Source organism: Melitaea cinxia, chromosome 14 (genome assembly GCF_905220565.1).
Source record: "Melitaea cinxia chromosome 14, ilMelCinx1.1, whole genome shotgun sequence".
NCBI classification, from domain to species: Eukaryota; Metazoa; Arthropoda; class Insecta; order Lepidoptera; family Nymphalidae; genus Melitaea; species Melitaea cinxia.
Genome location: NC_059407.1, coordinates 8,869,043 through 9,013,221, shown reverse-complemented (window position 1 = coordinate 9,013,221; position 144,179 = coordinate 8,869,043). Strand labels below are relative to the sequence as shown.

The following is a 144,179-nucleotide window of genomic DNA, read 5'->3' as shown; positions in this document are numbered from 1 at the left end:
TAAAAACTTTAAACAAAATTAACCACGTACAAAATTCTCCAAAACGTATTTTTCGGATATTTTAAAACATTTCAAGCATTCATAAATGTTAAACATTTGTGTGAATTGTGTGAATTGCTGAAGAGAAAACTTTTGTGCTTACTTGCAGCGCCAACGTGTAAAGATTATTTTCTGCTATAAATATTATGAAAACTTAATTACGCATCAAAATATCGACCGTAAGGTCATACACATTAAATCTTTAAATGAGTAGCAAACGGTTAAATCCAAAATAACTGATTGGCACAAAAAGGCACATAAAGAAATTTAACAACAATACGTATGATTTTAAGAATAAAAGTGAGTCTGAAAATATTAAAGATGAGGCAATTGAGGATTAAAGTGGAAAATAATGTGACTTTAACAATGTATGTGAGTCCTGACAACAAATAAAAGTAGGTAATTATTTTAATTATACGAGGAAAGTATGAAATCTGCCTTTTCTAGTTTACCTACTGCTTTCTCCTGTTTTTGTATTGGTGATTTGCTGTTTTTTGTTTTTTAGATTCTTGGGGTTGGCAGCACAGTTTTTATTTTTTTTTTTTTTTTCGTACCTTACTAAAGTAACGTAACCTTTTAGTACATCGTGTATGTTTATATTACTCTTTGGTACATCGTGTATGTTTATATTACTCTTTGGTACATCGTGTCCGGTAGGAGCACAGAGTACATTGGCAGGAGTAATCACAAATCACAGAGCACATCAGCACAATCACAGAGCATAGTAATACTTACAGGCACAATCGTACACAAAGAGTATAATAATAAAATACGGAGATCGTACACGTGCTACCCATAAGACTAGTTTAGATGTTTTGTAATTTGTTATTTGATCAAAGTTTTAGAAGTCCATACAACTAAAAATATATATTTGGATGACCTAGACAACAGTAAGTAACTGCGTATTTACTTCAAATATAAAATAACGATAGTAGTAAAATATAACTTTGACAAGTCATGTTTAGTCTTCTGTAACATAACAATCAAAATGTTTTACTATAAACTTAATAAATATTGGTGTGAATTACTATTAGTTACTTCAATTTAACAAATATACTCAAAAAAAAAAAAAAATTATTCATATAAAGAAATTAATTGCCTCACTTCAAAAATCAACCTCTGTAAATAATAATTAATTTATCTAATGATTAAAAGTCATTTCGACTATTTGTTTCTAGTAATAGTAAGTGGTACTGAAATTAAATTGAAATTGTTCACTCTAATCTTACAATTCTATTATTACAAATCTGTTGTTTACAGCATTAATATTACAAATAATGGCTACTGATGACATATCACGAGGTGTGGGGATGGGGAGATTGGAAATAGAGCCATGCAAAGCTTTAAATAATATCAAGGAAGAAAATCCATTTTTAAATCCCTCACAGAGAAAAGTTGTATCGAAAACCTTAACTCAAACAACCAAATGTACCTGCCTAAGTCAAAGAAAACGAAAGGTTTCAAAATGTAAAAGGAAGCATAAACTATTGAAAGACCCAGTTCTGAAGCATCGTATACATATTTCTCTTCATCATTCCTACAATATACAAAATAGAATAAAAAACGAATGCCCATATTTATTCCATAAAGATGTAATGAATGTTAAATTTACCAAAAAATGCAATGCTGATGATGTAAACTTACACACATTAGTTGATAATTGCAATCAACTAAGTATTTCATCAGATAAAAGCCAAACAGTTCTAAAAGTTAATAATGTAAATGATTCTGTCCAATGGTGGAACTGTGAAGCTAACAGTGAAAGACAATTGAGAGACTCAAATACAGTTAGAAGTTCACATGGATCCTGTTAATTAAAGTAATTAAATAACTAAATAAAATTATAGAACTAATTAAATAACTTCTGACTTTCTTATTATTTTATTCTGTCAATTTCTTTTTTATTAAAAAATTTTATTAATTAATGGTGCATTACCTTGTATTGCAAGTGGTATGGAGGAGTATGGTGGAAACTATTTGATTACAGATGTAACAATTGCAATTCGAACGTACGAACGACAATAAACAAACATGTGACTAACTCGTCGAAGTATTGAATGGCGCTCTCCGACTGATGCCGGTCGCTGCTGTCTCGAGTACTCACACCAATTTTTGCATTGGCTGTTTTCACGATTAAAGAAAAATATATATTAAAATGCTAAGGTTAAGACGTTTGGCTCCCCTTTTAGAGAAAAATCCCCAAATACTTTTTTGTAATTTTGTAGTGATAATTATTGTACTCAGTTAATGCGAATTATTCGCACAGGTATAGCTTACTAGCTGTAATAATGTACTATTTTACGTGCAAAGTTATAATAAATGATACTGTATAATATGGGAGTTTGAATTATATTTTTTTGAGGACCTTGTGTTGAAACTACAATGCAAAATGGTAATGAGGTGTAAAATTCGTGGCTGAGTTGGTAAATTAGGTGGCAAATAAAAATAAGAAGGACAAGTAAAAATAATTGTTGATCTTCACTTGATGCTTCTATAGAATTTAGTTAAATAAGTTTTGTTGGCACTGAAAAAATGACAAATTAGTTTATAAGAGGCTTATCTTGTTTTCTCATTGCTTAGTTTAAAATGAAAGTTAGATCACGTGGGCAATAAAGAAATCTGAGGCTAGACTTATTATTTCCTATATTAAGAAAAGTAATAAATTAATTGATAACATCACCTTAATTCAAGATGCCATATTATATGATGTCGACATAAAAGGTACCTATTCAGTTTTTTTTTTGTTATGTACTCTTTACATTATAAACTATGTGAAAGCACACTTTATAAAAATTAACTACCAGCCTCTTTATAGCTGTTTAAAACTTTTCAAATGTAACAAAACAAAATAAAATAATATTTTTTTAAAGTATTTTAGGTTTTATTCATTTTGATTACAATATAAATGTTAAAAATACAACTGATTTATATCACTAATAAAACATTTCCTAGCTAGCTAGAAAATAACATTAATTCTTTACTTCAATTCTCTTATCCATTATAGTGGTTGACATTTCACCATGATCCCAAGCAGGTTGTTCGTTTTCCATTTGATCAGAGCTTTGTATCGGACTCAAAATATTCGAATGTTTGCTAATTTTACATATCAACTGGAATTTAACATACAATTTTAAACCGATTTTATGCAGCATTTATTTCAATAAACTACATCTGTCAATTTTTAAAGAAAACTTTTACCTTATAAAATTTAGGCTTTTCGTATATCCACACACAAAATATTGACAAAACAATAACTGTGATAGTAAAAATCAAATAATTACTAGAATAGTAATATGCGTCAACAAATATTCCGTACCAATTAACGTTAATTTTTTGCATTTTTAATATTTTGTAGTAAAGATATGTAGACGAATAATATTGGTAAGGGTTGTGCTTGTGATCATATAATATTTTAATTTATTGTTTTAAATGACGACGAAAGTCGTTATAGCATTTGCGCCTTACCCATAAAGTTGATAGAGTAGAATAAATATTAAAGGTTTACCGTCATCTTCCTTTGTCAACAAATTTGAAGACTTTTGAAACATGTCATTTGTCACAGAATTATAGAACAGATAATAAATAAGTACCTACTGACTACCGATTAGAAGTTTTATTAATCTGTAATCAGTAATAACTAAACACCCACCAACTTACCTGGTTATTTTAAATATCTGATAGCGATCCTTACTCATAGTAGGGAATATATCCAGTGGAGCAGCGTAGTGAATTAAGCTCCAATCCTTCTCCCTACATTGAGAAAGATGCCAATGCCCAACTGCCAATGCCAGGCCGTAAACTGCTAACCACTGCTATATTTTATAACATATATCTAATATTTTATTTTTTCATACTAGCTGACCCCGCAAATGTTTCTTTGCCATATATGTTATTAACCCGCTTAATCCCCCCTCCCCCTTATAACTTAGGGGTATGAAAAATAGATTTCGGCCGATTCTCAGACCTACCCGATATGCCCACAAAATTTTATTAAAATCGGTCGAGCCGTTTCGGAGGAGTTCAATGTTTAACACCATGACATGAGACTTTTATATATTAGATATTTAATAATGAAGTGGGAATTTAAATGAAATAGAATCTGTACATATATATTTTAATGCTCAAACTAAAACTTTTTTACTTTCATATCTGTGCACAACATGATAATTGATCAACAGTTCAGTACAAGAGTTACATAGTGTATGGTATATCAACATACAAAATATTTTTATGACATGAAATTCCCACAAAAAGTAAAGGTGCCCATAAATATCAAAAAGATTTGTTCTGATTTACAAGTTTGCCTTTAAAAGAAGTGACCAACAAAATGGCTTGATTGCAATATATTAAACACAGTTAAGCAAGACCAGTTGCTAAATCTTTACATCATAAAAATTAAAGCAGTACTTTACTTTTGTACTTTGGATCTTCCGAACATCAGTTTGACACTGGGTGAAATTCAAAGTCTCTGTATAATTGCCTTGCATAAATATTGCATTCTTGTAAACTTTTGACATAATTCACTAGGAAGATTGGTTCACAAACTTCTCAATCTCAACCCTCTCCTTTTATCGTAGACTGAATAGACTACTCATAGAATATGCTTGAAAGCGCTGTATTTACACCACAGCAGTGTTAGCGTACAGCACAGCTGTGAGCATAATAACACTGTACGATATGTATCAAATCCAATGTATATGTAAATACATTTATAATAAATACATTTTAGCTTAAAATATTCTGCTATTACATGGTGTAATTTATTCACCAGATTTTTATTCAAACATAATCGACAAACTTGTAAGTGAAACATTATAATTTTAAGTTTCATATTAGACACATTACTCAGTGCACATGAATGGGATACGTTCTCACGTTGGGATGATTAATAATTATAACTTATAACAATAATACACTTATTTTTTGATCAAACATTGAAAAATATTCTAATAATGTTAAATTATAACATTCATTATAATCCAAATTAATAAATATTTTAATTAGAGCAATATATGGACCGCTGAATTATTTACTTAATAATATTTTACATTAAATATACATCATTTCAGCCATTGAAGACATTTTTTTTGGTATGTAAACTAGAGTTTCAAAATAGCTAGCTAGTTCATCAATTGTGACATCACAAGGCGGATTTAGAGCTTCTTGTGAGCAGGATCCATGTGAACTTCTATCTGTATTTGAGTCTCTCAATTGTCTTTCACTGTTAGCTTCACATTTCCACCATTTGGCACAATCATTTACATTATTAACTTTTAGAACTGTTTGACTTTTATCTGATGAAATACTTAGTTGATTGCAATTATCAACTAATGTGTGTAAGTTTACATTATCGGCATTGCATTTTTTGGTACATTTAACATGCATATTATCTCTATTGAATAAATATTGACATTCGTTTTTTATTCTATTTTGTATATTGTAGGAATGATGCACGCAATGATGCAAATGATGCTTTAGAACTGGGTCTTTCAATAGTTTATGCTTCCTTTTACATTTTGAAAGATTTCGTTTTCTTTGACATAGGCAGGTACATTTGGTTGCTTGAGTTAAGGTTTTCGATGAAACTTTTCTCTGTGAAGGATTTAAAAATGGATTTTCTTCCTTAATATTCTTTAAGGCTTTGCATGGCTCTATTTCCAATCTCCCCATCCCCACTCTCAGTGATATGTCATCAGTAGCCATTATTTATAATATTATTGCTGTAAACAACAGATTTGTAATAATAGAATTGTAAAGATTAGAATGAACAATTTCAATTTAATTTCAGTACCACTTACTATTAGTGGAAACAAATAGTCGAAATGATTTTTAATCATTAGTTAAATTAATTATCATTTACGGAGGTTGAGTTTCGAAGTGAGGCAATTAATTTCTTTATATATAAATATATTTATTTGAGTATATTTGTTAAATTTAAGTAACTAATAGTAATTCAACCAATATTTATGAAGTTTATAGTAAAACATTTTGATTGTTATGTTACAGAAGACTAAACATGACTTGTCAAAGTTATATTTTGCTACTATCGTTATTTTATATTTCAAGTGAATAAGTAGTTACTTACTGTTGTTTAGGTCATCCAAATATATATTTTTAGTTGTATGGCCTTCTAAAACTTTGATCAAATAACAAATTACAAAACATCTAAACAAAGCTAATTTATTTTAGTTCCAGTTCAATGTAGGATTACCAGTAGATAAAATTTATAATATCAATTAATTTTTAGTGTTAAGTGAATCATACATACTTTATCGGTTATCCATTCTCATACTTTATCGGTTTTTTTATAATTTTTCCATGCATTTTTCATTCCATGTGGTAATTATGGGCAAAACACATGAGTTCACGTTATGTTTTGCGTAAACTTGTGGAGGCCTATGTCCAGCAGTGGACTGTATAGGCTGTAATGATATGATGAATGATGATAATTTTTCCATTTATAAGTTTTAGTAAACTACTAGTTTTTAACGTTATAAAAGTTAAAATTGAGTATCAGAGAATAAACATATATATATATTTTTTAACATAGGTAGCAATTAAGTTGGATTGTAACTGTATCAATGTTGCTAAAATGAATATAATAAGTTTCTATCGTGCTACATAAGGCTCGTGGTCGTCGCGAACGATCGCTTGACGTCATAGATGACGTCACTGTCTGCGACCACATCACGCTCACTGCCCCCGAATTAAAAATGGGTCAGAGTTGGCTTGCATTAAAACGTGGTGGGAATTTAAAAAATAACTGTCAATGTCAAATTGTGAACATACATCTTTCGTTCGATTCTGCGAAAACATAACGATAAATTAACGGGAATGTCGAAATAAGTTTTACTTCAATCCATTCGAAATATTTACTCGCATTGCCCACAGCTGCTAGTTTTTACTCTACTGCTATATTGCGAGTACACAGCTGACCCCCGACAGCGCTCAAATATTAATATCACTCATAAAATTCATCTACAACGCTTGCGGCGACTTTTACGTTGGCGACTGATATGATCCTGGTCGATGGCGTTGCGGGCCTTTAGTGGAACGTATGCAAGGTATAAGTACGCAAAGGTATAAGAAGAATCATCGCATATGGGAAAAAAGATGAAAATGTGTCCAGCTGTATGTTGTAAATAACAGGTTAATAAACCTTCCACAATCGCGTCGGTGTAGATAAAGGATATAGTATGAATATATAAATTATAGTTCAAAATTCAACCGGAATGACACTTATATCGCACCAGAAGTATGTTAAGAAGTGAGCAATTACAAAGAACGTAAAGAGTATATTTCGGAGAGTGTGTTCAAGAACAATAAATAATAATACAATTGTATACAATTTGGTTCCTGATATCGTGGTGATGGACAGGGCACGGTCGAGGGTATTTTTAGTGGACATCAACGTCCCGCATGACGAGAACCTCGTGAAAGCCGAGACTGAGAAAAAACGTAAATATCTGGATCTGGCGCACGAGATTGTCGACATGTGGGGTGTGGGGTCCGCTGAAATAATCCCTATCGTAATATCTGTCAACGGTTTGATCCTGGTTAGCCTCGCTCACCATCTGAGGCAACTGGGGATCCGGGACGGTTCGCTCGCAGCCAAGATGCAGAAGGCGGTGTTACTTGACTCGGCTAGGATTATCCGCCGGTTTCTCAGCCTACAGCCCTAACCCCCGGCCGTTTGATCTCCTTGCCGGGGCGTATTCTTCCACCCGCTTATATTTATATATGTAAGTATAAGTAAATTTACTATATTATTTATATAAGTATTTATTATCATATATGTATCTATTATGTATTGGGCGGTCGGAGTGACATTCAGGGACCACCTTGCCGTGGTAGGGGGGCTTAAGGAAGGCTTGAACAAATTGTCATTAACATCTTGACCATACCCTACCTCGTTAAAGTAGCAGGCACAAATACCTTACAAAGACACCAACACCAAGACACACCTTTCCAATTAACGGTCCCGACAACCCATTCAATATGGAGACGCGATCAATGAAGAAACGTAAAGGGCCGCTTCCCGGGGGCAATCGCCGGGGCACATCTGGAGCTAGCGCTGGGTGTTTCAGCATGCGAACCGCTAGCGGTGAGGAGCTGAACAGGCGGGCTCCCACCGAGTCATCCGAAAATGCTACAGCCGATGCTGACAGACTGACTGACAGGACAACTTCAACAGAACCCTTTAGTCCAAGTACCATCTCATAATACACCATCGATTCCCTCTTCACCCCTTTCAAACAAAGATTCACCCACACCGACCTTGGATGTTGCGCGGGAGGCAAGTGCCTTTTTACCCATGTCCACCAAAGCCGGTAAACCGAGAGCGCGCATGAAGTGGAGTAAAGAAGTAAACCTATTTATCATGCGCACCTACTACTACATCACTAGATTAGAGACCGACCTAACCACCTACAGAAAACAATTGCACGAACTTTTTTTACGAAAATATCCGGAATTAAACGTCACAGAACAGAGAATCGCAGATCAAAGAAGAGCAATAGTAAAAAACAACCTTTTAAATCAGGAAACTTTAAATATAATTAAAGAAGAAATAAAGTCACAACTAGAAACAGAAAATGAAAGTCAAATCCATATTAATAGCAGTGTATCAACAAACGGTGATATTCAATGTTCTTCTACTCACCCAAAACCCAACACAAGGCACACTTCGCCATCAAACACATTCATCCCTTATTTTATCACATATAATACTCAGTCAACATGCACATTTTCTAATAACACTCAGACATCACATAAGTCAACACAGACTGAATTTGTTACTATAATGATGGATAACGACATTGATACGGTATTGGACCATAACCTAGGAACGATCACTCAAATAGAAGAAATCTGCGACAAATCCAGAACAGCACTAACACAATATTCAGGAATGGACCCACTAGTCCGACCAAAATTACCTAAACTTAGATACAGTTCTCACCTATTTCAGCTAGTCAATATGTTTAATCATGATATTCTGTTCCGATTTATTTCCGACGACACGAAACTAACCGACATACATACAATAGTGTATTGCGTAGCCTTAGTAATCTCCGAAGAACTTAACTATAAGGTCACAGAAAATATTAGAAGCACAAGGCCCAAAGACTGTAATAAACCACCATGGCAAATAAGATTAGAAAAGGACAGAAAAACTCAGAGCAGACTGTGGGCGAGTCACACAGTACATAAATAACAATAGATCCCGTAAAATCATTAAGCATGTCAAAAGAATATTTGAAACAAGAAACACACACACTAAACACGAAAATAGGAATACAAAACCGGAAGAGTTCATAGACACTTTAAAACAAAAGTTAGCACTAAAAGTTCATAGACTTAAAAGATACAAAAAGGCACAGCAAAGGAAAAACGATAACACAATGTTTAGCACAAATGAAAAAACTTTCTACAGAAACTTACACAAACCAAAAATAGACACAAATACAGTAAACAGTCCTATTATGCCCACACAAAAAATAAAAAATGTCAAAATAAGCCCGCTAAAATGTGGTCCCTAATAAATATTTTAAGCTGCAAGAAGTCGAAGGAAGCTACTGTTCCAACTCAGCTAAAAACCGAAAAAGGATTCATCAGTGATCCAGCAGAAATATGTGAACATTTTAACAAGTTCTTCTGTACCATTGGCGAAACACTGGCTAGCGAAATACCTACTACATATCATAAGCCACTAGTGTTCATAGGTACCAAAGTAGCATCAGCAAAGCTGTCTCAGCTATCGCCAACGTCAACTGATGAAATCAATAAGATAGTAGATAGCCTTAACTGTAATACGGCAGCCGGCATAGACGGGATAAACACTAAAGTTATCAAAAGCATTAAAACATTAATCCTTTCCAATCTTACCAATTGTATAAATAACTGTCTGGAACGTGGCATCTTTCCTGAAAATCTAAAAATGTCCAGAGTTACTCCTATTTTTAAGTCAGGTAGCAAAAATGATCCTGGAAATTATCGCCCTATATCAGTACTTCCTGTTATCTCTAAAATTTTTGAAAGAATTATATATAATCGTTTGGAAATATACTTAAATTCTAACAATATGATATCACATAATCAGTATGGTTTTCGAAAAAAATCAAATACACTCTCGGCTACAATAGACTTAATTACAAAACTTAAAGTAAATATAGACCAAGGGAAAATAGCTTTAGGTATATTTATAGACTTAAGAAAGGCATTTGACACCGTAAGCCATGAACTACTTTTAGAAAAAATTACAAATTTAGGAATAACTGGTAATGCATATAGTTTACTCAGATCTTACCTATCAAACCGTAGGCAGGTGGTTAAAATTGGAAATTATGTGAGTGAACCGAAACCAGTTACATTTGGCGTCCCTCAGGGATCAATATTGGGCCCCATGTTATTCCTAATATACATAAACATCATAAATGACGTGGGTTTAAAAGGCAACGTAACTTTGTACGCTGATGATACATGTCTATTTTACTTTGGCAGCTCAATACATACAATTATAACAGATGCACAAAATGACTTAAATTTACTTAATAAATGGTTTCAATACAATCTTCTTACTTTGAATACTTTAAAAACGAAATATATTATATTTAAAGCTAAAAATAAAAAAATTCCCAACTATCAACCCCTTAAAATAAATAACGCAGAAATTAATAGAACTGACCAGGAACGATACTTAGGACTCACACTGGACAGTTACTTGACATGGACACCACATATCGAAAAAGTTAGAAAAAAACTTATATCCCTAACTGGACTCATACGTAGTGTAACAAGATGTCTTCCACAAAAAGTTCGCTACCTCATTTATAACGCACTTGTTAAACCCCACATTGATTATTTGGTTGAAATCTGGGGCGCAGCAGCAAAATCCAATTTAAATGTAATACAAAGAGCTCAAAATAAATTATTAAAGGTACTATTTAATTATAATTACTTAACGCCTACGAAAAAATTATACGAGAAAACTAAATTATTGAATGTTACACAAATATACACGTACAATACTTGTTTATTAACAAGAAAAATCTTAACGAAAAATATACATACACAAATAAATTTCACTAAAAAATGCAAGTACAAAAAATTCTCTTGAGGAGCGCGAATAACCTTATATGTCGAGCACCAAGAACGAACTACGGTGCAAAAAATATCTTGTTTCAAGGCGTGAAATTATATAATAAAATTCCGAATGATGTAAAGAACTCACAATCATTACAAACATATAAAAAACGTTTAAAACATTATATAATAAACAATTGCTGAATAAAATAAAAATATTATAAATATAAAATATTTATAATAATATATAAAATAACAAATAACTTAAGTGCCCTGAAATGCCATGCCACTTCTGGTCTGTGTGTGATCTATGTATATTCCACGCATTCGATCGCTGTGTAAACTGATTGTTGAATTTCTACCCACTTTAGTTTTATTTTTTTTTCTTTTGTGTTGGACTCGCAGTAATACTATGTTATAAACTACAAATTATTTATATAGTTGAATTTCTCATGTAATTGAATTTGTTGTAATTCTTTATGAGAATAAAGTTTCTATAACCACAAAAACAACTGGAAACGTTTTGGTCAGGCATCTGGGAACAACAAGTACATCACAATGATAAAGCCGATTGGATAACCGAAGAAGAAAATAAATGGAATTCAATTGAAGAAATGGAATTCACAGACATAACTGAGACAGAAATAAATAACATTACAGCTAGATTGCATAACTGGAAATCACTAGGAATAGATAAAATTCATAACTTTTGGTTCAAGAAAATTATTTTCTATACATAAGATCATCGCAAAGAAAATTTACAGATATCATTATTGGTAAACAAAAATCCCAGATTTCATTGCTACTAGAAAAACCTATATGCTCCCTAAATCACAGATTTCTCCACAACCTTCACAATACCGACCTATTACATGCCTGCCAACTATATACAAAATTTTAACATCAGCAATAACAACAAAAATCAATAAACATGTTGAACAATATAATATAATAGCGGAAGAACAAAAAGAATGCAGGCGAGGCCACATAGGATGTAAGGACCAGCTAATAATTCATTCTACTATTCACAAACATGCGACTTCAAAAAATAGAAACCTACATTGCACATATATAGATTATAAAAAAAGCTTTCGACAGTATCCCACATTCTTGGCTGATTAAAATATTACAAATATACAAAATAAACCCGAAAATAATAAACTTTTTACGTGATATTATGTCCAGATGGAAAACCACACTTTACCTGACCGCGAATCGAACTAACATCACAACTAGAGAAACAATCATTAGAAAGGGGATCTATCAAGGCGATTCCTTGAGTCCTCTGTGGTTTTGCCTCGCCTTAAACCCCCTGTCATATTTGCTGCGTGGTTGTCGGGCCGGATATTGCCTCAAATACGATAAACAAGATACAATAGTCTTTCATCTCATATATATGGATGATATTAAGTTATATGGAAAAACAGAAATGGAAATGCAAAAATTAATAGATACTACAGCACAATTTAGCAAAGACATTAATATGGAATTTGGTTTGGATAAATGTAGAACACTTCACATTAAACGAGGCAAGATACGGCCAGGCCATTATGTAATTAATGATACCGATATAATTACAGCCATGGAACCCACCGATTTGTATAAATACTTAGGATATAAACAACTTAAAGGATTAGATCACACAGAAATCAAAAACATTGTAACAATAGAATTTAAAAAACGAGTTAATGCTCTTTGTAAAACTAAACTAACAGGCAAACATCTCTTTAAGTCCATAAATACATACGCTATCCCAATTTTTAAACGGTTTTATTTAGCTCACCCCGTTTGTTTTATTTTTTATTCTTGGGTCAAATTTAGTAATTCAAATTTCACCCTCTTCCTGTCAACCGATTAATCTGAAATTTTGTATACACTTTGGATTTTGGTGACAATACAATTATGTTTATTAATTATCATTATAAATTCAAGATGGCCGCCGCTACAAAATGGCGGATAATTTATGTTTTATTAATCCCATCAATATGGGTATCAAATGAAAGGGCTCAACAAGCAGAATACAATATACTATAAAAAATTGAAATCCAAGATGGCGGCCGCTACAAAATGGCGGATAACGTAGGTTTTATCAATCCCATCAATATGGGTATCAAATGAAAGGGCTCAACAAGCAGAATACAATATACTATAAAAAATTGAAATCCAAGATGGCGGCCGCTACAAAATGGCGGATAACGTAGGTTTTATCGATCCCATCAATATGGGTATCAAATGAAAGTGCTCAACCAGTATAATCAATGTACTATATAAAATTAAAATCCAAGATGGCGGCCTCTACAAAATGGCGGATAACTTAGGTTTTATCAATCCCATCAACATGGGTATCAAATGAAAGGTCTCAACAAGTAGAATACAATTTACTATGCAAAATTGAAATCTAAGCTGGCCGCCGCTACCAAATGTCTGATAACAATTTTTTATCAATCCCACCAATATGGGTATCAAATAAAAGGGCTTGACAAGAAGAATACAGTGCACTATACAACCTCAATATTTAAGATGGGCCTTGCAATAATGAAGCACTAAATGAATTAAACAGAATGCGAAATAAAAACTAAAAACTAGAAAATAAAAATAGGTAAAAAAACTTTTTAAGTTAAACGGTTTTATGTTAAACATACATTGCAATGTTTAAGATAAATGTACTAAAAACCAAAAAATAATAAAATAGATACAGTCGTGGGAATTATAAACATATGCATAGACTAGACTAAAATAAAACCGTGGGGCACGTCAATTGTCTACAAATTATCGACTTAATGTGCGATAGAGGAATCGTTTAATTCGTCGTTACAATAGGCAGTTGGCCCGCAGACGGTGAGGAAATTACTTACTATTTTCTTGCTCATGGAAATTCCAATAGTTATACACTCCATGTAAATAAAAGAGATGTTTCAACTAGTTTATCGTTGGACATTCACACTGCTGGCTGGCGAGGAATCGTTTCACTGCTCGTAGTTTGTCTTTAATCGACAAAACATATGATAAAAGTACTACTCGCTCACCACTATGAAACCCTAAAACTCGCTTATAATCGAGCTTGCTAGCTTGTTTCCACATTCTAGCCCTACTTATCACACGTCCATCGTTGTCGGTTGAACAACTGCCTAATTATAGTGTAACATTACAAAACAAACATTTTAATCAACGATTGTAGACAATTGACGTGCCCCACGGTTTTATTTTAGTCTAGTCTATGCATATGTTTATAATTCCCACGACTGTATCTATTTTATTATTTTTTGGTTTTTAGTACATTTATCTTAAACATTGCAATGTATGTTTAACATAAAACCGTTTAACTTAAAAAGTTTTTTTACCTATTTTTATTACAATATTCTTCAATATTTCATCTGTGTGGTTGCTAGGCAACGGTATACGTTTTCAGAAACTTACCTAAAATATAAAATTAAAATAAATATAATGGCTATTATAATTTAATTATTCTCAACCATGACAATCAAAAAGTGTGTTAAATGTAAAAAAAATATTACAAAAAAAGTTCCCGGACTTGAGTGCAGTAGATGTGACAAAATAGTACACGCAGATGCAACATGCTCAAAGTTATCAAATAAACAGCTAACGCCCGGTTTCTGAAACGTTTGTCAAAGTATAGGTCTACTAATCGGCTGTTAGATTTAAAACGGATGTCAAATCAATTGGAGTTGCTGAAACGTCATTTACAGCAAAATTAGCTAGTCCTCGATTAGTTTGATTTGACATTCGGTTTGTAACATGTGGTCATGTAACATAATTAAATATTATTTTATATATTTGTGATGTATCAAAACCTACAGAAATTGTTAGTTGTGATGTTATTTAATACATATGATAATACTCAAACATCTAATAAAGCATCATATAAACATCTAAGGAAGATACAATAAAAGGAAATAGTTCCTAAAAACAATAACTGACTAGCCCGTTGGCACAGTTTGTAGTGGCCCTGCTTTCTGTTCCGCGGGTTGCGGGTTCGATTCCCGTCTGAGTCTGGGTGTAATATTTGTATTTATATATTTATATATCTATTATTTCTTTGTATATTTATAAAAAATGTATGTTATAAGATATTTATTTATTTATTATTATTTAAAAAAAAAACAATATCATGAAAATAAGACGAAGAGAATCTTTAGAAAAAAATATATCAGAATATTGTAGACTGATTTAAAAAAAAAACGTTAGTAGAAAATAGTAAGATGAAAATATGATAAAGTAATTATAATAGCTTGTTTCAAATTTTAGTTATTAAGTAATTATAAGTATTTTTTTAATAGTTCCTATAAATGTATATTTAGATATATATTTTTATGACCTTTTCTTTTAAATTCCCTATTATTTATATATTGTTAGTAATCAAATTTAAAACTTAACAATTAAAATGTGTCAATAATAGAGATGACCGAACTGAAGTGTTTTTATTTATTATTGAACTTTGACCAGTATCTTCTTCGTAATAATAATAGACATCTGTGTAAGCTACAACAAAGAACAAAAAATTTTAGTTTATCAAGACCAAAATGTAGACTATTATAAGATAAAACATACATTACATATATAAAACTTGGTTATAAATATGTTTTACATACCTTCAAAGAACCAAAATGTAGTTTCACGTAGAAAATAATTGTTTTCCTTAAGTTAATTCGCCGATATACACCGATTAGTGGACCGAGTATTTGACAGACGTTTGATCAATGATTATAGCTTAATTCGCGTTTCAGAAACCCAAAATGGCGGTTAACATACGATTCCAGAGTCAAATTTGACAGTTATGTCAACTGACAGTATGATTAAATTAAGTAGTTAACCATGCTTTTAGCAACTCATTTCATGCTTAACAAGAGATTTGACAGATGATTTGTTAATTTCTGTGTTGATCAGCCTTTCGGAAACCGGGCGTAAGTACTTTAAAAAATTCCGTAGGAATAGAATGGAGCTGTGAGGACTGTTTAAAGAACATCTCGCACAGGTCTTCCTTTGTGATTCCAGAAGAAGTCGATGAAGAGGACTACTACGAAGCTGCTGAAATTCCGGAAACCGCTACAGTCCTTAATACTAAAAAATTGATTCAGGATATAAGCCGAGAGGTAAAACAGACACTTCGCAATGAAATCAAAGGCCTTGAAAGTTCACTTGAGTTTTTGAGTGATACAATTTCACAAATGGATCAGAATATTAAAAAACAAGACAATAAAATAAAAGAACTAGAGAACAAAAATTATGATCTTTTAAATAAAAACAAGAAACTCGAGTTACGGGTTAATTCGTTGGAAAACAGCTTGAACGAATTCGAACAAAAATTTCTCACTTCATCGCTGGAAATAGCTGGCTTACCAGAAATACCAACCAATGATGTAGGAAAAGTTGTTCATAATATGGCTATACAACTTAATATTGAAGATAAGAATATCCAGTCAGCGCTACGACTACCAGGAACCAAGGAAAAGCCAGGATCGATTCTCGTTGAGCTAAAGTCAAAGATACTCCAGCACCAATGGTTAGAAGCCGGGAAGAAACATCGCCTCACCGTGGGTCAACTAATTTCAAACACTCCGATAGAAAAACATGAAAATCCTATTTACATTACGGAGGCGTTAACAAAGTTCCAAAAATCATTATTGTATAAAACTAAAACGCAGTTACTAAACAAAACTTGTAAGTACGTATGGTGCAGGAACGGACGAGTTTATGCGAGAATGTCTAATGATAGTAAAATTTACTATATCCGTACATTTGATGATATTAAACGAGTTGAAAAGTTATGTTCTGGTCAGTTTGAGAAACAACCAGAAGTGTCAACACCTTTGTAAGTCATCTGAGCTATTTATTACATATATAAATTTTGAAAATTATGGATATAAATACGAGTATAAAAGAAATATTTGATTGTCATTCCACAAATAATTTCTTTAAACTTATTGCATCAAATACTAAATTAAAATTAGCATGTTTACATTTTAATATCCGATCGCTTGTAAAGAACTTTACGAAATTGCAACAAACTATTGAAAGTTGTACTTATCCATTAGACCTTATTGTCTTAAGAGGCTCCCCCTTCTCAATGACCTTGAGCATTTAGACTTTGCCACACCCCACCCACCCGCACTTCACCTGATCAGTATTACGTAAAGGTTATTAAACTCGGCCATCTACCGGCTCTAGCTTGTACTACTTAGGACATGCGATTGATCCGTTTCCTATACCAAGAGCTTGCGTACAAGTTGTGATCATCTGCAATTATTATTTAATTTTCTTCTTGTCGTGTCGATCATTTAGGCTATAACATTATATTAATTACTAGTTGTTATTTGTTGTTCAGTTCGCAGTTATAAAATAAATAAATTTCTAAAATAAAAGTAGCCTAAGTTACTCCTTACTCTATCAGCTATCTGCCAGTGAAAGTCCCGTCAGAATCGGTCTAGCCGTTTCAGAGATTAGGCGGAACAAACAGACATACAGACAGACAAAAATTGTCAAAATGCTATTTTTGTGTATGTATCGTGTATAAATCCATATGAATTTAGTAAAAAGCGGTTATTTTAATATTAAAAACAGCCGCTCCAATTTTATTTGTATAGATATACTAAATTTATATTTTATTTTATTATCGGCTCGGAGAAGATCGACTTTAGGTTCGGATCTTAGACCAAAAACTAAGCAGCTTTACATTTACACAGCTCAAAATTAATAATTTAAATTATTTTTTTATTTGAAGTAAATACAATTGCAAAATTCAAAAGTAAGTCTGTCTGCCTGTTACATTTTCATGCCTATCTTGGATTAAAAAAAGTAAATAGATTTGCGCGTAAGCAAGAGCAGCGTGCGATGACGAGCGACACAAATTCCCCGTACAAAGGCCTCTGGCCGTCTGCCGCGGGCCGCCTGTCGCCCGGAAAATAACCAGAAATTATATTTTTACGATTTTCTAATAAAATACTGCACTTAACAAAAAACCCTTCTGTAGAAATATTAAATACAGGATTCTTAATTTATAAAAAAAATATTCACTATTGTAAGTAGTAAAATTAGAAAGCCTATACGATTTTTGTACGCGAAAGGAGGTCCAGGTAAACAATTATTTCTCTTTATTTAGAGAGTTTTATACAATTATCTTACAGCATATATTTATTTGATATTTTTAACGTAACTTTAACGTACACTTTATAGCACATGAAAACGGCCGAATTTGTCTGGGATCCCCTTAACAGAAGTTGGTATATCTGACAATGTTATTAACCTATACAACTTAGCCGGCTATAAATTATACTCACATCTGCGGAAGAACCAAAAAGGTGGTGGGATTATTATTTATGTACGGAACCATATAAAATTTACACGAATAGAACAAAACACAAAAACTTTTGAAAATCTTACTGGTACCTTAAAAATAAATTCATATTATGATGTAGTTGTGAGTGCAATTTATAGACCGCCTTGTACAAACATAAAAGTATTTATCTCGGAACTTAATAACCACATAAGTAAATTTAATTCAAAGCAGAACTTTCTTCTCATTGGTGACATGAATATTAATTTACAAGATACTTCGGCATATAAGCATTCATACTTAGGAGCACTGTGTGAACATGGATTAATGTGTGGAATAACATTTTATGAGGAACTTAAAAAAGTAGAATGGTCTAAAACAAAAAATATGAAAAGTCCCAACGAAATCTTAAACTTTATTTATGCTTCTTTTTATCATGCAAAAAAGACAGCAAGTAATAAAAGTACTTTTAAAAAGACAAGAATAGGCTTAAAAAGATTTAGTTCGCCCTGGATAGATAACAATATTATCAGGCTTTGTGATAAGAGAGATTATATATTTTCTAAGTGGAAAAATAGTCTAGATCCAAAAATTAAATTAGTTTATAACAAAATTCGAAATAAAATTCATAAACTTTTAGAATACAAAAGAAATAATTATTACGTACAATATATTAATAATAATTTTAGAAACACAAGAAAAATATACAAAATCGCTAACGAAATGTTAGGAAGAATAACACTATCATTAGATATGGCTATACATAGAGCCTTCGATGCACAGGGTATTAATACCAAAGACATGACCGAGAACTTTGCAAGAACATTTGACAGAGCAGTTAAAGACATTATTCCAAAATGTAATTTAAAGTTATCTGATTCTATAGCTACCCGTAAAACTTTGGACTCAAGTATATTGTTCAAACGAGCATCAGCAAAATGTGTCAATAAAATAATTAAACAACTAAACCCAAGAAAAGCTCCAGGCTTGGACAATATTAATATTTCCGATATTAAAGTTATAGACGACAACATTTCTGGCTCAATTTCAGACTTAATTAATCGTAGTGTTGAAAGTGGTCACTACCCGGATGCTCTAAAAATAGGTTGTATAAGACCAATTCATAAAAAAGGTAAAAAGAATGATTACTCAAATTATCGCCCTATAACACTCCTATCTTCCATAGATAAAATTGTTGAAAAATATGTATCAGAACAGATAAATAGTTTCTACAGAAAACATAATGTAATCAATCAAAATCAGTTCGGATTTCAGTCGGGTAAAAGCACTTCATTCCTTTTGTCAAGGTTTACCGACGAAGTCAACAAACATCTTAATGACAAAAAAATTGTCTTAGCTCTCTTTATTGATTTCTCCCGTGCTTTTGATACATTGGTACATCGGCAGTTAGTTGACAGATTAGATAATTGTGGAGTACGTGGTCCACTACTGACCTGGTGCAAAAATTACTTCGATAACCGAACCTTTACTGTTAAAGTAGATAATATTTGCAGTAAACATATATCTGTGACTGAGGGTACAGCTCAGGGCTCCGTACTGGGTCCACTTTTTTTTTTTAACTTACGTAAATGATATGAACAACTGTATCACTAATAGTACATGTTACCAGTTCGCGGATGATACATGTCTTGTTATGGCTAATAGAAATCTCGAAGCCGCTATAAGCAGTTTACAAGTCGACCTAGATGCCACTTAGATAACACGATGGTGTCATGACTCTGGTCTAGTGCTCAATGCAAGTAAAACAAGACTACTGATTATTAAGTCTCCATATATTAAACAATGTCCTATAGAAAATTTGATTGCTCATAACCATGACTGTCTTCACGCAAAAAATAAAGCAAATTGTAAATGCCCAACTATAGAGATTACCCAAACACAGAAATATCTTGGACTTACAATAGATAACAAGTTTAACTGGATTCACCATATTGAACTAGTGTGTGACAAACTAAGACAATTTCTTGCAAATATAACAATACTTAAAAATCGTATACCATTCAAATTAAAAATTATGCTTTACCACGCATTAGGAGAATCCTATATACAATACGGAATTAGTAGTTATGGCCGCACGTATAAAACTTACCTCGATAAAATATATAATCTCCAATTAAGAATATTAAAAACAATAGTGTCACCAAAAATAAAATGTAAATTTTCCAATAACGAATCAGGGCTCTTTAAGCATTGTAAAATTTTACCAGTACATTCCAAAGTAAATTTTATATTGCTTAAAGAACAATTTTTCAATATATCATCAAAAATATTATTGAACATCCTGTATGCACACGGGCGATCACTGAGAGACAACTACGTACACAGCGCGCTAACAATATGTATGGTGAGCGTACAACTGCTTATATTGTGCCTCGACTTATTAACAACCTACCCGTAGATTTATGCAAAATTTAATTATTTATTTAATTATAATTAAAACAACATTACTTAAATATTTTGAACTAAACATTTACTTAAATTGTATTTTATTGTATTATTGTATTTATTTATAATATTACAAATTGTTTTCGTATTTTCTTATTAAAAGAATTTGAACATTGTCTGTAACCGTTATAAATAATGAATGTGTATAATTAGACTAAGATAGCACAGGTTGAAACCTTAGTGGTTTTTTGTTGCTATTTTTTTTTAATATTTCGTGTATTACTACTTTTATAAACGATAATTAAAAAAAAAAAACACTCATTTGGTATAATAAAATGGACAAAAACAGACATAGAACAAATAGAGCGCACGATACGCACCACACTCACTAAACACAATAATCTAAACCCAAAATCTGCAATAGTAAGAAAGAAGAGAAGAGTAAGAATATGGAGGAAGGGGCCTTATTGATTTGAATCATCTCTGTCAAAAACAAGTCGGCAATTTAAAAGCTTTTTTCCTCTTAAAATCACAGACTAGCGAAATACATAAAGCAATAGTTCAAAATGATTTTAACTATACTCCACTAAATTTACACGAAGACATAAGCTCTCTAAATACCCAAAGTAACGATCTTAAAACACAAAAACTAGATAGCTGGAAACGAAAAGTATTACACGGCCGCCATCCTCACGATCTAGAACAACCCCACATAAACACCGCAGCCTCAAACAAATGGTTTAAAATAGGAAACCTATTTCCAGAGACCGAATCATTTATAATAGCGATACAGGATCAAATAGCCAACACTAAAAACTACAGAAAATTCATAATCAAAGACTCCTCAATACCAAACGATAAATGCCGCAAATGCCACGTTCAACCAGAGACCATCCAACACATTACCGGGGCATGTACAACGCTAACACAAACAGATTACACACATAGACATAACCAACTAGTCAACATTATTCACTAAAAGTTAGCACTAAAACACAAACTCATACAGAACACAAACACACCTTATTACAAATATAAGCCACAAACAGTCTTAGAAAACGACACACATAAGCTCTATTTTGATCGCGCAATACTTACAGACAGAACCATCCACTACAATAGACCGGATATAACGCTCCAAGATAAATTTAATAAAATAACCTATCTGATAGATATTGCTGTTCCCAACACTCATAACCTACAAAAAACAATTTCTGAAAAAATCAACAAATATACTGAACTAAAGGATGAAGTAGCTAGAATTTGGAACCAAAATAAAGTATACATAATCCCAATAGCTCTTTCCACCACAGGTGTTATCCCAAACCATCTGTTACATAGTCTCAAACTACTAGAATTAAACGAAACTCTTTACATCACCTTACAAAAAGCCGCCATTTTAAATACATGCCGAATCGTAAGAAAGTTCTTGCAAATTGACGAACACGAAATCCCACACAACACATAATTTTAACACACCACACACTGCATTTACTTGGTTTTGATCCGTAAATGTAGAGAAACCAGCCAAAGGCTGAGAAAAAAAAATACCGAAAATAATAATAATAACAACCTTTGGGTATAGGATACGAAATAGAAACTGCAGTTAGGAAGTAAACAAATGATTGGTGTGCGAATCAGAATATTTGAATAAAGTACAAATAGATAATATATAATAATAAACATTCATAATACTTACATATATAAAATACATACATACACACATATATATATATATATATATATATATATATATATAACAAGATAACAACTTTACCAATATATATGTGTGTATGTATATATATATAATATATATTATATCATACAAAGACGATATGGAGATCATGACGTGCTTTTTGAAGGAGAAGAGAGATTGAGCTTGTCTAATAGGAAGAGGGGGAGAGTTCCAAAGTTGGACAGCTTTAACAGAGAAGGAGTTAGAATAATAAGATATAGTATGAGACGGAGTTTTAAGTATTAAATTGGTGTCAGATCGAAGGGAACGATCATGGGTGTCGCAAAGAAACTCAAAGCGTTCCTTGAGGTAAGAAGGTGAATCAAAAAATTACAAATACGAAATTAAATAATAATGATATATGTATATAAGTATATATAATAAACTATATATAAAAAAAAAAAAAATAATTACAACAAAAAAAAAAAATTACACACCATTCTACCACCGAACCGCAAGGCATCGCTTGAGTGTGCACTGCTACGTGGTTGAAATCCCACGATCTCGCACTAAGCGTTTTGCTTCCTCTTTCTTAATACGCACCGCAAAAATTTGGAATGCCTTTCCAGCTTCCGTTTTTCAAAATAATTATAGCTTGGGTATCTTTAAATCAAAAGTGAATAGGCATCTTCTAGGTAAGCGCGCACTGTCTTAGGCTGCATCTTCACTTACCATCAGGTGAGATCGCGGCTAAGCGCTAGTTCTATATATTAAAAAAAACGTGAAATATGATGAGTTCAAAAAATATTTGGTATACATTATAACCTAAGCAGTTACTGTGAGATCACTTCGAAAATCAATAAATTATTTTGAAATATAAAGAGCTTTTGCAAGTGAACGTAACAATTGTGATAAAATTTGTATAAGCGAAACTATTTGTATTCGTATGTGTCTTCCTCTCCTTATTCTTTAGTTAGCGTTAGTGCTTTATTTGAAAACTAGCTGCTGCCCGCGACGTCGTCTGCGTGAACGCTATACAGCACCAAAAATACCTACGATTATACATTTTAAAATAACATTTATTTACCCGTTTCTTCCTTACATTTCATATCTACAGAAAAATCTCATAGATAGGCTTTAAAATTGTCTTCTCTGTTTCATCATTATCAATACAGCCTATCACAGTCACTGCTGGACATAGGCCTCCACAAGTTTACACCAAAAATAGCGTGAAATCATGTGTTTTGCCCATAGTCACCACGCTGGGCAGGCGGCTTGGCGACCGCAAGGCTGGCTTTGTCGCACCAAAGACGCTGCTGCCCGTCTTCGACCTGTGTATTTCAAAGCCAGCAGTTGGATGGTTATCCCGCCAACGGTCGGCTTTTTAAGTTTCAAGGTGGTAGCGGAACTGTGTTATCCCTTAGTCGCCTCTTACGAGACCCACGGGAAGAAAGGGGGTGGCTAAATTCTTTAGTACCATAGCCACACAGTACTTCTCTACTTATATTCATTTAATTATATTTATCGGCTTAGTTACTTATATTGCGTGATTTTTATAGTGTGAAGGTAGCTTATATAGCATGGTTATTAACATAATAACAACAACATTCAAATATGCGTCGTTAGATTACACGTTGTTACAGAATGCGTTGAAGAAATAAAGGTTCACTGCTCTTTCCCCGTAAGTGATAGCGTGATAATATGTAGCCTATATGTTGACCCGACTTCTTAATAATATTCATGCCAAATTTGAAGTAAATCCATGCAGTAGTTTTTGAGTTTATCCCGGATATACATACAGACAAACATACAAAAATTCTATAAATTATATTTTTGGCTTCGGTATCGATTGTAGATCACACCCCATTAAAAAAAAAATCAATGTACAGTTTTGACTTTCCTACCATTTTATTATATGTATTGATATTAGATAAAGTAATAAAAAAAAAACAAACAAACCGAGCATGTCAAAAATATAATGATAAAAATATAAAAAATAAATAAACTCGATAAAGGAAGGTTATCCATAAAACACGGAAACGTGATTACCATAGTTTATTTGATAGCTAATTTTACATACACAAATATTTAGTGAATGAGAAATATGTTGTTGACTTATTAAATTTTAGATGAAAAAATATAACACTTCATACATGTTTATCTGTTTTGTGGTTTTGTAGTGGATGTGATGTCTAATAAAATATTTTAATTTTTAAATAAAGATAATTCTATAATTATATGATTTATATTTTATTATTTAGCAGGCAAATTTTTCTCTATAAAAGCTTTCATGTCTTTCTGTACTAATTCTGATGAGCAGTGTGTCAGGCCCTGGTAGGTCAATAATTCAGCGTTCTTCATAAATGTTTTCAAAAATGTTGATGACATCTGCCCCCATTTGTAAGGAACAACTGGATCACAATCACCATGCGCTTGGAAAATCTGGAAAATTTAATAAATAATATAAGTGAGTGTCTAGTGAAATGTTCCGTAAATTATGAAATTACATAAGAGTATTAAAGAATTGCAGTCTAAATTAGTTAATTTATTAAAGTGTAAACTAAAATAGAAGCCATATTTACACGTTTGAAATGTAGTTATTATGAACATGATGGTTTATACCCATTCTAAGACAAGCAACAGACAACTGAGTCTAAGCATGTCAACTCGTCAGTTTTAAAAAGTTAGTATTCATAACATTTAACAATATATATCTACTACAGGAAGTGCAAGTTTTATTTTAAAGAGAATTTAGCTTACATAATTATTTATGAACAAAACTAGTTGATAAATCACAAAGTGTGAATCGGACTCAAACACATTTGGATCAATAATAAAAAAAAAAGTTTGTTAAAAGATATCCTTTTAATTTTATTCTGTATTATGGTTATTTTATTCCAGCCCTAGTAATTAATATACATATTTGAAGGTAATACGTAATAAAAGGTCTAAATTAAGTTCAATATAATTATGTTTGTCATTTCTTACGCTTTCTATGTAAATTCAGTCATCGATTGAAATGGCATTCGGTATGAATAAAGATAACGACCTCTTTAGAATAGAATTGTCATTATAAATATGGAAGCATTGGTGGATTCAGTTAATATAATGTCATTTTCGTAGTTATACGATACACTTTATTTTCAGGAAAATCGTACACATACCCACTGAGTTCATATACCTAAAGATGTTGTTGGTATTACTTACATTTTGGTTTGGCTATATTTGTTTTTTATAAGATTAATAGTCAAAACAGAGATATTTTATTTAGTCTTGATTACAGAACTATAATTTTGTCCAATTCACTGGGTAATTATATATTATATTAGCGGATCCGGCGAACTTCGTATCGCCTAACAGTGACTTTTAAGTATTATCACAAATATTTTGAATGGGAGTATAGAAAAGTGTTGTTTTTAGACTTTTTCAGGAAATTTAAATTTTTTTTTTACAATTTTTCTCTCCGTAAGAACCATCCTCGTACTTCAAGGAATATTTTTAAAAAAGAATTAGCGAAATCGGTCCAACCGTTCTCGAGTTTTGCGCTTAGCAACACATTCAGCGACTCATTTTTATATTATAGACTATACTACATAGTCAATAATTTTTATAAACCACCAGAGGTTTCGAGATTTTTGAGTTCAAGTGTAGACATTCGTTCACTACTATGCTATGATGTCAAAATAAGGTAAAAAAAAAAAAACATTTTAAATGAAAAAATTTACAGTGTATTTGGGAAATAAAATGTAAGTTTTTAGCAAATTTCACAGATTTTTTTTTGTAAAAGAAAAATATGAAAATCAAAAACTTGGTTCTTTAATTTTTTTACATAAATTTTGAGGTTATTTGAAAAAGGTTAAATACAAAAGTTGTAAATCTTTGTATTACTTACAACTTTGCCACTTAAACTTTTTTCCATAGGACTTGCAGTTTAGCCAGAAATCGAGATAAACCTTTTTTTAAGCCCCCAAGCCAGCCTAAAAGGGACCCTTTACCACCACTTCCCGACCTCAGATCGCCCGTAATGTTTTATTTTCGTTGTATTCTCTTCGTTGTCCAATGCATTTCATCCTACTATATTTTTTTTGGTTTCAAAAATTAATATCAAAAACTAGTAAGTCGTCAATTCCAGTTTTATTCTTAGTACCTAACTATCAACTATAAAAGGAAAACTTTTCCTGATTGTTACTTTACCAAAAAATTTTAGATGGTGTACAAGAAACACTTGATGTTATTTTATATTAACCCCAATCACTCACTCCAGCCTATCGCAGTCTACTGCTGGACATAGGCTTCGACAAGTTCGCACCAAAAATGGCGTGAACTCATGTGTGTTGCCCATAGTCACCACGCTGGGCAGGCGGGTTGGTGACCGCAGAGGTGGCTTTGTCGCACCGAAGACGCTGCTGCCCGTCTTCGGCCTGTGTATTTCAAAGCCAGCAGTTGGATGGTTATCCCGCTATCGGTCGGCCTTTTGAGTTCCTAAGGACTAAGGTGGTAGTGGAACTGTGTCATTCCTTAATCGCTTCTTACGGCACCCACGGGAAGAGAGGGGGTGGCTATATTCTTCTTTGCCGTAACCACATAGCAATAATACGTACTGTTTAATTACGAATGATCAGAATACGTAAGTATGAATATTTATGAGAGATATCTTGTCGTATAAATAAAGTCATGGTCAGACTATTTTAACAATAATTTGTGTAATTGTATATAAGAATTGTGTTTGCATTCCTACATTTTCTTTTTTGTTCCGTTTAATTACCTTAAGCGTTACTAAAACTTGAGTATAAAATTTTACAGGAATACACAATAAATCAAATTAAATACTAATAATATAAAATGATAGATATATTATAAATGTTAAATTTAAATTTCTATAATGCAAACTATTTAGATTCATTTATCTATTTCCAAGCTGTGGTATGCGTACCTGTGGGATACGCGGGTACGTGAAGTTATACTGGTAATGGCGAGAATATTGAGAAGTTGAAATCCTTAACTTAATATATATTACTAGCTGACTCGACAAACGTTGTCTTGCCGCTAAACGCTATTTAAAAATAGGGGTAGAAGGGTGAAAAATTTAGGTTTGTATGTATTTTTCAACGCCAAATCATAATGAAATAAAAAATAAATAATTTATCAAAAAATTAAAAAAAAATTTTTGGGGTGGACTACCCTTAACATTTAGGAGGATGGAAAATAGATGATGTACGATTCTCAGATCTACCCAATATGCACACAAAATTTCATGAAAATCGGTCAAGCCGTTTCGGAGTTTAACTACTAACACGGAGTTTAACTACAAACACGGCGACACGAGAATTTTATATATTAGATATAATATGTTTTACGAATTGCACCTAATCATGCATGAAATTACTAAATTTGCATTTAAGCATAGGTTTTCACGATTTTTGTTTAATTTATCTAGTTTTCTTTTTAATCGACTTTAATAAAAGAGAAGGTTATCAATTTGATTTTTTTTTATGTGTTACCTGAGAAGTTTTTACTAGGCGGTCCTTGTCATGTGGTCCCATTTAAATTTAATCAAGCTCTGACGAGTACTTTTTGAGTTATCTCTTATAATGCGCATTCACTTGACTATTTTTACATCTACCTAAGTATAAATTATACTTCATAACTTTTTACTAGGTGTACTGATTTTATATCACTTATTTGATATCACTGCTGGACATAGGCCTCTACAAGTTCGCGCCAAAAATGGCGTGAATTCATATACGAGGGGCAGCTGAAAAGTTCTGAGCCTAGGGCATTAAGAATCTAGATAAAAATCTAAATAAAATTTATTTTTCAATATAGTCCCCCTGGACTTCAATGCACCTTTGACATCTTTTATAGAGGGCTTGTATCCCTGATAAAAAGCAAGGCATGCCTCGCAATGCGCGCCGTGTGAACCGGCGCGTTGTCTTGCAAAAACAAAATTCCTTTGCTGATTTTACCTCTTCTTTTTTCGACAATGGCTTCGCGAACTTTTTTTAAAAGCCCAGCATAATACTCTGCATTCATTGTAGTTTTTTTTGGAAGGTAATCTATGAGCAAAACTCCTTCGCAATCCCAAAAAATAGTGGCTATGAGTTTGGAAGCCGATTTTTCCACCTTGAACTTCTTCGGCGGTCTTTCCCCCTTCTCTATCCACTGTATTGACTCCTGTTTTGATTCTGGGTCATATTGTCGGATCCACGTTTCATCAACGGTGACAATACGAGTGCAAATTTCTTCCAAATTATCCTTGCACAAGTCTAAAAACTCTTCAGAAGTTTCAACGCGCCGCTGCTTGTCAAGTGGCGTGAGCATTTTTGGCACCCAACGCGCACTGACTTTATTCATATGCAAATGATTGTGTATAATATCTCCAACTCGTTCCTTACTAAAGCCAAGCTCTTCTGCTATCTGCCACAATTTTATTCAGCGATCGTCCAGTACAATTTTTTTTACTTTTTCGATGTTTTCATCGGTGACTGCGGTGTTCGGCCGACCCGAGCGGAGGTCATCTTCCAGAGTCTCAAACTTCTTCGACTTCAAAAAAAGGAGGAGGTTACTCAATCCGACCGCATATATATATATATATATATATATATATATATATATATATATATATATATATATATATATATATATATATATATATATTATGTATGTTCGGGGATAACTTCGTCGTTTATAAAAAGATTTTGATAATTCTTTTTTCGTTGGAAAGGAGATATCCCTGGTGTGGTACCATGATAAGGAAACCAGGATCTGATGATGGGATCCCAGAGAAATCGAGGGAAACTCTCGAAAATCCGCGAAACTTTTTCTGGGTGTACCGATTTTAAATTTTTTTAATTTAATCGAAAGCCGATGTTTATCATGTGGTCACATTTAAATTTCATCGAGATCTGATTACAACTTTTGGAGTAATCTTTGATAATGAAATAAAATAAATATACACAAATAAACCTTCTGTTTGCGTCAGTTTACTAAAAAAATAAAATTATTAAGAAACGGCTCGTACCCCAGTGAATGAGTTGAGAGGAATGTCCGAATTGAATAATTCAAGAAGTTATATAAGGGTATTGAAGCTTTTTAGTAAGAATGGCAAATTTTTTTGGAAATCTAAAATAGCATATGTCACCTGCGGATAGTGTGCTTCCCTATTCAACAATAAAATCTTTCCTCTATTTAACACTAGCTGTACCCTGCGCGTTACTACACTTTTTTTTTGTCGTACCAACTCAGACACCTTTGTAGGCTCATGCACAATACTTTGCTGACGATCATGACATGATCAAATGCATAGTTTACGATTCCATAAAAGACATACAGACAAACATTCATTTATATATTTAGATTGGTATAGAGCAGCTGTCGCCCCGCGGACGTCTTATTTGGGGCCTGTGAATGTTTTTGTCCGTGGGTGTTTTTCTAGAAAAATATGTATAGCCCAATAAAGCCCAAACATATAAACATAATGCAAGTATTATGTGTACGAATTAAATTCCGTATGTTTTAACAATTTCATTTTTTATGGGATATGACCAATTATACGTAGGTATTAGGTAGAACGCTTTTAGTTTAATTTGCCACCTTGTGGCTTTTGACTGCCAAAAGGTTGCCGTCCGCTGATATAGAGTATAGACAAATATATTGAATCTATGTGCATTGTAATCGTTTTTAGGTAAATGACATTTAATGAAAGGATGTTACTGATAACGGGTTTTAGATTTTAGTAAAGTTTATGGAGGGACCGGAATACACCGAGATTTATTATCTTAATTTATTTCTTGTCTCGCTATTGTTTTCTTAATATGTCTTATCACTGTTTACTTTGTTTCATATTAAAATATTTTCTATTATGTGCATGACATTGTACAAGGCCAGAACTTATAAAAATACAGAGCCTCAATGATTTTTTTATTAGGTAATTGTCAAAAACAAATTCACATGATTTAAATCCATTAGTATATCATCATCATCATTTTCCTGCCCTTATCCCACTTGTGTAGGGTGGGCATAGCATGTTTTCCTCTTCCATTCTTCTATATTATTCATCTCTTCAGCGCTTACTCCTTTCTTTCTCATATCCTCACTCACACAATCCATCCATCGCTTTTTTGGTCTGCCAATTGCTCTTTATCCTTTGACATTCATCCCTAACATTCTTTTACCAATAAAGTGTTCATCCCTCCTCATTACATGCCTATATCACGCTAACCTATTGCTTCTCATTTTCTCTGTCACGGGTGCTACTTTCAAATTTCCCCTTATATACTCATTTCTAATCCAATCTTTCCTCGTCACTTCACACATCCATCTTAGCATTCTCATCTCGGCTGCATGCACTCTTCTTTCATCCATCACTTTTGTTGCCTAACATCTGATTTTTTTATATTTATAGAAATACAAGCTTATTTCCGAGCACAGATTATTATTTTACATCAGACAATTTTGTTTAATAAATGATAATATCAGTAAGTTTACAAAATTATCTTTATACATAACTTTGTTTAAGTTAACTTAATTAAGATTTTGGATTAAAAGTAAAATAAGTGCTAATTTTATCACAATTCAATTATACTTCACATATTCAAAATCAATTCATCACCTCGAAAGCATAACAATGTATCTGTATATCAATCTAATCTTTAACAAAAAAATTCAAGATATATTTGAATATTCATAATTCAAACACAATAAGTATAATTTTAGATTAGTTCCTATTCTTATTGGTTCATTTGAAATTTACTTACAGGTAAATCTCTAGGAGCTTTGACCGCATCTGGAAAAGATGCATGTCTTGGCAGCCAACAGGACAAAGCCATAACACCAGCTAAACGTTCAGGATATGTTAGCGCTGCATGAAGAGCTAAAGCACCTCCTTGAGAGAATCCACCTAATAGAATTCGGTTAGCAGGAATACCACTCTAGAAACGATTTTTTTTTTATTAGCAAATTAAATATTAAAATATTTTCATCTTAATTTGTCCATAGATTAATATATAAAAACTTACTCTAACTTCATCACCAATTAAACCATGTAAAAGTTCTGTTGCTTTTATAATGCCTTCGTCATCTTCTGCACCAGTAGCATCTAGTGTTTTCAAATCAAACCAAGAAGGCATGCGGAAGCCCGCATTAAGTGTTACTGGAATAGTAGATGCTGTCGGACATATCACTTTAACGTGAGGTCCCCTGATAGCTGCAATATAGCTTGCCCAACCATGTCTGTGAATTTAAAATATAATTAAAACGACATAAATTTGATTATACATACTTTAAGATAAAATTACACTTACCCCGTATCTCCGAGCCCATGTAAAAATATAAGCTGCAATAATAAATTAGTTTATTATTGAACACAAAAAAATAACAATGTATTTTTTTGCTTACCGATGCTGTCTGTTTTGCTGTAGCAGCAATAATTACAGGATTTGGTTCCATTGCCACTTCAGTATCTGAAAATCAATAATTACAGTCCATTAAATATAGCTTGATACCTGTGACGTTAGAGACTTCGTTTTAAAGACAGCTACAATAAATTTCTTGTTGAAAAAGTTCAAGTTTTTTAGATATTAATAAGACATTTGTTTATAAATCTAGAACCCTTTTTTAAAATTAACATGTTATTAAAGAGATAATAGTAAAAACAAAGGTAATTTAAATTATATATTTTAATTTATTTCTTATTATTTTTTGTTAGCTTACTTCGTAAACGCTTTTCGCAGCCTGGCAGGGATGTGTAATCAATCGACTGACAGGCGAATATCGATAAAGTAAATGTATGAAAATTTCATTATTAAACGGTATAAATGATTAAATATAATAATGTTTACACCACAAATTCGTATTTTTTTTAGTCTGGCAATACCTACTGCTTTCGCATACAGCATGGAGCATATGCTCCATGGCATACAGCGAACTAGTAGGCACCTACCCCACCCCAGCCTGCAAAATAATGATATTTGTAATCAAAAAAATACTAATTGATAGATTTTGAATTGCTCAATTCAACTACGTTGTCCTTTTAAATTGCTCACCTCAAATTATTTAATAAAAAATTATTATTTTTTTTAAATCAAATTTTTTCACGTTTTAACACGTATTTAACACGTTGAGCAATTTAAAATATTGTATACATCAAAAGATATAGGAGTTTGAAAAAATTTGATTTTTAAAAAAAAATATTTTTTTATTAAATAATTTGAGGTGAGCAATTTAAAAGGACAACGTAGTTGAATTGAGCAATTCAAAATCTATCAATTAGTATTTTTTTGATTACAAATATCATTATTTTGCAGGCTGGGGTGGGGTAGGTCTAGTAGGCGCCATCTTTTTTGAGTCAGTACGAGTGCCGACGCGACGCCTTGTATACGCTACCGCTACGTGATTAATATTGTTTTGTCGTTATTGCTGTTACTTTGTTAAGTTTTGTTGTTATCTCTTCTTATTTGTTATTTTTTGTACCACAATGCCGAAAAGAACAAAAAAAAAAAAACTGTTTTGAATAGTGAAAGTCGCGGGTTTGGGATTCGTTTGCGCGAGTATTTTGAGCGCGAGAATCAAAATGGCGGACCGCTACTACCATTGGAGCAAGTTCTTGGTATCGGACGAGCTACAGTGTCTCGAATTAGCAAAGAAAAGTATGGAAAATTGTCAACGGAGATGGCGGCCCAAGATGAGGGTAATAAAATATTATCGACTCCTAATAAAAAAAGGAAGAAAGTTTCGCCACTCACCGGTATTGACGATTTTGACGCTGCCGCAATTCGAAACCATATTTATGCGTATTACGCACGTAGTGAATTTCCCACTTTAAAAAAATTAACCGTATCGCTTAAAGACTCGGATTTATTAAAGGAAGTCCACCATCGCTATCCAAGATTTTGAAAAAAATCGGCTTTGCTTATAAAAAAAGCGATAAAAGAAAGATTTTAATGGAGCGAACAGACATTGCTTTGGCCTGAATTGACTTTTTGCACAAAGTCAAAGACATTACAGACTGGAACAAAGTAGTTTTTCTTGATGAAACATGGCTCAACGCAAACCACACTGTTTCAAGATCGTGGACAGACGATAAAGCGGAGTCTACCACCAAGGTACCCGAAGGCAAAGGGCAAAGATTAATAATTGCTTATGCAGGGACATCGTCTGGTTTTGTACCCAATTATTTATTGGCGTTTAAATCTGTAAAAACAACAGAGTACCACGAAGAAATGGATTTTACAAAATTTAAGGAGTGGTTTCTAACTCTTTTAAATAATTTGAGTGAACCACATTTTATTCTGATGGACAACGCTCCATACCATTGTAGTTCTGTACACCGAATTCCATACCATTGTAGTTCTGTACACCGAAATCAACCTAACCAACTTGACATGACAACACTACTGATAATTGTACTCATGGAGCATAGAGAAATTCCTATGTAGTGGAGTGTCTGGGGGTTTGATCTCAGACTTTTGTTACAGTGAATGAATTTAAATGGTCGTGGGGAGTTTTTTTTTACCCAAATCTAGTTTGTCCAATTTTCTTGTGCTTTTGATTTATTTATTTATTATTTTTATTCAACAATTTATGTACATTAGGATAGCAACAGGAAATAGCTCTTATAAACAATGCTGGTACAAAGGCACTACTTATCCCATAATAGAATCTCTTCCAGTAGTCCTGCGACAGGAAAATTATAATCATCATTACAGCCTATACAGTCCACTGCTGGACATAGGCCTCCACAAGTTTACGCCAAAAATAACGTGAACTCATGTGTTTTGCCCATACGCTGCCACCACGCTGGGCAGGCGGGTTGGTGACCGCAGGGCTCGCTTTGTCGCACCGAAGACGCTGCTGCCCCTCTTCGGCCAGTGAATTTCAAAGCCAGTAGTTGGATGATTATCCCGCCATCGGTCGGCTTTTTAAGTTCCAAGGTAGTAGTGGAACTGTTTTATCCCTTAGTCGCCTCTTACGACACCCACGGGAAGAGAGGGGGTGGCTATATTCTTTAGTACCGTAGCCACACAGTACGGAAAATTATAAAACAGTCGCAAAATTGGCGTGTACAATCCAAACATATTGAGAATAAAAATATAATATATAATAAATACATAATTATACAATACTAGCGGACCCAGCAGACGCTGTCCTGCCCGGAAAACAGCTACCAAATTTGATAGCTTAAATACAGATAGCAGCGCCACCTAACGGGTCAAATTGAGATAAAAACTAATATATCTTCCAAGTTAGACAAAATTACAGATGCTTATAACATTTGATAAAAATTGATTCGGTAGTTTCAGAGCTACATACAGATAGCAGCGCCACCTACCGAGTCCAATTGAGATAAAAACTACCCTATCTCTCAAGTTGAACAAAATTATAGATACGTACAGAATTTGATAAAAATTGGTTCAGTAGTTTCGGAGTTACATACCAATAGCAGCGCCACCTACCAGGTCCGATTGAGATAAAAACTACCCTATCTCTCAAGTTCGACCAAATTACAAATGCTTAAAAAATTTGATAAAAATTTGTCAGTAGTTTCGGAGTTACATACATTTAAAATTTTCATTGTTAACGCCCACCCCCGTAATCCTTATTGGGCATGAGTTATCCTAAAATCCGCTCATCGATCATTTCTAATCAGATATAGGAGATTCGTACCAAATTTGGAGTCGATAGTTTAAAAATGGAATTTTTCATTGTAAACGCCCCCACAATAATATAATAGGTAATATAAAATAACTAGTTAATACCATTTTACTGTATGTAAATTAAATTAAATCTACGAATAAAATCAATTTAATCATTAACAACTTACGTAAAATGCGCCCTAATATATTATTTAACATGAACTTTATTGAATAGCAATAACGTTCAAATTGACTCCACATTTTAGTTAGAAAACGTTTGTATGGGAAAAAGTAAAGGGCTGTTTTTAAGGTTTTAAGGGAAATTATTCGAATTTTTTCGCCGTAAAAACCATCCTTGGACTTCAACGAACATTTAAAAAAAAGAATTAGTAAAATTGGTCCAGGCGTTGTCGAGTTATACGCTTACGAACACATTTTACGATTCATTTTTATATATAAGATATAAATGCATACATACATAATAATGTACATACACGTAGATACAAATAATATGATACTTATACACGCATATATATATATATATATATGCGATACATAATATTTTTTTATTATTTAAACAAATAATAAAAAATTAATACTCAAGCATATAATTTTATTTAAAATATTTTTTTTTCGTATCTATTCGCTGAATAATAACTAAATAGACATGTTGGAGCGTAAAAAGGATGATCAGGTCAAAATTTTTGTGATATATCTTTTAATAAAGATAATCAACGTAGTGATTCGACAGATCTTAGAATTGAAAGGGATGATATTGATGTAAAAATATTGATGGATTTCTTTGAACAAGACAACCCTTTTCCTGATACAGATCCTATTATTTCTCTTTCTATTGGAATTACTGGAGATAAAGGTATAAGTTTTTACAATGATTTTGAAGAAGGTTTGAATGTAACGAAATAAACAAAGGGTCAAAATTTACGTGAATTGAAGCCATCAAGAAAAGATAAAATAAATCCTCTGTTGGCAAAAAATAACAAAATTAAAATACATGCCGATTTGATTCCTATTGTTCCATTGCTGCTGTTTCAACGTATTAGTTTTTAAAAACAAACCAATGAATAGCTTAAAAATTATATGAATTATCAACTGGTACAATATCCGATTGCTATATTTGAAGATGGTGAACTCGAAAGACAAATATCAACTTTGTAAGAGTTATTCCCAGAAGTTTCAATACAGTTAAAAAGTGTAGAAAATGTTCATTACGTTATTGATGGAGGCATGTTGTAACATCGATGTAAATGGCAATAGGAGATCGGACAGTAATCAGATTAAAATCTATTATGTACTTAGATAAAATAAATATACTGTTTTAAGATTATTCATCGAATAATAATTTAAAATAATTCATTTAAATATTTTTTAAAGGAAAAAAAAAAATGTTGTCATCAACAATATTTTTAATCTATACTGAAACACCAACTACAGTACGTGACGTCATTTGTAGCATCAAGCATTGGCTGCCTTCCACTGAGCGTCCGCATCGCCCGCATCATCTTTTCACCATGGCACCATATTACGAGCACACAGCTGACACCTGACACTTAACAGCGCCCAAATATGCATTCGTCATATAGAATTCGCCTACAACGCCCGCGGTGTTTTTTACCGTAGTGGAACGGCAATTTAAGCGATCGTGATCGATGGGGTTGTGGGCCTTATGTGGAATTCGCCCATTGTTTTGGGATACAAATGACGTCACGCACTCTCAGATGACATAACGTGGCGTTTTGGCGGGATTTTTTAAACAAACAATATTAAAACATGATTTTGAGTACCTAAAAGGCTATAAATAAATAAAATTTCATTTTTTATGGAAATAAGTATCCATAAAGATTAATTTAAAACGCTTTCTGAAAATCTGTCCGATCCCCCTTTTTTATATCACTACACCTGATGGTAAGAGATTACCGTAGCTTATAGATGCCTGCAACACCAGAAGCATTGCAAGCGCGTTGGCGACCCAATCCCTAACCCCCCAGGAACTTTGGTTACCTTACTCACCAAAAGGAATACAATACTGCTTGAAAACAGTATTATTTAGCTGTGATCTTCTGTAAGGTCGAGGTACTACCGCAGTCGGGCTGCTCCATATTTTGAGCAGGAAATTCCTGCTGTGCCCTAACTCAGTGAGTTCTCCAGAATGAAACCTTTAAAATGACATGTGAGCATTATATACGCTTCAGACTAAATTATCTCACTGTTGAGCATAGGCCCCTTTCCCCATGTAGGAGAAGAATCAAAGCTTAATCCACCACGCTGCTCCTATGCGGGTTGGCAGATATATTCCCTACTATGAGTAACGATCGCTATGACGTATACATGATAACAACCGGGACCATGTGAGCATTATATAAGATACTAGCTGACCCCGCAAACGTTGTTATGCCTTATATATTATTGACCCCTCCTCAATCCCCCCCCCACCTCCCCTCATAAATTAGGGGGATGAAAAATAGATGTTGTTCGATTCTCAGACCTACCCAATATGCACACATAAATTTCATGAGAATCGGCCAAGCCGCTTCGGAGGAGTTTAACTACAAACACCGCGACACGAGAATTTTATATATTAGATTTAAAAAATAATTATAACAGCAACACATATGTGGTATATGTTAATATAAAAAATACAGTATTAAATCAGCTAAAAGGAATCGTCGTGCACTGAAAAATAGACGTATAGGTATTGAATTCAATGAAAATATATAGTTGAAAATAGTTCAAGATAATATTTTGTCGAATAATACAAATAAAAGTAGCTCAGTAGAGATGTTTAGAAAAGTCGTATCCAAAATGTAAAAAAAAAAATTTTTTACAGGCCTTTACAGGTTGTGATACGACATTAGCATACTCCAACAATGGTAAAATTAAGTTTGCCAAAAACTTTGAGAAACGCTATGATTTACATGAATTAGCAAAAGTACTTAAAAAATTCCGACGACTGTAATAATATATTTCAAGCTTGTGCAGTATGTATTTTGATTTTATATGTAGCTCCAGCAAAAATGAAAGATTTGAACTCATTGAGGTTCTTTCAATTTCATGGGGGTACATTGAGGGTAAATTTCTTTGTTAAAGGAACATGACTGTTGTGTCTTTGTCAAGGTTCTTTTTACCTCCTACAGCTGATGCAGCGTTTGAACACCTAAAATGAGTCTACAAATCCAGTTATGGTTAGGAAATGTAGATATTGAGGTTTTTTAATTATTTATTTACTTTAAGGCCCCGGATTCTGTTCCGGGTCTGTATCTGCAATATACTCTTTCATACCAGTTCTCGCTTTCATGCCTCTCGTACTTCCATGCCGCATTCTTATTCTTTCTTTGATTTATCTCTTTCTCACTCGGGGCGGGTTCCTCTCTACTTATAAGGCCTACTTCTTATTTGGCTACTTTACTTTATTTATATCATATACTCAGGGTGAATAATTTGACACAGTTTATTAGTTTCTATAATTTTTGGCTTACTGGGTTTCTTTATCTGATCATTTTCGAAACTATACAATTTTTATTATTAATCTAGCTGTGCTCGTTACTTTGTCCACGCGGAATTTAACAAAGAAGTTAATGTTCAGTTCGCAGAGCTATAAAATAAATAAACTTCTTAAATAAAAGTAGCCCAAATTACTCCTTACTACATCTCTACATCTCTAGATCATAGATAGCTGTGCCCGTTCATCATATCCATCATATTGTTCATTTCGCAGAGTTAAAAAAAAATGCAGGCCAAGTTACTTCTTACTGCATCAGCTATCTATCAGTGTAAGTCCCGTCAAAACCCTTCCAGCCGTTTCAGAGATTACCCGGAACAAACAGACAGACAGATAGACAAAAATTGCAAAAAATGTTATTTTGGTATAAGTACAGTGTATACATCCAAATGCATTTAGTAATAAGCGGTTATTTTAATATTTCAAACAGACACTCCAATTTTATTTATTTGAATAGATGAAAGCGAAAACGAAATAACGCAATTATGACGTAGTACTTGGTACGGTAAGGTCGTCGACTCGTCGCGATAAAAAACAGTAGGTAGTAAGAGAACTTGCGTTCGGCGTCGTATCGTTGTCTCGTCTGCTTAGATCCTACCTACATAAAAGCGGCCGAATATTATATACATACTAGATGTGCCCACGACTTCATTCACGTGGAATTTAACAAAAATGTTATTGTTCAGCTATTCTATTAATAGTTAATATTCTGAAAATAAGAGTAAAACTACAGAAATATAATTAAATTCTTTGTATAAACGTTAAACAAATGTAAAACCGATAAACATATTATCCTAATTAATAATTTAAAGTAATTGACGTTAAATAACATAATTACATAAAACGTACGCGCGCACAGTCACGTATACTCGTACACTCGCACAGACAAGATATCAAGATTTTATCAATTTTTATTTTACTTTAAGACAATCATAATTCGGCATGTACAAACTGACCAACTGCTACTTATAAAGCTAATGAAGCTAAATAATAATAAAATCAAGCAATAATTATTTCGGTTTGTAATATTTTGTGTTTTTTAAAATAAAAAATGACGATTTGAAAGTGCTCATGGGGCCTATTTGAATGCTGTTGTTTTTTGATTTTGATTAATAGACTTCTTTCCACGCCCTAGAGACATAAAAATGTATTTAAGAAAAGATAGTACGGCGTTGATATAACCTATATCAAAATACAAACCTAATTATTATTTGTAACGATTTATTATTTAAGTATACATTGCATTCATTGACGTACGAAGAAATTTGATAGGTATTCTAAATTATAATACTTATTAGTTTAGGTTTAGATAAAGCGCCGATACCATGACGCCGCCGGTGTACCCACTGTAAATCTTGCCAATCGATAAATATTTCTAGCTATAATTGTGTTTGCAGGCAAACGAAAAAAAAACCGACTTCAATTACGTCGACACGTAATACAACGTAGAACGACGAAAAAATAGTCAAGTAACTAGACTAGACTAGAATCTTTGATAACGCGAAGTAACTACGCGTTATCAAAGATTACTCAAAAAGTAGTTATCAGATCTCGATAAAATTTAAATGTGACCACATGAGAAACATCAGCTTTCGATTAAATTAAAAATTATCAAAATCGGTACACCCAGTAAAAAGTTATGCGGATTTTAGAGAGTTTTCCTCGATTTCTCTGGGATCCCTTCATCAGATCCTGGTTTCCTTATCATGGTACAAAACTAGGAATATCTCCTTTCCAACAAAAAAATAATTATAAAAATCGGTATATTCAGTAAAAAGTTATGTGGTATTATAATACAACGTAGGTCGATGAAAAAAGCGTCAAGTAAAAACACATTATTAGATATAACTCGAAAAGTAGTTGTTAGATCTCGAATAAATTTAAATGGGACCAATTGACTCACACCAATTTTCGATTAAAAAAAATTGTCGAAATCGGTCCACCCGGTCAAAAGTGTTGATGTAACATACATAAAAAAAAAATACAGTCGAATTGAGAACCTCCTCCTTTTTTGAAAGTCTGATAAAAAATGTGTATTACTTCCCTTTCTTCTCCCCTTACAATGGTGTCGACTTATACAACCTAGTTACCTCTTTCAGGTAACTGCGGAAGATATCTAAGGCTATTGCATAAACACCAAATTTTCTATCTTGTCAATCAATTTCAGAATGTAGAATGGTAGACGGTATCGAAAGTTTAGATAGCCACACGGTCGTCTGTTACTATGGTAAGCAACTTAATGCTTGTGTTAATTTAATGTTGTTAAACACTTTTTTCTTGATAAATATACAAAGAAATATTACATCATATACAATATGATATAAATATATAAATATAAATATTTCACCCAGACTCAGGCGGGAATTGAACCCGTAACCCGCGGATCAGAAATGATGCTATATATAGCTTACACTATTTGATAAATCTAAGCAGCGCCTTCAATGAATGTCCAACTCCAACCCTAAATATTACCTAGGTTTGGGCTGAAATTTTGTAAAGTATTTACTATAATGGCTAGCGCTGGGTACAGCTTCATGCTCCCTCTGCTAATCATAATATTTAGCACAGGTCTCATCGGAAGCCAAAGAAAAATTTTATATTATTACACTATAAGTTTTACTTAGTTGTAAATTTTTCATGTAACTAACAAGTGGACTGTGTCTCAAATTAAGAAAATATTATTATTATATTATTAATAGCTGATTCGGCAAACGTTGTTTTGCCGTTAAACGCTATTTAAAAATAGGGGTTGGTGGTAGAAGGGTGAAAATTTAGGGTTGTATGTATTTTTCAACGCCAAAAAATTTTTAAAAAATATATTTAGTGGTGGACTACCCTTAACATTTAGGGGGATGAAAATTAGATATTGTTCGATTCACAGACCTACCTAATATGCACATAAAACATAAAATATTAAACGCTATTTAAAAATAGGGATTGGTGGTAGAAGGGTGAAAATTTAGGGTTGTATGTATTTTTCAACGCCAAAAAAAAATTAAAAAAAATATATTTAGCGGTGGACTACCCTTAACATTTAGGGGGATGAAAATTAGATATTGTTCGATTCACAGACCTACCCAATATGCACATAAAATTTCATGAGAATCGGTCAAGCCGTTTCGGAGGAGTTTAACTACAAGCACCGCGACACTAGAATGTATATTAGATTATACTAACAGAATCTTCGTCTGATGATTAAGTATTAGATAAATAAATCGTAGTCAACATTATTTATTTTTATCAGTCATCAAAAAATGGAGAAGGATCTCAATTCGGTTGTATTTTTTTATGAGTGTGATCTATAGTTGGTTAGTGTGGAAAAACTCATAAAACATTTGACAAATGCAGACCAAATTATTATACCGAGTAATGAGATCTATGAGAATTTGGTCTACATTTGTGTATGTTTTATGAGATATTATGATTTTTTTTCCATAGGGTGGTGTTTGTTATGTGGTCTCATTTAAATTTTATAAGCTGCTGCTGGCGAGTATTTTATTAGAAGAAGAGAGACGTCTCTTAGTTAATTATTATTCGCAGATGTAAATTGAAGTAGTTTTTTTTTAGGAACAAACACTATTAATTCACTACAAATTCACTATTGACACGAAAATGTTTAAACATTTAAATTAATTTATTTTTAAAATTAATTAGTATTAATGACAGGGTTAAAGTGGGGTCAATACATTATTTTCAGTCGCAGCTTTAGTTGCGGCTCGCAAACATGTTCGTCTTTGCGTTCGATGTTTGCGATCTGTTTCGCGTAGTAATAACGTGCTGTACTACGCAACGACTTTATTACTACAACAAAAGTATCGTTTAGTTATTTCTATTGCAAAAAGAATATTAAAATTTGAGTTATAAAGGTTTAGAACTATTCATCTATAATATAAAAATGAATCGCAAAATGTGTTGGTAAGCGCATGATTCAACAACGCCTGGACCAATTTTACCAATTCTTTTTTTTAATGTTTGTTGAAGTCCATGGATGTTTTTAACGGCGAGAAATATTCGAATAATTTTCCGGGAAAACCCTAAAACAGCTCTTCCCTTTCTTTTTCCCCATATAAACGTTTTCTAACTATAATGTACAGTCAATTTGAACTTTATTGCTATTCAATAAAGTTTATGTTAAATAATATATTAGGGCTCATTTTACGTAAGCTATTAATGATTAAATTGACCTCAATCGTAGATCGCATTTTAATTTAATTTACATACATTAAAAATGGTATTAACTAGCTATTTCACATTACTTATTATATTCTTGCGGGGGCGTTAACAATGGAAAATTCCCGTTTTCAAGCTATAGCTCCTATCGACTTCTAATTTGCTACGAATCTCCTATATGTGATGTAGAAATGATCAATGGGCGGATTTTAGGATAACTCATCCCCAATCAGGATTGCGGGGGTGAGCGTTAACAATGACAATTTTAAATGTATGAAATCGTTAACAATGACAATTTTAAATGTATCTCTGAAACTACTGAACCAATTTTTGCAAAAAATTTTAAGCATCTGTTTTTTGGTCCAACTTGGGAGATAGGATAGTTTTTATCCCAATTGGACCTACGAAACTACTGAACCAATTTTCATCAAGTTTTGTAAGCATCTGTAATTTTGTCTGACTTGGAAGATATGGTAGTTTTTATTTCAATTGGACCCGGTAGGTAGCGCTGTTAGCTATTAAAATTTGGTAGCCGTTTCCCGGGCAGGACAACGTCTGTCGGGTCCACTAGTCTATAATATAAAAATGAGTCGCTGAATGTGTTGCTAAGCGCAAAACTCGAGAACGGTTGGACCGATTTCGCTAATTCTTTTTTAAAAATTCTATAATATAAAAATGAGTCGCTGAATGTGTTGATAAGCGCAAAACTCGAGAACGGTTGGACCGATTTCGCTAATTCTTTTTTAAAAATATTCCTTGAAGTACGAGGATGGTTCTTACGGAGAGAAAAATTGTAAAAAAAAAAAATTTAAATTTCCTGAAAAAGTCTAAAAACAACACTTTTCTATACTCCCATACAAAAGATTTGTGATAATACTTAAAATTCAATTTGAACTTTAATACCATACGATAAAGTTTGTGTTAGGCGATACGAAGTTCGCCGGGTCAGCTAGTTGTAAATATATATATATTAGTACATTAAAGTACTTTTAATACGTTCGTCAAAAATAGCTGCTGTTTACCCAAAATCGAACCTCGTCAATGTTGATGCGAGTCTGATGCCTATCATTATCATCATTAGAGCCTATACAGTCCACTGCTGGACATAGGCCTCCACAAGTTTACGCCAAAAATAACGTGAACTCATGTGTTTTGCCCATAGTCACCAATAATAACGTGAACGCCAAAAATAACGTGAACTCATGTGTTTTGCCCATAGTCACCACGCTGGGCAGGCGGGTTGGTGACCGCAGGGCTGGCTTTGTCGCAACGAAGACGCTGCTGCCCGTCTTCGGCCTGTGTATTTTAAAGCCAGAAGTTGGATGGTTATCCCGCCACCGGTCGACTTTTTAAGTTCCAAGGTGGTAGCGGAACTGTGCTATCCCTTAGTCGCCTCTTACGACACCCACGGGAAGAGAGGGGGTGGCTATATTCTTTAGTACCGTAGCCACACAGTATTGATGCCTATGCTAGGTATAAAATACCTGTATTACAGGTCATCAGTCTCGCACCACCCCGGACCACTTAGCATATTGATCGCACTGTGACAAAAAGGTAATATCTATGCAAGGCCTTTCAAAAAAGCAATAGTAATATAAGTCTTAATATGACAGAGCATCTCAGTTTCTTTAATTGGCTCTATTCCTCCTGAATAGTCCATATTGGTTAGTTTTTATATATCGTTTGTCTGTGTATTTGTTGGGCAATTGTATAATTCTTTGTAAAATGATGTTGCAATATTTAATATGGCGTCTCTAGTGTTACATATCTTGTCTTGATTGCGGAGCCCTTCTATCCAATTTTTGTGAGTCCGTAATTCTTTGTATGCTTGTTTTAAACTGCCAGTTGAATTTAGACGTCTCTCTGTTTTGCGAGATCTGAAACTGCTATAGTCATGTTTAATGTATAATTGCTAATTATTTTGTAAAGCGCTTTTAGCTCGTTTTTCATACTTCGTGTCTTTGATTTCTTATTATGGAGTTCATGTCGTCGTGATATTAACTGACGATTGGTCATTATAGATGGTTTTCCAGAGTCGCAGATGGCCTTTTTAAGACTAGTTTGAATTATGCTTATTATTTGGTCATGAAATTCTTAAGCCGTAAGTTGTGTTTCATCTCTTGCGAGTTTGTATAGATTGTCATGTAGAGATGTCAGGTAGGTGGATATCTGGGCGTCCGTTTTTAAGGGTATAATTACATTATTTTTGAAGCTCGCTCTACTTTTTTTAGGCATCCGTATTTTAATTATAGCTCTTAGTGGTCTGTGATCAGATGGAAACGTTACATTAAGGACTTCGATGTTATAAAAGTTTCTAGAAAAGTTAGATAGAATATAATCATGTTCGTTTTTAGTTTTTCCATCTGGTAATCTCCACGGCCTTCTATTTCTGGTTTTCTTTTTGAAAAATGTATTTATGACTGATAGTTTGTTTTCGTATGCAAACTCTATTAGTCTCTCACCTCGAATATTTCTTATTCTGTAGCCGTATTTCTTCATTATTAAGTTTTCATTGTGCAATGGCATTCCAATCTTAGCATTAAAGTCTCCTATCACTAATATGTTCTTTTTGGCTGCGAGTGTTAGAGCTTTATCAATAGTAGGTACTATAAAATTGTTCTACTAAACAGTCGTCAGCAGCATCCGTGGGAGAATATACTTGGATAATCGCCAATCCAAAGTTGTTAATATTTTATTAAATAGAAAGACTCGTTCGGACAAATCAATTATTGCTTCTATATAATTCTTTAAATATTTTTTTATTATAAAACCTACCCCATATAGTCCATCTGTTTCTTCCACGTAGTGGAAAATAAAATCGTCGTACTCTTGAATTAAGTTCCCGAATTTCCTTACTTCGGATAATCTCATTATATCGAATTTCTTGTTTTTCACTGACTCTATAAGTTCTATGAGATGGTCAAAGGATGACAGAGTTCTGATATTATAGGTGACTATATGGAGAAAATCTATCTCTGGAGAGTTTTATTCATGCACTCCCTTGGTGAATAGCCTTTTCGGGAGCCTAGGAGGTGTGGCCTCGCGCCATTTATTTCTTGACTCTTATCGATTAAATTTTTTTGTTGTCATCATACACTCATGACGTCCTCTCCGAGGCCTCATGACGATCTTATGATTGCTTCAAATTCTGAGGCCGTGATGATGTCCACATGATTTTATGATCCCCAGTTTTTCGAACTCGAAACGCTAGCTGATAGATGGTGAAAGACTTACAAAATTTTTTGAACGATTATTATGAGTAATAAGAATAAATTTTGAGCGATTGTAATGTCATAATGAATAGATTAAGATCTACATATAGTCAATGTGACAAATAGTTTAACAGATATTTGAAAAAGATTTTTATTTTAAAGTGTTCCAGTATAATGCATTCGGTAATAATTTAATTTTCAGTTCTGTAATTTTTGTGGCTCCAAACTGTTGACTGGTAATCTCAGATTATACATACTCTTTTGATGTCAACTCTTATCTGATGTTTGAATTACTTTAAATTTGGAATGTCAGTTTTATTTGTTCAGATAGAATTATGTCATATTTTATGATTCTGTGAAAATCGCTTGAAGAAGTAACATGTCTAGTTATACATACTTACTTAACTTTTGTATTTTATATACAAAAGTTAAGTAAGTATGTGTAACTAGGCATAACTTTTGTATTTTATATACATTTCATAATTATTACGTTTCATCAAAAATAAATTCAAAATGTTTAAGTTACAATAAATAGTTTTCTAATCAGCCCTTAAGTGTCTTTTTGGTTTGAAAGTGACAAAGTGAGTGTTCAAGCGGTTATGGGTTTATAAATATTTATATTTTTTGGTGTTTTTCTAATTTTTTGAGCAAAAGTAAGAGCTGCGAAAAAAAAATCAAAGATGGACAAGCCCATCAAACCATTGTTAGCACAAGATTCTAACTACCCTAGCTGGAACCAGAAGATTACTTTGAAAATAACTGCTGCGGGTTTTGAAAATATTTTGTAAAATAATGAGCAGACTGTGACCAAGACGACAAGTGAGGAATTATTTATTATCCATAAATAAAATGGAGGAATGGGGTAAGTCATTAATTTTAAGCTCAATAGATCCAGAGCTAGAGAATTACGTGACTATGATAGATACCACATTTTCTATGTTAAAGAAACTGGATGAGATTTTTCTAGCAAACAAAGACCTGATGCAAATCAGTGAACTTCTTAATGAGTTTTACACTTTTACGTTTAATTCGGAGGATATGCTGACGGCTATCGAGCGTTTTGAGCTTCTAGTAAATAAACTGAATTCATTAGATCACAAATTATCGAACGTAGAAATAACAATGAAAATTATTTCAGTATTATCAGCTGAATACAAAGCTTTTAGATTAGCGTGGGATGCAACTCCATCTGACAATAGAACTGTGAAGAACCTTGTCTCTAGGCTTTGCAAAGAAGAGAGGTTAGAAAAAGCAAATACAGCTACTACTGTGTTTATAGCAAATGAGAGGGAGTGCTTCATATGTAAGTCTAAGGAGCACATTGCCAAGTTCTGTCCTAAAAATAGTTTCCCACGGCAATATAACTGCACTTGTAATTGCAATAAAAATAAAACTTCAAAATTTTCCTGCTCTTTCTCTAAGAACCTGGCCATACTGCGGATAGACGTTTTAAAAGGAATGATAGAAGCAGTAGTAATCATAAATCAAATAATATGAGTATAGACGCTGTATTAGATTCTGGTACTACATCATATATATTCAAAGATAGTTCACTTTTATACAATTTCATCTGTACTTTAGAAGAAGTGTTGCACGTACCTAAGATTGCTAAAAATATTATTTCGGTTAGCACCTTAACAGACAGAGATTTAAAAATAATTTTCTATAAAAATGTTGCAGTAGTAAAGAAAAAAGGGGAAAAAGTACTGGTAGCGCATAGAAACAATAGCGGCCTCTATATTACGAAACTAAATGCAATTTTTCCAACTGTCTCGGCGTTGCTGGTTGAAAGTGAAAGTATTTGGCACAGACGGTTAGACCATTTGAGCAATGTTAGAGAAACAGCAAAGCACGTTGTAAGTTTGAACCTGTCTAGTTCCGACTTCGTACCAAGTTCTGCGTAGTTTGTCATCAAGCTAAATTATGTAGGCTTCCTTTCAAAACTGTACGGCATTTAGCTAATAGACCACTAGAAATTATTTATACTGATATTTATGGTCCAATTGACTGTCAGACATGGGATGGTAGGAGATATTTCGTTACGTTTCTCGATGATTTTACTTACCACGCAAGGGTCTATCTTTTACGAAATAAATCAGATACAATAGGTTGCATATTACACCTTATTCGTTGGGCTGAAAGAAATTTTAATCAAAAAATTGAAAAACTACGGTGTGATAATGGAGGTGAATACTGCAGTAGCCAGCTAGTTAAGTGGTGTCAGGATAACGCTTCATGCTAAATGATACTGTGCCATATACTCCTCAATTAAATGGTAAAACTGTAAGATTAAATAGAACTCTAATGGAGAAAACACGAGCTCTTATGTTTAATTCTAAGATACCTAAATTTCTTTGGTGTGAAGCTCTATTTACAGCTGTGTACCTTCTTAATAGAGTATATACGTCTACGAAAAATAAAACGCCTTTTGAGCTATGGCATGTTAGGAAGCCGGACTTATCTAATATAAATGTTTATGGTTCTAAAGCATATTATAAAATAAATAGACGTATAGGTAAATTGGATAAACGTTGTGAGATGGGTTTGCTGATCGGTTATGATGCTAATTCCTATATAATTTGGAATCCATGCGTCAGGAAAACGTTACATTCAAGAGATATCGTTTTTGACGAAAAACTAAATAATTATGCGGAGATTTGTAAAAATTTTGGTGGTGTGGCTAATAATTATTTTAATCTGAGATTATACATACTCTTTTGATGTCAACTCTGATCTGTTTGGTTTTAAATGTATTATGTTTGAATTACTTTAAATTTGGAATATCAGTTTTTATTTGTTCAGATTGAATTGTGTCATATTTAATGGTTCTGTGAAAATCGCTCGAAGACGTAACGTGTCTAGTTATCTGACATAACTTTTGTATTTTATATAAATTTCATAATGATTACGTTTCAACAAAAATAAATTCAAAATGTTTTAGTTAAAATAAACAGTTTTCTAATCAGTCCTTAAGTGTCTTTTTGGTTTGAAAGTGATCCCATTAGCCACATCTATCATTCAAGATAAACCCTTCCAATAACAGAGAAAAAAGAAAAAAAAGCATTTTATATTTTTCCGCGCCCCGAAATCTTTGATTCAATGCAAAACGATGTAGGAACCTCTAAAGTCACGGACGACAAGATGACTTTGTCCGTCTCTTTGATATTTTCCGTGTCTCTAAGTCCTTGGAGTTACGGATAACGAAATGTATTTGTTGTCCGTTCCTTTGAGATTTCCCGTGTCCTTAAGTTCTTCAAGTCACGTATAACGAGATGCATTTTTCCGTTCCATTAAGATTTTCCGTGTCTTTAAGTCCTTGGAGTCACGGACAACGTTATTAATCGTTTAGTTTATGAACTTTATTCTCAAGTTCTAACGTGCTTAGAGACACGGAAAAAGCGCTAGAAATGGCCATTTGTTCACATCTTTAGAGTCACAGATTTTCTGTGGATGATGACCAGCACCGATAAATGAAGTGTTAAGTTTTAACGTACTTAAAAACACGGAAATACGCTAAAAATGGCTATTTTTTTCACTTTTTTAGAGTCACAGATTTTCCGTGGATGGTGTCTTTAGATTCATGGATTTTTCGTGGATGGTGTCTTTAGCAGCACTGTTTCCAAAATAGAACACAAAAGTGCATACTAAAGACGCAAGGCGCGTTCAGTATCAATTTAAAAATCAATAGACAATCTTAAATTACAAGTCTAATCTGTCTTTTTCATACATTTAACGAACGTAATGATTTCGTCATTTTTATAGGTAACGATAGCAATTGACGGAAACGGTACAGATATTTATTTTATACCGTAACGTTAAGTACAACGTTATATGAGTTAATGCAGGAAAAATATTCTGGTATTCCAAGCCGTGCACAATAATGGATATGCTTGGTGCACTTTAGAGCGGTTTAGAGTTTAGAACTTTAGACTATGTCAAAACGGAGCCTAAATATTTTTATTTATAATCTATAATCCACTCCATGAATAGAATTTTTTAAAATTCCGCATCTGTAAACGTCATCAATGTCAGTGTCAGGCATCAGGTGATCTTGACAACTTTGAAATTCGTAATACCATCGTAAAATAGTGAATTGAACAGAACCCAAACCCAAACCATAACTTAATAATGAAATAAAGTAAATGTGAATGTTGTCCTTTTTGTGCTTATTTTGTAAAACGATCAAATTTATGTGGTAGCTAAAAGAAACGAATAAACAGTTATCTAAACTAAACAAGTTGAAAAACTTATTTTGCTGTACGGTGTTATTACTTTTAACCAATATGATTAAATTTAAAATATTTTACTATGTCTCGATTTGTTTACTCGGGTTTTCTAACGAAGTTATGGGTGACAGTGAGACTTGGTACCCAGCAAGAGATAATTCAAATAATAAAGTTATACACGATGAAATGTTTTTCTGGAAAGCTTCAAGGTCGAAGAGAGATACTGTACAAAACATACCTAGTTCGAGCGAGTCTACTTTGCCAGACCATGTTACAAATTCAACTACATCGAAAACTACTTCTGAATCTCCAAATGTTGTATATGATGTAGGGCCTTCAAATTCTTCAATATTATCAGTAGTACCTATTAATGTTTCATCATCTGCTACTCCTAATGTATCTGACGTGAATCCATCAGATGCAGCTCCATTGCCTGGTAAAAGTTCAGCTGAAGATGAACACAACAGTTCTATGGCTATATTTTTTGTACTTTGTATATTAGCACTGGGCATACTTTTAATTCACCTTATGTTACAAACGGGCTTCTCATATCTGCCCGAGAGTGTCGTAATCGTGTTCCTGGGTGCATTAATTGGTATGATTATAAACCTTATGTCTATAAAAAATATTGCTAATTGGAGAAAGGAGGAAGCCTTTTCACCCACTGCATTCTTTTTAGTTTTATTACCACCCATAATTTTTGAATCTGGATACAATCTGCACAAAGGAAACTTCTTTCAAAATATTGGTTCAATCTTATTATTTGCTATTGTCGGGACTGCAATATCAGCATTTGTGATAGGTGCTGGTATTTATTTATTGGGTTTAGCTCAAGTAGTATATAAATTGAGTTTTGTTGAATCATTTGCCTTTGGATCTCTTATTTCTGCAGTGGATCCTGTAGCTACAGTTGCCATATTCCATGCTCTAGATGTCGATCCAGTTTTGAACATGTTAGTATTTGGGGAGAGCATACTTAATGATGCTGTTGCTATAGTTCTTACAACAGCCGTTCTAGATTCGAATGACCCACTGATGTCAACAACAGAAGCTATATTGTCTGCTATAAACCGTTTTTGGTTAATGTTTTTTGCTTCTGCTGGAATTGGAGTTCTGTTTGCACTTATAAGTGCACTTCTTTTAAAACATGTAGATCTTCGTAAGAATCCATCTCTAGAATTTGGTATGATGTTAGTGTTTACATATGCCCCCTATGTGTTAGCTGAAGGGATTCATTTATCTGGTAAGTAAATAAGACGTAAATTAATTTCATTATATTAATTGATAACAAAGTATATTTGTCTTATATTAAGATTTTTTAATATATATTTATATTTAGAAAAATATGTCACAAACATAAATATGTCATGAATTATAATTGTGGAGATATGCAGCCTATCTATTCTGATAATCTAATTATGACAGTCCTTGTCCATTAATAAATATGTTTATATCAGCAAAACAAAAAAATATTTATTTATTTATTTATATGTTCGTTCTATATATTGCACAATTCAGCCAAAACATCTGCAGATTTTTTTGGTGGTTTTTACAGTTGTGCTACTGGAGCTAATTCGGATTATTGTGTAAGATTTCTCAAAATATACATGATATAGATTCCTAGTTCTAAATTTCCACATTCAATGCATATATGTATAAATAATCATGCTTTGCTAGTTGGAAATGATGGGTTTATTGGCATAGTTGGCAGTGATTCTGTTATCTGTTCAAAAATTTTGGGTTAGATTCCCACTCCTATTGTAACCGGACTATATAATACCTATTTATTTATATATATTACCTTTATTATAAAAAAAATGTATATCAGTTGGGTGTGACACAGACACAGGTATTAAGTTGCCCTTAGGAATGAACCATGTGTCTGTTAAACATAGTTTGTTACTATTTTTTTTTTTGTATTTAACATACCAATTTGCTTTCAGGTATAATGGCAATATTATTTTGTGGAATAGTGATGTCACATTACACTCACTTTAATCTTTCGACTGTAACTCAAGTCACTATGCAACAAACTATGAGGACCCTTGCTTTTATTGCTGAAACCTGCGTCTTTGCATATTTGGGACTTGCTATATTTAGGTAATAATTGTGTTCAGACAAACGAAGAAAAACCGACTTCAATTATATCGACAAGTAATACAACGTAGCTAGACGAAAAAATAGTCAAGTAAATACGCATTATCAAAGATTACTCCAAAAGTTGTAATCAGATCTCAATGAAATTTAAATGTGACCACATGATGAAGATCGGCTTTCGATTAAATTAAAAATCATTAAAATCAGTACACCCAGCAAAAAGTTATGCGGATTTTCGAGAGTTACCCTCGAATTCTCTGGGATCCCATCATCAGATCCTGGTTACCTTATCATGATACCAAACTAGGGATATCTCCTTTCCAACAAAAAAAGAATTATTAAAATCGGTTCATAAATGACGGAGTTATCCCCGAACATACATAAAAAAAATATATATATACGGTCGATTTGAGTAACGTCCTCCTTTTTTTTAGTCGGTTAAAAATAATATTGCACTTGGTATATTTACACATTACATTACATCCTGATGATTACATTTATATCCTGAATTTTAAATTTTATTACAAGAATGTAATTTCTTGTTCCATATAGGAAAAAAAAACCGTTAAGAGCCATTTCACAATTTTACGCTCTGCAAATTTAGGTAAATTTGGTCGCATCGCGCGAGTCGTACGAGCCGCGCGATCTTTGTGCTAGTACGTATAGTGTGACAACCAAAAGACCATCGTGATCATTTTCTGATGTATAATAAAAATTATAACTATGGTATAAAATGTTTTTTACATAATTAATTTGTTAAAAATTTCAAGTATGTTATATAACAACAGTCAATAAATTTAAAATAAAATTAAAAAAAATCAATTGTATGAAACAATTTTTTTAAATTGATTTAGTTTTTTCAGTTTACGAATGAATCTAATATTTACGATATGAATAAAAAAGCATTTAATGACATCGACACCGACAAACATATTAATTAACAAATAACAAGACAAACAGATTGAAATGCCTATTTGTATTGATAGTGTGAGAAAAGAAAATTAAATTATACATTTGTTTACAGAAATTATCATTATATTATTTTACAGTCATTTTCGTAATATGTTTATTTTATTTATATTTTATTATGAAAGTATCAAATGCGTTTTATCCGCTATAACAACAGGCGTTTGGCGCGTGTGAGCGAAAGAGACGGCTGCGCAGAATTTGGCGTGGACCTTACCTCTAAGAGCGCTAGCGCTCGACTGATTTACCGGGCTTGATGCGTGGCAATATATACTATCTTTTTATTATTTAATATAAAATGTATTAAAAATAATTACATCTTTTAATTATTTTTTTTGTATTCCTTAATGATGTAAGTTTACTTTGATGAAGATAGTTCGTTAAAATTTCTTAGTTTTCTAAGAGAAATATCGCTTTTACAATTGTACTTATTTGGAAAATATTCGTAACTTTAAATTTTTTTTATCGTTTAATAGAGATACAAATGGAATAAAAATCTATGATAGTGGACAACAAAATTATATTCCACATATTATGATATTTTTTTAAAATGGTTTCAACGTAGAGGTTATTGAAAAGTAGGACTTCAAAGTATACATTGCGACCGTTTACCCAGGGAGGAGGCTGATGAAAAGGTTAATAATTTTATACACATAATATAAATCAAAATTCTGATCTGACTATGGATTACAACAAAGGTTGCTCTATTATATTTCAAGAATATAAATTACATTATTGCATCCAACACTGAGATTAACGACGTCAAAATATTACAATTTCGCGGATTGTTACCGATTTTTGTGAAATGGCTCTTAAGTAAAGATAGGCTTCAATTGTTGTTTCCATTTAAGTGCTATTGTTTATTGGGCACTTTCTGTCAAGTTAAGTGAAGGGAAGTGTGTCATGTGATAGAAAAAGTCAATTTTACATCAAAATATTCAATAAAAGTCAATTTAAAAGTGATTGGTTTGAGTGTTGGTCTGTTAATAATTTTATTTTATTTCTGTAGTTTCAGGCACCGTGTTGAACCAGCATTAGTTGTTTGGAGTATTGTGCTATGTTTACTTGGAAGAGCAGCAAATATTTTTCCTCTTGCTTTACTATGCAATAAATTCAGAGAGCATAAAATTACCAAGAAAATGATGTTTATTATGTGGTTTAGTGGTATGTTTAATTTTAAGCAGTACTAGTAGCTAGTTTTCATTTTAGTTACTGGCTAGCCTCGCTTTTCAATATTTGTTATTTACTTTCTGCTTCTATTGATCGTAGTGTGATTTTAAATAGTCTTTAGTCTTCAATAAATAAGCTCTCATTACAGCCTATACAGTCCACTGCTGGACATAGGCCTCCACAAGTTTACGCCACAAATAACGTGAACTCATGTGTTTTGCCCATAGTCACCACGCTGGGCAGGCGGGTTGATGACCGCAGTACTGGCTTTGTCGCACCGAACATGCTGCTGCCCGTCTTCGGCCTGTGTATTTCAAAGCCAGCAGTTGGATGGTTATCCCGCCATCGGTCGGCTTTATAAGTTCCAAGGCGGTAGTGGAACTGTGTTATCCCTTAGTCGCCTCTTACGACACCCACGGGAAGAGAGGGGGTGGCTAAATTCTTTAGTGCCGTAGCCACACAGCACAATAAAAAAAAAAATAAGCTAACCAAACTGAAATAATACTTCAATTCAGACCAGCAGTTCCTGAAATTAGCATGTTAAACTTAAATAGTCTGCAGCTTTATCACTACATAGTATAAAACAGTCGCTTCCGTTGTATGTCTGTCCCTATGTTTGCTTGAATCTTCAAAACTACGTAACTGATTTTGATGCGGTTTTTTTTAATAGTTAGAGTGATTCAAGAGGAAGGTTTATATGTATAATACATTCATAATATAGTAGAGAAACGCTGATAATTTTAGAGGTTTCTAATGTGATATCGTAAATAATCACATTTTTTTTTGCGCTTACATTGCAAATACAGGCTGAACCCTATGAGAAAGATCAAAATAATGTACTACAGTTTTGTATGCCTTAAAAAGGCCTACAAAAAAGTCCGCGACGGTATCTGTCTATATCTTATGGATAACCCATAAAAACCATTTTTTACGAGAAAATGGAGAATCAGGGCTTATTAACGAAGCGATTTTAAGCAATACGACAAGAAAAAAACGCGTTTCGCCCTATAGAACATAATGATTAGTAGCGATCGCTCGCGTTTATCGGATCTCTCTCGTGAGGATTCCTAAAATTGGAGTGTCTGTTTGTAATATTAAAATAACCGCTTTTTGCTAAATGCATTTGGATGTATACACGGTACATATACCAAAATGACATTTTTTTTTTACAATTTTTGTCTGTCTGTTTGTTCTAGCTAATCTCTGAAACGGCTGGACCGATTTTGACGGAGTTTTCACTGGCAGATAGCTGATATAATAAGGAATAACTTAGGCTAATTTTATTTATTAACCGACTTCAAAAAAAAGAAGGAGATTACTCAATTCGACCGTATATATATATATAACAACGACTAAGGGATAACATAGTTCCACTAACATCTTGGAACTTGGAAAGCCGACCGATGGCGGGATAACCATGCAACTGCTGGCTTTCGATTAAATTAAAAAATCATTAAAATCGGTACACCCAGTAAAAAGTAATGCGGATTTTCGAGAGTTTCCCTCGATTTCTCCGGGATCCCATAATCAGATCTTAGTTTCCTTATCATGCTACCAAACTAGGAATATCTCCTTTCCAACATAAAAAGAATTATCAAAATTGGTTCACAAATCACGGAGTTATCCCGAAACATACATAAAAAGAATATCTCCTGCTCCTTTTTTTGAAGTCGGTTAAAAAACTAGGAAATGTTGAATATACTAAAGCCAAACTCCACCATCGAAATTTTAACCTTATAACCTTACCTAACATGTCATAATTTTTTGAAGTCATGATTACCTTACCATATACTTTCAATATAATTTAAGTAACACTATACCAAATTTTCAATCGATCTGACACATGGAAGGTAGTCAGATCCCCTCATCAACTAGAAAACAGTTGATGATTTTTAAACGGTTGATCAGGTCACGGTTACCTCACCATGTACTTTCAATATCTTTGAAGTAACACGGTACCAAATTTCGAATCGATTGGACATAAGGAAGTTAGTCAGATCCCCTAATCAACGAATCTTAAAAAGAATCATCAAACGGCTGAACAGATTTTTCATGAAATAATTCAGAACATGGCTAAGAACACTCGGGATAAAATTATCTATGACACAAAAAAAAAAAAACGAAAATCGGTTCATCCGTTTGGGAGCTACGATACCACAGTCAGATACAGAGACAGACACGTTAAACTTATAGCACGACTCTTTTTCCGTCGGGGGTTAAAAAAGAACTTAATAGAATAGGTACATATCTTTTGTTGTTGCAGCACACACTAATAATATGGCAATTTGTTCATAATTATACGTATAGTTTTAAGGTGTGAGTACAAACAAGAACTAAGTTAATTTTATAACCCATTAGCATATCGAAGGGTCAAATTTTTAACGTTGCGGGCTTAGATTTGAGCGTTGAGTGTTTTTCACATGGCCAAATATAATTATGACGCTCTTTAAACAATAAGCACTAAAGAAAACATGTTTGTATTGTCATGTTTGTGTTAAAGACATTCTGTAGTATATTTAGTATCAGCATTGCATCCATGCGAATCCGGGCCGGGTCGCTAGTAATATTAATATAGATTATGCCTTTAAATTCAAAACCTAATAAATGTAGTAGGTATTGCCTATTAATTATCTATGTATGATTTTTATTTTTTAGGATTAAGAGGTGCTATATCATACGCGTTATCTCTCCATCTGGATTTTTCTGATGAAACCCGGCATGTGATTATAACAACGACTCTTATAATTGTTTTATTTACTACTTTATTCTTTGGAGGTTCAACTATGCCTTTACTGAAATTTTTACGTGTAAGTATTTCCTAAATAATATTTCATAAGAGAGGTGCATTTCTTCTAATTGTTGTAAATGACATTTGATATATGTATATATTTTTTACAAATTTTCCTGTAGTTAGATATTTCAATGTGTTTAATTTTATTAAATTTATCTACAGGCTAATAAGAAAGTTAAACGGTCAAGGTCATTGCGCAAGCAGAAAGAAGTAAGCTTGTCAAAAACTAAAGAGTGGGGTCAAGCCATTGACTCTGAACATTTATCAGAAATTACTGAGGAAGAACTTGAGGTATACAATTATTTTAGTTTTTCTGGATTTATGTACCTAATTTGATTAGTGTCGTTTGGACCCTCAATATAACAATCTCTTAGATTTTATTCCGAAAAATCTTTTAAGTGAAAATGTGGAGGCCTATGTCCAGCAGTGGACTGCTATTAGGCTGAAATGATGATGATGATGAATAACATCAGCCATGAACTATATCCAGATGATAGTATGAAAATATTTGTTTGGTACCTTTTTAAAGTTAAATGTAGTTTTTTAATCACGAAATAATTCATTTAATTAATTCAAGGGTTGTATAATTTATTAGTTATACATATCTTTGCAGGTATAGATAGTTTTTTAAGTTCTTATTTAATAAGGACCTTTATAAATATTACTGTAGATATACATTAGAATGGATAAATTCATAATTAACCCATTAATTTTAGGTTAATTACTCTCATGCAACAAGGCTTAAAGGTTTTGTAAGGTTGGATATGAAGTATTTGACACCGTTTTTCACCAGAAGATTTACACATCAGGTAATAAATTGTAACACAAAAAACCCTCACTTTACCTGCTTTATTTTTTATACTTATTAGATTACTAGCTGCTGCCTGCGACGTCGTCTGCGTGAACGCTATACAGCACCAAACGATTATACCTTTTAAATAACATTCATTTACCCGTTTCTTCTTTACATTTAATATCTACAGAAAAATCTCATAGATAGCGCTGCTTTAAAATTGTCTTATATACTTATATTCATTTAATTATGTTTATCGGCTTAGTTACTGATATTGCGTGATTTTTATAGTGTGAAGCTAGCTTATATAGCATGATTATTAACATAATAACAACAACATTCAAATATGCGTCGTTAGATTACACGTTTTGATACGCATGATAATATGTAGCCTATAATTATGTTGATGCGACTTCTTAATAATATTCGTGCCAAATTTGAAGTAAATCCATGCGGTACTTTTTGAGTTTATCCCGGACATACATACAGACAAAAATTCTAAAAATTATATTTTTGGCTTCGGTATTGATTGTAGATCACATCCCAAGTATTCTTTTAAAAAAACATTCAATGTACAGTTTTGACTTTCCTACCATTTTATTATATGAGTGTTATATAATATATTTATTCACTCTCTCACTTTAGTCTATCATAGTCCACTGCTGGACATAGATAGGTCTCCCTAAGTTCTCGCCAAACAGCCCGATTTTCCGCAATCCTCAGCCAACCACTAAATCGTCGATCCAGCGGGCCGGATGGCGTCCCACAATTCGTTTGCGAACATGCGGTCTCCATTCCAGGACACGCTGGTGGCCAGTCCAGCGGCCATTGGTTCTGCGACACAGATGACCAGATCACTGCCACTGCTACTTTCGTTTTCTCGCGGATAGTCTCATTTCTAATCACACGTTAGAGTGTGCAGGGCTGGCTTCATTGCACCGAAGACGCTGCTGCCCGTCTTCGGCCTGAAACCAAGCAGTTGGATGGTTATCACGCCATCGGTCGGCTTTAACTGTTCCAAGATAGTAGTGGAACTGGACCTATGGTTACTAAATTCTATCCTGCCGTAACCACAAAAAATTATTTATAACTTACCTATCCGAAACCTTCCTAAACCTGCCCGAAGAGCTTAATTTAAGTAGTGAATTTAAACATGTCAAATAGAATAGACTATAATTGCCCTATTTGGCTGTCGTAATTATTATTATATGCTGTCAGTGATCGAATGATCGACCATTTCTCAGTTATTGTAACTCGATTTTAGTAGGCGATTCGTATCTAAGAATTCCAGTTGATTTAGTAGTGGGATCATTCGGAACCATTTATTTTGTTGTTATTGATAAATAAAAAATACTATTGTCAACTTCTTGTTCGTAATTTTGTAAACGTCTAAAATTAATAATATATGAATACAATTTCAGGAACTCAAAGACTGCAAGAGTCAAATGACAGACCTCACAAATCAATGGTACCAAGCTATCAGGATATCTAATGATCATGAAACAGACGAAGATGAGAGTTTGCAACCTAGCTCTCTTTCGAACTCTCACACAAGTCTCCAACGGGGCGTATAAATATAATTACAAAAAAGCATTTTAGTATGTTAATAGTTTAGGTAATGTGCAATATTTTAATATTTCACGTGTATATTTTATGTGCTTTTCATGTACTTTTAATGATATGTATATTTCTCATTCAAAAGGCAGGGCCTACATTAATTTATTAAAAAAACATTTAAAATGTAAAATTTTATTCTTAAATGTATGATAGATGTTTTATTTTAAGTTTTAATATTTATTATTATAAGTTAGCTTTTTTGACGCATAAATTTCATAGAAGTTATTAACAAATTTAAAAAAAAAAGCACCTGTATTAGTCAAGTCTATAAAACTTTTAATTAAGTATTTTTTAACGTATGAGTCTCTTTTTGTATCCTTATATAATTTCAATTCAAATTAAATACATAGTCTGATACAGCCGAAGAATCTTGAGGACTACTTTCTTCTACTTTGCTTCTTGTGAAAAATTAAATGTTAAGTTAACATTCATATAAGTATTATTCTAAAGTATTTTAAAAAGACGAAATAAATTTAAATATATTTTAGTTATATTCTTACTAGTGATATTTATATGAATTTAGTCAAAAACAGTGATTATTATTAAAATAATTTGCAAATTAGCCCATATATGTAAGGCTCCAAAGTAGTGCGGTATATTTGGGTTGTGTCATATTAAATAATTTTGTACTTAATAAATATTTGTTTATGTGATTTTAAACTTATCTTTATTTTGTATTTTACGCAATGTGTAACATTTTACAGTAATTTTAAGAATCAAAAGCATATCTGGTAACTTGTCAGTATTCTGTATATCTCATATATATCGCTGGCCCCGGGCAATAAAGCGGTATACGCCGGTTACACCCTTTTTAATGTTATTTAATTTTTGGCTTCTCTGAGTATCAATCTATCACTCTTATTTTTTTCAGTTTTTTTTATTAATATTTCGTTAGAATAAATGACAATAACCGTTTTATTGCATGGATAATTCTCTTACGACTAAGCTATGTATTATTGCATTACTCTAAGAAAAATAACACAAAAAACCGGTGAACATCTTTACACTAATTGTTAATGATCTTGCAATTAAAATAGTATCATCTATGAATTGTATTATACATTTTTTTAATTATTTCATTAAAAAATTATACGATTTGTTTTTAAAAAAATATTTTTAAAAGCTTAAATTGGTAAAAAAATAGCTTTCATTTGACATATTGAACGTCTGTTTTGGATCACTGTACACTGCACTATAAACAAATTAGCTTCTTTTATTTCTCCTGTAAAATTTGATTTTTGATATTACCGCTTTATTGCCCGGGGACAGCGATATGTTGCAGTCAAAACTCTTAACCAGTCAAAAGCACTATTAACTAGCAAAATCAGTCAGAAGTACTTTTGACCGTTTGCTTTAGTCAATAATACTTTTGACTAAAATAACAGTTAAAAGTACTTTTGCCCAATGGAGCTGGTTAAAAGTACTTTTGACTAAATGATTCCGTCAAAAGTGGTTTTGACTGGTTGTATCAGTCAAAACTCTTAAAATAATAATAATATTATAAAGTTATATATTAAAAAGTTAAGGTGGTCGATAAAAATAACGACAAACGCACATATAAACTTTTATATTAGATACTCAGTGGAGAACGTGCTGATATTAGAACAAAAATGAGTGACTACGAAAAGAAAGAAGGCTTTTTGCAAATAATTTTAGCGATGGAAGATATGAAAGATAGTCATTTCAATGTAATGACAAAAGAAAAATTTAAAAAGTTTGCAATGGATGTGGAAGACGCGAAATTTAATGAAAAGGAAACACCATTACAGTACAGTAGACTACAACGCATGTGGTATAAAAAAATTAGTTACAAACACAGAACCTGTCAAATATTTTTGCCGGCTGAGGAAATCTACGACATTATTGATGCTGCTCATATTTCTATAGGGCATGGTGGTCGCGATAGACTTAAGAATGAAACGGCAAAAAAGTACGCTAATGTTACAAAAGAAATCATTAATATATATTTATCAATGTGCGAAGTATGCCAAAGGAAGAAAAGCAAGAAAAGGATGGGTCAAGTTTAGAAACCGATCCTGCACACTGAAATGAACAACCGCTGCCAAGTCGATCTGATTGACATGCAGTCGCAAGAAGATCGTGGGCATAAATTTATTATGGTAATCCTGATGGATTATTTGACTAAATTTATTCACATGTAACGAGTTAATAGTGCTTTTGACTGACGCTTTTTTGCAGTTAAAAATACTTTTGACGGAGAGCGTCAGTCAAAAGTATTTTTAACCGCGAATTTGCAGTCAAAAGTACTAATAACCAATAATTTTCAGTCAAAACCACTTTTGACCAACTTGTCCAGTCAAAAGTACTTTTGACTGATTTCGCTAGTCAATAGTACTTTTGACTGGTTAAGAGTTCTGACTGCAACATATATACACATTATTTTGTTCTCCTAATGGAGTCTGATGGAGAATTAAAAATAAATTTACTTTGCTTTAAAATATATTTTTATACTATATTATTTTAATTTATTGACTTTGAAATAGATTTACTTACATGGTCAGAACAATAGTTTATTATTATATTATACATGTTATAGTATTAGTAACTAATATTTTGTTTTTGGTCTTACAAAAAAAATATTTTTTATACTTTAAGAGTATGATCGCATATGCAGTGTGATTTAAACTTGTAGCAAGTTGTCTATATAGGCCTATCTGTTGCTATCTGTGCCCCGTGGTTTATTTTTATGCATTAATTTGACGAAACTAAAATATTTTTAAACTGTACATCTCGGGCCTCGTTTCATTTGATATTAAATTATCTCCTATAAATAAAAAATATCCAGCGTTCAAATAAAATACTATAAAATCATCAAAACATGATGTCAGTCAAGTACAATTTTGTTCAAAAATAAATAGGTACTTGTGATGAATAACCTATTTATTTGGATAAAGATTTGTATCATGTCTATAAACTCACCTTCCAATAATTGTGTTTGATCGCAAACGAAAAAAAAAAAAACCGACTTCAATTACAACGACGAGTAATACAACGTAGGTCGACAAAACAATAGTCAAGTAACTACGCATTATCCAAGATTACTCAAAAAGTATTTATCAGATCTCAATAAAATTTATATGTGACCACATGACAAACACCAGCTTTCGATTAAATTAAAAATTATTAAAATCGGTACACCCAGTAAAAAGTTATTGCGGATTTCCAAGAGTTTCCCTCGATTTCTCCAGGATCCCATCATTAGATCCTGGTTTCCTTATCATGGTACTAAACTAGGGATATTTTCTTTCCAACAAAAAAAGAATTATCAAAATCGGTACACCCAGTAAAAAGTTATTGCGGATTTTCAAGAGTTTCCCTCGATTTCTCTGGAATCCCATCATCAGATCCTGGTTTCTTTATCATGGTACTAAACTAGGGATATCCCCTTTCCAACAAAAAAAGAATTATCAAAATCGGTACATCCAGTAGAAAGTTATGCGGTATAATATAACGTAGGTCGACGAAAAAAGCGTCAAGTAAAAACGCATTATTAGATATAACTCGAAAACTAGTTGTTAGATCTCAAATAAATTTAAATGGGACCAATTGACACACGCCACCTTTCGATTAAAACAAAATTTGTCGAAATCTCTCCACCCAGTCAAAAGTTCTGACGTAACATAGATAAAAATAAAAAATAAATACAGTCGAATTGAGAACCTCCTCCTTTTTTGGAAGTCGGTTAAAAAAAAAAGGTTTTAAGGAGTTATTTATTATAGACATATGCTGCCACGAACTTTTTTCTTTACAATTTTTAATGGCTGTCAATTACGTCATACGTAATTTTTGGCAAGCTTTAAACGTTTACGCAGTGCACGTTAATCTATGAAAAATAAATCTTTTTTTTTTTGTAACATTTCTTATTAATGCTCAGCTTCTATTAATTCCAGCAGTGCCTGAGTTGAGTGTGTTTAAACAAACAAATTTTTCAGTTATAATATTATTAGCATAGATTCCTATAGCTCACTGTATATTTGGAATTCAGTCGTACCATAGGTATAAAACTATAAATGATAAAAATCACATTTTGATTGGGATTAATAAAATACTTGCATGTCCTTCATGCAAGTCTTGTTATCCTGCCATCGGTCGGCTTTTTAGTTCCAAGGTAGTAATGGAACTGTGTTATCCCTTAGTTGCCTCTTATGACACTCACGAGAAGAGAGGGGGTGGCTATATTCTTTGATGCCGTAACCACACAGCATATGTTTATATTAATAAGCAATATTTTATTTAAATGTTGCCAAATAGTCCAAAATCCAAATGAACTGACTATTATATATATATTATATATACTGATTTAACTGAGGTAGGGCACAGCAGGAATTTCCTGCTCAAAATATGGAGCAGCCCGACTGGGGTAGTACCTCGACCTTACAGAAGGTCACAGCAAAATAATACAATTTTTCAAGCAGTATTGTGTTCCTGTTGGTGAGTAAGGTGACCAGAGCCCCTGGGGTTATTGGGGATTGGGCAACGCGCTTGCGATGCTTCTGGTGTTGCAGGTGTCTATAGGCTGCGGTAGTCGCTTACCATCAGGTGAGCCGTACGCTTGTTTGCCGACCTAGTGACATAAAAAAAAAAATGAACTTTCTACAAGTGATTTTTTATTTGTTATATATGCAAACCTTTCTATATTAAACTATGTAAGTTTTCAGTGTTTTAAGTTCCTAATATAGTTCTGCAAGGAATCTATGGTTTTTTAAATAATACCTTTTATAAATAATGGGGTTACGTACATAAAAGTAAAAAAAAAATCTGGCTTTACAAATAATTTTATTTTTTATATAGTGAATATTAGAAATTGAAGTTAATAATAAGTTTCAAGAGAGGGAACAATTAAACATTTTTATGTAAATTATTTTAGTCATTGCTTTTTTACCTTAAAAAAACATATATTTAACATAGTGGTTTTAAATGTCTTGTATTTGTAGTGATACATTTCCAATTTAAAGTGAATCTATCAAACCTGAAGAAATGGTACATTAAATAATAAATATAACAGGACCTATATAGAATAAGAGACTAATCTTCTTCATTTTCTAAGTTAATGTGACTTCCGAATTTCCCATACAAATGGGCTTTTAGTTCACTCATAAGAGATTTTAATTCTTCACATTTGCCTTCTAATTCATTTATGTCATTCTGTTTCTTTTGTTTATTTTCTTCTAACGATTTCTGAAAATAAATACACTATATTAAAACAAGTTCAAAATAAAATAGCAAAAATTATAATCACATCTTAAAAAGCATAAAACAACAAGCAATAAAAACCCAATTTAAGACCCATTTAGGGCCAATAGAAAAATTGTTAATTTTAATAATAGAAAAATAATATCAGATTAGAAATTATGTAATAAATATTTTTGGTAAAGAAATGTATTTTAGATATCCAGGTTTTATAAAAACTATATTAATAAATAATTGAGGGGTTGAATATTCACTAATGTGTCTTCGAGGCTTTGACATATGAAGACTTCTCCAACAAGGTAAGGAATTTTATCAGATTCATCAGCCAAACTTAATTCTTCTACAGCTTCTTCTAAGTTTTTCATATCATTTTGCTTAATCTTTAGTTCATCTTTAAGATCGTCGACTTTGGCGTTCAGTCGAGCAAATTTATTTATCTTTTGTTGATCTTCATAAGAAATGTGAACATCTGAATCCTAAAGACAATATAAAAGCATAAAATTACAGTTGTTTAAAAGTTGAATATTAATAAATCATTCTGATTTAAATACCGGCTGAAAAGTGCCTTTTCCGGAGTTTGCCATGTTTTATTTGTTTTTAAGTCTTTATCTTTCGTAATAAGCTAGTAAAGTAATGTTTTGTAACCAAAAGGTGTTATAAGTCAACCAAAAAGCCAACTATAACCTAACTTTTGAGTTTGACACACTTTGATAACTGTCAGTTTGTTGTCAATTATATTGGTTGCCTTCCACCTAAAGCCCACAGCGCCATCGACATCAACCGCTGAAATTGCCGTTCCACTAACGTAAAAAACGTCGCGGTCGTTGCAGGCGAATTTTATAAGTGTATTTTGGTTGTATTTTTGGTTTAGAAATCCCAATTTCAATGAAAAATAAATACTCGTGATATCTCATTACATTCCCATTCATTTGTGATATGTTTTTACATCCCTCCTTCTTGAGATATGTGCGATTTTTCTCCGAACTCCTCCCCTTTCGGACCTAACATAATTAATCGACGACCCCCAAGTCGTTGTTGCGCACAGATCGTAAAGTTGCATAATTAACTAGTTGATCTTTCCAATTTTGCCTTCCATTGGAATCAGAAGTTTCAGTACCGGCTTAATACTCAATGTTCCTGGTATTCACTTTAAGTTATATAACTGTAACTTCTCCTGACCTTGAATGTAAAAGTGACTTTGATTTCTCTTTAGTAGAACGTTCTTGGTATAAAGGATAATTTAAGTCATGGTAAGACGAATCTGTAGCGTATTGGATATGTTTGTGACAGTCACTTTGTGTAGATAGATAAACTGCTGAACTTTATGTTCAGTACATGTGGGTGTCTATTGATGATGTAGGTACATAGGCTAGTCGACCAATAATTTTTTTTCTACAGGTATATTTTAAAATATGGTGTTAAGGTGGGAATGGGTACAAGAGGAAATGTCTTACTCAGAATCGGAACCAGCCCGACTGTGGAAGAACCTTAACTTGATATAAGATCACAACTAAATAGCACTCAAGTAATATTTACAGTTGTCGTAGTACTGAGTTTGAGATTTTTAGTTGAGTTGAGATGAGTTCCTAGGAAGGATCTAGGGTAGGGTCGGTAATCACCGCCAACCATAAAAAACACCATAATGTTACAAAAAACTAAGTAATACTTTGTTTAATATTACTAAGTTACTAAAAATATACTTAGTCATTCAAATCTTGTTTAAGTTAACGTTCAACTAACTTGGTATCGTAAACTAACGTTTAAAACATATAGTAAGAAAATTCAAATGCAGATAGCGTGAGAATATAATTTATATATCGAGATATGTGCAACAGTATAATTACAATATCAGTATTCACAAAGTCTGCATTTTCTTTCTTCCTAATTGTCTTTCTTGCTTGTCACGAATTATTATTGGTACCACTACTTCTACACAGCATTTATCCATTCAAGGTTAAATGTACATTGAATCATTTATGTGCAATGAGACATACACTGCTAATTTGATAGAAATGTGATTTTTTTAATGAATAGAATATAGGAATAAAATAGAAGAAATAGGATAGAACAGAGAATTGCACTATAAATAAATAGGGATAATCGTAGTTTTAATAGACTTTATTAATATTGGGTATATTTGTTATTGTTAAAATCGGTCATTTTAATAGGCTATTAATTTTATCTTAATCCCAAAATGTTCATTTTCTGTTTCACTGAAAACTCAAGCGATAATAATTGTGTTAATAGTATTTTTTCATAAACGTAATCAGTTTGTAGAAGAAAGGAAGGTAAAAATGAAATAAGTACGATCTCATTTTAACTTAAAGATTAGAAATAGTTAGGTACCTATATACAGAAGACATTTATTCTTAAGTGTTTTTTCGTTCACGTTTTTTAGTAAATATTTTATGAATTTTGTTAATTTGTAAAAGTAACCGAGCATCCGTCATTCCCAAGACTCTAGCTTCTAACAATACAATCACCATCTCGCACGGTGACCCCACCACAGCGCCTACGCAGAAGGAACCGACAGCCGTTCACTTAGCGCACTCTTGTTTAGATCGTGAAACATTGCGCGCGCACACAAAACAAAACTTTTTTTAGAAAAATATAAAATCGTGATGGAGAAAGAGCACCAGCCAGATTCTATGGCTACTATTACCATGAAACCGGAATATCCGCCATCTGAAGTTTACAGTGCTTCAGAACCGCCACCGGTAAGTTATGCCTTTTATTTATTCATGATGACAATTATTATAATTTTTGAGACTCGATCGCTTTATTTTGAATCAAATAAAATAATAAATAAAGAAATATGTAATAACGTAAGTCATTTCAGTAAATAAGAATTATTTTTATTTATATTGTAAAACGATGGGAAAGCGCCTTTCTCTCGGGCAGCGGTTGTTAGTCGCTGACGTGAAACCTCCTGGAGACTGGTTGGAGAACATTATAGTTTAAGATTTATATATACACTAAATATGTTTAATTATGACATATTTCAGTAACTATTTTTAAAATAATAAAAAAAGAACATTATCGGTGTAATAATTGTATAAGATCACAGTTAATTTTTTAACTTCTTAAATTGAGAGTAGTTAAAATATAAAAAATATAATTTACTTCTAACCCCGGAATAAGAAAGAACTTCACATATTTTTCTATGTGACTATATAAGTCAATTCTATTGCGAATTTTTGTTCCTGTTATGGTAGCAATATAGATATAGGAATAGAGTTGGCATGCGATGAACCGCTAGTACGTGATCGAGGTTCTAACTTGACCGGTTCTTTTCATAATGTTATTCAATCAACGATGAATACTAATAAAATTTTTATAACACAAGTATCTCGCTTTCTTTATATCCTTTTATTTACTTCTAGTTATAATAAAAAAATATTGTATGTACATATTTGTCTTCATAAGTACGATGACTTACAATTTTATTACATTAAGCCCTTTTCTATATATCCCTCTATTATATTACACACTGAGCTTTCTACGAAATAAGGTAACATTTTTTTATACATGATTTGATTATGTGTTCAAGGGAGAATAAAAGTTTGTAAAACATATTACCCGTATAAATATTAAATAGAGTCACCCGTAGGCATTTACTTTAAGCATTTGTATTTTTCGAATCAACAGTAGAACAAGATAAGATTTGTTTGTTTCTGAGAACTGTGATGAAATATGTACCCATAAATGTGGGAGATTCATTGTTCTATTGTTCTTACTCATCATTATAATAAATATTATATAATTACAGAGTCGGTCACGCGAAAACATTAAGATATTAAATTCATAAAACAAAATTTATTTAAATTACAAAAATCTATTTTAATTTTTTTTAAATATAATTATATAACAAACATATTTAATATTTACTGAATCTAATGTTTACTATGTTATTACATATTTTATGATTTAAATTTCTGATTCTCGTGTCCATAATTGACTTTGCTGAATTTGGTTATATTTACGTAAGGAGAAACCAAGTAAAACACCTTAACAGCGGAAGAGGGCGTTTTGACATTGTTATTTTATTATGTAATTACTAAATAGTAATTACGTTGACTATATTCATTGAAATTACTTGTAACAAGAACTACAAGTCGTTATTAACCTATCATACTTAGTGAATATGTATTGTGGGCGTGAATGGTACTGAGTGGAAAAACAGAGTAGGTATTAAGATATAACGAAAAAATTATTAATTAATTTTTTTTTCAGAAAAATATACTCGTTTATTTCGAATACAGATATTTATGTTTCATTTTAAAAATTACTTTTATTTAATTAACTTTTTTTTATTCTTTTTTAACGTCGCCGTGGTCTGGGTGTTTGTGCACGTCCTTGCGGGTCTCCCCACCGTGCCTCGCAGAGCACTTTAAGCCGTCGGTCCCGGTTGTTATCATGTACACCTGATAGCGATCGTTACTCATAGTAGGGAATATATTCGCCAATCCGCATTGGAACAGCGTGGTGGATTAAGCTCTGATCCTTCTCCTACATGGTGAAAGAGGCCTATGCCCAGTAGTGTGATATTACAGGCTGAAGCGTAGTTAACTTTTTAATAATAAAAAATACGGTGCCATAGATACGTGTTGAATATATTATTAAAATAAACGACCAATCAATATAAATACTCGAGAGTTCGATGCTCGAAATATACATTAAAATGCTATGTCGATCGGGAAAACCCTGTAATACCTACTTGGAATAAAAACGAAGTCGTATAAAGTAGTATAATGAAATCGTTACCGATGTAGTTGACCAAGTCGCACTGGACACAATGACGTTTGCGTCACATCCTCCTGCTTTTAGCCAATCAATATAAAATCATTGTTTACTTCTCGAATTTGTAAATGACTTGTGTAAATTTGTTTTTATCGTCTTCGGGAAGCAAAACAAAAAATCAATTTTGATTAATCGACGCAAATCTTATTTCATGATTTTGAAACGTTTTCGTATTTTTGTCTTACGTATTACTTATATATAAAAACAAATAATTAAGAACTTTAAATAACGCGTAGGTACATATTTTTGAATCCATCTTGTGATATTTTCAATAATAAGCTTAAATACACATTAATATAGAACCCGTTGATGTCTTTATGATGTGATCAACGAGTTTGAAATTTATTCAAACAATTATAGTTTGACGAGTTATTTAGCATCTTCCAAATAAACACAGAAACCTCTGTACACTTATACAAGAAAAATTTTGAGAAAATTCAACAATGAAATCAGTAATTATGTAATAGTGAACGTAAAAAGAAAACGATATTAATATTTTTCTTTCCTTGTAATTATATTTACTTCATTGCAGTATTAATAAAATCAAATCATAGAAAACAGCTTAGTATCTCAGTAATAATTATTAACATTTTAAAAGAACAACAGATGGTACAAATGATCGTAGATACATATAGAAGAGGCTAGGTCGTAAAAGTATTTGACATCGATTTCCTATTTCCTTTTAGTTTCTTCATTAGTAGACCGTTTATTCTTTTGTAATTTTGTTTGGTAAAACGAAAATAGGCTTTGTTTTGTTCGAACCATACTCTTTGAATGGTCAAAAGAATGAGGTGTAAAATAACGCCGAAGGTCTTGCGGAGCTCTAGAAACACTGCTGTAAACGAATAAGAACCATATTTTAACGATGTTAAATTTTAAAGTCGTAAAGACTTGGCAATAATATAAAAAAAGCTACGGACGTTACATACTCAACGCTATAAATGTCTAAAGCCAAGCGCTTAAATACATTATTTTGGAAGCTAAGCCAATAGTAATTATAAAGACATATAATAATAAATAAATAATAAACAAATCGGTAAATTCGTTAAATGATTGTTCTTATACGAGTCAGTTTAAACAGAATAATTGGATATGTAATATAATACACACAGTTTGGTTCTTATTTCAAAAAAATTCCATATTATAAAAATTATTACCTTAGACTCGGGGATATAAAGAAATATTATAAAGATACTTGTGTGCTTAAAATTCTGAAATTTGATGTAGAAACACCAATTTATATTATAGAAATGAGGTGGATTTAACATTAACAATTTTCCTTGATGATAAAAAAAATTTACCACACAGATAGATATATAAATACAGCTATTTACAATCTCATTATTACAGTAATAATGAGTAACTGCGGAGTTTCTTGCCGATTCTTTTCTGCAGAATCTACATTCCAAATCGGTGGTGGCTTTACTTTTACAAAAATAATAATTAATTTTTAAAGTTTTAATTTGTAAAATAACGGATCGAAAGTGCTCTTGGGGCCTATTTGAATAGAGCGGTTAGCCAATTATAATGTATTGAAGTAGTTTTGTATAAATAAATCAGTATCCATATAAGCATAAGTGCCCATTCAGCTCCTAACGAGAAAAACCGCGCTGGTTAGTTAGTGTAAAATATTAAAGCATGCTGTTTCATAAAGTTTTTGTATATTTGTTTTAATAGATTGATTTACTGCTGCATAATAATTTAATTGCATCTATTTAAAATAAGTAATGCAGAAAGCTTAATCCATTACAAAATGATTCGTTATAGCAGCTGTTACTGCTGTTGACAAACCAAATTAGAAATATTAAAACATTTATATTATCGTTCTGCTCTCACGACACTGGCCGTTTTCCAACGCAGAGGAAGCGCTTTCTCCGAGGGTACTTACCTATAAACGACAGTAAGAAGAAATAAAAATGATGATTGAATTTATATTCAGGAAAATGTATAAATATAATAACTTTTATATAACATTCAACTGATAATTTATTTCTTAAAAAGAAAAAAATCTTGTAAGGCATATATTTAAACGAAATTCAATCTTATTTTGTGCACCTAAAAGTATAATAAATACTATAAAAGAAACGTTCTCATATATTACAAAATAGTATAGTTTTTATGAAAGGTACGGCAACATCCTGAAAAGCGTTTAAAATTTGTGTAATTTTACAACTCGCGCTTAAATGCTAGAAATTGTTTATGTCGAAATTTTAAAGCGCTTAAATCGTAAGTTTCGCGTTTATCTGTATTTAAATAACTTTTGTGTTAGTTTGTTTAATAATTGTGTTTGCTCGCAAACGAAAAAAAAAACCGACTTCAATTACATCGACAAGTAATACAACGTAGATCGACGAAAAAATAGTCAAGCAACTACGCGTTATCAAAGATTACTCAAAAAGTAGTTATCAGATCTCAATAAAATTTGTATGTGACCACATGACAAACATCAGCTTTCGATTAAATTAAAAATTATCAAAATCGGTACACCTAATAAAAAGTTATTGCGGATTTTCAAGAGTTTCCCTCGATTTCTCTGGGATCCCATCATCATATCCTGGTTTCCTTATCACGGTACCAAACTAGAGATATCCCCTTTCCAACAAAAAAAGAATTATCAAAATCGGTACATCCAGTAGAAAGTTATGCGGTATAATACAACGTAGGTCGACGAAAAAAGCGTCGAGTAAAAAAGCATTATTAGATATAACTCGAAAAGTAGTTGTTAGATCTCAAATAAATTTAAATGGGACCAATTGGCACACACCACGATTCGATTCACACACAATGGGACCAATTGGCACACACACGGCGATTTCGATTAAAACAAAATTTGTCGAAATCGGTCTACCCGGTCAAAAGTTCTGATGTAACATACATTAAAAAAAAAAATACAGTCGAATTGAGAACCTCCTCCTTTTTTGGAAGTCGGTTAAAAAGGGTCTATATTCCATCCCATTGTAAGTTCCAGTATTAAGAATTCATGCTATATATTATAGAAGGAAATATTCGAGTTTCTTTTTCTTGTATTTGATATATTCAAAAACTACTGAACCAATTTTAGAAATTCTTTCACAAGGAGAACACTATGTTGTCCATTAGTGACATAGGCTACGTATTAATGGGAGAAAACGGAACAACCAAAATCGTGCAAATTACGCGCATTATTTAAGTTTGGATATACTTTTTAAATTGTCAGGTGAAAATTTACGTTTTTCTTTAATGAAATGGTGCTGAGCACTACATGCTCCCATAAACTCGTAACATATTCCCATACATTTTGTAATTTGATATGTATAAGTGACAATATTCAAAATATTACGGTGAATTATATTCAATAAATTTACACATTTATATATTTCGAAATATAATAATAAATGCTATACATTTTAATATAAAAATTAAACATTTATTCAGTTGTTTCGATTCAGTTACGTATTGTTAAAAGTATTTAAAGTTTTGATAACTCATTTTGATGTTTATTTACTTAATATACTTCAAGTTTCATTTTATCTAAAATAATAATTACAAGTATTTTATGCAAATATGTATGATTTTTTTTTAAATCAAAAATATATTGAAAACAAAATAAAAGCATATATACTAATAGTTGTATGTTGTTGTTGTAGTTTATATAAATATCATAAATTGAACCTTCAGCAGACGCTAGTCCCTTCACAAATTTTATAGACATACACAAGTCCTTGAAATTGTTGCATTACTATGCATATCAACTAATTCGAAACTTATAAATTTCGTAACTATAGTCTTGCTGACAGATTTGGTTTAAAAAAAATCTATAATTTTCTATTCTAATATATTAATGCTGACAGATTAATTTATATTTGATGTATCTTCACAGGCCTACCGTCAGAGAGTGTCTTCATCGGTGCAAATTGCTAGAATCGCCGCGCTTACTGTGGTAGCGGCGTCTTTCATCCTCGGGTCGTTTATCTTGGCATCTAGCTGGGTCTCAGCGCGCGCATCATGCCACCAACTCGAACAGTTGGACGCCATGCTTGACAAAGAGCTGGCATTAGAAGGAAGGTCGTACGGAAATGACGCTTTGATGCCCGTAAGTACTTCTGAATTGTTGTACAATGTCTGTTAATTTCGTTTATTGATATTTTTAGCATACCTGTCTATGAATCTATTTTATATGTGTATTGATATATACAGTAACAAACAAATATATTTATACATAAATATTAGTTTAAAAAAGAGGTTATGAGTAAAATGAACACAATGAGGAAAATGAAATAAATAGGCTTGGAAAATTTTAAGTCAAGTAAACGCAAATTACACTAACACGTTGACAATATAACATGACTATAAAACTTACTACTTAAATGTTGATTGCAAACTTACAGCGAATAAAGACAAAGTTTATCTTTAAGCAATAACTTCTGAGTTAGGTTTGAAATTTAGTGCAGGTTAAAGTTTAATCTGACTAAGAGGAAAATCTTCTCTCTTTACAATCCTAGGGACTCTAATCAAGGGATTATATAGTACGAAGTATTTTTTTAAGTTAGGATTTTAGTTCTTAGCATAAAATGTGGATATTTTTTCAATAACTACGTTAGTGTCACATTGGCTACGGTGAATATTAACATTATTTTTTAATTTAACTGAGGTAGGGCACAGCAGGAATTTCCCAACTGAGGTAGGGCACAGCAGGAATTTCCTGCTCAAAATATGGAGCAGCCCGACTGAGGTAGTACCTCGACCTTACAGAAGATCACAGCTAAATAATACTGTTTTCAAGCAGTATTGTGTTCCTGTTGATGAGTAAGGTGACCGTGCTCCTGGGGGGATTGGGGATTTGGTCGGCAACGCGTTTGCGATGCTTCTGGTGTTGCAGGCGTCTATTAGCTACGGTAATATCTTACCATCAGGTGAGCCGTACTCTTGTTTGCCGACCTAGTGACATAAAAAAATATATTATGGTGTTCATAAAAAAAAACAAAATAAATATTTATCTAATTGATTTATCATAGTTTTTTCCATTATGTGTTGTTGTAATGAACTTAAAATTTCCACTCATTTGCTGAGGCATTAACACGATCTTTGCTTCAGCCCGTAATATCCTACTTCTAGACATAGGCATATTTCCCTATGAAAAAGAAGGATCAGAGCTTAATCCACCACGCTGCTCCAATGCGGGTTGGTGGATATATTCCCTACTATGAGTAACGTTCGCTATCAGGTGTACATGATAACAAACGGGACTGACGGCTTAACGTGCTCTCCGAGGCACGGTGGGGAGACTCACAAGGACTGTGCAGACACCCAGACCACGGCAAATATCTGTATGGCAAATACAAATGTTTGTCATGTGCGGGGATCGAACCCGCAAGCGCTAGTGCAACAGCCACAAACCAGTGCTGTGACCGTTGCGCCAACGCGTCATCAACAAGATTTTATCACGAAAATATTTGAGAAGCAAAAGTAACATAGTGCTGGAATTAATTGAAAATTTAAAGAAGCAAGCGTAAACATTAAAGTGAGACATTACATATTTTATATTATTTGTTTTTGTTAGGCCTCGAAGCCTTGAATATCTTTCACCTGCCTACAGCAAATACGATTACTTGAATGTGAATTTAAATAATAGAATATGGTACGCTAAAACATTTATCTTTCACGTCGACGTTTTTCTTGTTTCGTTTCATAAAATATTGTATTGTTTCGTTTTTACGTGTTATTTGACTGTCTATTGTCTTTGTGATACTGTCATATCATTCGATATGTTTGTTATAGGTGTAATAGTTTTCGTTATTACTTAATTATGCTAATGGATTATTATTATATTTTGAAGTGCAAGACATGTTGTGTTAGTAAACAATATTTTTATATTATTTTATTTAACAATATTTCTACATGTTATCATAAACCAGAATTTTTAAAATAATTGTGTCATTTGCTGCATATTATAAATAAATCAGTCACAACGATAGATAAAATATAGTTATTGTATAAAGATACAAAAAAATATATTATTATTATTATAAAAAAACAGTGTTTCTCTTTCGACCATGGAAAAGTTTTTTGTCGTCAGAATTTAACGTTAGACGTCGTATTTTCTTCCCGGTGACGGCGACGACTTATTTTACTCACGAGTGTTGGTCGTGACTGGCATGTTCAAACGCTTTACTTTAAATTCAGTTGCAATTTTGTGGTGGATGACGGATTCAGGCTGGTCAATAACGCCCTTTCATTAGTCTCGCAGTGATTTATTGTATTTACTGGTCGTGAAGAATACGAAAATTTTGTTTTCAGATTGTAAACAAAGCTTTATTTAGGTGTACAATATGAATGTTCTACTTATATCACAGACTTTTTGTTACTAATGTTTGAAGTCTTACTTATTACGTTCTTAATTTTAATTCTAATAATTTTTGAGTTATAAAACGTTGTCTTTTTTTTGTAAAATGTTATAGCAGTTTAGAATAATTTAACTTTTTTTTATCTTTGGCCTTATATTTATCAATTACTTTTGATTTAATACAACTCAGCTTACAACAGTTTTTAATACAACTCTAGTTTTTTGTCACTATTACTTATAGTGAAAAATAATTAATTTATATCTTAATCCTTAATTTTGAAAAACTATTATTTGATTGCTTGTGTTCGTAATAAAATCAGTTATTTTATAATATGTGGGAACAAGTAGAAACTTTTTATTTTATCATAAAGGTAAATTAAAAGAGTACCTACAACCGGTAATATTTTGGTGACGTAATGGTGATTCGCGAGTTGTGTACCGACACCGTATGTTTATTTATGGTTGCGTTGCAAAGTCCGCTGTGCCACGCCGCGACGCCGCCGCACCGGATCACCTTGAATCTTCACGTTACGCAAAGCTGCGGTTCTAACAGAGCTCTCTTAATGATCCGGGGCAAAAAATAAGGTTGGGAAATTAAAAGGTTGGTTTCGTAACAAACAACTGTATTGTTTAAAACAGTTAAAGTGATAATACTCCAGCTAGGTCATTTTATCTGTTTTGGGCCGCACTAGCAATAACGTTACCTAAATTTATTTGTTTTTTTTTTGTGTTTAAATAGCTATCATTAAAAAAATATCCATATGTTTTAAAAGTTTAATACTTTTAATTTGTTCAAACCATAATCCTTTACCATTTCTTGGTGAGGGAAAGGAGCAACTTGGTTGTTAAAGGAACAAGGTGACCTTAAGCGAGCACTCAAAGACCAATACATATAACGTTTTTGTTATGTGACATACATAGGTATATAGGAAAACGTTATTATTCTTTTGCTATGTTTAAATACCTCTTTAATTTCATTAATATATAGATACTTTATAAAACTAAATTTTTCAGTCTAAAATTCAGTCAACTGTATTGACTTTACGTTGACAACTGTAAATAATTATTAATAGGTATATTTATAAAAATTTTAATTTTAATGGATTATTATATTGGTATGGATACAATCTTACTGGATGTGTATATAACTTGCAATGTAGTAACACATTGTATAAACGTTATTTGTAATCCGCAATATTGTCTTTAGCGAAAGTCACATAGCGGTCAATGACCCCAGGTCGCGAGTGCATCTCCACGTCATAGAAAATCACGGTTTCGAATATAACAGTCACTTGTTAGACGTTCTGTAAGTGTAGTTAGAAAGTAATAATAAATTATATAACTTTTGTAAGGTATTAGAATACATTTTATGGTGTACTTTGTCTCTTGTTATAATTACGTTTTAATTTTAATAGACACAAGCAGCACAAATAGAAAACTTAATTTTATATTATTACTTAACTGGTTTGGAGTAAGATACGTTAAGTATATGATTCTTTACTTTATAGATCTGCCTAATTATATCACTATGTATATTATTCTTCTCGTAACAAAACTTTCAATAATACTTATCCCTTTTTGGCGTCAAACACGTTTTTATTCATTACTATATAATCTTAAACATTATATTTATTTATAAACTTAAAACAAATTTTCGTTAAAAAAAATATTAAGAAAATTCTTTAGAAATAACTCAATTGTTTCACCATTTTAATTAAACGAAAGATGTTTCTTTGTGTTGGTTTCTTACTGTATTTAATGAGCAAGTTTATTGTTTAATAACTTAAATACTTAACTCGAAAATGAAAATAAAGCTATGACTATACGATGTGTCGCGTAGTATGTTAAAAATCATAACATTTTGCGTGCAGTATAAAACTTTCTTTCACCTTTTATGTATTATTAATGGTTGCAGTGTTACGTCATTATTTGTTCTGAATTAAGAAATATAACTTTCTTTTCACGCAAAATTAACTTTCTAATAAGTTCACTTCACGGGAAATTAAACAGTTAGCTAATATTGTAATCTTTTATTGCGTAGTTTGTTTTTTTTTAAATATATTTTAATAAACTACTCTTATTTAATTAGGTACAGGTCATACCTATATTGTCGCCATTTTTTGACAGTAAGCTCAGTCATCTGGAGTGAAAAATAAAAAATAGTATAAGAATATACAACAGTGCACAATTTACATTGTGCCGACATACGAGGTTTATTACGCGGTGGTACCGTTAGTCTATTACAGCTTCATCTATCCTAAGTAAAATCTATGTGACTCTTGTTTGAAGATTCAGTCTTATTTAGTTTTAGAGAATTTTGAACTTTTTATTTGTATTGTTGTTGTCGTGAATGTAACCAAGGCGGTGCACATCTTATTATATCAACTACTGTGATGAAATTATTAAAAAATTAAATAATCAAGTTAAATTGAAGAGCTAAAATAGGTTAATTACGAAATTATGAAAACACATACATTTTGATGGCTCAAATACTATGTATGTTTGTCAGATTAGTCGACAGTTTTATTCTTTGTAAAAAATATTATTACATGTAATTATGTAATTAATGCTTTCGATAGCGCTAAAACAGCATGAAAGATTTTGCCAAAGTCACGTAAGATGACGAAGACACAATGGAGATTGACAGCTTTATGCAAGTTGCAAGTCGAAGTAGGATTCATATGCAATAGTGCAGAAATGTTGAAAATTCGAAATGACTAACAACAGACAAAGTAAACATCCCGTTTTATATACATAGTACTAGCTTCAGATCATAGTTTCACCCATATAGTTTCCATCCTATAAGAATGTCGAAATAAAATATCAGTAGTTTTTCCGTTTTCTAATATTAGTTACAGTGATAATGAAATATTAAACACTCATATCGTAGCAGGATGTTATAAAGCTTTTTAACTGGCTTTAGTGAACGGATTTTGTAAAGTATAACCAAACATTTTTAAATCGGAAATATAATTATTAATCTTAAGAAATTATGAACACTCTATATAACTAGGAATGTAAGCAAATTACACAAAGCATACATATATTAAAGTTTTTGTATATTGTTTAAATTTAAATATTTCATATTACACAAGTCACAATTTGAAAATGATTGTATTAAATAGCTTAAATTCAAGGCTTTATTACTTAGAACCACTGCCTGGCGTATGAGTGTTAGTGTGCGTTAAATGTTTAGCAGCTTGTGTTTCATGGCAAAATAAAATGCATTTAACTATTTATTGTTATTCTTGTGGAAAGGTAAATTTTGTTTAGGGTACGGATTATTATAACGATAAAATTGTCAAAGAATCTGACAGAAATGGTAATAGTTAATAAATCTTATATAAATAGAATTTCAATTTTATTTATTAAGATTGTATTATGATCTTGAAAACTTCCATTTGTTATTTGAAAAAAAAAACTACAAACGTTAAATGTAGAGTCATTTTTCTTACAAACGCCTGAAAATTATTTTATAGTCCAGATGGAATCCTCTCGAATATTGAGTGAAATTAACAGAGCGTGCTACGGTAAATTGCGTCCACTAGTTTTAATGTAGTGCATACACTGCCACGAAATAATTATTCTAAAAACTTTACTTTTGACTCGTTTAGTAACAATGCGCTCTATTAAAATGCAGCATATTCTTAAAGTACCTAATTTAAAATAAGTGAAATATTTATTTTCATTTAGTTTTTCGGTATATACACACACTAACATAAAATTTATATAAGTATTATTAAAATATTCTAATAATTAATATATTAAAAATAATAATAATAATAAAGTACTGTAACTGTGAAACTATGTGTCTTTGAATGGAAACATAAAAACACAAGTAATTGTATTACAATTTATATTTAAAATATAAACTGTAGAACAACGATAAGCATGCTATGTATAAGTGAATACTAAAACAATACTATAATACTAAAAATTAAGAAATAAAAACTTTTTGCTTTAACGCATGCAATGCATTAAATCTATATATTAATACGTGAAGCAAAAACTTTGTAGCCCTTTTACGAAAGCGCAGACGGAGGAGTATGATACTTCGCATACCTACTTATAGTTCATATAAGTAGAGAAGGAGTGCAGAATGCTAATATATATTTTTTTAATTATGTATAACAATACATTAAATCAATAAAAAAACATTACACACATTACCATGTATTTGACACCCAACACCTATTTACTCTTTTGTTTATTATTAAAGAAGTATAGTCTTTGGCATCAGAACATTAATAATGTTCAAACTTATAATTTAAATTATTTATGGTCGGATTTCGAGCACTGGGCGACCACTAGTAATTATTAATCAATAATTCCTATGAGATACATGCTAGTAGAGCTAAATAGAATATTAGGTACGTTAATTTTCAATAATTGCCTTATTGGTCGACATCTTTCTTTATTGGTTGTGGTTACAAAAGGCGCAATGTATAATAACAACTTAAATAAATATGATCATCATTGATGCTGACTAACGGAGAAATATTTTTTTAATTGATTCAGTTCGTGCCTCAGATGTTAAGCCGTCGATACCAGTTGTTATCATAAATACCAGATAGGGATCGTTACTGATAGTCTAGAACATATATACCAACTAGAAAAGGAACAGCGTGGTGGATTAAGCTCTAATCATTTTCCAACATGGAGAAAGAGGCCTACGCCCAGCAGTGGGATGTTACGGGCTAAAAAAATAATTATCCAGCATATCCTGATGATGTCTGATTAGTCCTTGTAAACAAATAAATTCTTTAACTTCATTATATTTATGTAGATAACTTCAAAAGACTTGAAGGAACGCGTTGAATTACATTCAAGAGTTTTATTCCCTTTGGTAATTCAATCCTTCATCGGTTGTTTCCTTTCCGGCTCTATTATCATTTTCAGGTTTTGAGTTTCTTAGTCCTGTTCAGCTTACGTGTGTTTTTAATTACCTTCCGAAGGGGAAGTTTTGAAAGTTGAATTTAAAGGACCGAAGTGAGTGAGTATAACTTCATTTTTATTGGTAGTCGAATGTGAACATTAGTAAAGTAGATACTTTTGTAATCATGAATAATGTGTGTGTATGTGTGTGAGACTAAATCGACATTTTTAAAACTATCTTATACACAAAAAAAGAATTACCCAATTTGCTGTAGTCGTTTAGAAGTTAAGCGCAAACATTTCGGCGATTAATTTTTATGTATATAGATTGTCGATTGGTTTTACAATGCTAATCTATATATTTGATCCTACTTTTTACCACGAAACTTTGTAGGCAATAACCGTTAATGTTTAAAGTGTTTCGTAAAGCAGTAAAAGTGTTGTGGGCGTAGGCACAATGCGACAATTGTTGCCAACGTAATCGTCGTTTTCTATCGGTTGCGGTCGCAAACACTTCGCGCTTGGCTGCTCGTTAATAGTCGACAATACTTTACATAGTTTTTTTTCCCATTTTTTAACATAATATTTGTTTCCTACAATGTTATTAAAATTAAATAATAAGAGACATCCGGTGCTGCCATACTAAAATATACTTGCATATTATTGTACACGTTATATTTGGTTTTTGCGCATCTGTTAGACGTAATAGAGTTAAAATTGACCCAGTACATTAGTGGCTATCTGTAAATTAAGTTACAGGTTGAAGGGGGGGTAGTCCACGAAGTGTGACAATATGTGACAAGGGGGGACCAATTCCACTATCTACCAAAAATTTTGTGACATCACATTTAAAAATATATTATATCTAATTGTTAGTAAAATGGACATCAAAATTATGTCGAAACTGATATTTTAATTTAATAGGGGTTCAAAAATTGTGTAATTTGTGTGACGTAATTTATGGGTGGCCTCTTATACAAATAAGATTGGTTTTTAAGAACACGCAATGGAAACAACATCGCAATACATAAATAGCTGGTTACATAATTTCTCTTGTTATTTCCTTTACACAGTATTCTAAGATCAATTAACACTATGGCATCAATTTTCTACTTAAATATTATGTTTATGTGAAATAAAAAAACAAATCTATACGTTTACAATGGTTTGCATTTATTTTATAGCTTCAAATTTGAAATAAGATCGTATTTTTTTTTGTAAAACGAAATGTTTAGTCATATTTTAAAATATTGTAATTTATTTTTTATGCATACACACATATACCTACATAGTTGTAATAGAGTCCTTTGTTCAGCAATGAAGAGAGATACATTTGTGCTGGTTCTGTTCAGTTCACATTTCATTATATTTATAGATACTTAATTGAATAAATTTTTAATTAATTTAATTATTAATAAACTAGTCCTTGTAAAATAATATTCTAATCTAAACTTAACGAATCGATTTTTAATTATAGGATTACTTTGAACAAAAAAAAAGTTTTGTTAAAATTGAAATGTAAGCATTTGATGATGAATGAGTTGCGGCATAAGATAGTTTAAAAGATTTAAGATTGTATTTTTCCTTATTTACATAAAAATCGCAGACTCAAGATTCCTTGAAAACGCTGTATCTCGCTCAAGTCACAGATGTCCGTTAAGATTAATATGTCACGTCTTCTAGTAATGATGTTATATTTTTGTGTAGTACTTTATTTCCTTGACTTGATAGTATGGTTTCATCATTTACATCATAACTTTTAAAAAGTGTAACAATTTAGCTATGCATTAATAGAAGACATCAAAAGCACCAGTACTTGTACTAAACTGTAACAGGCTGGTTAACTTCGCAAGACTGCTTCAAAGAATCTTATCAAGTAAAGGAGATTGTCTGGAATCCAGTACGCTGTTTTACTGCATTTTGGGAAGATTTCATAAGTAGTCATTGAAAACCGAAGCAAATTGTGCACAAAACTCAAAGATGTTAGAAAACTTAACGATTGTTTAAAGTTCACGCGTTTGAAAGTTTACCGGAAAATATTTAAAACTTAAATGCTAGACTGACGTGAGTTAGAGAAGAGTTATATTTATATATCCATTTTATATGTTTATTCAATTACGTACGTGTTAACTTACTATTAACCGTATAAGAAAAAGACTAGTCTTTAACCTTGCACTTTTTCTACGCATGGTTTTCTACCTGCGCAGAATCCGTAATATTTAATACATTATTAATAGTGAGAATTCTGTAATTAGCTTAAACAAAGGGATGATATATACACTAACTCGTATAGATTAAAAACGCATAGACGTAAATACTACTACCTACTTATATTAAAAAAAATGGTTTCTGCAATGGAGAGGAAAATATAAAATGATGGATATTTCAGGTTAGTTAATACGAAAAATGTTAAGTTAGAAAATATAATACAATAGTTACTATAATATATCTACATATATTCAAAAGTAAAATCTTAGGATTTACGTTAGAGGCATTCGTTAAGAGGACCACCATTTTGTGATTAACACATACATGCTTTTTCTGTATGTGAGCGGTCTTATAGCGTCGGCATGATTTTGTACTTCGAGTTTTAAATAATTCTCATAATTTGCTTGTGTGAAGTATAATGAAAAGAATCAAAGTTTATTTAGAAAAAATTTACAGAATCAAACAATAAACTTAGAATTTTATTTATATTAGGTTTATATTGTACAAAATTTCGTTAAAAAGTTAATCCCCCAAAGCAATTTATTTTTCATTATATCCATTGTTATATAAAAACGAAAAGATAAAAAAACCTACGTTTGTATGTTGTTACGATAATTTCGCTTCTAGATGATCTGACAAATAACTGGCTATCAAGCACTTCCGCCTGTTGCCTGCTATTTATCTGCACAACATCGAGGATAATTGTTTAATGTTATGTATCTGATTTTTAAGTTTTATTTTGTGCGACTGTACTTTACGTTTATGATCTAGGTATCATTTATAATATTACTATCCTAGGGAAAATAGTGCAACTATTGCATAAAGACCTCTTTTCAAGAATAATAAAAAACTGATGGCTACAATTTGACTATAACTAGATAAACAGAAGACATAGAGAGACAAAAAAGGCTACATGTCGTTAATCAGAATTGCTTAGCGTTTTATTTTGGTTTTTAACAACCACTAAATGCAACCAACTAATATTTAGTATTTCAAAATATATTGAAATTGTTTTTAAATTTATTAAATAAAATTCTTTATTATTATTTAATTTAGAGGATATTATTGTTTATAGATAATTTATTTCAGTAAACAACGAATATGCAGTAAAGAAAAAAGAACCTAAAATTATTATTCTGAGGCACAGAGCCCGGCAGTGTTGTTGTAATCAGTTAATCATAAGAGAAAAGAGTTTATTTTACTGTAAAAATGGCAAATGTACGAATGCCAACGAATTAATACATAGTTGATAAGACAATGGAATCGTAGTTACTTTATTTAGATATGTTTTGATGAAGAGTTGATAGAGCTCTTTATGACGAACTCCTTCTTAAGATTCGATTTAGATCAAGCAAATGAACTCAGCAAATGAATCAGATCAGCCCTGATAGATAATATGGCATCAGTTCTGCCCATGAACAGTACCTATCAGATTACGAGACAAATAATACTGCACAAAGGAAGTGAAAATGTGTCTTAAATATCTAGATTTACATAGTTTTGGTAACACTCGCATTAGGTTTGTTGAGGATGCATTAAAAGAGGTCATTACGTCAATACAGTTCCTTAACAGATGGGCTTAAAAGTTAACAAGCTAAGCTAAGCTGTACTTAATATGTAAAATTCACAAAATTAGTAATTAATGAGAACTCTGATCTCAAATTTATTTACGAGCATTCGTATGCTTGGTGTACGAAGAGGCTAATACGATTCGAAAAATCTCAATCCAGACCACATTCAGTTAATTGTGTAATATATATATATATATAACACATACACACATATATATATATATATATATATATATATATATATATATATATATATATATATATATATATATATATATATATGTATATATATACACTAGCTGACCCTGCAAACGTTTTTTTGCCATATATGTTATTAACTCCTTAATCCCCCCCGCCTATAACTTCGGCGTATGAAAAATAGATGTTCGATTCTCAGACCTACCCAATATGCACACAAAATTTCATGACAATCGGTCAAGCCGTTTCGGAGGAGTTTAACTACAAACACCGCGACACGAGAATTTTGTGTATTAGATATATATATATATATATATATATATATATATAAATTCACATAAAAATCGGCTTATGTATATTATAATATAATAATATGTATTACGTAATATATGTATTAAAATTTACATTAAAATATGGCCTGAAATGTCTGAGAAATAAACCAACACAAAAACCCAACATTACAACAGACGATTAAAGTAGTCGTCCTTCTTCCCTTCTTTTTTACAATTTTTGTAAAGATATGAAAAACAATAAATTTTAATTCTTCATTTGTTTATTTCTAGGATGAACCCTTGCCTGTAGCAAACGCGCATGCTCTCCATGCTCCACCGCCACCAGCACAAGAAGAATTATCGACTCCTGCGCAGAAGCCAGTTGTCGCTTCTCCAGATAGTTTGCTGAAGGAGGATCCTCTCAACCATGCCGAATCTAAAGTCGATGAAGATAAACTACAGGTATGACAATCTTTAAAGAACTTTTAAACAAAATTTAAATGAAAAGTTAATTGTGTTCAAAATTAGCAAAAATAAGAATTTGGTAAGAAAAGGGTTGATTTGTATGAAATTTGCATATATAATAAAAACAGTAATTCTTGAAATTCTGACAAAGAATAATCTGGAAAACTTTTATTATATTTAGGTATGGTCATGTATGTAATAATTAAAGTTCACGTCAAAAATTACGGTGTGTATCATCGTCGTTCTAAACAACTGTTTACATGACATTTTTAAAATGTTTACCTACATGTGTACCTGCATTAAATTTCTATTACAATTTAATTTTATATACGATTTGTATCACAATTAAAAATATTTACATTACAGCCAACGTTTAATGATAAAACGTTATGATTACAGAGCCGTACACGTGAAAGTATATTTAGTGTATTTAACCGAATTGATATATAAAGTCGTATGCTTGCGAAATTTGAACTACGTTCTCCTTTTTCATGTTTTCATTACTTTAATGATTGTACCGGTAGTGTTCGTACGTTTAATTGAGACGTAATGCAAACGACACGGGTTTTATGTAATGTATTATATAAATTCGTGAACAATAATTTCAACCCATGGGTTAAATGTACAAATACATGCGATAGAGCGTGGCTATGCAAGTGGTGACGTCATGAGACCGCTTTCACTTCGCTTTGAGCTTCGACCGTTGCACTGCAATGATCGTGAAAGCGGACATAGACATATCTTTCACATTAATTTAATGCATCTGAACTACAATAAAAAAGAATTTTTATGTTTGTCACTAACAGTTTATTTATCTTGACTTCTTACCTATTTCACATAATGCTGAAATAACAAAATTTATATATAATCTTTCAAGTACTGAATATAAAATAAAATATTGTTAATATAATTGTAAAAAATAGTGATCTTTTAAAGTTTTATTACGTAATTATATTTCGTATGCTTTACACGTGTAAAGTAGGTCACATCTTTACGAAATTCGTTTCGGTCATAGGAAATTACTTTATCAAAATTCCAAATGCCGTAAATCAAAAGTTCCGCCTTAAATTATCTACGTCGAATTCAATCCTGGAAGTTTTACCGCTTCGTACAAGACGAAAGTTTTTATTTTTACAAACTTTAACCTTCAAATGAAGAAATTACTTAAATAAAGTAAGACTTTCTTTGAAATTATAAATAATTATTTAAGATACGTAGTAAATTAAGTTTACTATATATAATATTTTTAGGATAGATATTAAATTTTTATATGATATTTTTTATTGATTATTATTTTTAACTTAATAATAATGAAATCATATGAATTTAATGAAATATACACAAAAATAATAAATAGAATATTTTTAAGACATCATTATGATATAATAACCAGAAGTTATTTTGAATGTTTCTGTTATAAAATAGTCTTACTGATAAGTGCAGTCGACGTATGTAGTAGAAAAATAATATACAATTAATACGACGATTGTGTCTAATTTTTGTTTATTAAATATTTGTGATTTTGTGGTTTTGCGTCGATATGGTATTTCTGTTTTTGCAGTTCATTTGCAAATATTACAAATTTGCATATTACATCTCTGCTATTTGATTAAATGATGAGCTATCTATTATCTGATTGCTAGTAATATTTACAAACGCGTAATGTAACAATGGCGTGCAGGCGTATTGTCTCGGACAGGATGTCCGAGAGTATTGTGGCCGGCAAACAGTACAGAACGAGATATCTGTTTTATACGAGATTTTCATAAAATATTTATCCGTTTAGGTTATAGGCATCAATTTATATTATTTGTAACACGTACTATGCAATTAATAGACATCATAAGTGTTATTTTTAAAAGTTTACGTACGTACTTTATATTCATTTCCTTTTTTGATTCCAATTTATTTACTACTGTAATAAAAATACCGTCAACAATTACTAGTAAACATCTTTTAACACGACATCAATTTAGCCTATTTTATAATTTAGTGAGTACGGTAGCCCGCATTATATCCAAATTGCTACTCATTGTGCCGTGCGATTACAATTCACTCGAATCGTTACGAAGCCCTGCTGAAAGTTCCAAATAAAAAGCGATGATTGTATGGGAAGTTCGATCATCATCTTCCATCATCCAGATGGATTACAGATAGAATCTATCTGGAATCCAGATAGCCCAGATAAAAACAGATAAAAATTGTATGAACATTTTGGGATCCCTCTTTCAAACACGTCTGTCGTCACATGTCTGGCGCGAACTTGGGGAGGCCTATGTCCAGCAGTGGACTGCGATAGGCTGATGTGTGTGTGTGTGTGTGTGTGTTTCAAACACACAATAGTTTACAATAACTTCCAATACGATCATCGTTTTTTATTTGGAACTTTCAGCAGGGAGTGTTAACTTGATTATATCCCCGATATGGCACGAAGATATTTATTTCACTTGCGACAGTTAATATTCTGCATTTAACCTAGATATAAGGTGTGTGGCTACGGCATTAAAGAATATAGCCACCCTCTCTCTTCCCGTGGGTGTCGTAAGAGGCGACTAAGGGATAACACAGTTCCACTACCACCTTAGAACTTATAAAGTCGACCGATGGCGGGATAACCATCCAACTGCTGGCTTTGAAATACACAGGCCGAAGACGGGCAGCAGCGTCTTCGGTGCGACAAAGTCAGCCCTGCGGTCACCAACCTGCGTGGTGACTATGGGCAACAAATATGAGTTCACGCCATTTTTGGCGCGAAGTTGTGAAGGCCTATGTCCAGCAGTGGACTGCAAAAGGCTGAAGTGATGATGATGATGAACCTTAATAACACACTTCACGACTCGAGTCACTTCCGTGAACTGTATTTTATTTCTCCGCTCCGAGAATCGTGACTGTTCTGGTGTGAGTTTTGCTACTGTAGATAAAATGCATCATCGCATCTGATGTAGATGATATCGTTATATCTAGTAGTCTATATATTTGTGATTATGTTAATATACTTATCGGTACAAAAAATTGCTATAATAACAGGTAGCCCATTTTTATCTTCAGAAATAATTTTGAGTTTACTGTTTGTAGAATTTTTGGTTTACAAAATGAAATATTGTACGTTATTTCTTGAAACTGATAGAGCCACTTTCATATAATACATTGGATTGGATTTTAAGACATCTAATCTTCTCTTTTAAATTTCCTTCGAAGATGCAATATAGATTTAATAAATCTACATGGATAAATTTACAACATGTACCAATAATTGCTTTAAGTATATACATTACTAACGATTTTTATCATTAAAAAGTCGATTGTAATTTTATAATGTTAAAACTTTTTCTAGAAAATCGACAATGACAAAGCTGACGCTAGCTCTGGCAGCGACGAGAGCTCCGAGTCTGACAGCTCTGCCGAGGATGACGACGACGATCTCATCAGACCTTTGTTCAAGCTGCCTATACACTTCGACCTGGATGAAATCGCTGGTGCCTTTTTGGCTAACACCAATCAGAAGTACGTATTTTACCGTTATTTCAAATTGCTAGTAATATATACTTAACGAGACAAATATAACACACGTTGACGGCTAAGTTAACCGTTGATAGGAAAGGAGGCAGTTTTATACTTATGTTTCGGATTTTGTTTGCGGTATCTACTACGCATGAGTATGGTGTATGGAGTAAGGTGTTCTTAAGTCTTCCCGTGACCATTGTTGCTGTAAAGTATCCGAAACGTCAGACGCTTAAAAAAACTTAATAAACCGCGATAAAATCAGAAAAAGTTGTTTCATTATAATGTTCCTAAGTCATTTAAGAAATGACTATTTAAATCACATATATTTGCGCCATTAGCAAATATACATTTACTGTTTCACTTTCTGTCGTGATAATTTATAACGATCCTTATTCCTTTTATTATTTTAGAGATTAATCGAAAGACTGTTATACTGTATATAAACTGTTATTTTTGATATTATGTCAATTTCTAGACCATGTTATATTTGGAAGACGATATGTCTGACATCATTTAAAAAAGATACAATGTCTGCAAAAAAGAAAAATAAATAAAGATTTTTTACTGTTATATAAAAACAAGGCAAGGACGTTTTGTTTACCTTGTAGCCTGTAGGTAAACTATTAATCTTATTACTTTAAAATATTTATTCACCGCGCTTTAAAAATAAGTACATAAAGTAATAGGGGTATCTACTTTTAATTATAAATTTGTGTATATTTTTTATAAAATCGTCTATATATATTCTTTATGTATGTTCGGGGATAACTTCGTCGTTTATGAACCGATTTTGATAATTCTTTTTTTGTTGGAAAGGAGATATCCCAAGTGTGGTACCATGATAAGGAAACCAGGATCTGATGATGGAATCTCAGAGAAATCGAGGGAACCCCTCGAAAATCGTAGTGATGACTGGTGCGTTTGTTAATTTTTTGTCGACGTGATTGAAGTCAGTTTTTATTCGTTTGCGAGTAAACATAATTATTGTAAATTAGGTTTGAACAAAACTATTGTAATATATTTTTTAAAGTTAAGACATCCTTTGACTTCAAACGCTTGACTTTCATAAGCGAAGTATAATACGGAGTAATTGTCAATAGGCGTTATTTCATTGATCTATTGTGTAGCAATTGTGAACGTGTAGAAATCAAGGTTTGAGAAATAAAGAGATATAAAATGAAATTGTATAATTTCAGTCTTTATACTAATAATACTTAAAAATTAAGTATTTGTTACTCAAATTAACGTAGCTATAGCAGTCTTATAAAGTTATGAAAATATTTCGTAGTCAATAAGATAATAGTTATATTTATTGTTACGTAAAAGGTTTTTATAATTTTTTTATTCAACGATAGATTAGCTCAGACAACGATATCTTAGAAGCAACGAATGAAACGGATTTATCTGAAGTGTTTTTTCACGATATCTGGATATAGAAGAGGAAACGTTTTCGAAAACGATATTTAAGCATAATTGTATGCACTTTATAGAAATGTTTGACAAAATTAAGACTATGTAATATAATGCTCATGCATATTTTTGGCCCCTCTCTGCTCACACTTCAGCTTAATAGAGTCCACTGCTGGACACAGGCCTCCACAATTTCGCGCAAAAAATGGCGTGAACTCATGTGTTTTGCCCATAGTCACCACGCTGGGCAAGCGGGTTGGTGACCGCCGGGCTGGCTTTGTCGCACCGAAGACGCTGATGCCCGTCTTCGGACGGTCTATTTAAAAGCCAGCAGTTGAATGCTGTCTGCTCGCATTATGTTTTTTAAATGTTTTAACACTATAAAAAACAACTATTCAATTAATTTAGAAATATAAATATAAATATTTTTTATTGTGTACTAAAGGATGTTAATAACTATACACGAAGAAGGTAAAATATAATTGTGTTTTCTTGCAAACGAAAAAAAAAAACTGTCATCAATTACCTACATCGACAAGTAATATAAATATAAGACGAAAAAATTGTCAAGTAAATACGCGTCATTAAAGATTACTCAAAACGTAATCATCATCTCGAACAAATTTAAATGGGACCACAAGACAAGCATCAGCTTTTGATTAAAACAAGAATAAATTGGTACATCCAGTAAAAAGTTATGAGGTAACATACATTAAGAAAAATACAGTCGAATTGAGAACCTCCTCCTTTTTGGGAGTCGGTTAAATAGTATAACATCATTTTATTGCTACTAAAGCGATCTCTTCTAGATAACCGTTAGGAAAAGTAGGCATAAAAAGGATATATATACGAATATAATATATAAATATACGAGTATATATAAAGCGTAAATGTGTATGTATAACAATAAAATAATTGTTTTTGAATTTTACTTGCAGTACCACAAAAAGTTTGTTTATCTATTTCAATTTAAACTAAAATTGTTAAATATTTAATTGACAAAAAATTACTTATAATTTTAAATCAACAAAATTAAAACTCTTCGCATTTTATATGAAATGAAACGCTCGTACTATTTACTTTAGAAAAATATAAAAATATAAAATATAAATTGTAGATACAAAACACAAAATAAAAAGAAATATATTTACTAAGTTTGAGTCGCATCTAAGAGTTACATATGTTTAGGTATAATATGAGTTTGTTATTAGAAGAATGCTACATTTGTCTCGATAAATATTAAAACGTTTCGCCAATGACTTAGTTTTTATTTATCCACTCACTGGTGAAAGGATTTTTAAATCTAGTTTAATAATTTTACAAATTTAACTTCTTTTATTTAATATTAGTATGAGGTTTTATTAGCAACACAGTTTACGGGTAAATACAAAAATGTTTAATTTGAGAATTTTAAAGTTATTACACGAATTGGAAAATATTATTTTGTTCGATAAAATACATATTTTCTTGTTTTGTTTTCAGAGGTCGCATGAACTGCGTTGTAGAACGCCGTCATGAAGAGCCGATGGAGAGGAAGTTCCCCTTCAACATACTTGGTGCCTTCGCTCCTCGTAGCCCGCAGGCTGAGCGTATCGCCATCATCTGTCACGGTGGAGACGAACGGTAATAAATAATTTAACAGTTTTAATAAAATTATGAGAAAGATATAGTACACACCTCAAATTCAACCCTTTAAGTTTTATCTATGTTTGGTGTTTGGAAACACAAAACACAAGTACAAATGCCCAGTCACTCAGGCTTCGACAAACGATTGTATGGCATATACAAATGATTGTTAGGAGCTATGATCCACTGTGAGACTGTCAGCGCAGGAGCCAGCGTGGTGGTCATTAACGACTTCGTCAAGGTACAATTATTTAAAGAAATCCAAAAAAAAAAAAACACGAAACTTCACTGTAAAAAGCAGCGTCGCTTTAAAAATTGCATAATTTATTTCGATGACACTTCCCACAGTCTCTGTACAATTTTGTTTACGAAATTTTCTAGAAGTATATGATGTTGCATAAGATTTTTTTGCATAACATGTGTTAGCATTAAAAAACCATTTTCGGAAATGCATTACCTAACGATCTTTATGCAGGATGAAATTTTGTCTAACCTTTGACATTTTCGCCTGGAAAATCTCCATGGCCGAAAAACCGTTAATTTAAAGACGATAAAAAAACTGTTTAAAAGAAATTTGATTTTCAAGCCACTAACGTTAAGGAATATAAAGTAATATTGAAGTTCTTTGCTTGTAATCTCACTTTAGTAAAGTCAATTTATACTTACATCTATATAAAATTCCCGTTGTATACTCATAATGCGGTCTCGATGTATGTTTTGGATTTTTTTTTGTGTATTTATTATCAATAAGATATAAGGAATTCGTAAATGTATCAAAATACTTCGTATACACAAACAATACAAAACCAAAAACTAAAACAGTTTCTTTTATTTTGATGTCAGTAAGTAGTAATGCTGCTAGAAGTTTCTTAATTTTATTTATTGAAACCTTAACGCTATTTTCAACAAAAATATATGCATATAGACAACATAAAACAATTCAAAAAGAAAAAAAAAACAACAGGTAAACTAGTCCAACAAGTATTTGACAGACTGGTATTTTTCGTAAAATTAATTCTTACTTTAAAGACAATACTGACATAAAAAGTAACTTTAACTTAGTAAAGCCAGCCCTGCGGTCACCAATCCGCCTGCGCAGCGTATGGGCAAAACGCATGAGTTCACGCCGTTTTTGGCGTGAACTTGGGGAAGCCTATGTCTAGCAGTGGACTGCTATAGGCTGAAGTGATGAGATTAGTATTGCTTTTATTTTGGCCTATTTTAATCTAGTATTCTTATATCAATATTACTTTGCTGCATTTATTGTATTGTACATTAGTTTTTATATTTGTTAAGAGATATTAACAAATGTGTCTCTTACAGGGCAATGCCGATGTTCCCCGACCCTCAGTCGCAAGTGTTCGCCTTCCCATTGACGGGCCCCGTGCGTCTGCCGCAAAAGGCTCCAGAACAGAGAAGACCATTCCCTATGCCCCAAAGACCTGCGCCTTTCCCACTACCGGTAAGTGGACATTTAATACAAACTTAGCTCTATATTCGAGTTACTAGAATATAGTATGTATCCTGTATGAGTTAAATATGTAAAATGTAATCAAAAACTACCCCACAAGCACAATAAGTTGTAATATAATCATCGTGAGCGTTTACTTAAACATTTTTTTCTTTATCTTAGATATTTATTTGATTTGCTATTGTAAATTTTGATTTAAAATGTTATAAGAGAGTAAGTAATTCTTTATATATTGCTTGGAGTAAAATATGGCATTGGCAGGGTAACCATAGATAATACACGATAATTGATTCTTATTAGCACAGATAACAAATACTTAAATACTTTATTTATTTCAATATTATGGTACAATTGTGCTAAGAAAACGATGACTCAAAGTTGTCACTCAGCTCAGCCTGTCCCTTGGTCTATTAGATTAAAGTTAATAGGAAAGCAAAGTTCACATTGACTAGTTGAATCATCAGACTTCGTCTTTTGTCAATTTCATACTGTTGTTGTATGTTCTATGATTTTACATTTTTATAACCAAAAAAAAAAAAATGGGTAGACACGTTTTCAATTAATTATCCAAAGAGTATTGATAGCAATTCATTTCAAGTATTTAATAATATTTTTCATTCAATCTAAAAGTCGTTCTATCAGCTTATTGATAAGGATCGAACAATCGACTTTCACATTGGTAAGCTGGCGTACCTTTAGGGCTATTTCATCAGTTGTCAATAACGCTGTTTGATGGATGACGACCCAAACAGACTTTTATAGCGGGTTATAGAATAGGCCAGTTGGACCTGATTCTCCATAAGAGCAAACTACAACTTTGAGATAATATATTCGAATAGAAATATCTCATAAATATAGTAAAGTTCAACGTAAAAAAGAATAATGAATTAAAAACTTTTGACCGTAGGACACTGTCATTGATCAAATAGTTTTATTCCACAACAGGTGTAACAGGCCCTTAGTGAAGTAAGCTATTAAAATAAATTGGGCAGGAAATCGAGCTCTTTAAGCTATAACGGTCATAATAAATAATATATTAAAAGGTTCTATTAGTAAAGTATCGTGGTGACTATGGGCAAAACACATGAGTTCGCGCCATTTTGGCGTCAACTTGTGGAGGCCTATGTCCAGTAGTGGACTGCGAAAGGCTTCTGTGATGATGATGATGGTATGATTAGTAAAGTATCAGTATTTTATCTTTAAAAAAAATAGTCATTTCTAGGAATTTTTAAACTTTATTTTACACTTTGAAAAATGTGGAATATTAAATTATTTTCCAACATTGAGCATTACGTGAGCTACATTGTGTGGCTACGAATTCTTTGTATATTTTTATTGCAATGAAACAACTTTTTCGGATTCTATTGTGGTTTACTATGTTTTTAGATGCTCGACACTTTACAGCAACCGTGGTCATGGGAGGACACGAATAATAAACCGCGATAAAATCCGAAAAAGTTGTTTCATTATAGTGCATGAAATTTGTGTAAACATTAGAAAACAATATGTACCTATATTTTTACTTAATAGTCTCCTTTAAGTACTTCTTTACTAATCTTTGATTTAAAATAATGGGTTATATAAATATTTGAATGGATAATGATATTGTTTTGAAATTATAACGAAAATTATTTTTATGTGGTTATACAACGAGAAAATATAAAACAGTCTGACTGTAAGAAAAACCCTTCAACTTAATGTATTATTGGCAATTTAAAAGTGAATTCGCAATTTTTAATTACCGTCTCACAAGCTTGAGTTTGAGAAAGTATTATAATTAATAATTATGTTTACTCGCAACGAAAAAAAACCGACTTCAATTACATCGACGAGTAATACGACGTAGGTGGTTAGCAGGCAAAAAATAGTTACGTAAATACGAATGATGAGAGGTAACTCAAAAATTACTAGTTAGATCTCGTTATCTGGGACCACATGCGCAAGATAAGTACCAGCTTTTATAAAAAAAAAAACAGTAAAAACTAATGAGAAAACAAACTTAAAAAAATACAGTCGAATTTAGAATCTACTCTTTTTTTTTGAAGGTGGGATAAAAGGGTTCGAACGTAGCTGGTATTGACACGAAGACATGTTAGATATTTTAGCTTCGGATTACAGATCCTGATTTATTCGTCGATTTATTATCATCTAGCGAAAACTATTTTTTTAAATAGCGTTAGTGACCGTAGATAATGTACAATTGTTTGATATTTATTCAAATATCGAAACGAAAAATATAAAACAATCATAATTAAACTTTCATATAAGTGAATATAAATATTATATTATTCATTGAAATGTTTACGAGAACAAAGCTGTGTTTGTGGACTGACTTTACAAAAGGATTGTATATAAGCTTACGCTCAAATATATTTTTGTATTTTAAAGGCAAACTAACATAAACACTTAAAATACACAAAGGTAAAACGTATCGCACTCCAAGTTCGTGACTGTAATACGAAACGTATATTTAACTTTGGTTCTTTATTTACCTGTCATGTGAGAGATATCAGAAGATAAACACAAAACTTAGTGCGAGTTTTAATAAATTAAACAAATAATAACGTCTATATTGTTTTCATCTTTGACACTACTTAGTGTACAATATAGAGGTTGTTTTTTATTATCGTAGTAGTTAAAAATATTTATAAGACATTAATTTCGAGGAATTAATGAAAATAAATAAGCGACATTGGGTGACGTTTGAGAGTGATTATAAGTTGAAATATTTAATAAAGTTCATACAAATGAATTTTTTAATTACAGAAATGTTTGATTTGGATTGTTTGGACTATGGAATAAGAGAATCACTTGAACATTTTAATAAAATTATTTGGATTAGAAATTTTATTTGCGGTGAATCGATTTATTAAAATAGTAATGACGATGATGCTCATGTTACTTGAATAATATTTTTCTTATTAGTTAAAAATAGTAAAAAAAAATATATATTAAAAGATGACTAAAATATATACATTAATAGATAGCTAATACATGTCAAAATAGGTAAATATACATTCAACGAGTTCTTTTAGTTGGGAAATAAAGTTTCAAATCTTCTTCTCGTTCCCTTAATAATGAGAATCACGACCACGTAATGTCTTCACTGAAGGCGATTTCAAGCAGTATGTGTTGTACGGTACAAGCTGCCTCCCATTCTATTCTTGATGACATCATGACCATCTTGCTAGTGTCCTCCCTTTGGCGCGTTTCCTTTCAAGTTGACCCAGTACTAATAATTTCTCGAGACTATGCTCGGAAGACCGCATAATGTGTCTGTGTGTGAGAGCCGCTTGGTGATGTTGAGATCTTGTAAAATTGACTCGTTCGTCCTCATGGCCATCCAAGGGGTTCGCAGTAGTCTACGTCAACACCACATTTCAAAAGCAATTGATCGTACTGCAATCTCGACTTCTGAGGCACAAAGTTTCAAAAGAAGCATTAAAAAAATCGATAATCGTATAAAGATCTTGAATATAACAGTATTTTTAAACCTCTCCTGTAACAATATTTGACAAAAAATAACATAGCTATGTAAATAAGTAAGAACCGTGACTTCGTCCGTGATTATACAATTTTATTTTCATGCCCTCTTTTAAGAGAATAATGGCTAATACAGTAATAAAATAATGATAAGAATTCATTTCTTATGTACAATTGAAATAAAATTGTATAAAGATTAACTTTTTCATGTTTGTATACGTACTTATATTTTACTAACTATAAGTGCATAGCTAGTAAAAGATACATACGTATACAAGCTGGAAAAATATAAAGCATGTCTCCACTAGTTACGACAATAGTATTATATTCAAGTCCAAGCTTATTATTCTATGCAACTTTGTATCAAAATACGTGTTCATAATTTTATTCATATATTAAATAAAACATGTAACGTTATAAATGCAAATAAATTAAAAATTTGTTGAATAGATTCAGTTAACATTCCTAGTCGTTCAATGTAATTTTTACTTATCTTTTTGCATTGTAGTGACAATGTCGGAAAATTCAGTGAGATTATACAACGTTTAAGCAGATAAATTTACATTTTTTTAGACTTCTAGGTAAGTGATTAGCTAGAAGCCTAGCTTATAGACGCCTGCAACAGGAGAAGCATCGCAAGCGCATTGCCGACCCTACCCCCGATCCTCCCCAGGAGCTCAGGTCACCTTATTCACCACAGGAACACTACACTACTTGAAAGCAGTATTATTTAGTTGTGATCTTCTGTAAGGTTCAATATTTCCTCAGTCGGGCTGCTCTAGATTTTGAGCAAGATGTTTCCTGCTATGCACTACTTTAGTTATTCGCCATAGATCTTTAAGTTCGGTTGTGGGACCAAATGACGCTGTCCCAAAAATATTATATAGAAAATATGTCCCATGGAGTATATAATTGTATAATCAAGTCTTTAAATAAAGAATAACAATTGATTCTCGTTGTGTTCGACGTTTCTATTTATTTGCTTGTTCCTTCCCTGTTCAAGCTTTCTCGAAACAAAATCCGCTTAAGATTTTTAATTGATAAAATAAACGCTGATTTAGAACGGAAAATACATTTGTGTAAGTTGAACTGGATTGAAAAAGGACTGGATAGTGTAAATATTTATGTAACTAAAAGCGTTGATCATCTTGGTCCGTGGAGTAAAATTTGAACAATAATACTCCTGTCAATTGGATTTTTAGGTAGTAAATTGATGACTTTAATTACTTACACTATTGTATTTTATTTAAGATTGTTTTGTATTTAATTTTAGAATTTTTGGATAAATAAGAGTTGAACTTGCCAAATTTAGGCCTTAAATACTTTCACCTTGTTATATTCTGCTACATTTAATTATTGTGAACACTTTATTCCATCAAAATATTGAAAAATGAGTAAATAAAAAGCGCAGGTTTTAGTGAAAGTGATTAGTCAAAACATTACAAGTACATAAGTTTAATATTAACGGTTTATTATTTATTTCATTATTGTTCGTTAAAATTTTTAAAAAATATTTGATATCATAAAGTACTAATGAATTTCATTAAAATCAAGGCTAAAATAATTAGTAAAACTGCTAGTGTGAGAAGCAAAATTACAATGACCTACATCTTATCGTTTATTTTATAATATTTCTACATTACGCGTTGGCGTAACGGTTACAGCCATGGATTGAACTTGTTGCGCTAGCGGTTGCGGGTTCGATCCTCGCACATGACAAACATTTGTATTGGCCATACAGGTGTTTGCCGTGGTCTGAGTGTTTGTGCAGTCCTTGTGGGTCTCCCCATCGCGCCTCGGAGAGCACGTTAAGCCGTCGGTCCCGGTTGTTATCATGTACACCTGATAGCGCTCGTTACTAGGGAGTAGGAAATATATCGGAGTAGGGAATATATCCGCCAACCCGCGTTGGAGCAGCGTGGTGGATTAAGCTCTGATCCTTCTCCTACATGGGGAAAGAAGCCTATGCCCAGTACTGGGATATTACAGGCTGAAGCGAACATTATCAACCTGTTTAAATTTATTAGAATTTTGATAGTAATGCTAAGCTTACATAGAGACCATAGCGTCTTTTGTAATACTCGTAATCGTTGAAAAAATTTCTTTTGGAAACGAATCTTTAAAAAGTGATGATGTGACGTAATTTTGGAAAATATTCGATATTTTTTATTACTAACAAAATATTAAGAGATTTTGATTAGATACTCATGTTTGACCTTAAATTATAGAGTATAAATTTACATAATTTACTAGCTATTTGCTTTTATCGGTGGTCGGCACATTTGTAAATACATCATCTGATTTTAATGTCAGCTTAGAACAACGGTCGTGTCCCAGTACAGAAAGAAGGTTAATATTGGTATTTTTAAAAATGTGTTCTTCTATAATTTTTTTTGTTAAAATTATGCATCTTCACTCGCTACATTAAATTACTAAAATTTTTGCTTGTAGCAAAAAGATACCGTGGTGGTCTTGTAATCATAATAAAAAAAAAATATTTGCACAGTAAAAAGGTTTAGAAAATAGTTTATTTATATTAATTATTTCCCAACTTTCTTTGCTTGAAAAGGTGTCTTGACGTCACAGTGGTCGCGTGTTGGATCCCTGTCTGCAGTTTAGATTTATATTTCTAGAATAATTGGTTTCTGGTGTAAGTGTTAGTTCCCAATGACTAGATGTAGGGTTATCCCACTATAACTCAGACAGTCCTGGCCATTGTTATTATCACAAACACGCAATAAGCATTGTTACTTTGCTTTCTGCTCGATAAAGATACTGTCCGCATTATAATATTTAGTTACAATTGTATAAATTAATTAGTATTAAACTATATGATAAATCCTTCTCCTACATGGGGAAAGAGGCCTATGTCCTGTAGTGGGATATTACAGGCTGAAGCGGTATATGATAAATTAATCTGTCAAGACTTCTTCAAAAAGCTAAAGTAGCACAGTTTTTAAATTAATGACTTATGTCATTTTTAACCGACTTCCAAAAAAGGAGGCGGTTCTCAATTCGACTGTATTTTTTTTAATGTATGTTACTTCAGAACTTTTGACTTTGTGGAGCGATTTCGATAAATTTTCTTTTAATCGAAAGGTGGTGTGTGTCATTTGGTCCCATTTACATTTATTTGAGATCTAACAACTACTTTCCGAGTTATATCTAATAAAGCTGATGTTTGTCATGTGGTCACATATAAATTTTATCGAGATCTGATATCTACTTTTTGAGTAATCTTTGATAACGCGTCTATTTTTTCGTCGATCTGCGTTGTATTACTCGTCGATGTAATTGAAGTCGGTTTTTTTTCGTTTGCGAGCAAACACAATTATAATTAATTAGTACTTATTCTTAAACTAAAATTAAAACTTTAGTTTAATTAAAGATATGAAACTGTCAAAAAGTCAAAAAAGTCTTAACTTTAGTCAAAGTTAAATTTAAGTGACTTACGCCGAGTTGCACGAAAAGAAATTAAAATTTAAGTAGTGATTAAACTAATTTAATCGCAAGAATTGTATGAAATTCTTCTGATTAAATTAGTTTAATCGCTACTTAAATTTTAATTTTGTTTCGTGCAACTCGGCGTTAAATGATAGTTTCTATTTTTATAATTTTTATGTTTTATACTATTTAATCCATACAAAAGTTTATTGCTACTCCTAGCCCTTCGGAAGCGACGGTTTTCGTGCCACCGAAGTCTGAAATAGTTTTATGCTTGAGTGCTGTAACAAATTAATTTCCAATTGTATTCAGAGATAAAGGCAGGAAAGCGAAATATTTCAATGCTATCCTGAAGGAAGTTATGAAATTCTAACATCGGAAAATATGCAGTTTATGCATTTTAACAAAGAATACGTATACGTAACTTATGAGTTAAATGATACCGTATTGATATCACAATTAAATGTTTTAAAGTATATATACTTTTGCTGACTTTTGACAGTAAAAAAGTTTTCATTCGATACGGTTTTTTTTAAACTTCGGATCTATTAACTAAATGTGCATGTACATTGTACAATGTACATTTTAAATCTCAGAAAAATTGTACGATTATAAGCGAGTTGTAATTCGAATTTAATGTGGAGCATGTTAAATCTTGTAAGAAATCATATGTAACCTAAATTAGAAGCTAAGTGAATATATGGCCTTCGTGTTTCTGTAGAAAAAGTAACGTGTGATTTATTAAACTCTGTTAAGGTAAATAAATAATAATTACCTACATCGTAAAATTAAATACTCTAAAAAATTAAATCCCAATAGGTCATTGCACCTTTACTGGTTTTGCGGCTTGAATGCACATGGGCTTATGCAATAATGATCCGGTTTTGGCCAACGATCACCTACTTTTTTAAGCAATATCACGGCTTTTGTACTGTAATAATGGAGACGAACGTACGGGAATTCGTGCGAAAACATGAAACAACAAAGATTTTATGTTTGGCTTTCTTACGCTTTTGTTAAAAGTATTTGAACCAAGTTAGACATATATGCTTTCACCAAGACTTTGAGCACTCAATTGGAAGTTCTCAAAGATAAGAACATTTCGTTTCATTTTCTAATATCTAACTCTCTTCAATTTTTAAATCAACATGTTTTAATGTACGATTAGTCAAATTATGATTCGATTTGCATCAAAACATTGAATCACTTCAGCAAGTTTTTAGTTCTCGTGCTTCTTTTTTTTATGAAACATGAACCGGTTTGCCAAAGTGTTGTTATGTTGATATTTTTAATTATAGCGGTGTTTTATTCACACTTAATGGTTCTATATTAAATTTTGTATATAATTTTTTCTGTTTATTTATTTGCAAACATCTATATTTATATATGTAAATAAAAATTAATCGCCTAAATGTATGTATGTCGCCCATAACTTCCGAATATCTCCTCTTGTAACTATATCTCCATCTCAGCTTCCGTTTGCCTCGCCCGATCACACTTTTCGTAACGTTCTTGTCACACATTTACCAGCTTACTTCTCAAGTCGAGCATGCGTAAAAAAGTTTTAGTTCAAAATATGGCAGTATGAAGTTCACCAGCTAGTATAAAAATATATAAAATTTGTTAATCTCTGGCTTAACAGTCATTTTTAGTTTAACATTTAAAGTGAGATTTGGTTAGCAATGTATATCACTCAATTCCTAACTGTAATCCCAGCGAGGTTCGATCTCCCGGATACTACATATTACGAGTATATTAAAAACTGAAATAAATTCTATTCAAGTGAGATATTGTTTAGTATCAGCATATTAGGTACCTATACTAAATTTGCACAAATAAATTTATTGATATATCTGTTTTGACTTATAATGTTTTGACAAAAATTATATTTTAAACTAGCTGCGCGGACAGACTTAGTTCTGTCAATAGTTAATCTATACAAATAAATAAAATTCAAGTGTCTATTTGTAATATAAAAATAACCGCTTCTTACTCTTCTTCTTTTAAAATATATTATTAAATAAAATGAAAATAGCTTCAGAAATATGCTGTGCTGTGTGGCTACGGCACTAAAGAATTTAGCCACCCCCTTTCTTCCCGTGGGTGTCGTAAGAGGCGACTAAGGGATAACAAGGTTCCACAACCACCTTGGAACTTAAGAAGCCGACCGATGGCGGGATAACCATCCAACTGCTGGCTTTGAAATACACAGGCCGAAGACGGGCAGCAGCGTCTTCGGTGCGACAAAGCCAGTACTGCGGTCACCAACCCGCCTGCCCAGCGCGGTGACTATGGGCAAAACACATGAGTTCACGTTATTTTTGGCGTCAACTTGTGGAGGCCTATGTCCAGCAGTGGACTGTATAGGCTGTAATGATGATGATGATGATGAGCTTCAGAAATGAAAATAAAATCATACTAACGTACCTTATAAAATTTAGAGTCTAATTTAGTACGACATCAGACGTCTCAAACTGAATTGAACATTTATTTGAAAAAAATCACGGCATAAATATCTATACAAATAATAAAATAGGAGTGTCTGTTTGTAATATTAAAATAACCGCTTTTGGTACACGATACATATACCAAAATAAAATTTTAACATACCTTATGCGTAGCGAAAAAATAAATACATCACCGTTCTATTTTTTTTCAATGTTATAAATATTTCTAAACTTTAAGTTAACATTAATAAGTATGGAATAAAAAAGTGAAGGTTGACTTTTATGAACAAAAACATCAACTTTGTATTTGAGTCAAAAATATTTATTTTTGATGGTATACAAAGTGGTGTGAGTTCTTTGACATCCTTCTTTTGTTTATATATAAATTTGTGTGTGATTTGTGTGTTTTTAACAACAGACTATATGTTATATGAGTCGTTATAATTCGCGAACTGTCCCTATGACGGTACAAAAACTATATCTTTTAAAATTAAAATTTGAAACTGTATCTTTTAAGATCATACATTACGGAAGGCAGAATGCCTCGTGGTAGTGGCGCCGTAGTGAAAGATTGCTATGTCAAAAAAGTAAAACTGAAAAATTATGCACGAAATAATCGTCTTTTAATGATAATAACAAAACATGATTACAACTGTTATTACATGTTAAATACTGTCGAAAAATTTCAATGTTTTATGATTTACCATTCAAAGTTAAGAAAAAAATCATGCATGTTTTTTTATAAAACAATTATGTGAAAGCTCGTTCTGTTGTACAATTAAACATTAATGTATGTATGTATGTATGAGTACCGTGTAAATTTCTGAAATTTCTAAAAATCATTTTTAAATAACCGGGTTATTATACGCTCGTGTCACAAGGATTTACCGTTACTGAGCTCTTACCTAAATTTTGTACAAGTAATTTATTTGAACAGTTTGTCTTAAATTGATTATCGCCGAATGTATAATGAAACAAATGACTAACATTACTTAAAGCTTAAATAACGGTACAAAGTAATGAGTGTGTACAGAACAATGATAGTGTCAGTGGGCCATCTCTGTTGCTTATCTTATTCTCGAAGTAACTGTACATGACATTGATTTTCTTTGTTCTAATCATCTGAAAGTATCCAATAAGTCATACGAGTATGATAATAATTATATTTTGGATTGCAATTTGCAAGTTGTAAAGTACAATAAGTAATTCCTAATACGGATGAAAAATGGTGTAACAATATATGACTTTTTTGATATAGCATAGAATAATGGTCTACACATTGAAACAAATGAGGCCGACAATACGAGATTTTTCATAAGTGCTAGTAACATAGGCTTTAGGTTTTATTTTTAGTACCTGGGTGACCGAGCTTAGCTCGGTATTTTTAGTAAATCTTGTTTCTTGGAAATCATTATTTATAAAATATGAACAATATTTTTTTTACCAACAATGATTAAAAATATAAATAAATATAAAAAATCAAAAAAAAAAAAATAATAATAAAAAAAATAATGATGAAATATGAATAATGTTTTTCAATTTTACATACATTATTAAATAAAAAATAGCGAGTGCAATTAGAAAACAAAAAAAAATAATCGACCCATGATTTGAACCATGGTCTTCTCGATCGCGACCGGTCGATTTTCCATCTAAGCTATTACAACTTTACTGACTGTATTCTAACGATATTTTTTCATTGTCTAAAAACTGAGATAAAACGACATTTCCTAAAAATAACTCCTACCTAGATTTATTTATCTCCCCCGAAATTCCCAGCATACTAAATTTCATGAAAACCGTTAGAGCCGTTTCCGAGATTCAGATTATATATATACAAGAATTGCTCGTTTAATAGTATAAGATTTGAATGGAATCTTTAATTATACTAAAAAGGGGAGTAATTAACTACGATATTGTTCTTTTTATAAAATAGTCGCATTACAAGCAATGATCCATAGACGTGACCTTTTGTATCAGTCTCCTGGGTCTCGCAACGTTAAACCATTGGATCATACTTTAGTTTGACTTCTGATAGTAGGACATAATATTCTAAGACTAAACGGAAACAGATGTTCTAAATTCAGTTATTTTATCCTTCATCACGAATACTATTCAACGTTAGTGAATAGAAAAACTTTTTTATACTGCCTAAAAGTATTGCTCGCCCTTTTTGTAGAATTACCTTTTTATAATTTATGAAAAGGACGATATTGCCCTGCTATATTTACTGTACATTAAACCTGTTAAAACTTTTAGTCTATATATGGCATTTAAAAGTAAGGTCTATAGTCTTACTTCTCTTGAAATAGCAACACATTAAGTCAGTATTAGTGCTGAATCTTTTAACAAGGTTTATATAGTTTTCAAGGTTGCATTAGTTCAAGCCTGTTTGCCTTAAGAGTCAAGGGTGCTCATTTCTAATAATTTTGGTTTGTTTGATGAAACTAAGCTCTTTGCGAGATGAAGTTTCCTTAGCACTTTCTGTTTGACCTTTACGTTGTTGAGCGCTCATAAGACTACTCTTACAATTGAAGTTTCAAAGATAAATTAAATTATTAAGTTTATTTTTGTTTAAATATATAAAAAAAAATATTATATTAAAATGATGATTAACCATTTTTTATAACCATGTATATAGTTTATAGTTTTGTGTTTTTAGATATAACATGAATTTAAATTTTTTAAAATCATTATAATACAGATACACGACTATCAATCCACATAGCGTGGCATTTCTTCTCCATAGCGATAGTACAACCCTTTGCCCAAGGATAGTATTTAAAGATCATCCTCATCAGTATAAGAATAATTTTGCAATTCAAGTCAAATAACAACAACAGTTTTACAAGTTAGAAGTTTGTGAATTACTCAGACCTTGATAAAAATTTCCCATTACATTCAGAATTATACGAATATCACACATCCAACAGACATCCAAATAAATAAATAGCTTGTCAAGTTTTCATTAAAGTTGATTGCTTAATTTAGTTAACGAGCCCGTTCCCTGAGGGAAAATATTGCATTAAGTATATTAAAGAGACAGTATTCTCGCAGAAACGCTGCCTGTCATAAATTGTCTACTTTATTCCTTTGAATTCGAGTAATATACATAAGTAATGTACATATTTAAATAAACTGTCACACATGTAGATTTATATGACTAAATTTATATGCACTAAATAAGTTGGTACCCATATTTCTTCGTCTGATTAAATCACAGCTGTCATGATATTTTAGGACTTCATGTTATAAAATAGAAGAAAAAAAGGTTATAATATTTTTAAATAAGGTATTAAATATCGCTGGCGTTTTCACCGAGGGCTGAATCTTGTTACCCGAGTCTAATTTGAGTTGAAGGGCAGAGGGTAAACGCCCCATTTACTAGTTTTACGGTACGCGGCTAGCACTGTCTACACTGGCTATATATTTTAGAGCTATATTTACATTGAATTTAAGATTTTAATATTTGAATAATTTACAGATAACATAAATATTTTGCATAGATATATTTTTAATTTAATAATACAAAACAATGTGGTTCGTTATTTGGTAATAATAAAGCTCACGAGAACTGTGGCCTTACAATTTAACCACGCTTTGATAATGTTCTTACATTATATCTGTCAACGTAGTCAACATTAAAGACACCGCGGCACGATATTATCATAATTAAGCTTATTATATTATAGTTTTGGCACCAATTAAGTTAAGTAGCAAGTTAATAATCTGGTTAATTATTGACTTATTTTAATATTGGGTTTATTTACTTCCTTGCACGATTTAATTCATTTATCTTAAGCATTTTATGTCGAAGTAATAAATTATTATTAATTAATATGTGAAGCAAAAATTTTGTAGTTCTATTTACGAAAATTGCGCCGACGGAGGAGTATGACATTTCGCACACTTATAGTTTATATAGAGAAGGAGTGCAGAATGCTAATATATTTTTTTAAATTATGCATTAAAAATACATTAAATCAATAAAAAAACATTACACACACTACCATGTATTTGACACTATTATTCGTTGACAACAGAACCTAAATAATGTTTAAACTTATAATTTAAATTATTTTGGTTGAATTTCGACCACTAGGCGACCACTAGCACTAGTACATTATTAATTAGTTAATTGTTAATTAGTAAATTAAGATATTATAGTGTATAATATTGTCTATGTGTATATTGTAGTAAGCCTCGACCGAATGTGAGATTATAATATGACATAGGATGTCAAATGGATGATGTGAAATGTAAAGAATGATTAATTGAAAATATAAACTACAACTTCCAAAAGAACAGGCGTTAGACCTTTTCCCTCTTAAATCTTCATAATTACTACTTCTTAAAGGATTTATGTACCTACATAAGTATGGTATAAATACCGAATTATTTTTCAATTTTAATGCCTGTGTTTACTAGTGTGATAACTGAAAACTTATTACTGATAATACTTTTTCCTGGTTTTGTTTGACAGAACTGCATACAATCCAATTGTTCAGTTCGCAGAGTTATAAAATAAATAAATTTCTTAAATAAAAGCAGCCTAAGTCACTCCTCATTAACATCAGCTATCTGCCAGTGAAAGTCCTATCAAAATCGATCCAACCGTTTCAGAGATTAGCCGTGTATACATCCATATGCATGTAGTAAAAAGCGGTTATTTTAATATTACAAACAGACACTCCAATTTTATTATTTGTATAGATATTTATGCCGTGATTTTTTCAAATAAATGTGATAATTCAGTTTGAGACGTCTGATGTCGTACTAAATTAGACAAAATTTTATAAGGTAGTTATTTCACGTTAGTATGATTTTATTTTCATTTCTGAAGCTATTTTCATCTTATTAGATAATATATTTAAAATTTAATATTGATAAACAACGATATAAACTTTTGAGTATGTTATAGAAATAAGTGTCTAATACCCATTTTTCTTAAATTTAAAACATTTATTGAATTAAATATAATAAAATTAAAGTAGTTCTTGAGTATAAATCGCAATAAATAATGCGAAATACAACCCAGCTAGGAAACCACATAAGGCTACCTACCTCTCGCAGAAATTTTGGGCCTCACGCAGTTGTAGTTGATAAAAAATACAATGAGTCTGTGATAGATCTGTAGTAGTTAATAATATATAAGGCCGCAACGATATTTGTTTTTTACATGTAAGCTGATTAGATTTATTTGTCAGCATTATTAGATGTAACAATATACAATTGCTGATGATGATGATGATTTGTTATTGCTGCAAGAGGTTATTGAGTAAACTTTATGTGTGTATAGATAATGAAAACAAAATATTTTCCGAAATAGATTAACAATGAGTTCAGAATCGAAATAGCAGTTTATTTTTAAAAACAATAATAATTTTTTTCCACACCGAATCCAAAGCCTCGTTAAAAAGGATGTTAAAGACTCGTATACAGGATTAAAGGACAGGTTTTAAATGAATTGGAATACATGTGTAATTTATATCAGGCTAAAACTTAAAAAATAATTTTAAATATAGTACAGATTTGGAAACGGTAACTGTTTAGGGTTTTGACATATCCTTCGATTAAAGTTGCATTCTAAGTACCTAGTTGTTAGCAACATTTTAATTTTAAATAACCACTGTAACAACATTTAAAAAGGATTTTGAAAAGTCGATTTAAATAAAGTGTATTTTGAATACAAGATTAAAACATATATATACTATGAACATATACTTGACGATATCTTATGAAATTTTCCTTTCTTGAATGATCAAAACATTCATGAAGTTGAGTTTTGAAGAGATAATTTATTATCAATAACTTAAAGAAAGTTTATTTCAAGCAAACATCTTCTTATTATTTTCTGAATAAAAAATGTAATATTAACTTTATGAATATAATATTCCTCACACGTGTTAAACCAATTGTAATGGTTTTTGTGATTGAGATTGATTGATTTGAGTTCCATGACTATTACTACAGTAATACTATATGATTATAGTAAGTTTAATGATTATGCAATGCTTGTAATTTGTATTTTAATTTAATAAATGATCTAAAATACATATTACCGCGATATTGACCTCTTTATTTATGAGTATAGAATGACGTTAATTATTGTTCTCATTTCAACATCAATTTTAATTACAATAGGTAATAAGTAAATAAGTGTGAGCACGCGAAGTATTCAATTGTGTTGTATATAATTAACACGTAAATCATGATGAACAATAATAAAAAAATATGTTTTGCTGATTTAAATAACAATTTGAAAGTCTAGCTCTAAGAATATTTCATCTTCAAACATTTGTTATTTAAGAACCCTCAACGGAGAATGAGACTCGAGAGAGAAGTCATTATACGTTAGAATAGTTCACAAGAGGGTACAAATTTGGCGAACATAATCCTAAAATTGCCTCTTTCGCGGACAAATTAAAGCAAAATCAAACAAGAATAATATGGCAAATTTGTATTGATATGACGACGAACACTGATGTAGTTTTGTTTTTATTATTTTCTATAGCTGTGGTATAAAAATTAAAGATTTTTCCAGACTATCACACTATTAATGCCTTTTTTTTTGTCACCTTCATCGAAATCGATGAGAAGGACTATATATAATAACATATACACTATGACAAATATACTATGATGTTAATTTAATTTGCTATAACAGTTTTTGTATTAAATAACAAAAGAAGTCATAATAATAATGTATATTTCTATAATCACATCCTAAGTACAATTTAAAATTTAAAATTTAACTACACTATTTCAACAACTATAATATAAATAGTCTTGTGCATTAATTGTAGCCCGTACATGCCGTCACGATAACGGTACTACTCGCGCATTCGATCACAGCCTCTTCATGTAATAACGTAAACATAAAATCCGAGCGCAAGTCATGCTTATGCACTGGAGAAGCGCTCGAGGTGTGATCCGTTCCACTGTTGATTAGCTTCAACGCACCCTTGACATTTAGTGGCCCGGCAGCGGCTAGTGGCCTCTAGCCCCATCGGCGGAAACGGTTGTACCGCGCCACGGGAAGATAAGGGTATCTAGCGGGCACTATCACGTTTTCAAGATTGTAACCTCGCCTTTGCCTCACGAGCTCACCACTTTCTAATTTTCTTGGAGCTTTTATGATCTTTACAACGTTCGACTCTAAAATTACATTGTCCGACACCACCGCGTCCTCCGGTCTCAGTTTGGTCACGAGCTTAGCTCTGTTCTTTTGTGCGTTTAAATATTCCTCATTTAGCACATAGTCTAGAAGCTTCGGGACCTGGTTGTATCTGGTGTCTATTTCCCTTTCGTATCCGAAACGATCGCGCGGAGCCGGTGCAGGGGCAGCGGACGTGGACGCTACGAGCACAATAGCGAGCGCGAGATACGCGTACATGTTGCGGTGTGTGTCGAGCGTTTGAGCCGCGCGAGCCCACAACACATTTTATATAAGTATGCGAGCGATCGGCGTTCCTAATTTGAGTAGATATTTTTTGTATTCTTTATAAACGAGACGTTCTTGAACTTGGTAGGGTAATTGATCGGAGATGCAACACGGAGCGCGCGTGACGAGGCCACGAGCCTCGAGTGGCGCGGCGTCGATTTACTGCGATGTTATTACATTTAAAATATTTCTTTTAAAAAATAATGCAGTGATGTATCAGGTTATGAACGCTCATGAACCTTGTTCTACTTAATACATGCTACACATACAAGGCGACCATCACCCGGGTGCGGTTGGCGTAGATTATATCACACTTCGCTTCTAATGTCTGGTTGAGACATTAGCACTCATGAATTATGATAATTATTGGCATTTACTCTTTCAAGCGCATTCGTATATGTGCACATTAGGAATAAGTAATAAGTTTACGAGGTGGGTGATTTGATGTTAAATACAATATTTTTTGAATACTTTTTTCAAATAGATTGTTATGTTAAAACACAATTCTCTTTTAGATCTCTAATTGTAAGTTTAGTGTAATTACACATTTAGTTTAAAGATACGTCATTAGACTATACAATTCTAATGGTCCGTTAAGAAATGTGTAGTTAGGATAATGTAGCCATATGACATAATTATTTACACAATTTTAATTTAACATAAGAGTGTTTTTTTTAAATATAACTAGGTTGGCAAACAAGCGTACGGCTCACCTGGTGGTAAGCAATTACCGTAGCTTATAGACGCCTGCAACACCAGAAGCATCGCAAGCGCATTGCCGACTCTATCTCCAATCCCTCCCCAGGAGTATAATATAATAATTGTAGGGAATTCTAATGTTTACGCGAATTTCTCTCATTATAATAAAACAACTTTTTCGGATTTTATCGCGGTTTATTATGTTTTTTAAATGCCCGACGTTTCGGATAATTAATTTACAGCAACCATGGTCACGGGAAAACTGAATGAAACGTCGGGCTTTTAAAATACTTCATCAAATACGATAAAATTCGAAAAAATCGTGTCATTATAATAATAGGGAATATTAAATAATAAAATAAATATATGTGAGTATGTCTTGTATAAGATAAAACAATCAAAATCAAAATCAAAAACAGCTTTATTCAAATAGGCCTCGTGAGCACTTTCGAATCGTTATTTTACAAATTAAAAGTTTTAAAAATAAATAATTATTTTTGTAAAAGTAAAGTAAAGCTACCACCGATTCGGAATGTAGATTCTGCAGAGAAGAATCGAAAAGAAACTCCGCAGTTACTCTTTTGAAAAATAATATATAAACTGTGTTTTAGTACAAAATTAGTTTAGTAAACAGGCCGTAAGACATAACACTGTGGAAATAGCTAAAATATATTAAGCTTGCAGATTCAACATCGGTCAGTTGTCGTACTTTTCTAACTGCGAATGCTGCGGAGCTGAGTCTACCATTCAAGGATGACAAATGGGAATTCCACTGAAGTTTTGAGTCCAAATGTATTCCTAAGAAAACTGTAGTATCATTGATAATAAGCCTCTCATTATTTATTATAAAATTATAGTTTGGATGCGTAACATTAAGTACCGAAAACACAACGCACTTGATTTGTTTGGCTTTCAAAACCGTTTGTTTGTTTTAAACCAATCTTGAATTCGCGACAAAGAAGTTTTTACGTCATCATAATTTACTTTTTTACTTTTATATAATTAAACACTATTAGCTTATGGTGCGAGCTATGGTATAAAAAAGAGATTAATTAATAAATATTTATATATAATAATTATTATTTCATAATATTGAATTTTCATAATATAATTAATTCACAATATTAATTATATTATATATGTCTACCCAAAATGACTTTTACCAAAGGTATGTCTAAGACAAATCTGTCTTAGAAAAAAACTAACTAAATAGAGCTAAAAATAGCTCTAGATTTTTTTAATTCCAGATTTTCGTTAAAATCGTCAGAATCGTTTAAATAAAAGGATCAATTCATTTAATTCCTTTAGGTCTACTAGAGTTTTTGTTGTACAATACAATAAAAGATAAAAAACTGTGAAAAATAAGGACAACATAGCTTTGTCTACATTTTACACCCTTCAATCACGTAACACTAATTTTATCATCGTTTTGATTTTTCTGCTCATTTACTCTACTACGCATTATATAGTAAATACTTTAAGCGTCGCCACTTAAGTACTTACTTGACTATATTTGCCAATACGTAATATAAATTACTAGTAGCGTTCAAGTTTTTACGTGAGAACTCAGCTTATTTTTCTCTGTTCTGTGATAAGCAGCAATAAACACAATTGTTAACTGATATTAATAATGTAAATGCCAAAGTAATAGACAAAGTGTTCGTGTCAAATATTATTAAGTGAATAAGATGCAAAGCCGGTTTTGGCGACAACAGTAATCAAGAATTTTACAGATCAGTATTAAGTTTAGTATATTTACAAGTTTTTAAACAATATTTAATAATTTGTCCACTGTTCAAAATATAAACAAAATCGGTAAAAAAATATAATATTATTAATAACAAAAGAGAAAACGAAATCAGTTGTCCTTTCATTTTTTTTTCTTTTACAATTAGAAAATACGATCCAAATAAAAAGTAGTTTGACGTTTATTATTTTATTTTTATTTTATTTTGTTTTATTAGGAAAGCATACAGTGATACATTTTAACAATTGCTTTAAAAAAAGGAAATATCTAAGCACCATTTAGTTGCTTTCGCAAGTACAAATCTATTATTTTGAATGCTTTTAAAATTTAAAAATTTACGACAGTTAAAAATTTAAAAAAAAAAAAAATTAAAAAAAATCCAGCATGAAATTAACTACATACACTTATTTTTTTTTTTTTTTTTTTTTAAATGAACTTTAAATAAGGAAAAGAGGTTTATGATACCATATCGAACCAGTGTCTTGCCAATTTAGTTCTAATTGTTTTTACAGAAGTGTTGAATAGGTCAAAGTCGGGGAAGTCATTCAGCTTATTGATTTGATCTGCGGACCTCAAAAGAAAGGAGTTTTGCCTATAGTTTGCCGAGCAACTAGGGACATGTAAATAGTTGAGGGGATGTCTTAATGATCTTTTAGGTAGTTTTAGGTAAATTTTGCTAAGAAGATCGGGAGAATCTAATTCACTTTGCGCTATCCTGGTCAACGATGTAATGTCTGCTATTTTACGCCTTTCATGCAACGGTAATATATGATGTCTTTTGCATCTATGTTCGTAACATTCGTCAAACTTGTTAGACTTGAACTGAAGATATCTCATGAATTTACGCTGGATTGTTTCTAACCTATTGATGTATACAACATATTGTGGGTTCCAAATCTGTGAACAGTATTCGAGTATGCTACGCACATATGAGCAATAAAGGATCTTGACAAGCTTAATACTATTAAATTGAGTGCTTTGGCGTAGAATGAACCCCATTGACTTATTCGCTTTTTTTACAATATTGTTTATATGGTACTCATACGTCAGCTTAGAGTCATGAGTAACGCCCAAGTCTCGTATTTCATTTACTACTTTAAGCTCCTGCTGTCTTAGTAGATATTTAAATTTGATGTTATTGATTTTACGTGAAAATGTGATCGAAAAGCATTTTGCGACGTTTATATCTAATTTATTTATGAAACAATAATTTTCGAATCTTAAGAGATCCTGCTGTAGAAGATGACAATCCTTTTCAATACGTACACTTTGAAAGATCTTCATGTCGTCAGCATAAAGTAGGAATTTTGAATGCTTGAAGCAAGAAGCTATATCATTTATGAAAATATTGAACAGCAATGGACCCAGCAGTGAGCCTTGTGGGACTCCAGATGGTACCCAGTTCCATGAAGACATATAGCCATTGAGAACAACAGCTTGAGACCTCATTTCAATGTAAGCTTTGAACCACCTGTATAAGTTTCCGTGAATACCAGCATCTAAAAGTTTTTTCAAGAGTATTTGATGATCAATACGATCAAAACATTTACTGTAATCAGTGAATACACAGTCAACCTGTGCACCTGAATCCATACTCAATGTAATATAGTCTGTAAAGAGCAGCAAATTGGAAGCTGTTGAGCGTCTCTTAACAAAACCATGTTGCTCGGGGATAAACGAAGATGACAAAAAGCTATAGACTTGAGTATGAACTATCCTTTCGAGTATTTTTGCGAATATACATAATTTGGAAATCGGCCTATAGTTTTTCACCTCACTCTTATTTCCACTTTTGAAGATTGGGGATATAAAGGCGGATTTCCAGATTTTGGGAATGTTACCTTCTTTTAATGAGCGTGTAAATAGTATTACTAGGGGTTTAGTTAGGCTGTCCGAACATCTCGTAATAAATAACGGTGGTATATGATCGGGACCGGCCCCTTTAGTCAAATCCAAGGATTTTAGTAGCTTTCTAATCGTTTCGGGGGTTATTTCTATGTCTGTGATTACATTACTATGGTTGGGAGGCGGAGCATGAGTATTAGACCGAATGCTGGAGGTGGTAGATGACAGAAATGTAGACTGAAAGTAGTTTGAAAATAATGTACAAATATCATCCCCTGTATCAGCAGTATCTCCTTCGTAAGACACGGAGGAAGGAATATTACTAGAACTTTGTTTATTTGATTTTATGAAAGACCAAAATAACTTTGGGTTTTTGGTTATCGAGTCCTCGCATTTCTTAATATAAGTAGCGTAACAATTTGATTCCAACGATTTAGCCCTGTGACGGAGTAAGGAGAAGGAATCATAGTCCTCAGTGTTACCATAAATACGGTACTTTTGAAGAAATTTAAACTTTTCCTTGAGTACCTTTTTCAGAGAGGCATTGTACCATGGTGGAAAGTTAGTAGCTTTTATAACTTTGTGGGGAACATATTTATTAATCACTTCATTTAAGCAATTATAAAAATTAAATACAGCTTCTTCAACCGAATTTTTTTGCAAGAGTTTATCCCAGTTCAAATCATTTAAGTGTTGCCTAATGTTTACATAGTCGCCTGCCTCAAAAAAGTACTTCAGTCTCGGCTTGGTTGGGAGTTGCTCGTAATGAACACTTTCAATTATTATGTCAAGGGACTTATGGTGAGGGTCTTCTGGCACTAGTGGGTCGTCACAGGAAGAAACTCGTAAGCCTTTGTTACATAATACTAAATCTAGAATCCTGTTATTTATGTTACGGTGAAGATTATATTGATTAAGATTACATTCCGATAATGTGTCAAAGAAGTAAGTTTGTGACTCACCTGTTACTCCGGAGTATTGCGGGTATGTGCTACACTCAAGGAACCAGCTAACGTTGCTAAGGTTAAAGTCGCCCATAATTAAAAATAAATCACTTGGATGTGAATTAATTATTTGTTCAAGATTATCTGTGAAATTAAACAGTTGTGAGTTATAAGAATTACCATGATTTTCGCTACAGAGATATACTGTACATACGTGCATTTTACAGGTTTTGTTACCATTCTTAAGAGTAACGGTTACCCACATGTCTTCAGCCGACGAGGACCACTCCGGGCGGTCCACCGCACTGATTTCGCGACGTACAGCCAGCAGTACACCCCCTCCGTATCTCTCTTGGGTAGCAATATAATTTCTATCTCTGCGCCAAACCATATAACGGTCATCAAATAACTCACTGTTATATATACCATCATGCAACCAAGTTTCAGTCAATGAGATAATATCATAAGATTTAAGCAATAGATTTCGCTTGAAAAGATGGGTTTTTGTGCGTAGACCTCGTGTATTTTGATAGTATATATTAAGATCAAATGAAGCCATTATTGATAGATAGTAATACATAGCTTAAACAAATCGAGTTGAGGTATTTACAGCGTAATAAAAAGACACTATTCGAAGCCGAAATCCCTGCGCATATAATATGTAGGTACCAAACATAATTGTTTGTGAGATTATGCTTATCTAAAATAAGAATTACATAGCCCACGATACACGCCATCACACAGGCGTAAAGAAATGAAGAACAACGCAAAAATGATTTGACTTTTAAGTATATAAAATCATATGATTTAAATTGTAATTTTGTTACATTCTCGGCAAGCGTATAATATACGGTAGTAGTGTAATAACTAAGTGTAAGCGAATCTATTCTCAGCAATGCACGTGCGCAAGCGATAATGAGCGCTATGACATCGCAAACGCAAGCGCATATCGGCGTTAGCTGTGCACACCGGTGTAAACTTACGTGTGATAACTGAATGACTGCCCCGTTCTCGTTAGTTATTACGCTCGGCAAGAGGTAAGACGAACAAAAGACACCGGTTATTAATATGATTCTCAAACTAATTATATTATTATGTTTAAATAAAAATGAGCTAAACTTTAAGTAATTTTCAAGAGATCCTTCTCGCCTTTTATAAAAAATATTGGTGATGTGTCCGATTTCCTGGCCATGATTTTGCAGTGTTTGACCCAGATGTACTTGAAATTCTTCTCCTTCGCCAATTTTTTTGCTTTACTGAGTAGGTTTTGTTTCGTAGCGTCAGATGATCGTGAATATAGAAATCTCCCGCAGTACTGAAACCCAGGCCAGACAAGTTAAGATGCTGCTTATTACGGCGTGACGAGGCAACTAACTCCTCCTTAGTGTAGCGGTTGTTAAACGCGATGATTATGGGTTTCTCAATATTGGGTATTCGCGTTGGGATTCGCGCAATATAATTGATTTCTTCCTTTTTTATAGGAGCGTTGCATATGACACCAATTTTGTGGGCAATTTCGTATAGATTTTCGTTTTTCTTCTGAGGGATTCCTCTTATTTCTATATTGTTGGCTCGTGCCCATTGATCTCTATCTTCTAATTCGTGATGAAGCTTAGCAATCTCAGCCTGGAGGGTGGGTACGTCCCGAGCAATATTTTCAACTTTAGTAACTCTTGTTTCCAAGGCTTGGAGTGTCACTGAAAAATTATTTAAGGCCTCTTGAACCAATTCATGTGACTCTTTTAGATCTTTCAAATCACATTTAATCATTTTCACGTCTTCTACCAATGATGCCAGAGGAGCCAACTGCAGCACAACATCGCTCAGCTGTGCTTGAATCCTGTCCAACTGGTCAGTTAGAGGGGAAGGTGAAACTGGTGAAGGGGAGAGGCCAGACTTGCATTTTGGGCATCGCCAAGAGTTCTTCCTGTCTCCTAACTTTCTGTATCCTCCTTCTGTGATCCCAGCGCAAGAAAAATCAAAGTGCTGTTTACAAAGACTGCACACCGGTCCATCTGTATGTTGCAATCCACAACTAGCACACGTCACCATTTCGTAGGTTTGAGAATCACTGGTTTCGATAGAAAAGCAAACAAGCGTGTATTCTCTATTAGCGCCGAAACGAGACTGAATTCCTGTAAAAAAAATTCCTGTAGCTTTTAACTGCACGGACTTTGTTTATACAACTCAATTATTTTTAGTTATATAAGAAAAAAAGCTGAAAGAAGAAAAGCTGCTAAGTCTCAAATAGAAACCTCATTAACATTGTAGTATTAGGTTATTTTTTTAAACTTTGCAGTGCTTGAAGTTTCATTTTATTATTCATCACCACCGTTAATGCTTTTGTTTTTATTTTATATTTCTTTTTAAGATAGCTGGTAAAAGTGCAAGTTTGAATACTGAACTGATATTGCCGATTTTTTTACAGATATTACAAAAATTTACTTCTCAAAATTTTGAGGTTTAACTGTTTTAGGAAATCTTAAAGCGTATTCATTTTTATAAATTAATTTTGTAATTGGTATTATTAATTCGTACGAAATATTTTTTAATTAATTTAGTATAACTAACCTAACACAGATTTTTGCTTACTTTAGCTTTAACCATTTACAATTTACTGATAAATTTAGTTTAAGTTTATATAAGGCTACCAAAAATGGATAATTGTAATCCATCTTAGGCACGACTTCTTAGAAGGTGCAGAGATAACTTATACACTTTGATTGTCTCAAATACTGACGACTTCATGATATGTTCCATTAATATATAAAACGCTTATGATGACATATGTGGTATTATCACATCATTAATATTTATAATACGTGTATCTATAATGAACAGACGACTGAAGCCGATACTCGTCACACGGAACGGAAAACACGAGGTCATCCTCAAAATGTACATAGAAAATCAGAATACAGGAAGCTAGTACCAATGAAGCTGTCGAAAATGACCTTCTGAAACAAATATTATTTACAAACATAACCTTTTGCACCAACCCTTGAATAACATTAAAACTGAAATAATATATTTACCATACTCACACGGTCGTGTTTTTTAAGATAGGCATTTTAATGTATTGATCTATGTTATAAATAACAGCTGGTATACGAGTATATCGATACTTATTATCTTTTTCTGTAATAAAATAAAATATATATATCTAATACAAATATATAAATTTACTTTATATCCAGATTTCGGATTGGAGTCGAACACAACCCTCGACGCAGAAAACAGGGTCACTACAAAATGCGCCTAGTTATATAAGTAGTTATTGTAAACAAATTTCGCTTTTTTCCATAAAATTTGAACAGATTTCTACATAAAAATCATGACGTATTATTAACGTGTTAAAGAAAGTGGCTACACCGGTAACGTATTTGAAATGTATAAGAACGATAATGGGCATATTATGTTGATGAGATAACATAATGTTCCCGAGTCATGTTTGTTTATTCCTGCTTACAAAACCAGTTTATAAATTCCTTATCGAGTGTCAGTGTTAAATTAAAAAAAAAGAAAATATTAAATTGCTAGCCGTGCCCGTTATTTCATCTGTTTTGTATTTAAATCATTGACATTGGTTGGCCTTATCGTCATTGCTCCCCTATAGGTATTGAAGAGAGGTTTATTTTTTATTTTTTAACCTTCCTTTACAAGTACGCTAACTAAAATAATAATCACTGCAAATTGAAAATTAAAATTAACATAAAAACTATTAAAATTTAGTATGGAAGAAAATATTTTTATCAAAGTTCATGTGCATGCATATATTAACGGAAATGTGTTAATGCCAACGGAAGTTCACTTTAGGTAATTAGTTAAAACCAAGGCTAAGATTTTGTAGCGACTAAATTATCAATTAAATCCGTTTAACAATGTTAAGATAACAATAACACAACACAATACAGTACAACAACGATTTTACTTTTAAATATATATGAGGTAATTTTATAGTATATTTTAACTTAAAATTTAATTTAGGTAATTTTTTTAAGACAGTGTAGTGTATGTTTTGTTTGTTTTGTTTTGTGTAAAAAACGGTGCAAAGTAATAGATGCGTAGACACGCATAGGCGTGTCTAATCTTAGAGGTCATTTAACAACTGATAATAATAATTTTATGGTTTGCAACAAGTTAAATGTATATTATAACTAGCAGTGCCCGCGGTTTCGTCCACGTAGAAATCAGTGTGTCACAAAGTTTTCCCGGCAAAATTCCAGTGAAACTCTCATCAAAATCGGCTTAGCCGTTCCGTAAACCTTGCTCTTGAACTGCATGAAAATCCGTTCAGTAGATTCTGAGGGAATCGATTACATACACTTCTGGTGACTTTGTTTTATAATACACTAACTGTTGCCCGCGACTACGTCCGCGTGATTATGAAGATATGCATATGTAAGATGTTTAACGCAAATTATTTTTTTATTTCAGTCACTTGAAATGCTTATCATATTGAGTAACTTGTTAAAAAGCACGATTTAGTATAATTTAATAGTTGTTTTTATAAAACCTCCCTATACACCACATTCTTAGTTTCATTTTCAGGCTGCAGTATAAATAACCTATCAGGCGAACTTATAGCTGCTGTATATATTTCATACAAACTATCAACCCCAATTAAACCCCTTTAGCCGCGGAATGTCACAAAATCCGTTCTTAGCGGACGTCTACTAACTATAATCTGCACTGCCAAATTTCATCTTTGTCCATCCTGGATGGATGGACCCTCCAGCGGTTTTTGAGTTCTCGTGATGAGTGAGTCAGTGACCTTTCTCTTTTATATAATATATAGATTACGATGCATTATTTGGACACCTCCTTACCATCTATAGAGAAGTTCCAACCCCCGTTTTACTCCCTTAGGGGTCGAATTTCGTAAAATCCGTTCTTAGCGGATGCTTACGTCTTATAAGAAGCCTACCTGCCAAATTTCAAGTTTGTAGGTGTTATAGTTTCGGAGATTTCGTGATAAGTGAGTGACCTTTCGCTTTTATATATAATAATACTAGCTGTGCCCGCGGCTTCGCCCGCGTTGAAATCAGTGTGTCACAAAGTTTTCCCGGCAAGCTTCCAGTGAAACTCTTATCAAAACCTTCCTCTTGAAGCCCTCTCTGCATTGGTGAAACCGCATGAAAATCCGTTCAGTAGATTTTGAGGGAATCGATCACATACACTTTTGGGGACTTTGTTTTATAATACACTAACTGTTGCCCGCGACTACGTCCGCGTGGTTACGAAGATATGCATTACTATTAAGATGTATAACGAAAATTATTTTTTTATTTCAGTCATGTTATCACACTGAGTAACTTTTTAAAAGGCACAATTTAGTATAATTTAATAGTTACTTTTATAAAACCTCTCTATACACCACATTTTTAGTTTTATTCCAGACTGCAGTATAAATAACCTATCAGGCGAACTTATAGCTGCTGTATATGTTTCATACAAACTATCAACCCCAATTAAACCCCCTTAGCGGTGGAATATCGCAAAATCCGTTCTTAGCGGACGTCTACTATATATATATAGATTACGATGCATTATTTGGACACCTCTTCATCATCTATACATCATACATTTTAAATTTCTAGTCTCTTACTTCAAAAACATAGGACTTTCATACAAACTTCCAACCCCCGTTTTACTCCTTTAGGGGTCGAGTTTCGTAAAATACGTTCCTAGCGGATGTCTACGTCGTATAAGGAATCTACCTGCCAAATTTCAAGTTTATAGCTATTATAGTTTTGGAGATTTTGTTATGAGTGAGTCAACCTACCATTCCCCGTTTTAACCCCATAAGGGGGTTGATTTCTAAAGATAAATTGTTTGGACACGTTCTCACCATCTACAGAGCGTACATTTTAACTTTCAAGTCTCTTACTTCAAAAACATAGGACTTTCATACAAACTTCCAAACCCCGTTTTACCCCTTTAGGGGTCGAGTTTCGTAAAATCTGTTCTTAACGGATGTTTACGCCCTACAAGGAATCTACCTGCCAAATTTCAAGTTTGTAGCTGTTATAGTTTTGGAGATTTCGTTATGAGTGAGTCAACCTACCATCCCCCGTTTTAACCCCAAAAGGGAGTAGATTTCTAAAGATAACTTATTTGGTCACCTTTCTACCATCTCTAGAGCATACATTTTAAATTTCAACTCTCTTACTACAAAAACATAGGACTTTCATACAAACTTCCAACCCCCGTTTTACTCCTTTAAGGGTCGAGTTTCGTAAAATACGTTCCTAGCGGATGTCTACGTCGTATAAGGAATCTACCTGCCAAATTTCAAGTTTATAGCTATTATAGTTTTGGAGATTTTGTTATGAGTGAGTCAACCTACCATCCCCCGTTTTAAACCCATAAGGGAGTTGATTTTTAAAGATAAATTGTTTGGACACCTTCTCACTATCTACAGAGTGTACATTTTAAATTTCAAGTATCTTACTTCAAAAACATAGGACTTTCATACAAACTTCAAACCCCCGTTTTACCCCTTTAGGGGTCGAGTTTCGTAAAATCTGTTTTTAACGGATGTTTACGCCCTACAAGGAATCTACCAGCCAAATTTCTAGTTTGTAGGTGTTATAGTTTCGGAGATTTCGTGATGAGTGAGTGACCTTTCGCTTTTATATATATTATAGATAGAATATAGATAGATAGATAGCTAACCATAACATTCATGATAAAATCGACAAATTAATAGTTTATATCAATTTTTAAAACGAACAAAAAAGCCCTTCCCCCAGGGGATATAACACGCATACTACAAATCAATTCGGTGAAAGATCGTCTTTTTTTACAAGTATCACTATAAACTTTTATATAAAGCATGTGCCTGCAAAACTTATAATGTGTGTGAAACTATGGGAATATCTTCACAACTTACAGTGACAACTATATAAAAGACGGATGTGTTCAGTGAAATTGTTATTTACTAGCTGTGCTTGCGCCTTTGTCCGCGAGGAATTTAATATAAAAGTTATTGTTCAGTTCGCAGAGTTATAAAATAAATAAATTTCTAAAATAAAAGTAGCCCAAGTTACTCCTTTTTACATCAGCTATCTGCCAGTAAAAGTCGCGTCAAAATCAGTCCAGCCGTTTCAGAAATTAGGCGGAACAAACAAACAGACAAACAAAAAATTTAAAAAATGTTATTTCAATATTACAAACAGACACTCCAATTTTATTTATTTGTATAGAAGATTTGTAATGAATGAAAACATTTTTATTTTAGCATGTTTTCACTTGCGGTGACATTTATGACGTATAAAGTAGCTTTCTAATCGTTAATAAAATAAATTATTAGAATCTGTTTCTACAGTGACAAATCTTTTCCCTTATGTACCTACTATTAATATTGAACTAGATATTAGTATTGAACTAGATAGAACTGAAATAACATGTAGGCATCCCACAGCTGGGCAAAGCCATCATTGCCGTATGTAGCAGAAAGGTTGGAGTCTAATCTGTCTCGCTATTTTATTGTGGACTCGTTTTCACGTATTTATGATGAAAGCCTTACGTTCTCTTTCAGACATGGTAGGCAGACCCAAAAGAATGTTTCCTTTTCCTCAGGTTATAAATTAACATTATTTGAATTAATATCAGTGCGATATCCATATTATTTTTCGACCCATAAACGTAGCATTTAAAAATTAATAATAATAGAAAAACAAATACATTCTTAAATAAAAACTTTTACGTAATCGCAAAGTTGCTTAACTCGATATATGTTACTTTAGCTATTTGAAATAAAATTAAAACACAAATAAATTAATGCAATCTCTACTTAGCACCTGTCATGATTTTTCATTATTAACAGTGTATAGTAATTGTAAGAATCTGAATTTGGACGTCACGTCCGAAAATTTTGTTCCTTTTGTAGTAATTAAGTTCACGAATAGTAGTGGACCGGTTCTTATTATTGATTTGGTTGTATTTTATGTTGTGTGTGTGCTGCTTATTTGTATTTCACTCAGATAAAGGAATTTATATTGTTTTTTTCTTGTTTAGTTATTTTCATATAAAAAACCCATACAAAGTCTGTATTTAACTTTTTTGCTACTTTGAACTTTTCTTAGTGTACGTACGTAGAGGTAGAATATGCGATATAAAAATATTTGTGTTTAAACAAAATTTACTCTGACAATTTACACTTGAAATTTACAACTAAATTTAAAAGCATCTTTTTGTATGATTTGGATGCACAATTTTGCAGTTTTTATATCCTCAAACATACACACATGTATGACAATGGAAAGAAATGCCTAATTTTTCTTGCACGGAAATTTGGACAAATCCTAAATACTTTACTGAATAGTTATATACTATACAATCTATATATACTACATAATATATATTTAATGAATAGTAATATATTAGTATTTAGTATAATCATACATTTATAACATTTTAATTAATAATTAACGACGTGCTTTCATTTTATTTTATTTGTGACTGGTGTGAGGTAACATTGCTCTTGGGTGCTATCAATATTTAAACGCTAATTGTAAATAGTTTTGTTAACACTACGATTAGAGGTTTCTACTTATACTTCCATAAGGTATATATAAATAGGTATTACGTATTATTTATTATTAATTATAATAGGTATAGGTATAGGTATTTATAAATTCTCAATGATATATATATATATATATATATATATATATATATATTTTTTTTTGGAGTTAGTTATGTATTATTAAGCATTACCAATCTATTTGCAGCTCATCCTATTAGTGAAATTTTTAATTGATGATTTTGTATTATTATACTGTAAAAACAAATTTGAACTACTTTATTTAATACCGTATGTGTAAGATAAGATCAAAGAAACTTTGTCTAATATATATTAATCAGGAATCGTCATCGAATTTACTATTATTAAATAATGTTAAAAAACCTTTTTTGTAAAAAGAAAAACAAAGAAACTATATTTTATATTCAAATAACAGCCAACAAAGTAGTAGACACAGGAGGTCATACTTAAATAAACCCGTCACAGAACTCGTTAACAAGAAATTAGTGCTCTACTGGAGACCGATAATGCGTACTAACATAGTAACATCGAAGGACACATCTATGCGGACAATATGAAGAGACATACGAAACTCTTCCGTGTTTTTGTTTCATTCCGTATTAATCATTATAACATGAAACGAATATTAATAGAAAATTAAAAGTATATTTATATTATTTCATGGCGTTGATCATCCATCTAAGACAACTTTTTGTGATTCAAACTTGTCAAGGTTGTTAAAAATTAAACGTATGTTTTGAGTATCGTTAAATAATAATTAATAATCGGTATAGCAAGTCGTGCGGCAATATATTTTAATTGATGTATTCTTTCGTTAATATTTGTAAAAATGTAGTGGATCGAATTTTAATCTTAATAACAGCATTAGTGTTAAAAATATTTGCGAAATCAGAAGTTAAGTTTTTAACGTTGCTTGCAATTAGACATTTATTAATAAGTGAGAGTTTTGAAAAGTTTTACATGCTTTAACCTTTGTGTTTACTTTCCCGCTATCATAAATGGTAATATGATGTTTTATAGCCTACATTACTTCTGAATAGTGTAGCTCTTCAAAAGTGTTGAAATCAATTCAGTAGCTTTACAGTTGATAGATTAGTTACTACTAATTATTTTTATTAGCTCGCTGTGTGGCTACGGTAGTAAAGAATATAGCCACCTCATCTCTTCCCGTGGGTGTCGTAAGAGGCGACTAAGGGTTCACACAGTTCCACTACCACCTTGGAACTTAAAAAACTGACCGATGGCGGGATGACCATCCAACTGCTGGCTTAAAAATACACAGGCCGAAGACGGACAGCAGCGTCTTCGGTGCGACAAAGCCAGCCCTGCGGTCACCAACCCGCCTGCCCAGCGTGGTGACTATGGGCAAAACACATGAGTTCACGCCATTGTTGGCGTGTACTTGTAGAGGCCTACGTCCAGCAGTGGACTGTGATAGGCTGAAATGATGAATTATTTTTATTAATGTAAGTAAAGAAAGTATTTTAAGAATATTTTCTATACAAATGACGATCACATATCAGTATAAAGAAATATTTTTTCGATATATTATTATAATTTTAGTGATAAAAAGACACTTAAACCAGCTAAGCGCGCCCACGGAGGTCAGTCTTTGTTTTCAGTTTTTATTCGTCATTTATCTCCTCAAAGTAATCTGACCACGCACTACGCGTTCGCGTAGCCTAACTTGTATTATTCATGTAAAACACGTGTCCAAAAGTTTCTTGGATTTTAATATTCATTGTTTTGTTTCTAATTTTTAACTTAATTGAATTTTTTATTTTGTGTTTACTATCGATACTTTGGATGTGATCGATGTTAAATAAGTTTGCTCTTATAACATCTTGATCTTTTATTTGATGATGATAATCATTTGATGTTTGTTAACTAAGCTTAAACTTACTGCTACTTACTTAAACTTTACTTGTTTCGTATATTCAGTCTGGAATATCCCACTGCTGTGTATAGGTTTCTTTCCCCATGTAGGAGAAGGATCAGAGCTTAATCCACCGCACTGCTCCAATGCGGGTTGGCGGATATATTCTATTATGAGTAACGGACGCAATCAGGTGTACATGATAACAACCGGGAACGACGGCTTAACGTGCTCTCCGAGGCACGATAGGGAGACCCACAAGGACTGCACAAACACCCAGACCACGGCAAACATCTGCATGGTCAACACAAATGTTTGTCATGAACGGGGATCGAACTCGCAACCTCCAGAGCAACAGCCACAAATCAGTGCTATGACCGTTGCGCCAACGCGTCGTTCATTTTATATATATAATACAGTAAATAATAGAAATAAAAACGTTTTTTCTGTCTTTGCGATATATGCTTACAATATAAATTGTAAGTCAGCTTTTGCTAAGGAATAAATACCTTACCTAAAATTACTTAAGTAAAATGTCTTGTAATTATTGTACTTCAATAATTATACTCCATCAGAAGGGATGTCAAAATTACTTGATCACGAGGTTTTCTGTCATAAATTAGTTACATTATATAATGTCTTAATCTAAAGACATTTGATTTGATTGTATTTTGTATTTCAAACCAATAAACGCTCGTTCTATTTTTATTTTTATTTTTTTATTTTTCAAAGATATGACAAAGAATTACTTATTATTATACTGTCGCTGAACGCTCATATCGTCAAGCCGACTTATTATTTTATTTTTTGTAGATGCCATGGGAGTCCTCGGAGGAACAGTCGAACCCTCGTGAGATGCGTATCCATGTGCAGCGTGTGTTCGCTATTCCAGCACCACAAAACATGCCTCCTCGTCAAGAATCCATGGGACCCTTCGCACCACCACCTCCACCTCAGGAGCAGAACGACGTAAGTTTATTTTTGATGGAATCAGTCTTTGTAACATAATGTTATATAGTAATAATATGGTTTGAAACTTTTTCACGTGGTGTAAATTAAAAAAAAAAACTTTTTATATCCAAACACCTTTTTTACTTCTACGGTTTTTGATGATAGGTAACTCTGACTAAAGATTTTTTCTTATTTGAAAATAATGTATTATTATTAGTAGGTAGCTGTTGACAATTACTTCCTATTTACTGAGTAAGACGTGACAATGCCTACCTTAATACATAAAAATGTATGTATAAAAAATATTTCAACTACACTAGGCATTTACCTATGTAAAATTGTAGGATTAGTTTTTAAATATTAACCGACCTCCTTTACTTTACAGTCTTCAAACGATCTTCGTACCGAATTTAACATTAACGGATTAATTGATCAACCTAATTAGCTGTGAAACACATATAGTAGTTCACAAACATAAATCGTTTTCATTATCTATGGTTGGACAATTTCAAGTTAACTTTTAAATGCTGCTTATTGTTGTTTTAGAAGTATAAAGATCTTACCAAAAACACTTATTTGTAAAATTTTGCCCAGACAAGGCCATATGGCTTGTTACCAGATCTCATGTAGTCTTAAAGCCACGCTTCTAACTCCAGACGTTGTAACTCTACAAGACCTAAGTTCACAAATTATACACGTTAGTCAAAATATGTAATTTGCCCGTTTCTCTGCCGTCACATGGGCGTAAGTTGAAAAACTGTTCATAACGTTTCTGTTATTTACTAGTTCTTGTAGTAAGTAAGATATAGAATTACAAAAACCATTTTCATCTTCTTTGATGTTGGGAATGTTTAAACTAGAACGAGTTCAACACTTATCAGATACCACTTGATAGATAAACCCATAAAAGTAAAGTGTTGGGAGATGTGAGGTAACGACCTGTGACGCAAACAATGACGCAGACATCGAAATAGACAGACATGATAATGAAAGTTAAATTAAAGAAGTATTAGGGTATGAGGTTTTAAATATATACGCCTGCACATACGAGTGTGTATTTTTCTATTCAGCTCTATGTTTTCCCACTAAGTATTGTATTGACAGTTACTACTTTTTTCTCGTCCTTTTATTTGCTACTTTACTTGTTGAAGCACAATATTTTATAGCCCAGAACATTTGCTGCTAGGTTTTCTAAAGCGAAATTAATAAATTAATAATAACAGTAAGTATGTACGGTCCGTAGCGTGATTAAATTATCAAACAAATACTCTTTCATTTAAAAGTACAAAGAACAATAAAATCATGTCCAAAATGTTTTTTTCTAATACAAGCGCGAACAAGATGAGATGAACACTCAGCGTCAGGTGCGAGTGATCGCCATTCCCGCCCCACACAACATGCCCCCCGCGCCCGAGAACATGGGCCCCTTCCAGCCTCCTCCGCCACCACAACACCAGGACCAAAATGAGGTAATTACTTTATTTCGGCGTTGTTTACATTCGCCAATTTAAACTGGCAGTAAATAAAACTAAAATTAATGAACATTAAGTACTATTTGTCATGCTCTGAAACTGTCAAAAATATTCAACAGTAAATAGACTTTATTTTTGGTAAAATTGATTGGTTTAATCCTAAACTTATAAGTTTAGGATTTTAAGCCATATTATTTTGTTTAATACGAAAATAGATATTACTTAATTATATACATACTCGTATATGTAACAACTTTGTCCTGTTTTTGATTTCTATTCCTTTGAATGTACATTGTTTGTGATATTGTTTTACTGTAATAAAATGTAAAAAACTTACTCGAATTATATATAATCAAGATTATTAAATGAAGTAAGTGCTCTTTCACTTAGCTCACAGAACAGGATCTGAGAGTACCGTAAGAGTTTAATTCGTCTGTCAATAATAGCTTTGGCGCGGAGTCAAAAAACTTCACTTAGTAAAAAAATTGCTAGTCCGTTACTTTATTGCATTTGTCTGTTAGTACTATTATTTTAACTTTATTAAAATTCTTCCTCTTATTTGCGAAATATAACAAATAAATTAATTAATAAAAAAAACGGTGTTCCATTACTGATACATTTTATGTAACTGTATAATTATTTTGGAAATATCGTAGTTATCGATTTAAATTAATTAAAAGCTAGTGGTGTATAACAATAACATTCAATTTGCTGCATTTTATTATAATTTTAGTTTCATTGTTTGTGTAAGAACTGGATACATAACCAAAAGTACAAATACATAACATGTTGTAGTACATATGTATATACATATATAGAAATGATACCTAAGTTAGGTTCAAGTTTGTATTAAAAGTTGAAGGAACGATTTATAAATATTTACTTATTGGCGTAAGAATGCTAAATCCTGTCCGTCTACCGCTATGTACACATAGGTATTTACATATGTATGTTCTCTTCATCGAACACATAAAACCACACTAACATTGGAACCAGTGAAGCGTTTCCTCGATAGAGGTTAAAGAACTGTTCTCATTAACATATGAATGAGGTCAGTATTAATACTTTTTTAAATATGTTTTTAATGTGTCTGTTGTAATGCGTTTTACGATTTAAATGAACACAAGTAAATCAAAAGCGATTTAATTTGTTTTAAACAATGAAAAATAAACAGTTAAAAACACCCACAAATAAAAATGATATTTATACGATTGTAGAGTACTAATAAAGTTAAATAAATATACAAAAAACAAAACAACAGGGCTTTAAAATTTTAAATTTACTCATACATTCTTTCAAATTTTCGAAATGTATTTTTACGAACCTTTACATTGCGAAAAAAAACTGCGTGTTTTTTGTTCACATGAAACTTGTTTTCGTTTGTAATACCAATCATTTGATAATGCTTGGAATCTCTTTATTAAACCTTGGTAAATATCTTAAAAAACAGCTCATTATTACTAGCTGTACCCGCGGTTAAGGGCATTAACAAACTTTGTAGACGTACCCTTGAAGCACATAAGTAGCTTAATAGTACTTAATAGTGCGAGTATTGGAGACTACATAATGGCAGATTTAATATATTTCTAATTCCCTTCTAACAAAAACCAATAGTAACTAAATGCTGTATGTAAAACTTTATATTGACAATTTTGATTAACTCAACAAAGTATATCACAATCTTAAAAGCTGAATCAGATCGTTTTTAAATTTTATCAACAGCTTAAATACCGACTTTCCTTGAAAATAATATCTCTTATACTCTCTTTTCTATCTCTTTACCGAAGGACTTGAGTCCTTTTTTAGCTGACATCTTATTCTCATAGTAATCAAATTCTGCACCAAATATATAATAGTCAGTGAATGAATGTCTGAATGAATGTTTTTTCTCCTGAATGAAATTTTTTATTTTTAGCTTTTTTGACAATCACTCATGAGATCTCGGAGATTTCTAACAATGCTTATTACATTATAACAAATTTTATACATATCACTATCACGATTTAGTCTATATTATCCCACTGCTGCGCATAGGCCTCTTTTTCCGTGTAGAGGATCGGGGCTTCATCCGCCACGCTGTACCACTGTTGTTTGGGGAACATAGGTATTTCTTAGTATGCGTGACGACTGCTATCGGGTATATATGATAACCGGGACAATAGCTTAAAAAAACCTATCAACTAATTATGGATTGTCTCTTAGATTAATATGATCTTGTTGTTCTCTTAGCAGCAGGCCGTTCTACACCAGTTCATACCTCAATCGGCTCCCACGCAGGAAATGGAACAACCCGAAGTAAGTTTTAATTGATTTATAATAAAATTTTATTTAAAATCATTTTATTACTAAATTAGGAAGCAAATTTTATTGTTTTTATCTTTAAATCTTAATGGTCGCATTTATTATTTATTACAGTACTGCAAACTGGTTAATAGCTATCAGTTTTATATACCAAAATAATTTATTTAAATAATTACTTCTAGTCGGGTTTTGGAAATGTGATTTCGATTTAGGTTAGTAAATGTCTGGTTTTGAATAATTGTGTTTGCTTGCAAACGAAAATAAATCGACTTCAATTACATCGAAAAGTAATAAAACGTAGGTAGAGGAAAAATAGTCAAGTAAATATACGTTACCAAAGATTAGGTACACAAAACGTAATCATCAGACCTTGGAATGTATGTTACCTCAGAACTTGACTGGGTGGACCGAATTCGATGATTTTTTTTTATTCAAAAGCTAAGTGATACGTGTCATGTAGTCCCATTTAAATTTAATTGAGATCTGACAAGTACTTTTCCAATTATATCTAATAGTGCGTATTTACTTGACTATTTTTTCATCGACCTCCGTTGTATTATACTGTATTACTTTTCACTGGAAGTACCGATTTTGATGATTTTTATTTCAATCAAAAACTGACGCTTGTAATGTAGTTCCATTTAAATTCGATTGAGATCTGATGACTACTTTTTGAGTAATCTTTGATAACGCGTACTTGACTATTTTTTCATGTACCTACGATTAATTACTTGTCGATGTAATTTAAGTCAGTTTTTTTTTTCGTTTGCAAGTAAACAAAATTATTTTTTGTAAGCATTTGAATTAATCCCTATCACAAATAAAGGCTTTCGTTATAGAGATCCAAGGGATTTAAGAGCCTCGATTTTATGATCAGTCGATGTCTGAGCATTGTAAAAGTAATTATTTTAGAAAGTGTTTGATTTTTATACTTTATTTATTATTTTACTTAAAGAAGCTATAAAATAATATTTTCCTTTATTTGACGTTGTCATGAGATATTTATAATAAATTACATACGTTTTGCTACTGGGATTGCAAATTAATCTTGTAAATATTTTGTTTTGAAAAGGTACAAAAGATGCAAATGGAAGGCAGACCTGTCCAAATGAACCTGCCATGGAATCTAACTCCCGAAGACCTGCACATGATCCACCGCACAGCTCAGGAAGCCGTTGCAAGCCAGCGCCGCGATCAGCAGATCGATAATGACATGCAAGAGGTTAGTACGATGTTACTTTACTAGCTGGTAAGATTTGTAATAATTGGTTAGTTATGCAAAGCGTAAATACTGTGGAATTTATATTAATTAGTCAGATTTTCCAAATTTTATATGTTAACACCTACTAGAATAATGGAATGTAAAATTTTGAATTGATTTTCTTCATACCTAACTTTTGTCTTGAATGTTTTGGCTCTTTGAGTAGGATAATATTAATAAGGATATACTTTATTGCACATTTAAATAAAGAACAAAATTAAAATTACAAGCAGTTATAGTAACAAATTGTACAACCAGGCGATCTTATTGCTAAAAAGCAATCTCTTCCAGACAACCTAATTTTAATAATATATTTACTCATCCTTACAAAAAAACACGTTTTTGGTATTTATATATGGATTATATAGGTACAAATAGTTTTTTTTTTGTACTAGCAATATATATTAACACTCACATTTAACGATCTACAAAGTGGTAAAGGATTAACGTAAAGTAAGTGTATAGGATAACAGCACTGTGCCGATTTGTAACGTCAATAATATTGATAAATTATAAAAAGTTAATAAGCTTGAGGGAAAACACTCTGACTTTGGCAATTCCTATGGGAGTCCAATTATAAAAGAAGAAGAAGTTAATAAGCAAATTATAACAAAATCACTAAACGTAAAAATCAATTATTACAATATACCACTGAAATATGATTTACGGGCTTGTAATATTGTTATAAATATTTAAAATATCTCTTGTGGAAAACTATTATACACCTAATTATGTATTTTAGCAAAAATATCGTTTGTTTATTTACAGTAATAATTAGGAGACATTTTTATTTACAAAGCTTGTTTATTCAAAAGGGAAAAGCATTAAGGTATTGAGGACAAACAAGGAAATGTTTTATACGTTTAACTTTGAAGGAACGGAACAGAAAACTCTGCATCAAAAGATTACGTCAAGGAGTGTAAAGACATTGAATGTTGTCAAAAACAAGTCCTTTTGATAGCTAAATACATTATTTCTTCCTAGAATTGGGCCCTTTTAGCGACATTTGGATAATACGACAATTCGGTGTAATTATTTTTGCGGGAAAAAATATATTTATGAAAAAAAAAAAAACACTTTGTAAACAGTTAGTAACATTAGAAGAGAGTCTTTGTTAAATTTATCATTTTAGAACCATTAAGCGTTTTTCTCTATTTCCTCTATTTTCGGATACAGCAACGCGTTCGTTGAAATCATTTGAATAATTTAGCATTTGTATAGTCAGTTGTGACTAAGATGCGAATGACCCACTTCACAATTTTTGTAATTATGAATAATATAACACAATCAGACAATAATCTCACATTTAATTATTCCAAAGTATGAATTATAGTTTAGTATTATAATTTTAGTTAAAAAAAAAACCTTTATAAAAACAAAATATTTTGTTACAAATTAAGTAATTAAAGTATTACCGAAACATATTTATTTCCGATAATGATACAAATTAATAGAGTAATTCAAAGTAACGCAAGAACAAAATTTGTTCTAAATTCGACATTGTTGAAATGTTATACTGCAATTAAATAACTGACATACACACCCTTGTCCCAAGTTTACTATTACAGTTGTGTCAGAATGGTAGAATATAGTAATCGTTAACTTTAGTTTTGAATTTTGGAAAATTTAATAAATAATATTAACGACAAATGACTATAGTATAGCTGTCATAAAACTGTCATATTAAAAGTTTACTGTAATTTATTGTATGAATATATACTGATATGTATGGAGTTAGACGCCGTCATATAAGAGCATCAAATGACAGATAGGTATGTGTTTCCGATGGAAACTCGTAGTAAAGGTGTGAAACCACAGCTTAGCTCATTAGCTTATTGCAGTTTATAGTATGCTACTAAGATTATTTATAGGTAAAATAGTCAAGACCTTGTAAATATCCCTTAGGGCAAAATCCTTCTTTGTTACAATGTAGATTTACATATTCATAATATAATAAATAGCACATTGTTTTATTGTTAGTAATACATAACATGACATACTATTACTATAAACTAATGGAACATGATTTACTTTTTATTAAATCGTGCTCTTGTTCCACATAAAGTCGTTGAATGTAAAGTACCTTTTCGACACCTCTTTTCGTTTTTAAGTGACAGTAAAATAAAAGAAAATTAATGAAAATTTATCGAAATATTCTATACCTACTTAGCATTCATATCATTTAGTGGTTTGATAATATTTTTATTGGTATCATAATATATTTAAAGAAAATCTAATTGTGTAAGATTCTAAGTATATAGCTATACAAGGGTCGCTATCACAGTCGTGGGAAATAAAGAATACTTTTTAATACGAAAAGAGAATTTGGCTCTTGATGAGATATTTTAAGTACATTAATTTTCTACTTGTGTTGTGTATTCTTCCGGACCCGAGGAGTTTATTTAATTATTTATCAATAGAGAATACATTATATATTTCAGGTGAAGACCATAGTAAACAGCCTTGCAGCGGCCGAGGCGGAGGCGGAGCAGGCTGAGCAGGCTGAGCAGGCGCCGCGAGCCCCGCGCACGCTGCTGCTGCCTCAAGACATGCCGCTTGATCAGCGTCCTCACTGTGAGTAAATCAGTGGCTCACACACACGTACACACAAACACGATTATATATATATATATATATATATATATATATATATATATATATATATATATATATATATATATATTACCCTTACATTATTCATTTTTCTAAGCATTATAAATAACAAAATTTCGTAGTTGGTCACAGGTGACCACTTTTACCTTTTCGTATTTATAATAACTCGTTATCCCACTTAATACCGATTTGAAGAGGTTCTTAGACCCTCATTAAATTTATTAATTTAAACCTCTTATGTTGCTTAAATATATGTAATTTGGGTATATTACATAGATCTTGTAATAGTAGATACCTTATTTTTTCCCTTTTTCACCTCTATTCAAGGGAAATTTGTCATGTTGATGATGTCACCCCGTAGTTGTTTATTTATATTTATATTTATGGAAATTACTATCATAATCACAATAGACATATCAGTACAATGTCCAGCAATAGATATAATTACTATTAGTGTTTTTACATCTTAAATGATACATCTCACATAAATCCCCAGCCCCATTCTAAAACGAAAAGCTTGAAGAACACTTAATAATATTTTTGTGTTAATAAAACAAATGACATGCAAGATATGATTCTGTCTACTCTATAAAAGTAAAAAGCATTAAATGCACCTAGCATTTTAAATATTATCGGGTACTTATCGTCGTTTCTCGTTAAATAATCGTTTTAAGTCTCGGAAAAATTTATAGCAAATTTATATATTATTATAATTTATTTATTATTATATTATAAATTTATAGTAATAAAAAAATTAATATTTTTGAAACGAACTGTTGCATTACCATCATAACTGACAACGCATTGGTGCAGCGGTCACAGCATTGGCTGTTACGCTTGCGGTCACGGGTTCGATCCCCGCACATGAAAAATATTTTTATTGGTCATATATGTAGATATTTGATGTGGTTTGGGCGTTTATGCTTGTGTATTGTGTGTGTTACTGGACCCCCGACACAAGACAAAATCCTACCGGGGTCCGTTAAAAAAAACTTACGAAAGATAAACAGCTACATTTAGTCGATTAAATTCAGACAAGAACATTTTACAAGAGGTTTTATTTTACAATATTATCGGGTGATCTAAGTGACAGACTGAGCGAGAGCTTAAGCTTTCGACATAGATGGTAATTAAATAAACTTCACATTTAACGATCGCTTTTTAGACCCTGAGAGCGAACATAGCAGATGTGTAAAATAATTTATGTTAAAATTTTTAATTAAAATTTATTTATTTATTTATTTAAGGTGAATTTACAGTTATAATAATACACAATTAGAGTTTATACATATTAGAAATTATTTTTGGTATAGTACAAGTTATAATAAATATTTTATTTGATTAATTTGTATTATGCTTTTATATATTTGACTAGTCCGTGACCCGAGGGTTGTGGGTTCGATTTCTACCGGGAGTCTGGGTGTAAAACATATTTATATAATTATGTATGTATGGTAGTTGTGTTTCGAATCCCGCCATTATGTTGCGTACCTTCGGAATAAATTTCTTGTGAGTGTGTTTGTGTGTGTTTATGAAAAAAATTATTATTTTGGAATCAAAAGCGTCTTGTATATTTTGAGTTTGTTGTACAACTAAACAAAAGTAAATAATATTAACACAAACTCACACAGTAAAATTATTTTATAACATTGGCATATTATTAATCTATTGTAAGGTATGACTTGTACAAGATTTGACATAATATGTTAAGTTAAATAATTCTCAACCAGCGCAAGGCACCCGACGCCAGATACCCTAATCCACATTTTTGTTGGGAATTAAAAACGGTGGACACTTTTACAGTTTATAATATTATAGGTTAATTGTTGAAAACATTACGCTGGCATATTATACAAAATTAATGTCGAAAAAAATATTTTTGTGTATGTTAGTTCGAGTATATGTAGTAGATATTCTAAAAAAAATTATATGATGGTTTATTCTTTTTGCAGACATGCAGCCTCGCTCTGTACGCAGTGTTGATTCTCAGCTCAACAGCGAAAAGCGCGTGAACCGCTGCGCGTGCAACTGTCGCTAATAGCGTCCAGCCGCGCTGTAGACGCATAACAGTTGCGCTGCAATCGCGCTATAATCACGCTACATTTTCCGTCCATTCCTCAAAAATTGTTTTATAGTACGGTTTCGGTTAATGTAAATAAAAATGTTATCTTTTCAAATCCCGTTCTGTTTCTTTCGTATTTCATGTATCATATTGTATTAATTATTTTATTGTAGATCAAATGACGAAAATGAAAAGATTGTAAGTAAATAATGTAAGCTTATAAGCATTTAGTATCAGAACTCAAAGATTTGTGGATTATCTTTGTGTCATAATGACCGTGCCGTTTAAGTATCTGTCGGGGTATTGTGGGCCGTAATCTAACATTAAATTAAATTAAACCTTTTTTTGTGATCCTAAATTAAATTGTAAGAAGTTTAAACTATGTTTTGAGTTTTAATTTTTTTCCTTACATTTACTCCACTACATTATTTTTTTTCTGTTTCTCCTATTTTATCTATATTAAAAATCATATTTAATAATAAAGTACCTAGTTCCGATGTTTCTTTAATAACAACTTTAAACAATATTACAAGACATGATATTTCAGACACAATATACTCATAACTTTATGCTGCACGGTCTGTGCAAGTGTGCACAAATGTAATAAACGAAATGCATACAGAGATAATATTCCGAGTCACTTGGAAACTTGACGTCAAGTAACGTTTTCTTCTTTTTGGAGTTTATTGTAGTTTACTCCGTAAGAATCGATTTTCATATACGGCCTCCGGCATGAAGAAAATATGAGGAGTAAAATCTACTGAACGAATGACCTCGTTACGTTTCTTGTAACGCCATCTATCGAGATCATTCTAGACAACAACGTTTTCTAATAACGCCATCCGATAGATGATCAATCTTTTTTATTACCGATTTCTTATTATTTAAATGTATATATTACCACGCAAAATAGGCGCACTGAGACGTCGAGTTGCGGAGAATAGCCCGTGAAGAATCAATCTATATATAAAATTCTCATGTCACAATGTTAGTTAAAATACTCCTTCGAAACGGCTGGACCGATTTTTATGAAATTTTGTGTGCATATCGGGTAAGTCTGAGAATCGGCCAACATCTATTTTTCATACCCCTAAGTTATAAGGAGGGGTGATTACGGGGGGGGGGGGGGTATGTATATGGCAAAGCAACGTTTGCGGGTTCAGCTATTATACAATAAAATAAATAGATAAAAAATTCCATTTAGAGTGATTAATATTATTAAAAAAAATTATGTGGTGTCATGGGACACCAGGTAGGAACGACGTTCCTTCGGATAGTGTAGAAGCAATACAATTTGAAAAAAAAATGTATAATTTTTTATATATGACTCGTGCCTGATTTTTTTTTTTTTAGTTTTGTTGATTGGTTTTTTAATTAAGTGCATAAAAGTATTTAGGAAATTTAGTATTTTAGAAAATAACAAATACCGTAAAATAAAATAAATCAAACAAATATATATATAGCTATTAAGTGAAATAAAAAACTTGCGTCTTTATTTATTTTTGTCGACAGTGTAAAATTACATAAATAATTTAAAAAAAAGTTTACTAGTAATATTTTAGTTTAACAAACGCCATATTATACAGTCGTGTGACTGATATTACGTCACTTCCGTTATATATTTTTCTTACGGTTTTAGTATCACATTTTTTTCAGTTCGGTCTTCCGGCCAAATGTCAAGCCTGCCGTAAGAAACTTCGTCCCAATAATGATAAAATATAAATAATATTTTTCGATTTTACATACATTATTAAATAAAAAAATAACGATTGCAATTAGAAAAAAAAAAGAAAAATAACAACGGATCGAGGATTTAAACCATGGTCTTTTCGGTCGATCGCGGCCAGCCGATTTCCCACCTGAGCTATTAGAACTTAACTGACATTTGCAAAATTTACCTTCGTACTCTAACGATATTTTTTCAGTCTAAAAACTGGGATAAAACGACATTTTCTAAAAATGAATCCAAGTTAGATTTATTTATCTTCCCCAAAATTCCCTGCATAATAAATTTCATGAAAACCGTTGGAGCCGTTTCCGAGATTCAGATTGTATATATATGTTACCGGCCAAACCCGATTTCAGGACAAACTAGTTTTGCCTAGGCTAAACTAGTTCTTCCTATACGTGTTAGGATTAACTAGTATAACCTAGGCAAAACTAGTTTGTCCTTAACCCGATAGGATAAACCAGTTTAGGCTAGTCCAAACTAATTTGTCCTAAGCCCGATAGGATAGACCAGTTTAGGCCAGGCCAAACTAGTTGATCCTGATATAAATACGCACACTTTAGGATAAACTGGTATGGCCTAGTCTAAACAGTCTAAAAAAAATTTCGGGACAGGATGTTAGCCGAAACATCAAAAAAATATGCCAATATCACAAAAGAAATGATAAGCTTGTATTTATATATGTGTTGTGTCTGTCATCAAAATAAAACAAAGAAGAAAAGAGGATTAGTCTCTAAGCCCATTCTTCATTCGGAAATGAATAGTAGGTGCCAGGTAGATCTGATTGATTTTCAGACACAACCAGATGGAAATTTTAAATTTATTATGGTTTACCAAGACCATCTAACAAAATTTGTTCTGCTTCGCGCCCTACAATGTAAGAGGGCGGCAGAGGTGGCTTACCATTTGAATGATATATTTCTAACTATAGGAATGCCGTGCATTCTTCAATCTGATAACGGTAGGGAATTTGTAAATAATGTTATAAGTGAGCTTGCCAGACATAGTCAAAGCCAGGGCTCAGTTGAACGTGCCAATCAAGATATTGAGAATATGATAGGGTCTTGGATGAATGACAACGTTTCAACGAAATGGTCAGAAGGTTTGAGATACGTTCAATTCATGAAAAACCGCGCCTACCATTCAGGGATAAAATAATCACCATACAAGGCATTATTTGGAATAGAACCCAGAGTAGGACTTTCGACTTCCCCTTTGCCGCAAGAAATCATAAATGATATTCAAGATGAAGATGATTTAAGGAAGGTAATAAAAGATGATCGTAATGTTAACCTAACAGAAGATAGAAATGATAACGTTGTCGAAGTTAGTAATCGAGAAAAAGTTTCTTCATCTGAAAATGACATTCATAAAGCTAGAACAACTGCAGCAGAAAATCTTGTGAAACACGCTAAGAAAATGAAAGCTACTTCTGACAAGTCTCATCCACCTGCCAACATTGAAGATAATGTGACTGTACCGATTCCAGATGTTGACAAAGGCAAAGGTGATCTCAGAAACATTATTGGAGTTATTCTTCAGAAAAATGACGAATCAATATTGCAGGTTTTATTTTTTTGTTACTTAATTACTTATCTATCTTTCTGAAGCATTAATGATATTTTAAAGTACCTAATATGTTTTTACTTTATTTTTTCAGATCAGAATTCGGCATTTGCAATCAAACTTTTTTAGAGGTAACAGATGTAAACCAAGGCTCTGAAATATCGTTAAGGACTGCAGCTACGAAACATTCAGTTGGATCAGGCCAAGGTTTTGTGAGGTGCAGCTGCTACAAAAACTGTTCCACAAACAGATGCCAGTGCAAGAAGGCACTCATACTCTGCAATTATAAGTGCCACCAAAGTAAACCATGTAAAAATAAATAACAATTTTAATAATTGAGATATGATTATTGCTTCTATTAAAAAACACTTATTATTTGTTATAGTATGATTGTTTGTATTACCAATTATCCATATTAACGACGAATCATTATGGTTTTAATAAAAATAATTATTTTTTCAATTACAGAGTATTTTATTCACTTTATTCATTTATTTTGACTTTCTTGATATACTATAATGTTTAGAATAGGCCATACCAGTTTATCCTAAAGTGTGCGTATTTATATCAGGATCAACTAGTTTGGCCTGGCCTAAACTGGTCTATCCTATCGGACTTAGGACAAATTAGTTTGGTCTAGCCTAAACTGGTTTATCCAATCGGGTTAAGGACAAACTAGTTATGCCTAGGTTATACTAGTTAATCCTAACACGTATAGGAAGAACTAGTTTAGCCTAGTCAAAACTAGTTTGTCCTGAAATCGGGTTTGGCCGGTAACATATATACAATAATTGCTTGTTTAATAGTTTAAGATTTGATACTACTAGGAATTGAGTCATAGCTCCTGCGCTTTCTATCTCTTCATAGGTATGTCACTTTTGACGTGACAATGTCTAACAAACCGATGAACGAAAATGGATGACTCATTGTCCCGTTATGCTCATTATCCCGTTACTCTCGATTGGCCTACCGCTGATGAGATGTTTTGTTATGACGTTATCACGTTAAAGTATCGTCTGTAAATCAACTTTACAGACAACACATTTTTACGGATAAAAACTATATAGAGTTCTATCTACACAAGTTTTTAAACTTTTATGATCGCTATACTACTATTTATATATAAAACGGAATATTTACCATGTTGTTTGTTGTTTGTCATTGTAAGTTCCTGCTATTTCGACACTATTCACGTCACGGATGCATCTACGAGTATATGTAAATGATAGGTCTAAGTTTCTTTTTATATTTTCTTCAAGAAGAAAAAGTATATTTATACTTATTACTGGCTTTTAAAAAAAGATAAAAACTGGACGCAATGAATCATTGTATTATTGAACAAAGCTGTTTACCGTTGAATGGTCCACGCTAAAGTAAGATAGATGATATAAACTTAAGTAACCGTCAAAAGCAATTCTGAACTTTTTCTTATGAAATGATAGTCGTGTACAATAAACATTATTTTAAGATTAGAAGGATAGCTATTATAACGAGTGCTATAATTATTAATAAAACTTTACAGTTCTTCAATCTCTTTTCTTTTAATATAATTACTTATGTTCTCGTACTTAATATATTTTATTTTACAGATGACTATTTAAATGAGTAATTTTATAATAGCCTTTATTTTGTAGTTTATTTTGAAAGCAGTTTTTAACTTTACTAAATATATATATATATATATATATATATATATATATATATATATATATATATATAACTTTAGTATAATTAATTTGCTATATATGTTATTTATTTTTACTTTTATAAAAAACATGACTCAAATACCTTTATTTAAATATGCTAAAATAATTAAATAAACTTTTCCTTTAAAACTTTTACTATCAACTTGTGAAGTTATTACTCAATTTACTCGTATATGATATAAAAGCTTATCGCGAGATTTAAGTACTCGCACTTACTTAATTTGATTTTTAAATATTAAAGACAATCATAGCAACTTACTTAATTACCTTGTTTATGTACATAGGTTTTTACCTACTACCATATTTTTGCATGTATGCTCGACGAAAATTTTTATTTAAACCATATTTAACACGAACATTTATTTCCTAATGTACTTTTTTAAAAATATCCAGGAAAAAGTTTAGTGCTACAGCTATTAAAAGTTCAAACATAAAGAATCTTGTAGATTTATCTTTTCTAATTGGATTGACTTGCTTAAACAAGCGGGCGGCGTTCTCGATTCGACTATATTTTTTTATGTACATGTATGTGACTTCAGAACTTTCAACTGGGTGGACCGATTTAAATAAAAAAATTTCAATCGAAAGGTGGTGCGCGTCATTTGGTCCTATTTAAATTTATATGAAATCTAACAACTACTTTTCGAGTTATATCTATGGTCTGTTTTTTTGGAATTGTCCTAATTGGTAAACAAATATGGCGTACTTATGACCACAGACAATTAGAGTATAGTGTAGCTTAGTGAAGTGACACAAAGAGCAAATGAATGAACAATATCAATAAGCCATAGACAAAGTAAAATTAATTTTACATCGAAATATTTAATGATACCATATTGCTAAAATTATTTCAAAACCTAATAATATATTGAATATTTTTGCTAAGAATTAGTAGAGGTACAGAATTACGAAAAAAAATATTAATCGAGCATCGAGCATAAAAGGCAACAAAGGGGACTGTCCATTTTGGCCCAAGGTGAACAGAATTCATACAAAAAAACAAATATACCAATAATTTTCATAAATTAAATCATGTTTATTCGTGAATTGCAGTTTTATCAATATAAACTGATGAAAAGTTTATTTAATAAGTATTTTAATTCATTAATTATATACTTCTAGTTTATTTTCGGTTGGTGATTTGATTACAACACGTTGCCAGTCTTAAAAAAACAATTATTATTAACGAACAATCGATTTTAAAATATTTTTAAATCAATTATTTGTTAAAATCGATTAAAAGTATTGTTAAATCGAATTAATAAGAAAAAAGTCTATAAAAGTGTATTTAGTAAAAAAACATTTAACTTTGGTGAAAAATAAACTATTTTAGAAACATTGTTATTGACTAAATAAAAAGCAAGCAATTAATTATATTAAATTCGATTATCGATTTAATCGATTTATTTGTTTATTGAAAATATTATTTATTATGGCAACCCTAAACTACAGACTTTTGCTTCATACATTCATTTGACTTCGATGTTGCTTTCATGGTGATATAGCAACCTACTGTAAGGTTTTCCGTCAACCGAGAATTCATCACTACTGCGACGTAAAATACACAGTAGGCATATTCATAAGTAGGAAAATATATTTTGTATTTATTTTATATGTAAACAATAAAGGTCAGGCAGAGAAGCCATAAAAAAATATTATTGCAACTGCATGGTTGGTCGACGGACAGTAGGTTGTTGTGGCCATGTCATGAAATTATTTGGTTTTTGGGCTGAAAAAGGTTTCAAGATTTTATAAATCTACCTGCCTAGTTTTTAGATAACATTCTGTTAACGTACGAATCCGATTAGTAAAACAAAAATAACAAAACAATGATTTTTTATTTCAGAAACCTTCTTGTAATTATCCACAAAAAAACAAAAAATGAAACACCTGGATACAAAACTATATCATTTTTCTAATTCATACTTGTTAGTACTACTAAATTAATATATAATTATTATTCTCAGTGACTGTCCACTCGGGGCCGAAACCCCCATACAAAGTGGACAGTCCCCTATATATTTCGTTTATGTGATATGGTCGGTAAAAAAAAAGCCAAAAATAAAATTTACAACAAAATAAAGGGGCCGCCTGTGTCTAAAAAAAGTCGACCCTATTAATATTATTGTCACATTATTTGTATTTACTATGAATAAAAAACCTTGCGCCGGCGGCACACTCTCTCTAACATCTAAAAAAGGACTAATAACATTGTACTCCACGAAGCTCTCATTGGGTAATCTTAAGTCTCATCCTAAAGTCTCAAAATTTTTTCCTGTGAACTACAGTAAACGTTTATGCCGTTGCTATGTGGTATACTTTAATATTATATGGGATAGCATTAAAAATGTTCAGGATGAAATTGATATTCAGAAATATTCATAATATAAAATAAAACCTTTACAATGAACACTTTAC

The 144,179-nt window shown here is 31.9% G+C and overlaps 7 protein-coding genes and 2 long non-coding RNA genes across 10 annotated transcripts; 4 read left to right on the top strand and 5 right to left on the bottom strand.

The window, feature by feature from the left end:
* Positions 1-626: 626 nt before the first annotated feature.
* LOC123659568 lies at positions 627-2,372 on the top strand. 2 transcript variants are annotated; one of them, XR_006744033.1, is made up of 2 exons: positions 627-929; positions 1,300-2,372. It is a non-coding gene; the product is annotated as an uncharacterized LOC123659568 (long non-coding RNA). The 2 variants fall into 2 exon arrangements; XR_006744034.1 differs by lacking the exon at positions 627-929 and adding an exon at positions 936-1,222.
* Positions 2,373-2,898: 526 nt separating this feature from the next.
* Positions 2,899-3,599, bottom strand: LOC123659566. The gene is made up of 2 exons (XR_006744032.1): positions 3,238-3,599; positions 2,899-3,149 (listed from the first exon to the last, which is right to left on the bottom strand). It is a non-coding gene; the product is annotated as an uncharacterized LOC123659566 (long non-coding RNA).
* Positions 3,600-5,059: 1,460 nt separating this feature from the next.
* Positions 5,060-6,256, bottom strand: LOC123660012. Its single transcript, XM_045595155.1, has 2 exons — positions 6,125-6,256; positions 5,060-5,759 (listed from the first exon to the last, which is right to left on the bottom strand). The coding sequence occupies exon 2, from the start codon at positions 5,740-5,742 to the stop codon at positions 5,089-5,091; it is 654 nt and encodes a 217-aa protein (XP_045451111.1). The 5' UTR covers positions 5,743-5,759; positions 6,125-6,256; the 3' UTR covers positions 5,060-5,088.
* An 18,199-nt stretch (positions 6,257-24,455) lies between these two features.
* Positions 24,456-32,017, bottom strand: LOC123660011 (acyl-protein thioesterase 1). The gene is made up of 5 exons (XM_045595154.1): positions 31,893-32,017; positions 31,799-31,830; positions 31,514-31,727; positions 31,253-31,426; positions 24,456-24,938 (listed from the first exon to the last, which is right to left on the bottom strand). The coding sequence occupies exons 1-5, from the start codon at positions 31,941-31,943 to the stop codon at positions 24,750-24,752; spliced, it is 660 nt and encodes a 219-aa protein (XP_045451110.1). The 5' UTR covers positions 31,944-32,017; the 3' UTR covers positions 24,456-24,749.
* Positions 32,018-50,373: 18,356 nt separating this feature from the next.
* LOC123659925 (sodium/hydrogen exchanger 8) lies at positions 50,374-59,834 on the top strand. The gene is made up of 7 exons (XM_045595088.1): positions 50,374-51,496; positions 52,197-52,353; positions 54,326-54,480; positions 57,142-57,293; positions 57,440-57,568; positions 57,994-58,086; positions 59,492-59,834. Exons 1-7 carry the CDS (start codon positions 50,374-50,376, stop codon positions 59,642-59,644), a joined length of 1,962 nt encoding a protein of 653 aa, XP_045451044.1. The 3' UTR covers positions 59,645-59,834.
* Positions 59,835-64,464: 4,630 nt separating this feature from the next.
* Positions 64,465-65,608, bottom strand: LOC123659549 (probable prefoldin subunit 4). Its single transcript, XM_045594757.1, has 3 exons — positions 65,450-65,608; positions 65,153-65,374; positions 64,465-64,886 (listed from the first exon to the last, which is right to left on the bottom strand). Exons 1-3 carry the CDS (start codon positions 65,480-65,482, stop codon positions 64,734-64,736), a joined length of 408 nt encoding a protein of 135 aa, XP_045450713.1. The 5' UTR covers positions 65,483-65,608; the 3' UTR covers positions 64,465-64,733.
* A 1,822-nt stretch (positions 65,609-67,430) lies between these two features.
* On the top strand, positions 67,431-137,142 carry LOC123659773 (fibrous sheath CABYR-binding protein). Its single transcript, XM_045594950.1, has 12 exons — positions 67,431-67,615; positions 73,558-73,770; positions 85,436-85,606; positions 88,944-89,113; positions 92,006-92,146; positions 93,473-93,611; positions 126,914-127,069; positions 128,383-128,520; positions 130,753-130,818; positions 131,897-132,046; positions 134,527-134,659; positions 136,651-137,142. Exons 1-12 carry the CDS (start codon positions 67,520-67,522, stop codon positions 136,734-136,736), a joined length of 1,659 nt encoding a protein of 552 aa, XP_045450906.1. The 5' UTR covers positions 67,431-67,519; the 3' UTR covers positions 136,737-137,142.
* On the bottom strand, positions 109,617-110,414 carry LOC123659774. Its single transcript, XM_045594951.1, has one exon. The coding sequence runs from the start codon at positions 110,388-110,390 to the stop codon at positions 109,995-109,997; it is 396 nt and encodes a 131-aa protein (XP_045450907.1). The 5' UTR covers positions 110,391-110,414; the 3' UTR covers positions 109,617-109,994.
* A 2,103-nt stretch (positions 137,143-139,245) lies between the features above and the next one.
* LOC123659924 (KRAB-A domain-containing protein 2-like) lies at positions 139,246-140,378 on the top strand. Its single transcript, XM_045595087.1, has 3 exons — positions 139,246-139,591; positions 139,676-140,051; positions 140,150-140,378. The coding sequence occupies exons 1-3, from the start codon at positions 139,246-139,248 to the stop codon at positions 140,376-140,378; spliced, it is 951 nt and encodes a 316-aa protein (XP_045451043.1).
* The last annotated feature ends 3,801 nt before the right edge of the window (positions 140,379-144,179 follow it).

Coding starts and splice junctions, on each gene's coding strand:
- LOC123659924 (XM_045595087.1), top strand. CDS start 139,246: ATGAATAGTAGGTGCCAGGTAGATCTGATTGATTTTCAGACACAACCA. Junction 139,592..139,675: donor TTCAACGAAATGGTCAGAAG/GTTTGAGATACG, acceptor TATTTGGAATAG/AACCCAGAGTAGGACTTTCG. Junction 140,052..140,149: donor AAAAATGACGAATCAATATT/GCAGGTTTTATT, acceptor TTATTTTTTCAG/ATCAGAATTCGGCATTTGCA.
- LOC123659773 (XM_045594950.1), top strand. CDS start 67,520: ATGGAGAAAGAGCACCAGCCAGATTCTATGGCTACTATTACCATGAAA. Junction 85,607..88,943: donor TCGATGAAGATAAACTACAG/GTATGACAATCT, acceptor AACTTTTTCTAG/AAAATCGACAATGACAAAGC. Junction 89,114..92,005: donor TTGGCTAACACCAATCAGAA/GTACGTATTTTA, acceptor TTTTGTTTTCAG/AGGTCGCATGAACTGCGTTG.
- LOC123660011 (XM_045595154.1), bottom strand. CDS start 31,943: ATGGAACCAAATCCTGTAATTATTGCTGCTACAGCAAAACAGACAGCA. Junction 31,831..31,892: donor CAGCAAAACAGACAGCATCG/GTAAGCAAAAAA, acceptor TTATTATTGCAG/CTTATATTTTTACATGGGCT. Junction 31,427..31,513: donor TAATTGGTGATGAAGTTAGA/GTAAGTTTTTAT, acceptor AATCGTTTCTAG/AGTGGTATTCCTGCTAACCG.
- LOC123659549 (XM_045594757.1), bottom strand. CDS start 65,482: ATGGCAAACTCCGGAAAAGGCACTTTTCAGCCG. Junction 65,375..65,449: donor GAAAAGGCACTTTTCAGCCG/GTATTTAAATCA, acceptor TATTGTCTTTAG/GATTCAGATGTTCACATTTC. Junction 64,887..65,152: donor AAAGCCTCGAAGACACATTA/GTGAATATTCAA, acceptor ATTTATTTTCAG/AAATCGTTAGAAGAAAATAA.
- LOC123659774 (XM_045594951.1), bottom strand. CDS start 110,390: ATGTACGCGTATCTCGCGCTCGCTATTGTGCTCGTAGCGTCCACGTCC.
- LOC123659925 (XM_045595088.1), top strand. CDS start 50,374: ATGGGTGACAGTGAGACTTGGTACCCAGCAAGAGATAATTCAAATAAT. Junction 51,497..52,196: donor TGAAGGGATTCATTTATCTG/GTAAGTAAATAA, acceptor ATTTGCTTTCAG/GTATAATGGCAATATTATTT. Junction 54,481..57,141: donor GTTTATTATGTGGTTTAGTG/GTATGTTTAATT, acceptor TTTATTTTTTAG/GATTAAGAGGTGCTATATCA.
- LOC123660012 (XM_045595155.1), bottom strand. CDS start 5,742: ATGGCTACTGATGACATATCACTGAGAGTGGGGATGGGGAGATTGGAA.